Raw genomic sequence first — 144,179 nt, forward strand, 5'->3', positions numbered from 1 at the left:
AACATCTTGTAAAGTCTGATCGAGTCTTCTCTGTTTACTTGATACATACATACATACATACATAAAATCACGCCTCTTTCCCGGAGGGGTAGGCAGAGACTACCTCTTTCCACTTGCCACGATCTCCGCATATTTCCTTCGCTTCATCCACATTCATAACTCTCTTCATGCCAGCTCGGCGGTTTCGGGTACTTTTTTTTTTTTTACTTTTTACTTGATATAAACCTACATCTTCTGATGTTAAATGGAAAACGTGATAGACATATCCTACCTATGTACTAATAATCTTCCTCCTAGCATACCTTCACTTTTCTAGAGGTGAAGATTTTTGGAATTTCCTGAACCTGGATTGAGTTAGTCAGGTTTTTACACGACGCTACTCGCAGCTGACCTTTACAACGAAACCATATTGGACCGTAGTCACAGTTGCCTGAATGGGCAGGTTTCCTCACGGTGTTTTTCCTTACCGTAAGAGCATCGGTTGACACTTCACTAAGGTACGAGTATTATTATGTAAAGTGTCATACTTATAGGTATACAATAACATGGCCGAGGTAGGATTTGAAACCGTGCCTCCATATTTTCAGCAATATTGTTTGAAAACAAAATGAGTATTTCTATTGGTACTACTGTCTAGTTTGTTTAGGGAAAGGGAAATTAAAACATCGTACTTAGGGTTGGCAATTTTTATATCCATACAAAAATAACATCAATAAATAAATAATGTAAAAGCACAATAATTACGTATTGTATTAAATTTACAGAACGAACTATTTACCGAATTTCGTCTATCAAAAAAGAAAACAAGAATTCAGTTTACAGACAAATGTTTAAGCTTTTTAGGGGAAATAAATAATGATTAATATTTGTTTTGGCGGAGAAAGATAATTGTACGGTTAATTATTTACTACTAGGCTATTTTTTTGATATACTATTAGTAGGCATGCCAAGATGTCTAAATAATATAAGTTGTCGTAAATCTTTTTACTGTGCTGCAAAAAAATTGCATAAGATTTGTGTCTGAATAATCTTAATAGGTATATTCGGTTAAACAAACTAATATTAATATGGCAATAATTATGGCATATTATTGTTGTCGATACATATATGGTTAAAGCTTTCCGAAAGGTAAGTTCATCGTGTTAAAATTTGTTAGTAGGTACTTTATATTTAAGCAATAATACTATATTACACTCTATCCAGTCGATTGACTTGAGAGTCACGTTGTAAAATAATAAAGCATATTCGAGCGTGGCATAGTCCACAAAAGATTTCCTAACATACTTATTAGGTCACGTCATGCCACACATTATTTCCTTTGATTTTCGCACTTGCGACTGCCTATACACAATTCCACTAAATTCAAATTATAGGAACCCTAACTTCAGTCCAAGATCTATTTTCGATCTATAAGAGTAGCTTTGATTATGTAAGTAATAATAGATTATCATGATTTTTTAACATGCCTGCAAGCAAAATCATATGGATCATAGAAATGGAATTATTCTGACGTACTCGCGAGTTAAGGATGCTAAAATGCTTAGTCATTATTACTAAGCTAGTGTTTTCAGTAAAAAATGATTTCATAAATCTGAAGAAAACAATTACTGAATACTCCCGTCACTGCAGACTATAAATGCAATAATATGTATCTATAAATTAGTACGTCTAAATGTTTGTCAATTTATTAATATATTCCTAGTTTATAAATTACAAATAAATAAATCTTAAGGCACTTTCCAAGGTACCAAGATCACAATTCCATCATTTTTCAATATTTTCTGGAGGGGAAATAAAGTCTGGAATGTCTATTTCGCCAGATTATTGTGACATTACACGGTTCTATTGAAATTTCGATTAAATTTGATTTAGTATACTTTGCAAATTTGCTATTAGAAAAGTTATTATATTTAAATATTACAGTTACACTATTTATACAGTTACTTAAAAAACATAAGCGCATACATTAAGTATTTCTGCATTGTGCAGAATAACAATACCGACACAATTTACAAATATTCATACTGTAACTAAATAATATGCAAAATTTGCAAATATGGTCTTAAACTACTTAATAAATAAATTCACGTGAAGGTATATGTTATACATGCCGTTAAGTCCCGCGCCACTAACGTTCATGATGTTATTTACAACACTGGTCTATGTACAAGCACCCTGAATAGTGTCCTACGCGCTTATTACAAGTTCATATCACTTTTGAAGTCTGTTAATTATTTTATTGGAACTTATAAGATTGGGGTAAAACTATATCTCCGATCGAGTACAATGCGTTAGCGTACCAATGCACTCCTCGCGTGTGTTCTTTGGAGGTGCTCCATTCAGCCATCCATCTGAGGGGTGCCATCGCCGCGTGCGCGAGAGAGTGGCTCTTCACAAGGGCGTAGCATGACGCTAGGGCATCGTCTACTATGATAGTTCCAGATCTAGTCAACGGCGCGTACACTCCTCTCTTCCATAATATACGCTTCTTGATCACCTTAGAAGGCCTCATGACGACTCCCGGTCCCCTCGTCAGCAGCACGTCCCCGATTTGGACGTCTGAAGCGAACGACTCCCTGTAGCCGTCGGCGGAGGCGAGCAGCAACAAGTGGGAGGGTGTCGTCGTAATAGACACGCCGTTTTCTGCAGTTATCTGAAGGAAATGCCGCGTGCCATTCGGATCTCGATCCATGAATGCCAACACCTGGAATTTTTATCACATAAATTTTAATTAATGAAAGCTTAAACAAAGCTATTCATAATAAAGAAACAGGTTAAAATATTATAAATTTCTCAATTCTGTTTTAAAAAAAATATATTTTTAAACTACGTCGCCATAAAACAAAATATAGAAATATTATTATAATAAATATAAATAATTTGTAGTGGTAAAAATTTTAAATTCCTTATACTTGAACTAGCTATTCGACCCGCCCCGGGTAGCATTTATAGATATAAACCTGCCTCAGAAAACCCTCTTTCCAACATTTTAAACGGCAACAAATCCCGTCCAATACTTTCCAAGATTAGCGCATAAGTACTATACAGCAGATAAAGAGACTTTGACGTTGAGATGATATTCTACCTCAGAATAGATCAATTTGCCGTCACTATCAGCGGCCAGCACCCAGTCTCCTTTGGCCACAGATGCTATATCTCGGGTGCCATTCTTCGTGTACACCAGCGAGCCCGACGGGAAGCAGCCAGCGCCGGTACCAACAGAAGATTCTAGAAATACAACAATAACTATAAAGAATGCACATAAACCTAACTAGTTAATCAACTAATTTGACGTTTAATACAGACGTAATACAAAACTAAAACATAAAGCGAATACTTCGAAAAAAAATATATTCAATAATACGTGCGTGCCGTACCTACATAAGCGAAGTTAAAAGCAATAAAATAAAGTCAAGAACATAAAATCGTGCAAGGGTCGATAGTAAATTAGCTCGGCATATCCCTTTAAGGAATAACGAGATTTCTCTACGCTCGTAATTAAAATCCGATAAGATACGAAACAAAAGAGAATCGCAGGCGCTTGCCTCTCGCCAGCCGAGGGTTATCGTGTACCGTGTAGCTTCAGCTTTTATATATCATTTTAAACAGGTAGGCTCTCGCCACCTCACGCCGACCTACGACGTGTCCTTTCCTCAGTTTGTCTCGTTGTGGTCTGTGAAACTCGCACACAAAGAGCGGTGTTCGAGGAAACACCAATTATAATCTCATAGATAAACTTTTCAATCCGTTTTGCCATTCTTTTTCAACTATTGTTTGCAAAATTTGAAACAAATCTGCCTATTTGAACGCTTGTTTATTATCTTATAAGTAGTGTTTATTTAAATTCTAATCCAGCTTAAGCCGTACCTGTGCGTAATCTCTTTTTTGGGTACAATGCAAAAAGTGACCATTTATGTGAACAAACTGGGCAAAAGATGAGTGAAAACGCTTTGACCATAACCCATTGACGTTTACTACCGCCAAGTTAGCAGCTAAGCACAAGTACAATAGAGCGTTAAATATTAAGTGGCGAGAGATGAAAGTACACAGATCACGTACTTTATATTTACAATTACAGTGGGTGGTGTAATTACACGCGCAAATGAGCAGGCAAAGGTATCATTGCAAGGCTGGCATCGAGCCGTTTGCATGGGCTTGTTAAATTTTGATTTGTTGTGTAACCGACCGATAAATTCCGCCGATCCTGTTCACAAACTGCACACAATGAGATGGGCCCCGACAGATCGCATTACACAATAACCACAAAAATTAGATTTCTCTCAAAGTCAAGCGCTTATTGTCGACGTTTGTTTGTTGTTGGTTGAACACATCGCACGAATCATTGAAAAGATGTCGGCCACCTTTGCATTTTTTATATCGGATACCATGGTAATCTATAGATCATTTTGCGTATAAGGCACAATTAAGAATGCAATGGGAATATTTATTACTCATGCGTTTCTTTTGTAAGAATTTTTGATAATACTTCATTAAATTATATTCAGATGTGGAGCAAAACTTATAATCAACATTTTACATTTTCAAGCGGCATCTACATTTATATCATATCAAAGCTAACTGGACTAATTTATAATCATCTCCAACCTTAGCTTTTAAATAGTTACGAATCTAAAGCCTTAAAACCGGTCAAAGTACGATTTCACAGTGACGTAAGTAACGTTAGGCTGAAGATGCGGCGATAAGCAACTCGGGCTGCTGGCGCGCGGAGCGCGGGGGGCGGAGCGCCGGCGCAGCCGAGTGGCCGCGCAGACCCCGCCCCGCCCGGACCACCGGGAGCGCTAGGCGGCGAGACTCGAGACCCCGCCGACCGCGCTCTCACCGTCACCACCACCATACATTACCAGCCCGACAAATGTAAGCACGTGACACTATTCATAATTTATCTGGTGAATGGATGATACGTCACAACACACGACAACTCACATTTTTTTTTCTCCTTGCGAAACGATTCGCCGCAATAAGGCATACGGCATCCATTAAATTTAGCCCCGATCCCGATCGCAGCGGTAACCTTGATTTATATCGTATGGAATATCAATTAGCCGATGCTCATGCAAATGCCAAACGGCTGTGATTCATGCGCAGCGCTCTCGACGTCTTTCGAAGTTGTTTGATCATAAGTCTACGAATATTAAAAACCCAAATAGTCATTTTAGGTTGCATGCTATTTACACTTACGTTGTAGGTAGGTATTAACTTTTGCGCCTGCTGAATTTAATTTGTATATGTAAGTATATGAACGCGCATGGTAACAAAATCTGTTTGTTATCTCAGTATAAAAGCACAAATAATAAATGATGAAACCTAAAAGATCACGTTAAGCTGTAAGGATGTGTGATGGAATTTAGATTCAAGAACAAGCAGGTCGTTAGCCCATAGCCTAAAAGAAGAAATAATTTTGTGAGTTCAAAGGCAGTGCGTTGTGGGAACGGGGAGAAACGCGGCCGCAGCCTTCCGGGATGTGGCGTCTCGGGTGTCGTTTGTCTTTCGCACGCATGCCCTGCGCATGCGCATGCCGCGCGATCACTCGACCGCGCCACATCGCTCACTCGCGCTTCTATCCCATATCCTATCCTTGAAGAATGCTATCTCCGAACCGGTCACCGGATGCAACATCGATTATAATAGTCCAAGATCCCAGAGCCGTAAGACACAACTTATTTTCTAAAGAATGGATCTTTCGATTCTCAGTAGTCTTTCATGTACTTTTAATACCTGCATGTTTGTGAGACTTGCCCGGTGACACCTGCGCAGGTACCAGGCGAGAAAGGTAACTAAAAATCACAGTTACTTAACTTAAATTTTTATGACTGATTTTTATATATATTTTATAGACTATTACTCTGAAGTCATATCAGAGAAGTCAGACGCTTTCCATGCGCCAGAACTTTTGTCAGACGCTTTAAAGCTCTATCAAAAAAAAATTAACTTAATTTATTTTTAAATGTCTGACTTTTATATATGTTATTCAGATAACTATTACAAAGTTGTATTAAATCAGTCAGACAGTTTGTAATGACCAAACACCCCTTAAACACAAGAATTACTCAGCCTCGAGTATGAGCGCGATAGCACAATGCGCATGCGCGTCAGAGTAAAATATCTAATATTTGAAAAGTACTTACTGTTTTCAATTCATATTTTTGCATATCTATTCAAATACGATCAAATTTATAATTAAAATAATAATTAATCATTTTTAAAATTATATAATATATTGCATACTAGCTGTTGCCCGCGACGTCGTCCGCGTAAAGTTCGAGTTGAATCTTAATCATACAGTCTGATACAGACAGACAGACAAAAAATGTAAAAAAAATTCTCTATTTGTTTCAGTCAAAATATTAAATGTACAGACAAAATATTTTTACCGTATGATTATATGTAGTATTTTGATTTTCAGTTTTTTTAATAAATACTCAAACAACACAAAAAAAAATATTTTTAATAAAAATTAACATATATCTTGTTATTGTTGGGACTCGAACTCGGACCGCCAACTTCACAGTCTCACGCGCTAACCACTGGACCATCGAAGCCGTTGCGGTGGTGTCGAAATTAAAGTAGACTACATACATATGGTCACGTCTATATCCCTTGCGGGGTAGACAGAGCCAACAGTCTTGAAAAGACTAAATGGCCACGTTCAGCTATTTGGCTTAATGATAGAATTGAGATTCAAATAGTGATAGGTTGCTCGCCCATCGCCTAAAAAAGAATCCCAAGTTTGTAAGCCTATCCCTTAGTCGCCTTTCACTTATATTTATATGTTATAGGTTTACTATTACTATACTATTTTTTAATTGTTTATGATTTTATTTTTACGAAAAATTCTGCCAGCAACGACAATCTAACTGATGATGAGGACGATGCCTTGAGTGGACAGTACAGAGATTTAATAAATGATGAAAATTCAAATGATTATTTTGATGATGAAGATGATAAAGAGACAATAAAATAATTATTCAATTGATTAATCATAATTAATTATTTTTTTATTGAAATATGAATTGAAAACAGTAAGTACTTTTCAAATGCATGCGCATTGTGCTATCGCGCTCATACTCGAGGCTGAGTAATTCTTGTGTTTAAGGGGTGTTTGGTCATTACAAACTGTCTGACTGATTTAATACAACTTTGTAATAGTTATCTGAATAACATATATAAAAGTCAGACATTTAAAAATAAATTAAGTTAATTTTTTTTTGATAGAGCTTTAAAGCGTCTGACAAAAGTTCTGGCGCATGGAAAGCGTCTGACTTCTCTGATATGACTTCAGAGTAATAGTCTATAAAATATATATAAAAATCAGTCATAAAAATTTAAGTTAAGTAACTGTGATTTTTAGTTACCTTTCTCGCCTGGTACCTGCGCAGGTGTCACCGGGCAAGTCTCACAAACATGCAGGTATTAAAAGTACATGAAAGACTACTGAGAATCGAAAGATCCATTCTTTAGAAAATAAGTTGTGTCTTACGGCTCTGGGATCTTACTCTATAATGTTACAAGATATTACGCGTATGGAGTCCATATTGTTAAAGGGCAAATGTGTTTTCTGCATAAAATCTATTATCTCCGTGAAAATAGGAGAACACGCCTGTAAATATTCATACATACATACATAAAATCACGCCTCTTTCCCGGAGGGGTAGGCAGAGACTACCTGAAAATATACTGTAAATATACTGTAAATATACTTAGAGGTATATTTCCTGTTAATATGAAATTTAAATTCGAATTACTTGCTTTTTCAAAGTGAAAATTAATTTTGCGAATGGCGATTGGCGATTGTTCACTTACAATTTTGTTTTCGAAACAACGAATAATTTGAATTGTTACATTATCCGGCTATTTTAAAGGCACATCAAGTCAATTACGACTTTTTAAATACAGCAATATTTTATCATTATTACGACAAATACCTTTGTGCGGAAAAATGTAAGAAAATTATATGCAAAACCGTGGGCACGGCCACTTACGAATTCGTTTTTGGCACTTAATAAAATTTACTGGTGATTTTATTGGCCATTTAAGAATAAACAATGTTTACTTGTCCTTCAGTCAGAACTTTTGGCCAAAGGACCGCAGGTGACTCGATATAGGTCATCAGCCGGTATGACCAATATCAGGTATCAAAATATGTTTAACTTGTTACTCAGGTTCTTCCAATATACTTATACATTTTTTTCTAGATTCCTTGAATATAACATGTTAATATTAGTAGCTAATATTTAAAGTGTCATAACAAATGACTGACTAGATAAGGTTTTATATAGTTAAGTATGAGGTTTTACATTAAAATAATATAAAGTAAATTGATTTTGAAACCCCTAAGTTCAGGATCACTGACATCATGCAATGATATGAGAGAGAATATTTTAAATGTACATTTTTGGTTTTGTATATTTTCTCACATATCTTTTCTCTTTAAAACAGTATTATCAATTTAAAGCTTATGTAAATCAAAGTAGACAAAAATTCAGCAAAGTTGTAAGCGATATCAAACCTTAAAAAAGAAATCACTATATTTTTGATAACAAAATCGTAGACTGAACTATACTCAGAGGATTTTATACTAGATCGTGACCCGGGTCGCTCGTCATCGGTCACGGCTCATTTAGTGCGCGCCTTTTACATGTTCAACCATTTTAAAATGCTGTTGTTTTCGGTAAATAATAGACTTTATAATCCATAAAAATTGTTCTAATATTCAGGTATATTCTTGAACGAGCGATTACAACGTACTTTATTGTTACTTTGAATCTTATCAATAAATGATAAAACGTGTTTTGATAAAAAAATGTTTTGAATCCAAGAAGAACAGAAATCAATTTAAGATCACTGGTAAATGGTTAGAAGCGATGAAACGCGCGCGTTGAACTCTTTTCAATGGCAAGTCAATAAGTATTAATAAAATTGTTTTATTATTTATGTCCTTTTACAAATTTCATAAATTACTAACTACAATATTTGCAATTCATTATTACATATTTAATTAGTGGAATTTGATTTATAACTAAGCGCAATAAATAGCTAATGATAGATATTCTCTATGAAATGGAAAAGTAAGTGTAAACGGCCGTCTTATATTGACGCCTATAAAAATAGTATATAAAAGCATCCGACCAATGGGATAAGAATCGATTAATTGGATAAAAACCCGTCATAGTTCAATGCCGATGCTATGAGGCGCTATGACTCAAAATATTTAAAGTACAGGCCGATGCGAAGAAAAGAGTTTGTTTTTAATACTTCATTGAAAGGAGTAAAATTTAATATTTTGTCGTGTACAAAAATTTCATAGTGTTGCCAAAGAAGTTTACTATTTTTAATTATAATATTTTTTTTTTTATATAAGCATAATGAGAGACTGTAGTATCTTTATTTTTTCGTAACGATGATAAATAGGATATTTTTAACTACTGTATAGGCATAACTGTAATTATGAAGAGGTTGTTGGAATTCCCTCTTCTAAGTATTTGGGAAGGAAGAAAAATTTCAAGTTGTGTTATTTTAAAGTGGGTTATAGCGCCCTATAATAGATTTTTTTTTCTTATCGATAAGCAGTTGTCATGTAATTGAAATTTATGAAATATCTACGGGATTACTTTTTTAAAATTAATTCCTTGTTAATGTTAGCTTAAAATAAATGATAGGTATACTTTTATTTTATTAATAAATGCTTAAGCTTTTCCGTAACGGTACGCCTATGACCACAGATAGAATAAGTCAAATATTTTATAAAATAATAAGGAATGTAGGTATATATATGAGAAATTGACGAAAGACGCGTGCGTGCCCCGGCCTTGACCGGTCACAAAGTTAATAGCAATCTACGCAATACGCATACTTTATGTATATTTATTCATCTATCTATCATAACCGGTAAAACTATAGGTATATATTTTGTAGGTAGACTATCACTGAAAGTATTCGATTTTGTCCAAGTCTCAGTGGTCATGTGGATAAGGTCGTCATTAAAAGCGTACCCATTTAAGGGTACCCAGGTTTGAATCTCATTCGGCCATAATAATTTCTGAGTTTGAATGCCGTTTTATAGATTCACCAGAATATTGACTGTTTGGTTAATACCTCTTTACTTAAACTTCCTTTTCTTTCATCTTGTTTTATAAAACCTTTTACATAATCTTATTGCTATTTAGTAGATTATTTGAAAGAAATAAGGGTAAAAAGAAGTCTTAAATCACCAAATTAATTATATAAGACAACGTCAATACACATGCAAGCGACTGCGATGTCCGAGGCCCAGGCAGTATTTATCGCACTAAACCCAGATCATTATAATCAATTATATCGGCGGCTTAAGTTTCGCTTTCATAAAACCCTGCCTCCGAGGTTCATCTGCAAAATTAATTGGAACTATGCGAGCGGCGGAATGCCTCCATTATATCTAAAACACACACATACATATAAATACTCGCTTCTCATCGTCATGCCGCGTACACATATATAAGTAGCCATTGAATCACCGGCGTAATTATAGAAGTGGGGGATTGGCTGCGATGCGGCTGTGGGTACGGGATGGAGGTATCCCAGTGGGTAAGTGTGAGCGAGAGGGATGCTAACAAGAGGCTCGTTCGTCCGTTTGATCGACACCGCCGCGCGGGCGCGGGAAGCTGTCTGAGATGCATTCTTCTTGTAAGTTCGACTATATATTTAGCCTATCTCGTCCCATAGGTTAAGGTACAGTTACGTGGCCGAAACCTTGGTGACACAGTTTGGTGCTTTCATTTTTATTGATATAAATAAAATAATAATTTTGATCGAATTTCATATATATCATTTCTTCCCTATTTTAAGAAATGCCTTAGGGGAAAATTAGTAACATATAAAGTAAAACAATAGTTATTTGAGTACATAGAAGTAACTTTTCAGAATAAGCCGCGCCTATAAACGCGCAGTACAAAAGACATCAACGCTTCGAGTTCTACGTGCGGTTCTTTCGCTTTTGTGCTTTTAAAGGATTCCTTTTGTAAACTGCAGTTGAAATTATATTCTTTTAATACATGAGAAATAGAAGAACTGTTAATAGTGTAAACTTTCTACAGTTTCACCTCTATAGTAAATTTTATATAAGACTACCTTTTTTAATTATAGGACAAAATCAACAATAACAATCATGGGCTTGTTAACGGTGGCTTGAATCTTTGCTGAATTAATGCGCACTTTTTTTTTTAGATTAATGTCATATGTCTTTAGAATACAGGTTTCGAAAGTTAGTACGTTGGTAAAGGACCCAGGCATTTAGTTGAATTATTAACTGACATTTCCTCTTATATTTGATACCCATGAATGAAAATTTTGATTTAAAAAAGATACCTAAAACTTCACATGATTGATAGAACGCAAAAAATAATTTTACTTCAGAAAACTCACCTGTCTTAACTGAACAATGGACATAGGATCTCCCATGGTTATACACCCAGTCGAAACCGGCCTTCCTCGCCAACCACGCGAGCACTCCCAACTTGCTCTTGTCCCGGTCGCTTGTGGTCACATCCACCGCTCTGCCCTCGTAATGAAGAGAATCTTCCCCATGAGAACTCTCCTCGTCCCAGCCCTCGATGACACGCAGCCGCACGCCGGGCCAGTGGTTCATCACGCTGATCGCCAACGTGTTCAGCTTCTCCTTGCATCTCTGGAATTGTCAAAGTTTAAATTGAGAAATATTATACGCATACGAAATCAAATTCACTGAAATAATTCAGGGAGTTTAACTGGTGAGGCGTCTCAAATATTAGGTCATTAATGATAATTAGAACACACGTACGCCTTTAGTCAAGTAGATAAACAGAGCTACAAGATTAGAAGGTCAAGTTTAGCTGGATAGTTTAATAATGGAATGACATTCATATATAATGCCAAGTGGGCTAGCCATCGTCTTAACGAAGAATGTCAAGCTGCGCGGGAAGAGAAGCAGCAGGAAATACTATATGTTTATATATTATGCAAATTTATACTACAAAATTCTGCTTAATTACTCTGTTAATACGATAATTACTTTAAGTAAAAAGTGGTTCACAAGTCATGGTTAAAATAACAAAAAATAGCGTGTTTGCGCTTTTTATCAAAAACAATATCGAAGCCTCAAAAACATGTGAGTCTTTGTTTGCACCTACTAAAGAAAATACCAATAGACGTGCTAACAAATTGACAAACGCGCCGCCCCACGACCCAGCGCCAACACAGGATGTCGGACATTTTGTCGTGAAAGAATAAATCAAATTAAAACGCGCCGCACGAAGGGATCAACACAATTTTGTCTGTTAAGTTCGCGGAGCAAATAAAGGAAATGTCACAATATTTATAAAGAATCCTGGACAATGGCGGGTGCACCGCGTGACGGCTTTGTCGCGCAATGTCAACTCACTCCGTGCTATGCAGATTTCTTAGTGAAAAAACTGATTGACGTAACGAATGGAGGCAGCGGGCGCTGCGACGGACAGCGGTGCTGCATTCAACGGGACTCATACTTTGGAGCACCGTATATAATTATTTCTACGAATATTCCAACCACCTAATAAAGAGTTGCAAGAAATTCAACATGTTTGTTTGTGTTTGACTGCAATTCCGAATTTTTCACGGTGTCACATTACAAAATTGACTTTCCCGTTTGCTTTGTTGGCTTTGCACTTATTGTGTCCTATTTCGATTTCTGGACTACACATTCTTGATAGATTTTTTCAAATGGATCCTGTCTGTCTAGACTTAAAAGTTTATACTTTTGGGTACTGTATTGATTGTAAGGAGTTTTGTGTTATTGTGCTATTGTGCTATTAGATGACAAAGTGTTAATTCTTATTTCTTACACCAAATTTTTAAAATACCTACAATAACCGCACATGAAAATTAAAAGTTCGAACCCGAATCAAAGACACAGAAGCGGCGGCGGTAGTCGGTCAGGAAGCCCAATGTTTGCTTCCCTCAGACGTCTTGGTGAGCATGCGCACTAAAACAATCGAATGCTAAATGCAAGCTCAAACACTTCGTGCACTTAAACGTGGGAACACATCGGTGGCGCAATTAGGCACCTCGCACCCATCATAACACTGGGATTCTTCTTTCAAAACAAATTGTACAAACTGTGATGTTGCATTTTAACTGAAAGTTGAAATTAAATACTATTTTCGGGTTAGACTTTTGAGTCTTTAATACGTTAACAAATTTACAAAGTTTCTTTGAAATATGAGTATATAAATATGATAAAGCTAAGTTATAAATAACACATTTTTTATTGATTGACAATATGAAACCACGCCCGCGCTGCGCCTGCGACGGGTGGCCTCGCGACTAGATCGTCTCGATCGAGTCCCACAGACGACGCGACGGACCAAAAGATATTATAAATTCATTATGCATATTTTTAGTAAACAAGCTGTCGATCACAATGCTGAGCCCAGCGGGACGCCCTGCCCCCGACACCTCCTGGCCCGATACCTACATCTTCTAACTTTACCATTTATCATCAACTTAGTATGCAACCTCACAGTTACCCAATGAACAATGAGCATTAAACCTGTTTTTATCACAAACTCGATTTTCGTAAATTCATTTTCGCAAATTATCAAATTACACCCCATCAAAAGCTCATATTGATTAACAAAAAATTAACAAGCGGATCGAATACCTAAGGTCAAGTTCTGTAGCGAAACGGAGCTACCTGAACTGGTGGCGACCGAAGCACTTGCGCCTGCATAATGAAGGCCGTCCAATGGAATTGAGGTAAAAATGGAATAAAAACACCAAAGGATCATCGCACTGAAACCACGGTAACGTGAGAACGCGGCGCTGGCGCTGCGGCGCGCTACAAACTATGGACAGTGCAGAATATGCTTATGACTTGATGATTATACTACAATTTCACTATTACAATACATTTATTAAAATCATCTTGAATTTAAACAATCTTTAGTAAACCCGGAAAAATTACAAACAAAAAGACGACCATAAATAACACTTTGTATTAAAATTGTATGAAGTGCGTGAATCATAGTTCATAAACTTTTTCCCACGTTTTGTACTAAGCACTGTAGGATGGAATTTGGTACACAGTTAACATCAATTCTTTCTTCGATGATAGGTCAATAGTGCTTAAATGCTTCAATATATCGGCTTCATTTTTTTACCACTGTAAGTACAAATCATATCATTAACGAATTTTAATTCATGAGGAGACCGAGCCAGGCAAGTCACCCATTTGCCGGCGCACCATTCGCCACCTCGGCCGGCCTCGATCTCGCCTTTAATTTATAACCGCCTCCCTCTGCGACCATAACAATATATTAGGATAATTAAATGGCTCTTTACATTCCTTAACACATCGTTTTTTGTACAAGGCCACTGGAGTCGAAAAGCACCGACCAATGCTGACTGGTTTTTGATGTCCCATTTTTTGTCTTCTTGTGGAAACCACAACAAATAGTTTAAGGGCAGTTTTTTGTGATCGACCGTTCATTTTGTTAACGCAAGCTCTCTTATGTCTTATATGATGCGGTGTATTTTTCATTCTTGCAAACATGCCAAAACAATAATAACTCAAAAGTGAACTTGAAACCTTGTTTTTTTTTTTGATAATATACGTAGAAAGTCCTTATAACGCCGGTAGAAGAAGATCTACTAGATCTTGCTACTACTAGTTCAAGCCCCACATGAAATAAGGTAATAAAATAATAATATAATTTTTTTTTTTTTAATTAATAACATACAAAAAATATTTTACATTACAAAGAAAATCTATTGCCAACATAAAATACAAAAGACAGTTAAATTCGATGAAAATAAAAAAATCAACCACTTACATCGATATGTAAGAATAATAATAACGTGTTACCAAAAGCGAGGTTGACTCAGACCTAAAAAATATTTTAAACCTTGCGAAGTATAATTTAGATGATAATAACCCATGTGTCGGAGCGTAACACCTTGTGTTTATGGCAACAGGATATTTTTTCGTATTGGTGGATGATAGGCCTGGGAGGGACTTGGACCCCTCATAACCTGTCGTTCATTCACGGAATAGGAAAACCGCAATCTGTGAATCATTTCCAAAACGAGTCAGCCATATTGGATTATCAATTTTAATGTAGCGACTCACGAATGAGGTCGATGATATGATAGCCTAAAAATATGTCTTTTTAAAGTATTTAATCAAGTAACTCTAACGCTACTCGTATCATTTAAGACTTTTTTCAAAACCAATGTCATCCTTGTATGTAGTCATATAAAACACCGGTAATACAGTATTAGTAAATCGGTGTCAGAAGGTAAAATAGCGTACAAATATTTGTCTTCTATAAGCCCTGGTGTTGTGTTGGTTGTCGAACACACAATAAATATGCATCGTGAAGGTGCATCACCTGCGTGTGTGTGTTCAAAGGCATGTAATGTTTGTCTACGAAAAATATCACCCTTTGTTGTCTTAATGCCGTCGTCGACAGTTGTGCCGCGGCCACCGCATTCATTACTGCTGTTGTAGCTTGAAATATAGGAGTCTGCGGTCGCTTTTCTTGAAACTCTTGCTGGCTGGCTATAAATATAGAATAACAAAACGATCGCACGTCATTGTTAGTGCTGAAAATTCTTGTTTTGATAATTTTAGTTTTGTTTCAGTTATTTTTCATCCAATCTATCATAGTCTGTGAGTAAAAATTGATTCACATTGTACTTTTAAACAAGAGTCTTAAATCACAAAAAAATATTTAAATGAATAGTTTTATAAGTCTTTAAATATAACTCAACATGTATTGTGAATGATTATACAACATTGAGCAGTGTATCCCTTGTGTACGGGCTTGCTAACGAACTCGGTCTACAAGGCTTTTAAGGAGAAGCGGGCGCCTTTCACCCGGTCAAAAAAACTTTTGAAACAAGACACCGATACGCGGTGTTTGCTTGGCCATAGACCTCTGTTAATGAAACGTTACACTTCATTCACTCAACTGGAGCTAGTGTTTACAATGGGGTCTTCTTGAGTAGGTTATATTGAAAAGGGCAAAAACGTGTTATGAAAAAAAGTGTGTTCGCGACGAAGAAATTAGGTATCTTAAAAATAGCGTCCTATTTTAAAAGAAATTGTGAAAATTGAATTAAATACATGTTCTATCTTTCAAAACATTGCAAGGTGGTGAATGGTTTGCACCATATGCAAGAATTTGTATGAACAGTATACAAATGTCGAGTTATTTATACTCATTCACAGTTGAATCGTTCCAGGGCACACCCAAGAGGCCGATCAGTTCCATTCCATCTGCATTCTCTATTAGAAAAATACTTACGTTTAAGGCGGCTAATGCTCATGGGACGGATGTAACTCCATTATTTATATTATTGTGAAGGCTAACGTTGGCCGGGGGTCAATAGCGGAGTCAATGAGAGCATGCTCGCTGGTTGCAAGTCATCCCAATGAGCGATGGAATTCATGCTTCCGACATCGATCAAAATCATTTTACCCTTTGTCTCTTACCGATAAATTGTTAACCTGCACATCATAGGGCAAATAATAAAATAGCAGACCGCAATACTTTATATCGTTTTTATATTTGTTTACTACGATGATTTTATTGTTTGCAGAACAATGAGCAATTAAAAGAAAATAGAAAAATTCTTAGGATAGTTAATATTAAAAAGAAAACAGTTTCAAACACCTTTACTCGCAATTTTTGCTAAACGCATTTCGCGCAGAAGGCTATAAACATTAACCGGCGTATCGTGCTAATTTACTGCGTCAACCGTCGACGTGCGTCGGCCGATAACTGCTGTTGATCGATTTGCATCAGTAATTACGTCACTTTTAGTGGCAACCAGCAGGCGATGAAAACGCGACAAGTACGTGATTGCAGGAGGCGACGCCGCCCCTTCCGACAGACTCGGACAGGCCCTGATCACACCAGGTATTTTACCATGCTTGGATTTTTAACGGAGTAAAAATGAATACATGGAGTGTGAATTTGGGGAGTTAAAATTAAAAAATATTAGGTACGTTACAATGTAATTTATCAAGACTAAATTTCCGATATCGAAAGAAAAATACCATATTTAACCTACCATATTTAACGAACTTTATCTGTTAACCATTTATTGCCAAACTCTAGTGCAATCACTTTTAGCTGTGTAGTAATAGATGATTCAATCATCTAATCATTTTATCTAAAAAGCCTTCTTAAACCAATTTTGTTGGCTTTAGCTTTTAATAGTTACCCAAAAGGCTTTCATGCAGTTGGTTAAATAATTTCGACTTTTGTGAAGAAAATAAAAATACGTGAAGCATGATAAAAAAAATTAGTAGCGATTTCCTGCCTGTGTGATGTTTACATACATTAAAGAAAAACCTGATTTCCTTTTCCCATCAACAACACATTATCAGAGGCCGCCCCTTATAACTAGGCGTCTTACTTACGATAAGTATCGCAAATGCTATCACATTATATCGCAGAGCTTGATCAGCTTTTACCTCGATATTTTTCCTTAACTGTCCGAATTATAATTTAAATTTGATAAGTATAAACTGGAAATATAATAAGCAAAATAATAAAAGATGGAAAAATAGTAAGTATGTATAACAAATCTATTAGATTGGTAATAAATTAATTAAATCAAATTATACAAATTGAGCTAGACCCAAAATAAATGTCCTTATCTTTTGTACGAAATATCTACAAACAAAACTTAATAGATATACATTATGTAAATGGTTAAATGTTTGACGAAGCATAACGCTACAAACTTGTCATGAAAATGAATTATTGATTAATCAGTTTATCAGAAATGTATAAAAGCAGCTGTCGCACCAAGTTTGGTATGCCTGGGTGCCCCGGAGTCGCGCCCGGCCAGCCGCCGCCAGTAAGGTCTGCCACTACGTTTCACACCTTACATACTATTCTCATCAAGATCCCATCTTCAAAGAAAGATAAACTATCTTTGTTACGCCATTGACATGTAATCGCCGCTTTCATTGTTTATCCCTCGTCCCAAGGAGAAGTGATCACATCACGTGGGTGTAAAGTCAACAGTCGCACACGTATCACACTGTACGTCCTCTTTTGCTGACGGTCCCGAAGAGGCTCTTGATAATATTTTATAAGACAAATAACCCGATAAAGATGTTTTGACGTGAACCCGTGTTCATCGCTCACACCAAAATGCGTCCAGTGAACACTTATAATAAAATATTTATTTACAATTTTGTGATTTCGTTTAGAAAAGGAATGAAACGGCTCTAATTTGGTGTCAACTTTATTGGTGGCGAACGAAGCGTTAAGGCGATCGGATTGATGTTAAATACGTTGACAGGACTCTCGAAGCGGCGACTTTTCGTAGATCCATTAGCATTGTTTTAAAGGATTAGAGCGGCGCTTACCAGTGCCAACGCATGGAGAGCGACGCGACGTATAGTTGGACACGCATATTTTTATGACACATGTCCTTTGTTTTTTAATAATCAGTGTGAAACGACTACTGTGTCGTAAGCTGCTGATAAGAAATACTTATTTCTTTTTTCATTCCTCTGCTTTTAAAGTTAAAAATTATAAATCACTACATTTAGGATGGTGATCATTGGGACCGCTTTGACGGTCACAGTGTCAGGTCCGCGTCCGCGGTTGGTTTCATGTTACACAAAAGGTCCAAGATTTCAGATTGTTTCGATGCCCAAATCAAAACTGATATCTTCAGTAATTTGACAAAATTACTCGATGATAAAGGTGTAGTGTTTGTGTTGAAAGAATTATGGGACATTGATCTTTATTCCAACGGAATAATTGAGCAGAAAAAAATGAGTACATCCATCTCGGTTTGGGTTCTCTAAAATATTGGTTTACAGATTGAAAGGCGCTTTAAACAATGGACATTTTATCAAAATGACAATTTGACAAGGGAAAGACGCCATGACTATGAACTTGTGGTTATTTTGGCTTCATTAAACACATGGAATTTTGCGACATATAACTGTAAAATATACTTCTACAACAAATTTTCTAGACTTAAATTGTGTTTTGAAAGAGGTAGGTGATGAATTAAAAGTTGTATTGTCGTCATAGACTGATATCTTTTATTCCAAATTAAACTTAACTATTTAATAATATGCAACACGAACATTAAATGAGGCTAAATTAGCTATTTACAACAATAAGAGTAATTTTCAATTACATTATGAGTTAATATAACTATACATACTTAAATCCGCGTATTATACATACTCCATATCATCTTTGTCTTTATTACATTTTTACTTATTAGAAATAAGACCTAAGTATAAATCAAAATTAATTGATTTTCAAAATAATCAATAATAGGATGTTTAAAATATTTTGACTGTGTTGACTTTTTTAACGGAAGCCTTATCATATACATTGATGCGACGAACTTGCAAATACCTCGGCGCGATCAAAGGCGACGGTCGAAAATTAATTATCAATTTGTCGTGGGTGCCAGGGCGACATAAATCGATCGAGTATCTCCGCAAAATTAAAAAAAGTGTGGAAGAGTAGCTTACATTTTTGCTTTAATGATTCATCTCCCAAATGCGATAAGTGATAGAATTGAACTTGTGTGAGACAACATTATTTTTCTAAACTTTATTGATTCCTTCTAAAAGTAATTTCTGTCTTCATAAAATGTTTAAATCATGTTTTTAGTTGATGTGGTTTATTCTGTTATGTCCGTGTTTTATGTTCGGGATATCTGCCTGCAGCCACATTAGCCACGCTCGGCCACAGATAAGAATAACAAATGCCCAGTTTAAGGTTATCTGAGCATCGCGGACATGAGAGAGCTTTTTGCCACCGAGTCCCTTGATTCGACCTCCTTGTCTTAGTTCCGTGGCATATCGCTCTCAATAAATCCAAACTGATCGAATAATAAATTATTTCTATTTACAAAAACTATTATATAGAATGTTCCTATAGTATAGTATAATATATCTATAGTAAGTTGAGAATTATTACATCGTGCACTTTTGAAAATTGATATTACTTTTTTTTCAGTTTACTAGTTTTATTCAGTTTGAAGTTCTTAACAAAAAAAAACAAGCAGGATGTTGCCATTGCGATGAATAGAACATTTTAATATGCACATCTACGAGCAACAATTATCTTGAAGACTCGGACATTATGCAGGCCGTAAAAAATTACATACATAAATTTACTTCTGATTATAGAGTGCTTGTAATTGGCTGATTTTAAAAAAGCCGTGAAAATTAATTTGTAGCAATACGCAGACGTTTCGTTAATATTTTACTTGAGCACATGTGTGATAATAGTTTTTGGCAGTACTTACAGTGCTTAGAATAAGTACGATAAAGTTACTTTTACTTTTCATACTTTAAATATACCACAAATGTTTAAACAGGTATTAGTTTGAACTGTCGGAATGTAGTATTGGAATTAAGAGTGGAATTCACGTAGGAAGATATTTTTAAGACCATGTGAAAATATTTTTTCAGTAGGTATTACGCTCACTAAATACACCTGCTATTGTTGACGTCCATAATGTATTTCATTAATGGATACAAGCCAGTTCTCTCACTAAAAATAACTCTTTGCCAAATGGTTATTTTAAATTTTTGGGTCGAGAATATTTCAAAAAGGTTAAGTTTCGATTCAGTATAAAATGGCGTCCTTTTTAAGTCGTAGCTAAGGTATAATTATTATGCCACAGGCGCATGCGAAATTGGGGTCTCACCTCGGCTCGGCGGCCATAAATAAAATAAAATGAGCAGTGTCGGTGGGAGGAACTGTGCGCTAATGAAAGCTGGTGGAGCGGAGTGGTCCCGCAGAGCGACCATGGACTGATACCTCGGTTCCATAATAGCCCTATTGGTTATTATGACATATGTATGCTTTTAAGTTACTATAAACATAAAAGAGTATAATAATTCATCCAAAATGTAAAATCAACCAATTTAAGTAACTCAAATGTTTAGTTATTTATTTTAAACTAATTTACAGAGCAATACCTGCCTAAATAAAAATATTTACTTACTCTGAATACCGTAAATAGCCACCAATTTATCTCACTCACATCGTCTTATTCATATTTATCATTCGTACGATCAGATTACACAATTGTAAATAATATTAAAAATTACTCAACAAGAAATTCCAATTTGAATATGAATAGTTAGGCGCCATGTAGGCAGGTACATGAAAAAACCGGCCCCAAATAATAACGTAGACAAATGTCCCCCTTAGCGAACACAATGAGCGGCCTCTAAACTATCAATTCACTTTAAAGACATGCTAATTTGAAAGTCTAGAGCGCTTTATTCCTATTTAGGGTCATAATGAACAGAATATATGAATAATAATAGCCCAATATGATTCTTTTAGAAAAATAAAATCTTATCTAGTTCTTCGCTCAGCTAAGATGGAAAACCGATTGCTTTGGATTATTATTCATTTCTATTGTTTATATTAAGATTTTAACATCTTTTTGATGTACAACAAGGTGGTATATTGAGAAGGCTGCAAAAGAAAATTGAATTCATTGCGACATCAAAATAAGTGGGTTTCATAATTATTCATAAAGGATTCACGAATAGCACCCGTTACTTGATATAAGAGAAGGGTCGAGTCGGTCGCGCAGGTAGGTCGGAAAACTGCTATTATTTAAATTAATTGGACACAAAATGAGGACTGGCGATACACACGAGCGTGTCGCCCGAACTGTCGGCGACTCCCGGCCCGAAAGTCCGGATTCCGGCCGCGAAGCCTGCCCTTACGTTCGAGAATATGAACCCGCGCAGCTCAGCCGTATAAATCATTATTTAATTTACTTTATTTAGACTCGGTCACAATGACATTTCATCTTCAGCTGCTGGATGGCCTGGCTTGTCTGATAGGTTTTATTAATGTTGGTTGTCGTGTAAAGGAGTATAATTTGAAGGATTAGGAGAATTGCGCAGGAGCGCGCGCCCACCGCCCGGGTCCCGCCGAGCGATCCTTATCGGACGTCGCCGTGTCGACTTCACAATGCCATCTTTTGTGTTCCGACACGATAATTTATTGCCTCCAAACATCGAGCTTACAAACCGACCGAGATAATACTGCGATTTCGATAATTCAACCACGCCCTTCACACGGTTTCAATTGGCATGTCGTATATAAAATTCTAATAAATATTTGAAGATTTTATGAATATTTTTAAGAAATAAGTGTTTTTTATGAATGCAAGATTGACAAGCAATATATATTTTTAATAAACTTTCCGCTACGTGAATGTAACTTCATCAAATGAAAGGAATACCGTGGAATTACAACCATACATATAAACATACGTCACGCCTATATCCCTTGCGGGGTAGATAGAGCCAACAGTCTTGAAAAGACTGATAGACCACGTTCAGCTGTATGGCTTAATGTTTGGAGTAGTCCTATTTTTTTATTAGTGCCGGCTACCAACCATGGCTAACATATTACTACTGATGACATGATGGTTATAACACTGCAAGATAAGGAAACACAAACTTTATGATTATATTGTTGTATTTAATGATGCTCGTAGTGTTTAATAATTTCCATGTGAAATCACTGATTTATCATCAATATAGATGGTACTTATGTACCAAGATTTAACAATATTGCTAATTAGGCTTTTCATAATAAATGCTAATAATACACATGTATGTGCGAAAAACTTAATATCACGACATATAGTTTGTAAATGTCAAGCGTTTGTAACCAATATTAATATTTACGACATCATACACAAGACATTTATAGGCCACCAACTTGTTTCTGACGAAACTTAAAAGTACCTACTACCTACTAAGCGATGACGGCCATGGTTCAAACGTCAGTTGGCATAACGAGAAACAATTGAAGTTGTTGCAGAAGTACGCTTGTAAAGTATACAATGGAAGAGAGTGGAGACGGACTTGCAGATACTCGCGTATTTTAAACCGACGACGACTCATACGCATCCCATATTTTAATAGTTACGACGGGCGCGTCTGTTGTTCTACAAAAACAAAGAGCAATAACTTTATATTTATATTTCATTGGACAGCAAAAGTAGCATGTTTCTATGCCGGTTTATCTGAATGGCTATTAGATGCTTTGGGGCTAATCACAAGAATTAAATTAATGGAGAGCCGTGGGACTTCGGAAACGACGCTATGGTCTCGCCTCTTTAGCTTTATCAGTCCAATAAAAGTGTTTCACTGAATGCCGCTATATAGTCGATTTAAAAATGTATTTTTGTATCTCGAAAATAAGCAAAGCAGCCTTTTCATTTCCTGTTGCCAGTGAATACTACATTCCAAATATCAGCTACGAAACCTTGGCAAAACAGCCTGACCAAAGCCAAAGTTGATCCATTAAATAAAATAATTTTGTTAATAAGAATTGCATACGTAGGTATGACTTTTTATAAAAACTTATTCGAAAAACATGTTTTTCTGAATAATAGTAATTTATTCTTTGTAAAGCCGTAATACTAGGAGCGTCAACATCACATATTGGCTACAGCCATACATTACCGTTATTCGGCGTTAATTTCGCGTTGGCGTTAGTTCGTTAAAAGGACGTGTGTTACCCAGTGCAACAATAATGTAAAAAAAAAATCAAAAATTTCTTTATTTTCTCTACAATCTTATAGTTACACTGTATAAACAAACAAATCACAGGTAAAGAAATGTAAGTATGTAAATCGAAACCTTTAATGTACTATATACTGAAATAATTAAACAAATTCACGGCAAGCCCGGGTGTGCCTTATCGGGGCACGAAGGCGATCGGTCATAGTCAAAATAATAACGCGAATACACCGGGCGCCTCGGGGTAACAATTATGCCCATTAGTTTATTAATCGAGAACGAGTCGCATTGTTCAGGCGAGGACAATCGTTGCTAGACCAAATAAAGTCAGCTCCGCTTACCTAAATACGACCGTGCAAAGCGAGAAAAGAATTAAACGCACAGACGTATTGCGTTTCAAACCTGTGCTGAAAAGTATCGATATACCTAATGTAGGATAAATTTATAAAAACATTATTTTAAAGTCAAAAAATGACTTGTGCTCAATTTCAATGGTATAACTTTTAAAAAAATCTCTTGAGAATGTAATCAAATTTTGATTTATAAAGTGACCCTGTATAAGTTTGAAAATTAATATATCTACTTGGAACATATTACGTAAACAGAACGGGTGAGACGTAAAGACAAGCTGCGTGAGAACTAACCAATGCGGTTGTGCCCTTACTTGAGCTCACCGTAACCACGACTTTCACACTATACGGCTGTTGTTGTTCCCAACATATAGGTCCCGTGTTCTATAGCCTCAAACTTAACCATTTCTATACAACAAGGAGAATATTAGGAAGGTTGTCCTGCAAAGGTTGCAGAGGTCAAACGTCCTTTCGTATAAAAACCTAACTTACCAAATCCAAGATCGTGGTTAATAAAAAATAATTTTTCGTACCACATCAATAATTCGCCTTCCATATAAACATTACAGGACCGAGTTTAATAATTTTTTTACGTGTAAAATAAAAATAAACCATTTTAAATTTACGACCGAGGGTAGTTGTAGACAGAAACGAACAGAACGGCTTATATACGAGTAGCGAACACGATTTATAAAACTTAATAAAATGTTTGGTTTCCCAATGAAAGTAGTACATAATGTTAGCTTATAAACAAGCCCGGCGTATGCGCTGTTAGTAGTTCAATTGTTTAACTCAAGGTAGCTGATCGTAAAACACATGCATGACTGCCACCTTACACAAACGAAAAGGCAATAAAGAAAACCAATTACATGCTTATGAAAAAGATTTAAACTGCATTAAAACACAATGGTTATATACGGTGAATGCTTTCAACTTTTCAATGAATTGAAAGCGATTATACTCATAAGAGTATAAATTCGTTACCTATTCACCTAATACACTTTACCACTCTTCATGATACTTCGATATTATATATAATATCGAAGTATCACGATAATTACGCATACACATAAAGTAGTAAGGAGTTAAATCTAGAATCAGAATAATTTCTTTTGCTATAAACAAACCAGTAGAACTAAATAGACAAGATTCCGCGAAGATGCATTGGCAAATGAAATGTTAAATAGACTGTAATTGAAAATGTTTATTGTAGTTGCTCGAGCAGCGATCTGGAACGAACTTATGCCCTCTGATGTTCTAAGTTTATGTTTGCACTTTGTTCCACTTCAATTTTCTAAGAGGTTTGTAGGTTTCTCATAAGTCATGCTTAGGTTCATCATCATAAAGCGTTGGTTTGTAAAATGTATTAATTAATGGTCTTACTCGTCGGTAATAGGTTCATTTATAAGGCTTTTAGTTCCTTTGAAACATTGTAATATCAACAAAATATTTAAGAAAGAAAATACTATCATGATATCCATGAAAAAAGGATTAGTCAACAGGATCAGCCACTAGCGAGTATTTTGCTAACTCGACCGTCGTCGCCACCCCATACTAAAGGCGTGCATCTCTTAATATTAAAACAACAAAACATTTGGTATTAAAAAGCGAAAAATAAATTTTAAAAATCATTAGATTAGAGATAAATTAGTACTTTTACATATTCTCATCTTTCGAAATGAAGAGCAGTGGTCATTGTCCGTATATAAAAACCAAATATAGGTATGTTTGTTGAGACTACGGAATCGATCATTTAAGTAGTATAAGATACTGTATGATTCACTGTTTATTAATATTGGGATGGTTAGTAACATAAGCAACACCGCTCGCTCACATTCGCACGTTCCTGCAAATTGACTCGGAGCAACATACACAAGAATGCACTTTACCTTCAGAAAGAGGACTCAATCGCTATTTTTTACATTTACCAGCGGTGCAGCGATATACATGCAGAGATTAATTTTAGAGGTGGCAGAATGCCACTATAATTTATGATCGACCATTGTCTCCTAAGTGACGTAATCCAAGACCGCAGTGCCGTTGCCATCTTCCCTTGAATTACATTTGCCGTTTTTGTTATTCAATATCATTAGTGACTTAAAAAATCGGTACAAGCAGATAATCCAGATTGATTACCATGTAAGTCCTCGGATAAAACCGCATCTGTTCAGACGACGAGAGAGACGGAATTACCTATTTATTATTATTTTTTTTTATTAATATTTACAATCTATAGTTATAAATCTTAAAAATGTATAAGTTCAATATGACTACATATTCTAAATTGCAAATTAAGTTAATAGACAGTTAGTTGATGTAGAATAAACAAGCAACATGAAGTGACAGCGAGCGTAACTAGATCACCGGAATGTTGCGCGCGCGTCACAATCTGTGTGATACAAAGGTGCGTGTGATACAAAACTAGCGGCCGTTCTTCTTGAGTTTCAGCCAGACCACAAGCTGGGACACCCTGAGTCAACGAACTCGGCACTCCCTGACCAACACAATTTGTCGCGAGTATGTGCAATCAAAATCATTTATAGGCCTTATATTGTCATTTAAATGGTCCTATAAAACAGATGTAATGCGAACGTAAACCTGTTGATGCGTTTTGTTGAATATCTGAACCTACATTCCGTGTTAAAAAAAAATTATGTAGCTTCTAAGTTTTATACGTCTGGAAGTGAAATTCCAGAACAGAAGCTAAATATTACATTAGTAGCAGTCAGTTTCAAGAACATTTAAAAGTCAACTACATGTTGTCTACTCTTATTTATTTTCTTGTAAGTACTATATTGTTTTATCTGTTAGAAATAGTTGTCGGGTGTCGTTTGTGCATTTAAGTATTTATGCCGCGACGTGTTGAATACTCATATTTAAGCGTTAAGTATGCATGTCTTTTAGATGGGTGTCAGTGCAACAAAGGTCTGTCCGCCAGAACAGCGCTGGGTGGAGCTAATAAACTATTTGAGCAGAGGCCTCGTGTTGACACTGGCGTTTCACACCTGAACAATGCTTCTCGTTTGCATTAATGTAAATTAGGTTAGGCCGCCCGCTGCCGCGCCTACATTCAATTAGACGAACCCTAAAGTAGCGCATATGTGCATAAGAAAATTCAACTAATGGCGTGTACGTAAGAACTTCCAAACGTATAATGATCTTCGGAAAACATTGATGCAATCGCATGCCATAAATAGTTTCAACATTAGTTATGGGGCCGCCTACAAAAATTCCTCGATTAAATTCTTTCCTATGGTGAATTTTCTCTTGATCGATTAGTTTAACTAATTTAGTGTTTCCATAACAGCATTAAACCTTATGGTTGTTTATAATATCTAATATTCGAAAAGAAAATCTAAAATTAGCAAGAGAAGAACAAAAAGCACATATTATTGCAGTATAAATATCAGGAATAGCATTGAAAGCCCGGTGTGGTGTCAAAGACTAAGCGCTGCTGGTGTTCATCTGTCAGCACGCGAGCGCGGATCGCGTAAACAAACGTCCGCGCGCGCCTTCACCGCTTGTATAATTGTTATTTGCGTTTTTTCACTTGTTCTCTGTAGTCTTTCAAGCATAATAAAACTGAAATCAAATTCTAAATGAAACATTACTCACAAATTTGCATATAATGCGATGATAAAATTATGAAAAACTTGAAACAAAAAGGAAATCAATCGGACATGCCATTAACATTTCCGAACGTCACAAATCACACCAACAAAATTCGAGATCTATAACCGAAAAAGATCTACTATGTCGAGAATGGTTTTTTTATTGTGGAGCGGCTGGGTCGCACGCGCGGCTCGATTGTGGCTGTGTGGTCCTCGCTAGCCACTTTGTAAATAGCGCGGTTTACCTTTTTCAACTTTTGTGTTTTGTTACCTTTTGTGCTGTTGTAGGGCCAATATTACCATAGCTATTTAAACTCGTCGGATAAATAAATATGCCATTTATCATGATAACTGATGCACGTGAACGTCGCGTCACAATGTTCAGATGGGGTGAAGATTTCATCTTTAGCATCAACAATTTATGGTGATTTATATTTACATTGTTTTTTAAACGAAGTTATAAATGAACATTCACTGTATTTATCTGTTGAGTTGATATTGAATAATTTATTGTTGGTGTTTGTTACGTTTATTTCTCATGATTGTGTTCAATTTGCTCGAAAAACCCAACTCCGTAACTATTATATAATACCAGTCAAGTGGATGAACCCTCCTAATTGGGTGCTAATTTGTTGACAAAGTTTTATACAAACCTTTAAAATTTTGTGAAGAGTATTTGCTAAATATTTAAAACTTTCGGTTATCTTTTAAGTATTTTGAATACGTATAGAAAAAAAAATATGCTTAGTTAACATAGTATCCGAAATAGGCGACAACGGAGCAAATTTTATTGTGATACAATAAATTCACTCAAACCGCAGCCTCTTTCACAATATTTGTATCGGTCGTATTACGGTGCAACAAAAAGAGCCGAAAGGGCGGCCCTCGGTGAATGAAGGGAAGGTAAATAAATATAAATAAAGGTGATGGCGGTGCCGGGGTGCGGGCCGGCTTCCCGCGGCGCTAGCGCGCGCCCGCGACCCGGCCTGCAGGGCCCTACCTCTTTTGGAAGACCAGATATAATGTATGTGTCGGAACGGTGCTTGTTTTATTCCAATGCATACCACGAATTATTAAACCTCGAGCTCATGAAGATTACTTCTTACAAGCGACTTTAACGACCAAAATTGAACGCATTCTCGAGGTAGTATATAAAGGTTATGCATTGTGAAAATCCAATTACATGCTCATTGTTCTTAATACCGACTTGTCACACGTCATTAAACGAAGCCAATGGGAATCGTAAATGTATGTCCGTGGTGGACCCGCGCTGGGATTGTAATCGCCTTCAGCAGGACCAATTACGGAGTTGTGCGTTGCGAGGTGAACTTTTATTGGGTGTAAGATTTAAGTGCCGATCGACACGCCGAGAACTGGGCCTGCCTGATTTTTACGGCCACTTAAGATTTGTAGCTTAGAATAGGTATCTTCTTTTCTTTGAGTATTTTGATCTTCTCACGATGGTGAAATCAGTACCAATAAGATTTGAGCCAGGTGAGGACCCCGTTCCCCTTAATCTGTATAATCTGAATCCAATTTTCAAGAGCCTGTTCAGAAGAATATGAGATTGAATAGTATGCTCGTGTCCAAGTAAAGTGTTCGGCTTAAGAAAGGGCCTTGGTTGTGCCAACCACTATGAAGCACAGGGCCTTGGCTTTAGATAGATGTTATGTTAACCATATGCAGTTTTTCCAAGTTCAAGTTCCTCAAGATTTCTCAGATTCTCGAGGCCGGGCGAAAGGCAAGTTTAGTTTTCAGACGTTAAATAGGCATTTGTCAACTTTTTGTAATGGAACCGTATCTCTTTTAGTCGATGAGAAAACCTTATGTTTAGTTTTTCAACGAAGATAAATATGATTTACACGAAAATGGAATTGTATTTGAAAAATATTAGGGATAACTACATAAAATCTTATAAACTTATGCTGCGACAAGTCCACAAAAGGCTATCTAAATGAAAATTGTCCTATTTGTAAACACATTGATGTAATTGGCATAGCATCTCTTAAATAAACAATTTGGTGTTTGCAGCTGAACCAGATTTTGCAATAATATCTAAAGCATCAAATCATAACATCTCGCAAAACCAAGGAAGTGAGTAACATTTGAAAGCAATAAATAACTAATATCTCAGTAACACGCACGTTACCTACGCAACATTGGGAAACATAAATATTGCTTCTGCGTTATATTAAAGTGAGAACATTCCAACTAGTCGTTAATAGTTCAAGCCAATTTGGCATTACAAAGGATAGAATTTGGATTAACAAAAATACTTAATATTCCGAAATTCTCACGGCAGCGGAGATCATCTAAAATTTAGCAGAGTTAGAATAGACCTTCAGGAGCGGCATAGGCAAAATTTTATCCCAAATTTAGGTCATGGATCTTAGGCTTCCGTACATATTACAGAGTAACTGGTCCCTTTGGCTTCACATGATCCTCCATTGTTTTCCCCAAAAGAAAATGCTCATCAGGTTGAGAAACCTATTTGTTTTCTCTGTCTGTTTGTATGTTTGACAGACAGACTTTTTTGTCAAATTCGTGCTCGGTTTCTTCATAGTAATAAATAATTTTTTGAAAATATACTCTATGTTAAGACAATTTTTTTTTACTGTTTTATTATATGTATGGATTTTCCCCATATTCTCTGTCTGTATGTATACGTTGGTCTTAGAAATTTGTAGACGATTTTGTTTCTGTTTGAAATGTTGGAGATAGGATTTTCTGAGGGAGGAGGTTTACCTATATCTACAATTTCTACCCGTACAGGGGGCTCGCTAGTAAACGATAAATATATGATATAAGGATAGATCCCTATGTTCATATGTTGCGATAAAATATCGAGAAAGCATTTTTACTCTCAGCTGTCTGTCTGCCAGAGACACTGACCCATCACATCTTTGGTATTATTTTTTTTTCAATTGATCTTCTCCTTAGATCTCTGTAGAAAGAGAAAGTAGTTCTATTGTACTACCGCAAGCTAAACGTAAATATTTTCTCCATCTATTACATAACATAATATCTACTAATACTAGGTATTTAGTAACTTCATTATAAGTAAGGAGTAATTTTAATGGAATATTTTTATATGATCATGAATCATGATAAATTATGAGGCATTAAGATAATAAAGTATATTCATATTGTCAGTATTCTCAGTAACCTAAGGTTTATTATTCTATTTAATTTCTAAAGTAAACCAAAGAAGTGATGTTGCCCTATTTTTTACCAATTCACGAGTATTTGGAGATGATTTCTTGATAATTTATTGCAGTTATTAAAGTGAACTATAATAATAAAAATTTAAGTATGTTCTAAACATACAAAAATATTCCTTATGCTTATAGTTAATTGATCCTAAAACAGATTGACCACTGGCATAATATAAATTTTGGTAAACTAAATACAAGACCTTTAACTTTAATTAGACAAAACCAAGTACCGTCTATAATAAGTAGTAGTATAAAGTTCTCAGTCACATGCCCGAAATAAAAAAAAAACTTTATTTAAAAAATATTTGTGTAAGATTTGTGTGTCGCGAGATATTGTGAAGTTTCGTATTTTATTAGTTCTGGTAAACATTATAAAGCGCGGCCCGTGCCCCGCTAGCATTGACTGTGGTTTGACAGATAACACTAAGATAAGCGCCAGTTGTTCCCAGACAAATATTAGCACAAGTAATTAAAACAAATGTGAACGAAACAATGTCTAAATTAACATTACTTTCCTAAACCGAGTTCTTATATCGTGGTTTTAAAAGTCAGTGAATTTAAAGACTCTGGTTTCACTTATATGACAGGATTTTAAGCATGCATTGTCAAAACTTTTGTCAAGAAAAGAAAGGATAACACACGTTTAATGGATGGTTAAAATCTTTATTAGGTTTTCATGGAAGACATTAAGAAAATAGTATCTATTAACATTCTACCGATAGTGAAATCGAAAACTTTTGAAAGATCAAGACATTGTTGAAATTCCAAAAGTTTTTAGTTTCAAAAATAGATTGCCAAAACTTTTCACAACATTTAAGATATAAAATAGAACTGCTTTATTTAGCGAAACCCGAGCTTCGAATTCGAAAACAGAGAGACTTTTAAAACTAGTTCAAATGATGACTGTATTGTCTATCCCATTAGAGATGAATCTTAACAACTAACGTAATATTTGATGTAGGTATTTGAAAAGATACATACAATCTGTACGATGTCTTAAATCTTTTGCGGTGTTCTCGAAACTTCCCATCGTATTAACACACTAGTGTTTACATATATCACCACTGTTTACGTAAGCGGGAGAGATGCGAATCGTTAATTCATCGCCACCTAAAGAAGCAAACTATATAAAACATACCGCAAACATACCACAAGTTCAAAGACCCATCACTTGGTATACGCTCTCTGCTCACTCTGAGATTCATCTTATAACTTGTGTGTAGCTAGAGATTTTATAAATTGCAACGGATAATTAAGTGTTTATACTTTTCAAAATACTGTAATTTTATAGAATCATGAAACAGGTTACTTAATATATTTAGTCACAAATCTTGCGTACAATTTTAATACTTATAGGTTTCCCAACTGTTAACTAGTAGTTGAACTTTACCTGAAGTTATTTTCGTAAGGAACCAAACAATGAATCGTAAATATTATGAACTTACTCATTACAAAAGAGATATTTAGTGACAGATGTTTTGCGGCCAATGTATTTTAGTTTGTCTGATGCGTCAAAATATTAAGAGTGTACTATGAGTATGTTATAGCGCCAGGCTGGTTGAAAAAGTCAATCAAAGGATAGGCTTAATAACATGAGATTCAAGTTTTAGGCAATGGAATGGTTAATTTTGACAGTTAATCGCAATATCGGGATTTCAATTTCATAAGATTAAGCTATACTCGGGATCCCTTAAATAGCTATTAGTTCTGTCTTCCCCGTGAAATAGGTATATATAATGATAAAAAAGTTTAAAATTATAATGCGATGTTAAAGTATTCTCTTTTCTTTTATTTTCTTTTCAACAAAACTAACAAAAATGTTAAATTTCATCTCGCTTATTTAACTTTAATATAAGTTCATATTTAATATAATGTAATGGACGACGGCACTCTAAATGTGCGGTTAGTGTCGGATAATCACAGATTATGCTAGTTCCCTGAATAATTCAGTCGTAAAACTAATTTACACTATTATACTAGATCCAAACAGATATTTCAATTTTGATACTGTATCTTAAATAAGATTATCTTGCGAGTGATACACTTTAAAATGTTTTAAATTAAGGAGTTAGGAAAAAGACGCGATGTGGCAAATAGTTTACATATAAGTATAGATATATACACTTGATTTGTGCTGTTCCCGGCACTTTGGTATGGGACCACACTATATCTTTCCCATGGATGTCGTAAAAGGCGACTAGGGGAAAGGCTAATAAACTTAGGTTTTTCTTGTAGGCGATGGACTAGTAACCTGTCACTTTTGGTATCTCAATTCCATCAGCATTCATTCAGTTGTCTTTTGGTCTTTACAAGACTGTTGGCTCTGCCTACTCGTAAGGGATAAAGAAGTGACTACATGTATGTATGTATGTATGTATACACTTAGCATATTTTGTAAAGTTATAGCAAGAATAAAAGGCAGCGTAAAACCGCTGCAACTCAAAGGTCTTTATAACATTTTACAGCGTTGTAAACCCACCGTAGAATTTTAGGATTAATTTGATTATGGTCAATTATTCACAAAGCGATCAGGCTGGATCTTTTTTTATCCTGCGCTAATAAGCCGAAAAGTACCCAAATTAGACGGCGGTGTCTTTGCTGCTAACAAATTAAACCACTTTAGCGTATCAGTTAATAAAACAAAATCAATATTAACAATCGATAATTAAGTGACCTTAAAACGATTTCATGGTATAAACCGTTGTTTCGTTTACTTTTTAGGAGTACAATACAAACACACATAAATACTCTCCTACTTTTTATTGTCTTACAATTTTAAACTCAATTTATCTCAGGATTTTCAAAGGTTTAAAAAATAGCTAGCAAAAGTCAGTGTGGTTAGGATTGCTACGCTATCTGCGCACGCACACCGCAGTAAAAGCTCATTGTAACTCGAGCTTCAAATACGAAATTGAATAATGCTGACCTATCCCGCGACCGCCTTGCCCATAAATCACCGAGATATTTATGTCCCTCAACCCCCGCACGTCCGCCACACCCTTCGCATACCCCAAGCTTATTTGCGTCCAGGAATATAAAATATTAAATAAAAACATACATAAAATGGTAAGTAATTCCGATTGGAATCGCGAGAGAGCTGGCGATGCGGTCGCATGCCTATTCTGCGGTTTGTACGGCTAGCCGAGTGTTATGGCTCGCCACCAGAAATCGAAAACTCTGGAAGTTGATATATCGATTTTACAGAAACATCAGTTCGTATGCCATAACTTCAATTGTTTGTTAACAATGTAAAGTTATGATAATATGTTCGTGGAAACTGTATAAATCGCCAGCTGTCACAGGCCTTGTTACGCAACACAACCTTTACAGGAACGAATATAACGCATTTATCTTAAAAGCATCTGGCATGTAACGTACTGCTTCCCGTACACATTAAGGTTTACTTATATTCTCTCTTATTTATGAGATATAAATAATACTATTAGACGAAGATACTGATTCCCGATAAAAAGTGGGCTCGAGTTGAAATGGGAGGCACAGTGGATTCAGAAAGAAAGTAATGGAGGCGCATCGAACCGGTTTGAAGATTTTTACGAATGCAAGGCTGCTCGGGCCGGCCGGGCTATGTGCTGCCCGCGGCGGACACATAACATAACCGGCGGATTCGCGCCGGCCTTTCTTCCCCACGCACACGCGCATCAGCTTGTCTGTGGTCTGTACGGCCCATCTCATACAGATTATTATCTGCATACTTATAACTGGATTCTTCGTAAAGGTATATTAGGCTATTAAATATTTGCTGCGCAAATCGCTTCATGCCCGGCTCGTTATGCGCAAGCGAGTAGGTAAACAATGGCATCCTTTGAGAGACCGATCACTATTTCAGAATTTGGGTTGACGACGATTGAAATATCGTTCATTCGTATTGATGTCGTGTTGTAATGAGCTCTGAAACCAAATTACACAGCTGCGGTGTAAACACTTTGCGAACAGTCCTAAATCAAACTCACTCCTTATCAACAACAACAGATTATGATTGCATCAACCTGCAGTCTAAAATAGCTCGGATAAACATGTCACATTTAATTTTCGCGAACGATCAGCCGCCGTGATTTAGTTTTTGCTTCCGCCGCCTACACCGCGTCACAGCAACGAATCGGATTACACGTAATAAATAATTTTATATTGTCAATTATAATATTCTATGAAATACATGTATCAATATCTCGTACTGTATTTTATTACAATAAATTCAAGGTATATTATTATTCTTAGTACAGAACGAATCTAAGATTGCTATTTTACCTTGCTAGCATAGTGAAATTTAAGGTACCCACTAAAAAGTAACTTTTCGGGGAGATTTCGTATCATGAAGAAAAAAAAAAAAGAAAAAAGGATTTTAAAGGTGTTAATACATTTTCTAAGCTGGTCCAACGCTCAGCCATCCACCATCAAACTAACTAAGAAAGCCAATAAACTGTTAATAAAAATTAAACCAATGTTCCTGATTAAATTGTATTGAGGATAGACAATATCTTTTAATTTTCAGGCCATTCAGTCTTTTCAAGATTGTTGGCTCTGTCTACCCCGCAAGGGATATAGACGTGACGATATGTATGTATGTATGTATTGACTTTTTTTAATTCAGTGTGATATTAAGAAGGACACCTCAAAAAAGTCTATGCTCCGTAGATTTCTGAAATTTCGTCTTTCAAAAAGGGCTGTCTTGACCTGAAAATGAGAAGTGTCAAAACACCCACCATTTCCCAAACAACACCTAATTGCATCTGGAACACGTGCCTCGGCGACCTCACGTTCGTATCACAAGGATGTATGCCATGTGGCCGACAATGGCGAATATTTGTTTGGTTGTTTGTCAACATGCGGTCGTATTTGACGATCCATTAGAGCGCGGACGCCGGTCGCGACTGTTTCCACGTTTACCGAGAAAATTGAAAACTGGACTTTCCTTTTTTAAAATTGAAATGGGTAAATAATAGCCTCCTTGGTGCCTTTCTAAGTAATGGAGAAAAATCTCAGTTCTCTCGGAAAGACGGCGTCAATGATTGATTTGAACAGGGTATACCACATTAATTGCTGCCATCGTCAAATTAAATTCTTAACAGCGATACAAAATGATTTTAATATAATGTCACATAACGCAATAAATTACCACAAAGTACTCTTTATTGCATTTCCAAAGTTTTAAAGACATTTAATCGAACTTTCTTTACAATATAACATCAATTGTACTTATTCATAAACGTCCGTTTATGGACAATGTGTTATTAACTCAAATCTATTAATGATAGGTCAATTATTTTATGTGTTACTTTAAATTAATTTTACCCGACCTGTCAGTGTCTGAATTTTCATTTCATCTTTATGCCATCCAGCTACATATGACCTCCCAATCTTGTTAGAGTCCGTTTGCCCATAAGAAATGAAGACGTGATGTATATCTTTATGTTGATGGATAACCCTAACCCCACGCCATGAATCAACTAGCAAACTTTTCACGGCCAAGTATAATATTGAATGTTGATTTAAAAATGTTCAAGGTAAAACTAACATGGACTTAGGTATAATGAGCAGTTAAATAATTTGTTTTAAAATATAACATGTTCGCATTTACCCAGATAAATGTTTATTGCTGCAGTACAGTATGTAAACTCTCAAGTTTAGATTACTATAAACTTTGCCTACGATATTCGCAGATTTAATATCAACATCATATTTCCTTTTGATGTTCCAAATTGAATTCCTAACCGAACAATTCAGGTTAACTGATGAATTTACTAACGAATCTCAGGGAGTTGTTCTAGTCTAATTTTGAAACTGATATTTGTAAACTGTTCAACAATATATATATATAACAACTTTATCCGAGGACGCCATAAACCAGACCAATTGGAGAGAAAATTCGGAAGGCGGACCCCGGGCCCTGAAACACTTCTGTGGAGGGTGCAACCGGGAACACGCAGAGATGAGAGAGAGAATACTATTGTAGTATTATTGTAATAATAAAGGAAAATGAAGTAATAACCAGTTTAAAATGTCATCAGAATCGACAAGAAATTAAAATTTATTTTTAATAAAATTATTATGATTTTAGTATTTTAACCATATTGTTAACCCTATTCACTGCAATAAAATTGAATTGAAAGAAAGCCGAATATGCGGTGTAAAAAAAAAATCTTTTATCTTTGTATTTAATTTAGAATAAACTGGTATGAAATACCAAAAATAAGCCATGTCTTTTTCTCAGGTCTAAACGAAGACTCCAATTTGTTTATTAGAAAATTAGTTTACTAATTATCTGTGAATGAAACGAACAGTTGGGGCTTGGGACTATCCAATGCCAATTATTGGGAAAGGTTGGAATATAATAAACAATAAGAGCTGTCATAAACACATCACATAAGCTTTTTATAAATGTCTGTTCTCATTTTAATAATTTAATTATAATTTCTTACCTAGTAGAACTTATATTATTTTACTTGGGTATACATTATGTTCTCTTGACGGCCTCTGTGGCTCAGCGGTAGTACGCTTGTCTGTGACACCGGAGGTCCCGGGTTCGAATCCCGGCCAGGGCATGATAAGAAAAGAACTTTTTCTGATTGTCCTGGGTCTTGGATGTTTATCTATATAAGTATTATATTATAAAATATAGTATCGTTGAGTGAGTATCTCGTAGCACAAGTTTCGAACTTACTTCGAGGCTAACTCAATCAGTGTAATTTGTCCCGTGTATATATATATATATATATATTGTCCCGTATATATCTTGAGAACTACGGGATCCTACACCTAATCGTATTACGGCTGAACGTAATGTGTCAGCTTTCCCTGCAACATCCATAGTACCCACAAATCCTGGTTGTTATTTTAGGAAATCCTCTGTTACTAGTCCCCATTATTTCCAAAAGAACATAAGTACCTACTTCATCTAAATTTCAGTTTCCTAGTAGTTTTCACCGTACATTGTCTGAAAATCACTCAGAAGATTTTATAATGATTGGTAGCTATTAAATATTGTATTTTATTTATTTATTTAAAACTTTATTGCACAAAATACACAAGTACAAAAGGCGGACTTAATGCAGTTTGGCATTTTCTACCAGTCTTTTCAACCAGCTGACCGAACAGAAAACCTTTAAGTTGGTAGTGCGATAAAGTGCACATGCATTCTAAAAAATACATACATAACAAAAAATGCATAAATACATACGAGATACATAAAGTACATAAAATATCAAATAAGGATGGCCCATTATTGATCTGCCGAAGAAAGAACCCATTCACAGCATGTTTGAACGCAAAGCGACTAGGACCTCTCCTAATATTATAAATATATAAATATATATTATATTTTGTAACATACATATTAACAACGTGCCGTAAGGTTACCGGCACCAATACAAAAAAAATTGGACCACTCCATCTCTTTCCCATGGATGTCGTAAAAGGCAACTAAGGTATAGGCTTAGAAACTTTTGGGATTCTTTTTTTAGGCGATGGGTTAGTGACTTGTCTCTATTTGAATCTCAATTCTATCATTAAGCCATATAGCTAAACGTGGTCTATCAGTCTTTTCAAGACTGTTGGATCTGTCTAGCTCACAAGAGATATAGACGTAAGCATCTATAAAAGTTTTGAATAAACAAATATAAAGTACTGTTTATATTATTACTGTACAGTCCCTAACATTTTATTTAATTAAGGGGACCACTAGTCACTAGGTAGGTATGTGTCCCAACTTTTAGTTGTTGGGACCGTAGTATGTGGATGGCAGGAACACCAAATATTATATTCATGTTCAATAAAGGGGACATTTTTATTTATAAGTAAGAATTTTATTAAATTAATAAATAAATATATACGAGACATGTCACATAAATTGAGCTAATTTCAAAGTAAGTACACTTGCGTTATGGCACACTTACTTCAACGATTCTATATTATTATGTAGAAAGACGTTATAATATTCAAGGCCATTCAGAAAAAGTTCATTTTCTATCTGACCTGATCGCGGATTTGAATTGATTGAATGAAGTTTGACAGCCTGTTTGGCGCAATTGCCAAACGGTCATTTTACCTTTCTATAACTTTATTATTTTCCTGTTCTGTAATTATATATTTAAAAATAAATACTTTACACTTAAAGTAAATCAATACTTCTACTGCGTACAGAAGGTAGAAAATAAATAAATAAGAAACTGAAGTCAGTAGCCACGCGAATGACAGAGGGTACACTCGATTGAATCGAATTAATAAATGAACATATTGTTGATCAAATAACAATACCTACGCAATGCAAAGGACAAAATATGCACAACAATACAGCAGCCCTAAAAAAAGCCGTAACTTGTTTTTGTAATTTACAAGTTTACAAAGAATTGTGAATGACAGAGCATGTAACTCAATACCATCAATACCATCGACACCAACTTTTATGATAGTCATATATTTAACGAAAATAGAATCAAAATTGAAAAGAAATCATCATTCATCCATTAGTCACAGAGTCAAAATATTTATTGACAAAGCCTGCGTAATTGCAGTTCTACAATCGAAACACTTGCTACGAAGAGCTACCGTAACGCCCGCAATTTGTGTCCATTGTTCTACCGACGTAATATTTATTTACACCGGCAATTGTCCCTACCCGCGCACTGAGGAGCTGTTTTCAAAACAGAGGACGCTTCATGAAACTCATTGTTTCCCAGACTAGTTTCAACAGTTATAACGGGGCCACGATTCGCACTTCTCAGTAACATCGCAACTCGTGGAACATCTACGAAATGTACTTTACGAGGCCGTCGGCTTCGGGAAACGCGGAAAAATTCACTGTGACCAGTGGACACTCACCTGGGTCATCAGGCGGTCAGCGCCGGTTCCCTCGTCATCCTTGAAATCGATGTCTGTATTATAATTAGGCACTAAGTCTTTAAACTTGGGATCGTCTCTGGTGATGCGACCCTCAGCGGGTCCACTGGCGATCTTGTTGTTCTCACTGGTGTTGGGGTCGTGCTGGCCGTTCACGAAGGGCTCGATGCGGCGCGTCGGCGGGCGGCTGTTGAAGCCGCGGCCGGGGCCGCACGCCGCCGCGGCACTCAGCCACAGAAACACCAGCGACAGTCTCATCTCGCAGACATCACTGAACGCGCACTCATCGCACGACCTCCGCGCGTCGCGAACTGATCGACACTGAGAGCCGGCAAGCAAAGCAACCCGGAGCGTGTTCGGTCCACCACCGCCGAGCCTGCATCCCTTGCTTGCCACCACCTCACACTACCCGCAGTGTGACGTCACTTAGCATGCAACTTGCATCGCGCACAAATCAGCGATGCAGTACTCACTCGCTATTCATGTGTTGGAAAATCCAATTGTCTTTAACGTCAAAAATAACAATCGTTCTATTCAAGAAAATAACGTGACTAAAAATTTGAATTAAAAGTAACTACTTTTTAGGAATAGTATCACTGCGCAATGTATATTATGATTTTAAGTACTAGAATTATTAAAAGATTTTTGTATTTTGTGAGTAGAATTTCACACCCGGAAAAATAGGTTGATTCTCGTCACTCACCGAAAGCAAATTTTACCAGTTAGTATTATTATAAGAAATTGAAGAAAGAATTTCATTTTTTTATATTATAATTAGTGGTTCTTATTAAGTTTACGCCTCGTGTTTACATAATGATAAACACATTGTAAGCCCTTATTTGGAGACATTTCTATTATAATATTCACAATTAGGTACCGTACACGAGGTAGGTTATATATACATTTCTTTCACAAACATAGGTACATTTCTTTAAGGTAATTATTGTTTTTTTTAATGATTCATTAAACAAATACCTGTGAATCATATTAAAATTAATCGTGTCACGCATTTCACGCTGCAGTCTAGTTCAAACACTGAAAAAGAACAAAGCATTTAAAAAGAAAACCTTATTTTCTTAGAAGGCAAAGGCGAATTAAATATTTATCTTACTTGAATTTTGGAAAATTGGGATGTATGTGAATAGGGCTTTTTCATTTCAGACCATGAGGACGTTGTAAGTAAGCTGTAAGGAACTCATGGTGCCCGCAATACTACGTCTTCATCAAATAAATAAATGTATCTTCTTTGTTCCAACTTCATACAACGATGTAACGATTCTTTCAAGAGTATAATTTCAAATTCTCGTGATTAGGTCGTATTTGAAATATGATCGCATTCGCTCATCCTGACTTATTCATATTACACATAAAATATACATACGCATTTTTAAACCCTCTATAAAAGTTTGACCCAATGGTTGGTGGTAGATAATACTTTCAGTATTTTGTTCGCCAATTGTGGTAGGTATACTTAAACAATAAGCATTTTGTACAATTAAGACATAATAGACTTTCAAGACTGGATCATCATTAGTTTTTCAAGAGCCTGTGTATTGTAACGCAATTAGAACTTTGCTCCGTAGATTTATTATTACTCATAAGGTCAGTATGGCGTGAGTTATTGAGCAGCTAATGATCCTTTGTCTTTTGAGCCACGGATGTAAAATATCATAATAAGAAACATCTCTCTTTATATTTGGATAGGGTGCCTAAATTTTCTTTGTAATTGACGGAAAGCGAGTTGTAAGACTAAACCAAAACAGTTTGCTTTATGCCTAACTATAAAAAATTAAAAGTTATGACTACCACGGGACTTCGCTCTCGTGAGAAACTTGTTTTAAATGTCTTTGCAAACTGCGTAAACTCACACCAAAAACCAAAAGATAGTAACTGAAATGGTAATAGAAGTGTAATAGTAAAAAAAACAAAATACCTATCACTTAGCAAATAATCATCTCTTCTGACAACCTGACTCTCCGTACTCCTCTGTTCCGGTCTACTTTTTTGGACAAATCTTTCCAGGTTCAGGCTGTAAGGCTCTGGAATGCTCTTCCTGAAATTATTAGGAGAGATCCTAGTCGCTCTGCGTTCAAACATGCTGTGAATGGGTTCTTTATTCACAGATCAATAATGGGTCATCCTAATTTGATATTTTATGTATGTATATGTATTTATAATGTATATTATGTATCTTGTATGTATTTATGCATTTTTCTGTAATGTATGTATTTTTCAATATGCATGTGCACTTTATCGCACCACTAACTTAAAGTTTTTCTGTATGGTCAGCTGGTTGACTGGTAGAGAATGCCAAACGGCATTAAGTCCGCCTTTTGTACATTTTTGTTTTTGTGCAATAAAGTTTTAAATAAATAAATAAATCATTAAATCGGTTTGGCAAATAAAATATATAAACACATAAATTTACACTTCCGCGATTAGAACATAAATAAGAATATTTCTGAGTTTGTAAGTACTCAAGACGACTGTATCTACCAATTCAATATAAGCTACATAAACTATATAGGTAAAGACAAACATATTAATTAAAACAACAATATTTTTACTCACTAAAAAAATTCCTGTTTATGAATATGACAAACGGCAATTTACTATGGGATAATTTTCCTTATGTAACATAATTAATCTAGTAGGTACATATCAGAATTCAGAAACCACAAAGTATAAATACTTAGATATAATTTGCTCTCATTATTCACTTTCGTAACATGTTAAACACGATCGAATCTCAATGCATGCATGTGTTTATTTTACTCTTTAAGTATATATCTAGTATCCGAAACATCGGTTTTGAAATGGGGTCGACAGTTCTTTTCTGGTATAAGTATGTGTTGATGTTTTGAATAATATTAAACAATTTAAGTAAATTTTTTTTTACTTGTTGCTGTAAATAATAGATAGTTATGTCAATATCTTCAGAATAACTTTAAGGTGACGTAAGTAATACTTATCATATTTCAGCTGAACGCGGCCAATCAGTCTTGTTAAGACTGTTGGCTCTGTCTACCCCACAAGGGATATAGACGTGACTATATGTATAATGTATGTAGGTATGTAAAAATATTTATACTGCAGCTTTATAGATAGATAAGTCAAGAAATTTACGGAATGGATTTCAAATGTTACCAACATTTTTTTTGTAATCGTCATAGCGTTAAAGTACTTAGGTACTTTTGTTTTGAGATTTTAATTTTTCATTTTAATCATCAAGTATCTTATTATTTCTGAAAAAATAATTCGGATAAAGACTCGTTTACCTGAGTACGAGTATTAAAAATGTTACTAATCTCGTGCTGCATTCTGATTTTTTTTCGTTATTTGGATTGGATAATACTTGTTTGCCCTGTAGTTAAGTCTCGTCTAGTTTTACATGTATCAATGGACGCAAACTAACCACAGAGTGCGCCGCAACCCGACACCCAGTGACAAAAGACTCTGTAATCATCTCTTCATTACGTGATTATCATCACTATAAGTGCAGCCCTGCCCGCGGTCTGCTCACATTAATGCCAAGAGCTTTAATCAAAATGTAAATTGATTGTTTCATGTATTTGCCGATATTTGCATAAACTTATTGCTTGTTTCAAAATACTTTTTTTTAAATTAGCTATTAGAGCAAAGGTCAAAAATTTGAGAGGCTTTGTCTTATTCAGATAAAACCCGCAAAGTATGCTTCCGTGTCGACCTAGAAAATTTGAATAAACTATGAAATTTGTTGCATTCAAGCCGAAGTCAAGGTTTTTTTACCTTGTTAGTATGAATTTAAGTATTTGCCTTCTGGATCTAAAGGCCCAGGTTAACTTAGGAATTTGGATCACATTGCCTCTTATGACACTATTGATTTTAATATAAATACAAACACAAAATAACGCCTCTTTCCGGGAGGGGACTTCAGAAAATACATTTTACAGCTTGACATGACTCCTGCATACTTCTTTCACCTCATCCACATTCATCACTCTCTTCATGGAAACTTGCCGTTTCAGGGCAGTCTTGACCTGGACCTGGGACCAGATTTCAATTTAATTAAATTATTTTATACCAATCACCTTAACATGAACAATTTACAGATTGAATGAACACCAAAGTAGGTAATTCATAATTAATTATATTATTTTTATGCCATACGTTTCAATTTACAGAACACATATATAGAGTACTATACATAAATTTATGCTCTCGGGTCGTACTTACGTAATAGGTCAATGTCATTTTTGCCCCGGAAAAGGAGATTCAAATGCACATTTGCATGACAGATAGTGCGTATTTAGGACAATTTGTACGCAAGCCGAACTCATACATCTATACAATAAAACTATTCTTTGCATAAAATAGCTCGTAACTCAAGCTTTGTTGAAGCAAGCAAGACTCAAGCAAGACCATGCTTTGTTTTGTTCAGACATCCCACTCTCTGAGCTGTTTGGTATCATTCTTCTTCATACTTCAAATAACATTGAGTGAATAGATATCTGCTGAGTAGTAAAGTTGGCACAAATTATTCTACTTGCACGAAAAATTGCACTCCAAATTTCGATTAAATTACAGCTCTGCGTTCCCTGTAGGTATTAAATGTCTCTGTGAGTTATTAAAAGCTCTTATCACTTGTTTTCTAGATCGAAATAGATATAGATGTTTGAATTATAACCTATATAGGTGATCCCATAAACATCCATTTTAGATTTTATGAGACCCTTAGCAAACACTTCCTTAGTCAGTCTCATAACATCTCATGAAAGAGAGTAGATAATATTACAACAGTCAAATTGCACTATTTCCTGTTCGAAGATGTAAGGTTCCGCCCATTTCTTCGTAGACACACGATTAGATATTTTTTGTTAAATCCAAAAAAAGGCGGTAACTTCACAACTTTTAATACACCAAGTATGATTGGTTTCCTTCCACCCAAAGGATGACTGGATGAGATTGCATTAGCGATAAGTCCGCCTTTATCTCTACGTCTGTTTTGTGCTGTTTTGTTTGGTTTACTCTTATGGTGGAATAAAGATTTTTATTTATCTATGATTCACGGGCCCAATAACTTCATTGGATCATTGATAACTTTGTCACAATATCGTGTATCTATCTGCAAGCACTGTTTGAAACAACCACGGCTATATATACAATGACTGTTTTAACTAGTAACCGGGTGTGTAACTTGTAACTTAGCAATTGTAGGTTAGGTTCTCTTCAAATGGTTGTTCAGACGGAAGTCTCTTTATGTAATAACTTTATTTACTAAACGTAAGATCGTGTTCAATGACGAGATGTCCTCTCCAAAGCAAAGGTGAGGAAGTAACCGTGACTAACGCCAGTAGGATGTTGATATTGTAGCATTTATTTACTAAGTCTGATACGTCATTATCATCCACAACCTTCGACAATCGTCCAATAATAGTCTTACATTCCGGTAGCAAAATAATTTCAATTGGATCTGACCGGCATATTCTGGTAGTCATAGATAATATGCAAATTTTATACAGCTCGAAGAGGATATTGTAGCGGGAGCGATGATTCGGCTCGACCGCCACCAAAGGGAAGATCTTCCGTCAGGCTAGGTGTTATGCCCGGGGAATCGCGGCTCCAACGATGTTGTGTCGGAGGTTGTATATATAGCTCCAATCCGTGAAATCTTTGAAATCGCGATTTGGGTTCTTCGCTGCTATTGGCTGAGCGCGTCAATTTCTTCGCGATGATTGACAGTTGTTGTGTGATTTGATGTTGTGACGAGTGGCGTAGAGATGTCGCCACAATATAATCACTGCGTTTTAGGATCCTGTATATACAAAATCTATCTGGGAGCACGGCAGCGAAAAAATGTGTAAGTGTTTTAATTTCTTCTGCTTCTAAAGAGACATTTTTTGGCCGCCGTGCTCCGGGGTAAATAAATATATCTAAGTCACTTGACTCATACACGCCCAAAACAATTTACAAGCACATTCATCTTTTATGTTATGTTATAAACTAATTTTTATTTTATAAGTGAGTACTTATTACCTATAACCACAATTCTATTACTTCGTTCATTATTTTATAACAAGGTCCTTTTTTATTATCCTTCACGCACTAGTTCGCAAAAGAGACAATGCTTCAAAAATTATGACAAATAGTTATTGACAGGAAGTAACATTCAGCGTCCAAACTTACCCCAGTTTATGGCAGCCGCAACTGATGATAAGAGATGTTAGATGTTACGGCGCCACTACGATTACTAATGGACGAACCGAGAATACAATTCACAGGCAATAAACAACCCCAATAAACATTGAACACTTATTGCTATTTTGTGTAGTGAGACTCATTCATAACTGAAAAAGGTTTGACGATGGATTATGTTGTGGAATGTTTAAGTAAATATCCGCTGTCCAACTTTTAGCGGTTTGTTTTTATTTGTCAACAAATATTACTCACAATTTTCGCTTTATCCCTAGCTGTCATAACACGGCACATGGAGGTAAAAGTGATGTGCCCGCGTAGTTTCCGGCACTTTACAATCGGAGATAGAATCTCCTTACCTCTATCTCGAAATTCATCACTTTCGTCTAATAGTAGTGCAATGACCATGATATCATGAGATAAGCCTGACTGGGTTGATAGGGTCGCAGAAAACCTCCGGAAATTGCTCCTTGCACTTAGTCATCTGACTTGCTCACACCTAGAAAGTGTTCTGATGTTATGATCTTTCACGAAAAATAAACAGAGTCGAATTATATATTTAGAAATAAATTTCTTCAAAATCCTTAACAAATACACAGACAAATCGATTGGCGGCAGCGCGGTGCAGTGGTCACCTCGCTTGAAAGCAAACATAATTTTCGACAAAGGACGGCAAGGTGTCAGCGCCTAATGGAGGAGAGTGCTGGACCAATACACCCAGTCTCTAGTGTTTTAAACTGTTTGCTTTTCCATAAAGCTCTTGAGTCCATACACGATGCGTATCTCCCGACGCTATAGGTGCGACTACCATGTGAACAAACATGAGCTAAGTACAAGTAGGGTATGGCCATAACATAAACAAGTGACATCCAATTTTTTATATGTCGTAGCAATAAAAGAGGTAGTCGTATATGCAGGTGTGTCTAGTTTCAACTGTCTACTAACAATTATTTCTACTTCGGATCTAAGTACAGTAAATATAAATTACTTAGTAACATAAATTACTTTTATGTATGTATGTATTAGAACACATACATACATACATATAATCACAGAGCCAACAGTCTTAAACAGACTAATAGGCCACGTTCAGCTGTTTGGCTATATGATAGAATTTAATGACAGGTTGCTAGCTCATCGCTTAAAAGAAGAATCCCAAGTTTATAAACCTATCTCTTAGTCACCTTCCCTTAGACGACATCCATGGGAACGAGATGGAGAGGTCCTATTATTTTTTTATTGGTGCTACCACGCGGCTATTAGAACACCAAAAGTTTAAATTAACCTAAATAAGTAAGTAAATACCGTGAATGTAAGTAAATACTGTAATACATATAGACTAAAATTCCAACAGATAAAAAAATTAACTCCTTTTCCATCAACAGGAGTAATTCTTTAACTGACATTATTTTATTTCCAAAATACATATGAATACCTTTTTTTGTTATAATATTTTTTAATTTCAATCATTATTTATTTTCATTTCGTATTTTTTTCTATCAGTCATATGGATAAAACCCATATAAGTTACTTACATTTCTACACTGACGTAAGGTTTTACTAGAATTCTATTACTAACTAGGTAGCATACAACTATTGTACTTCGATAAGGTAACTATAAGAATGGATTTCCCATTGTTTATTGGTATGTCCCATGCAACCATAAATATGAAAACATGTTTTCATGCATATTATCACTAATATTAGGTATAAATACGAAAGTAAGTTGTTTTATCTTCACGCGTTATCTACTGAAACAATCTTCTTGAAAATTGACATATTTTATGCTCTTTGTATGTTGTACCGAATAAACAATTATTCTTTTTTAATTAAGAGCCTGGAGACGGACATAGGCTACTTCTCATCCCGGTGATCCAGTGATCCCGGTTCCCGTGAATTCGCGAAAGACCTGTATTCTTTTGGAGGTAGGGATAATATCATATATCGCGCGGACGAACAGCAGGAAAAAGCTAGTGGAACATATTCAAAGAGCATTAAATCACTGTATCTATTTAACTTAATGATTACTTAAGTTTTTTGAGATATTCAACAGATCTCTGGTTTTCCAAATAAATAGGTATGTACCTAGGTTAGTTAATTAAAGATAGAAAAAATATATTGTAAAAAAAAAACACAAAACCGACTCTCTCTTTCAACATCTCGGTCCAAGGAGTCATTCGCTCGGATCTGGGACATAGTTTCTTTTTAGCTTCTCTATAGTCGATGACAAATTTGCGTTTGGCCGGATTAGACCTCTGTAGCCAAAGATGAGTTTGAACTACAAAGAAATTAGGTAGAGTTTCAAATTGGAACTGTATGGGAATATTTTTCTAGTAAGAACATTCACATTGGAACAATAATACAAAAATAACAAACAAGAATATGTAGTGTTTCAAATTAAAGTTGAAGATAAAAAATAAAATAAAAGCCTTAGTATTAAAATATCAGATCTGCCTAATACCATACATACATAAAACCACGCCCCTTTTCCACAGGGATAGATAATTCTTTTATACATATGGTCACGTGTATATCCCTAGCGGGGTAGACAGAGCCAACAGTCTTGAAAAGACTGAATGGCCACGTTCAGCTATTTGGCGTAATGATAGAATTGAGATTCAAAAAGTGACAGGTTGCTAGCCCATCGCCTAAAAAAGAATCCCAAATTTGTAAGCCTATCCCTTAGTCGCCTTTTACGACATCCATGGGAAAGAGATGGAGTGGTCCTATCCTTTTTTATAGGTGCCGGGAACCACACGGCACATAACATAATTCTTTTGCTTCATTCATATTTATAAATCTCTTCATGAAAGCTCGTCGGTTTAAGTTAGATACTCCTCACCTGAGCTTTTACCTTCTACCTAAGCTATATCAGATTATGGTTACACCATCTAGTTTCCTAACTATGTTTTCCTTCACCGTAAAAAATAATAATTTAGGTAAGATGTAGGATTTGGACCACGCCTAGATACATTATAGGTACGTACACAAATAGGGATGTGAAATGTAGTATGTAGGTACTAAAAAATACAAAATTTTCAAATAATACTACATTTTAAAAAGCTTATGTTAACAACTACCTAGTAAAATATACTAGGCAGTACCTATGCATCCCAAATATGTATACGACCAATAAAACACTTTGTAAATGAGCCTTAACTATACAGATACAAGGTGTAAAGAAGTCAAACCTGTTTTATTCATGCGTTGCCCTCTAATTGACAAATTGGACTCTTATTAAGAATAAAGTTCAAGTTCCCGCCGGGCGCGGCGCAGGCGCAGCCAGACGTGTGTGATGTCAGCGGGTAGAGTAGCCTCCGACCGGGTGCCGATCAGTGCCGAATGCCCACGAGCCGAGCGCAGCGGTGAAAATAAAAGAAGGCAGCATTCGAAGCGCGTGCCTCCATGTGTGTGGTCTTCTTTGGAGGTCCTTCTCGGCTCTTGATTTATTTTATACACCTTTTCGCGCTTTTTTCCATCTTCATTAAATTTTGTATGTTGCTTAAAACTTTTGCACGTAGATAAAAATTAAGAAAGTTTTGATGAAATAGATATTTTTAAATGATTAATACCCCACATTTTTGCTGTAAGAATCTTGACTTCTCTTAGGTATTCAATCTTTTCAATACTGTTGAGCTACCAAGTGAGGTATAAATACGTGATTCTATGTATTTGTGGTTAACCACGACTCTATTGTTATAAAAAAAGGTACGATACGCATTTAATTTTTTTTAATACATAATTGTTTTAACAAATTTAAAATACGAAATCTTCTTTATTATTTGCAGATTCATTGTCTCTCGCCGAGTGGACGTCATCTTTGTAAGGATTAATATCGCTTCCAGAATTCATATTTAACTCTGGATAACGTGGAATCAACTCAAAATTATTTAAATCGTATGTATTATCAGCTCCATTATTTTTCCATTTGCTAGCGATCATTTGCAAAGGCTCTAAACACTGAAGACTTTGTTTTACTCGCAGTAATTCAATATTACATTGATTTTCTACTTCCATCAATTTAAGCCTATAGGCTTTTGCAAGCATTTGCTTTCTTATTGCATTCTTTTTTTCTAATTGAGCCATGTTCAAAGTATTTTGATATCTTTGTAACTGCTTTTCGTACTCCATCAAATTTTCGTCATAATTTAGTTTACTATCTATACATGAACTATAATTTGCGGTAGTACTTTCTACAAAGTCTTTTGAAGCAGAGGCGTTATGTTCGAATGCAACGGAAGCCGCCGTCTCCTGCTCAAATGAAGTAGTTTCCATTTTTAATTTTTCTTTCTCTTCATTCAACTCAAGCTTTAAAGATTCTATTATATCACGACATTGAGCAATTCTGTCTTTCAATTTAGACTCATTTTCATCAATGTTTGCAATAGTGACTTCTTGTTTTAGTATTTCTTCATCTTGATCAGCCTTTCCTTCCTTCAGATTGACTTTCATTTCTCTTTCACTATCATCATTCCTAGGAGAGTGAGAGGAATGGGTATCACCTGAAGCCAATATCAAGATATCCATTGTAAAATATTTTCGTTAGCTAAAGGAATTTCTAAAAATGCAAAATGTGGCTCTTTATTTAGAAAATTGACAGTTTTACATAAATCTGGTAGACATTATATATTCATTTATTTTTCTTTTAAGTATCATTGTTCAGCAAAGAGTTTTGATAACTTTTTGACAGATTTACAACAATAACTAAAATAAAAAGTATGAGATGTTATAGTTGTCCCATCTCTATAAGCTTAGGTAAAGGCAAATAATCCATACAATATTAATCGTAATATTATTAGTCAGTATAAGATGGCGGATAGAATAATAGTTTTTATATCCGATTAAATGAGTTATCAATAATTCAAATTCAAAACTTTTATTCATTATTATGGGACACTTCAACATCACCTAATAATTGTCATATCTTTTGGTTTCACAGCATTTATTGGTTGATGTCAAAAAAATTACTTTAAACTAAATTTACTGCCGCCTCCAAAACATCAGTGCAGAAAAAGCGGTAACAAACTGCACTGCAGCATTTTCTTCAACAACGTCAACTTTACAATTATCCAAACTTACAATAGAAATGTGGACGAGAGAAAACTTTGTTAGAATTAATTGACTTATACGTAATACGTAATTTAAATAAAAGAAATATATTTAAGATTATATATTATCCGTCATTGGAAAAATCTCCTCAGGCTGCACATAATTTTACTTTTGAACTTTGAATCGGTGGGAACAGCTTCTAAAAAAAAGAAATAAAAATAAAGGAATGCAACAAAATTTGACTTAGGAAGCAACTTCATCGGCGAAGTCTCATCTTCCACAAACTTGTTAAAACTAGGTATGTGGTGCAGCAACATCGGCGGTACACCTCAGTATTTATTATAAGTAATAATATTTACAGTTATGTATTTCAATTTCCAATGTAGGTATTATTGTTCCATAGGTCCGTGCCTACTGCATTAGATACTATTAATTCTGTCAGTTGTTTAAAAGAAAAGGCAGAAACTTACTAAAACCAGTTTACTTAGAAATGTTAAGAAGTAAAATACTTTTAAGTGTTAAGGCATTGTGATGCTGCCACACTGTATTTGTCAATATAAAACATACCTATCACTGTAAAATAAGAAAAAATATACTACTGAATACTAAATATAATTGTAATACTCTACATACACTAATGCACTATGAATATTATTTATATTTTTATGTATTAATAATTTTAATCTACCTTTTTTCCCCATATAAAGTACTAGCGACCCGCCCCGGCTTCGCACGGATGCACAGCCGATACTAAATATATCTCTATTAGAACTAACTAAAGGACCGCCCGCAAAGCGGCTAACTAAGTCTTGCTCACTTCGCAACGGGCCGTGCAGCAGAAATCGTAATATTTTAATTTCACCACAACTTCAAAGACCAAATATTATCTACATAAACTGTACTTATTGATGAAATTATTTATTTTGATAAGGATTAATAGCATGAGTAAAAAAAACGCGTTTAAATATAGACCAAAAAAATTCAAGATTTTTAAATAAAAATGTGGTTGTTGTGCCTCACTCGACAAAGATAGGTATAGTGTGTCGCAGACTTTTTTGTAGATATTTTTAAGATCTACAATTAATTAAAACATTTTATGGTTCTATCTTTTGTAGTTTAGGCAGCGTACGCAAAATAAGTAACTTTTTAGATGATTTTTTTCAGTTTGTGTCCGAAAAATCCAAATATATTACGGAACCCTATTTTTTCCAAAATAAAATATAGTCTATGTTACTCGTGGATAACGTAGCTTTCGAATGGTGAAAGAGTTTTTAAAATCGGTCAAGTAGTTTTTGAGCCTATTCATTACAACCAAACAAACAAAGTTTTCCTCTTTATAATATTAGTGTAGAAGTGTAGATTTACAAACTTGGGATTCTTTTCTAGGCGATGGGCTAGCAACCAATCACTATTTGAATCTCAATTCTATTATTAAGCCAAATAGCTGAACGTTGCCATACAGTCTTTTCAAGACTGTTGGCTCTGTCTACCCCGCAAGGGATATAGACGTGACCATATGTATGTATGTATGTAAAGTATTTGCTGGCACATGGAGTTTGTCCCTAAAATTTTTCTTATTTTTCCCTCATCTAAGCTCTAATCCTATTGTCCCCATATTGGAAAGGGACATAAGGCTCGGCTCGCTTTTATGTTGCTAGTAGCTCAGTCCTTTTAAATAAAGGACTTGTATGGCCGCAAATAAATTTAGAAAAAAAAAAATACAGCACCCTCCATATTTTTGACAGTGACAGTGACCTCAACACAACAAACTTTTATTGTCATATGTCACCGACGTTTGTCACTGACAACTGACAAGTGTTGTCAGTACCTATTTGTTTGGCGCCTAAAATACTGAGTCCGCCTGGACTGAAAAGCTTTGTGTTGTTGATAATATTTCACTATTATTATCCAAAATTTTGTATTAATGAGTATTGAATAACGTTTCGATTTGTCTGAGAGTTTTACAAAAACCAAAGAAGAGTATCATCAAAAATTTTCATCGCAATGGGTCTTCTACAATTATGTGAAAAATATTTCAAAACCACAAATTTATATGAAATTTACGGAATCGCTGAAAAGGCTTCTGATAAGGAAGGTATTATATTCAAGTCTATTGCACTCTTTTTAATACATTTAACTCGTATTGTGTCCTTGTCTTTAAGCAGGCTTTAACACCAGTTACGTCGGTTTACTTAATTTGGCGCTTTTGATGTGTTTTAGTTTAAGTCCATGCCATTTAATAATATTTGTATTGTTACAACAGTAAAGAAAGCCTACCACAAATTGTCACTGAAAGTCCATCCAGATAGAGTTGAAGAAGATGAAAAATTAGAAGCTACAGAGAAATTTAAAGTTTTGGGAAGCATTCATTCTATTCTTACTGACAAAGAAAAAAGGGCCCGGTATGATGAGACTAAAAGTGTTGATGACGATGATTCTGAACTGGCAGAACGAGATTGGGTGGTGTACTGGCGAATGTTGTTCAAAAAAATCACCATTGATGACATTAGAGCTTATGAAAAGGAATATACTGGTATATTAATGTCTTAGTAAATACTTACTTGGAATTTATACCTAGTTTAGTCTTATTTTCACTAAATCTATTATTAAACTTCTTGCATGCTTCTTTTGTGTAGGGTCCTAATGATTCACTACAAGTTGATGATTTAATATTATTTGTTGTTAAAAAGCCCAATAGTCTTCTGAAAATTGTTTTATTCAAAAAACAATTTGCTTTTTTTACTTTCTACATGTTTAAGTTTCATGATTTCACAGGCTCAGAACAAGAGAAGGCTGATATAAAACAAGCATATTTAGCTGGAAAGGGAGATATGGACTACATTGCTGACCACGTCCAATTTGCTAGAACTGAGAATGAACCGCGTATCAGAGAAATTATCAATGTTAGTATTTCATAGTAAAAGGTACAATATCACATCTTTATCCCTTGGGAGGAAGACAGAGCCAAAAATTTTAAACAACTGAAAGGCCATTGTCTGCTAGATGGCTTGATGATGGAACTGATATTCAGATAGCAACATGTTAATTGTCTCCTTGAAGAAGAATCCCAGGTTAATTAACCTTTCCCTTGATAAGCTTTAAAAATCTGCATGGGAAAAGAAGCACACAGTTTTTTCTTCTCTATCTGACCATTGTGGAAGCAAAAGATGAAATTAAAAAGTTTATTTTATTGTAATATAATGCTTTAATATGAATATGTTGGTCATATATCCCTGGTGTCTGGGAACTATGAAACTGAATAGTTTCATAGTTAATGAAAAAACTAATTACATATTTCAAAATGTTTGTTTCCAGAAAATGATTGAAGATGATGAGATTCCTGCTTACAAAATATTTACACATGAGCCAGCAAAGAAGCGACAAAGAAGAATAGCAAAAGAAAATCGTGAATCCAAAGAAGCAGAGGAGGAAAAGGCCAAATTGGGTTTAGGATCTGGTAAGCATGTGCTAGACTAGCACTGAAGATTTGCTTTGTTTTGATTATGGGTATTAAATGCCAATTCGATGACCTCTGTGGCGCAGCGGTAGTATGCTTGTCTGTGACACCAGAGGTCCTGGGTTCGAATCCCGGCCAGGGCATGATGAGAAAAGAACTTTTTCTGATTGGCCTGGGTCTTGGATATTTATCTATATAAGTATTTATTATAAAGTATGGTATCTTAAGTTAGTGTCTCATAACACAAGTTACACTTTAAAGCAATTTGTAAGCATGCTACAAGTCGCTCAGAGGGCAATGCTTGGTGATTCTATCCAGAATTAAATTAGAAACACGGATATCCGAAGATGGACAAGGCTTACCGACATTGCTCAGGAAGTAGCCTAAAGAAAGTGGCGATGGGCAGGCCATATATGCCGCACCACAGACGACTGCTGGGGCAAAGTGATACTGAAGTGGAGACCCAGAACTGATCGCCGAAATGTGAGTAAACCACCTATCAGATGGACGGATGATCTGGTCAAGATTGCTGGAAGGAGGTGGATGAGAAAAGCACCGTGAGAGAAAACCGTGCAGAATGGCGTGCATTACTAGAGGCCTACATCCAGCAGTGGATGAATATGGGCTGAAGAAGAAGAAGAAGAAGCACAAGTCTCGAACTTACTTCGAGGCTAACTCAATCTGTGTAACTTGTCCTGTATATATTTATATTTAGAATAGAATAGAATAGATTTATTTTCAAAATTGGATACAAGGTATCACTTATTGACGTCACATAACTTAAATCTAATTATAACTACTACCGCTTCCAAAGCGCATGTGTAGAAGAAGCGGCGGAACAAACTACACTGCAGCATTTTCATAGGACGTCAATTTACAAATATAGATCTCTTAAATCTAAATCGTGGACGAATGCACATTGTCTACATTAAAAAACACGTATGAATGTAGAACTGATTATGTCAATATGAATATTTCGTAAAATAAAATAAATATAAAATAAAATATGTACATACTGTACAAATTATGTCAAGATCATGTCAAAAATACACAAGCATTTAAGAGGCCATTATGTCCAGCTCGGGCCACACATGTTTATCATTAATATAATCATCCGTGCTGTAATAGGCTTTCCTACAAAGCTCAACTTTAATATACTGTTTGAATTTTTTTTATTCAGTAAAAAAATGTGAGGAGATATATATACTGATTTGGTGCTAAATTACTGTTAAACTTTCTCATGATATTTGTAATTTACTGGGAATTAATACTTGAATGGGATATATGAAGTACTAGCTGTGCCCGCGACTTCGTCCGCGTGGAATAGTTATTTTGGGCATCATTGAAGCCCTCGAGGATGAATAATTTTCCCTGTTTTTTTTTCTCACATTTTCCATTTTCTCTTCGCTCCTCATAGTTGCAGCGTGATGTTATATAGCCTAAAGCCTTCCTTGATAAATGGTCTATTCAATACAAAAATATTTTTTTAATTCGAACCAGTTGTTCCTGAGATTAACGCGTTCAAACAAACTAACAAACTCTTCAGCTTTATAATATTAGTATAGATAACAACTGTGTTAACTTCACATCTTTTGGGAATCTTTTGAAGAAATAAGCATTTGTCACTCGTGATGGTGCCTGTACTGCAGTCTCGGCGAGGGCCCACGAGACACGCCGATGACGAGAATGTACAGAATATATTATTCGCTTATCCTCTCCGCGCTTCGTATGTTCACGCTCTCGTGTCGGTTTTTGTGCGCGAGTCCAAGGGCCTCGCCTTCCCTCGTGAGTAGACGAGTGCATCCCTGTACATTTGCACTTCGTTCTGTTTAGTAACAGAACAAAGTATTGTTTTTCTATCGAAGCTCTGTAATAAAAACATGACCTGTTTTTCCTCAGGGTCTACTCCTATCTCTATAAGTCTGTGCCTAAAATTATAATAGCGCTACAGCTGCCGTGACTAGCAACGCGTTTGTGTCGTAACTGAATGAGTCTTGAATATACAGGTGGCACTCTTGTCGCACTTCTCGTGCGAGAAATAGCGAGGGCACTCATGCGACAATGTTACACACATTGTCGCATGAGTGCCCTCGCTATTTGATGATGCATAAGTATACAAAATTACATCTTATCTTTTATACTTTCCAGACTAGTCAAATTAGAATAAGCTTAGCTTATTAAAAAAAAATTACCTCTAAATATTTTACTATATTTCAGAACCAAACAGCCTAGAACTGATGATAAGACAAAAGCAGGATGCCAGAGCTCAACAAGTGGATTCATTTCTCGATAATCTTGCCGCTAAGTATTGTGAGAAAAAACCCAAATCATCAAAACGAAAAGCAACTGCCAAAGCTGAGACTATGACGAAAAATAAAAGACGAAAGTGATATTTTGTTATAAATAATATGTATTTAAGTTTTTCAATTTATTGGTAATGTATTTATGCTCTGATAGAAAATAAAACAGTATGTATTTTAAATAAACGTTTTTCAGTCTCCTTCTTCCATTGCAACCTGTAAAGTTGTGTCTGAATAAAATGGACCTTGCTCTACATAACTTTGTAGTCTTTGTAGAATATTTGGATCAAATGCTGGAGAATTTGCAAGCCTTTTGATAACATCAAACTTGGCTTCTTTCGATTGTTTTGTATGATCAATAGATCTATCCAATAAATATTCCACAAATCCTGGAAACAAAACAAATAGTTTAATGTTAACCAAAAAAAAATTGGTCATACTATGAATAAGGTATTTATGGCACCAATTTAAGAAACGTCTTATATAAGAAAGTTTATGCAAACTTTTATCTGTGTAAATATAAAAAGTTTTAAATATTGAAAGAAGTCAAAGTCATGTTACCTGCTTCCCGAGCTACCAATTCTTCACCCCATTGATGTTGACAAACAGCATTCAAAAATGTGAAGGCGGCTAATTTTATATCAGGAAATGGATTCTTGCAAATACCAAACAAGGTTTCCATTGATGGTGGACGCGAACTTAGGCTTCTAAACCACTCCCTTGTCATTAATGTTACTCTATGATCAATGGGGCCACTCTTAGGCGCATTTGGGTCATTGTCAACGCTTATAAGATGGGCAAAACAATACAAAGCCCTCACTTTGATTTCATTAGGACTATTCCTTATTAATTGTGCCACCTTATCAACTGTTTGTATAAATTTAGCTCCTGCAATATAAATTCCATAAGATAAGTCACATATAAATAAGTAAAATTGCCTACATGAAAAAATTAGCATTCAAAATGTTTTTTTACCTTGGGCTGCCAGACACAATTTTCCTTCAATGGTAGCTCCTACAAAACCCAAAGTATCTAATGCCACGGGTAAAATAGCTTTGTCTTCGGATTCAAAAACTTGAAACAAAGTATCTAATAGTACTGGGTACTTTTCAAATATATCCTTTGGATAGTGGTGAGCAATACAACCAAAGAATTTTATGTAACCTAGAAAAAACACAAAAAGCTATTTAAAGCACCTAGTGTAGACTGTAGTGTAGGCACATAGTGTAGACTGATTTTAGAAATTTTAGCAAAGAGTATGAAATGTAATGGAGAACTGATCATTTTTAGACAGATTGGGTGAAAAGTTTCATTAACCAAGCTTGCAAAGAAAGGTTGAAAGTGGAAGGGGATGAATCAAAAGATTGCAAGGAACATGGTCTCTGGCTACTATGAATGAGCATCTACCTTATTAGTATATCATGGATTTCCTCAAAAAATTATTAAGTTTCCACTTGAAGATTTTAAGAAATACCCATGAAAGTGAAGACATATGTCATTTTCAACTTTAGTAACTGGGGTATACTAGAAAATAATATGCCTGAATTTTCACCTCTACTAGGTATGAGAAATGTTGGAGAACCACAAGAAATGGCTCAATCCATATCTTGTGGTTCTCCAACATTTCTCAACATTAGTAAAATCTGAGAATTCATAGATCTTTCAGAACCTGCCAATAGTGGCCCCAGAAAATACAGGTTCCTATAATGTCTTTACTTACCAGGTGTCAATAATCCGCCTAGGGGATTGTTGGGTAAATCTGCAATCATCTCTGCTATCTTCTGAATAGCGCCATTTTTCACAAGATAATTAATGCCGTGAGATTTGATAGCCAGGCTAGATAGGAGTTCCAGTATGTTCATTTGATACAATACATCATTAGAGTTTAATTCAGATATCATAAAATCAAGGTATCCCAAATCCGTACACAATTTAAAAAGCTCAACTGATTTGCAAGATATATTAATTACCACCTGAAACCAAAATATTGAACATGAAATAGCATTAATGTTTGAACATAGTAAAATTATTTAAAAGAAATGTATAAGAAAACATTTTGGATATAAGAGGTTTTTTTAGATACATGACTGTTTGTTGCCTAAATGATCATAAAGTTATAAAAAGTTTGCTCCAAACTAGTACACTGATATACAAAGAAAGCTATCCCTTTACTAACAAAGAAATATTATAGATGAAATGTCATACTCATACCTCAAAGGCATTACATTTACTGCTAACAGAATATTCTAAAGCAATTTTCATTTCACTCAATACTTTGAGATAGGCTTCAAAAGGTAGATTCGAGGTGATCAATATTGCCTTATTTGCAACTGTAATATCAGTATCTGCAACCATTTGTGCAACAGCTACATAAATGTCTATGTACTGAGGCAGAGGTAACAAGCCAGGGTCAGAAGTCACACATTTGTAAACCTGAAAAAAAAATATTTTTTTCCATACAATTATTACAATGACAACTTCATAATGTACTTAAGAACGCCTGCAGGTCTGAAACGAAAAATCCAATTCTTTCCTGTTCCCTCAGTGATTTTCAAAATCTCTCCTTATCAAACTTAAAATCTATCTTACAGCCAAAAATCATCTTCATTGGCTCAGCAGTTTTCGAGATCTCATGATCAGTGAGTGAGTGCTTTTTCTTTTATATATATATAATATGCATACTGGGCCTCAACTAAGTATTTCAGTTTTTTTTAATAGTGTGAAACTACACTGCGTTAAGACTACAAACTTGCAATATACATATGTACAAATATTGAGATGAGCCATTAGTCAAGCTGTCTTAATAAGGTTTCTTATTTTTTCTGTAACAACCACAGCCAATGAATGAATGTAGTTGATATTAATTTCAAGAAAACCTTCTTAAATAACAAAACTACTTAACATATTGCTCACCTCATCAACTGCAAGCCTTCGAACACAAGGTTTTTCATGTCGTAGTAGATACATTATATGCCCAGTATATCTCTTGATTACATCTCCAATGTCAAACTTATCAAAACATATCTTTAGAACTTCACAGGTCAGATCAATTTGAGCTCTAAAAAGATAAAAGTTGATTACAAATGTTGAACATTATGTCATTGTAAGTCAATTCCTTGCTATTTCAATAAATAACAATTTGATATTCTCATTGATAGTGTATTTCTACTAATTAACTCTACATAAATATAGTCACATCTATATCACTTGTAGGGTAGATACAGCTAACAATCTTGAAAAGACTGGGAGGCCACATTCAGTGTGGTTCACAGCACATTAGATAAACTGTATGTATGAAGCTTTAAAAGAGAAAGGAATGATAGTGAACATAAGTAAAACTCAAAAACTGGTTTTTGAAATGGAGAAAGAAATGACAGCATGTAATATATATTGATTGGAGGAGAAAAAGTTGAGCAAGTGAAAGAGTTTGTATATCTAGGATCAAAGTTTACATTAGATGGCAAGTGTGATGCGATGTGATGGAGAGAGTGAACACAGGGAACATGGTGAATGGAGCTTTGCATGCCTTTATGAGCAGTCAGAAACAATCCAAAAAGGCTCGACTGGCTGTGCACAGGGGCATGTTGGTCTCTACATTAATGTATGGGAGTGAAAGTTGGGTATGGCAAAAGAAGCACAAAAGTAGAATAAATGCAGTGGAAATGAGAGTGTTAAGGAGTATGATGGGTGCGAAATTGAGTGACAGGATAAGGAACAACGTGATAAGGGAATGTTGTGATGTGGAAGATGTAGTTACAGGCATAGAAATATATAATACAGGTATATTAAGATGGTTCGGTTATGTGGAGAGGATGAATGAAAACAGGTTGACTAAGCTGAAATACAAGGAGAGTGTGGAGGGAAAGGTCGGAGTGGGAAGACCTATACGAACATATAATCGACACGACATCCATCGTTCCCATGGATGTCGTGAAAGGCAAATAACTTGGTATTCTTTTATTGATCGACAGACTAGCAAACTTTGTCGTGGCTGGGGTCTTTCAGTAATCTTAAGACTGTTGGCTCTGTCTACTCCGCAAGGGAGACTATATGTATGTAAAGAATAAATAAGTAAGGACGCTGTTTGTGTAAAATAAATATATCTAGTATGGTAACTGGGTAGATTGATGTAGTCTCTGCCCACCCATTTATGAAACAAGCGTAAAAAAATTATGTCATACTCATCACTGATATTTAAGCAATTAACAATTTTTGTAATCCCAGCACTTCTAATAGCAGGAATGACTTCATTGGCAGGTTTAAACTGGATTAAATTTTTGATCTCATTCAAAGCAGCAGGTACATGTTCCTGTCGTTGCAATCTGTCTAAAAACTCTGCATACAATTCCGTATCTCGATGAGCCATATTTTAAACTACCCCCGCTTAATTTATAAATAATGAAACCGCAATATAAAACTTTTATAAAAATAAAAGCAAGCTGACTGAACTGAAGATGATAATTCAATTTTTCAAAACAAATAAAATGTCACTGTCAGTAATGTCAATATTTTACAAACCATTAACCACAGATCTATAAACCAATGAATTATTTTCATGAGCAAGTTCTATGTAGCAATTACTTAACCCTTAATTTTTTTAAAACAACATTATCCATCTGACACAAAATATCAATGAATGCGCAATGTAGTTTATAAACAACACTCACATTATTGCAAAAAAAGTATAGTAAATTTATGTCTAGATTTTTTTACTTATTTTTCCTAGACAGTAATACACGTCTTTTACACAAATATATTTTTTTAAAACGTGAAAAAAAATCATCTATTATTAATTATTAATTTCTAATTTTCACATTGTCCCAGTTGCACCCTCCGCAACAACGCTTTGGAGCCTGGGTCCGCCTTTCGACACTTTGTCTGGTTCGCGCAGTCTTATTACATAAGATTTATATTTTTTATTATTAACTTTTTACTTACCATAACAAATAAATAGAACTAATATGGGAACCGGCCAGAGTAATAAATATAAGATTTACGAGTCTTATCTGTGCATAGCCGGAGACAAGAGTGATATACTTTGATATTTCTTATAATAAAATTGCATCATAATTATGATCATTGCATCTAGTGATGCTTTTACCATAATCTAATATAAATTAAGTTCCTCTGCAAAAGGTTTTGGAAGACAGGCGGGAGTCGCTGCATGTAAAAACTTACCTATCCAGCCCTCACAGCATGGTAAGCGCGAAAATAGCTGTCCCTTTTTCCGTCATAATAAAAAGCGAAACAGTTTCTTGCGCGATAAAAATGGTCGCGCGTGCCACACTACAGGGGCACGATCTTGTTAAAGCCGCACCCCACGCTCTTCTCCAGAAATATGAGAATGTAACCGGGATTAACGAACAAGGACGAAGATTATTACCGATTTTACCTGTTCCTTATATCAGAAGAAGAGGGTTAAATCACGAAATATGAATAAATACAATAATAACGTTATATTTTCGATTTATTGCATTAAAAGCGATTTCATTTAGAAGGTTATACATATGACTTTTTTGCTCGCCAATCTAAAAATTCATCAATATCTTCTTCATTGCCCGAGTCATCGTCTTCGTCTTCACTCATTCTGTCAGTATCCATTTTCTTCTTCTTGGTTTCTTCTTTTTTTAATTCTAAATCTAAAACTCTGTAATAAATAATTTATTTTATCAATAAAAAAGACTATGCGGTGGTATTATTAATTTTACGTTTGTGTACAGTTTACCGTGTACCCGTACCGTGGGCTTTCCCGCAACAATAGGGAAAAGAATATGACCACTCCATTCTTCTTTTAGGCGACAGGCTAGCAACTTGTCACTATTTGAATCTCAGTTTTATCATCAAGCCAAGCAGTTGAACGTGGCCTTTTAGTGTTTTAAGACTGTTGGCCCTGTCTACCCCGCAAGGGATATAGACGTGATTATATGTATGTATGTGTACAGTTCAATTAAACCCCGGCGGAAAAAGAGGGGTGTTATAAGTTTGACGGACGTGTCTGTCTGTAGCATCATAGCTTACAAACGGATAAAGCGATTTCAGTTTTTAGAAAATTAATGTTCTTAGATATGTTTGATCAAAATAAAACACGACAAAATCAATCAGGCCGTTAAAAGTGTCCTCAAACGGGACGTATTTCTCAAAAAATATTACCCAATACATACTACGATACCTTAAGAATTTCTTTAATTATTTCTTACTTTTTAAAATAAACTTAAATTTTGGTGGTTTTTAAATATATATTTTTTTACAGACATATTGTGTCATGTCTGCCGACGACGGACGAGAAAAAAACGCAACGACTGGTAAAATATCGTGATATTACATTAAGTTTGGGTTCTTATAACTTTTCCTTCCAAGAAAACAACGTGAACAGCTATAAAAAAGACATGAACGTCAATATTTACCTGGACCAATTGCGCATCTGTTCGTCTATTTCATCAATTTGGCGTTCTGCAGTTGCTTCTTCTTGTTCACCAGCTATTATTTCTGCAGAAGCAGTAGCTTCCTCCTTAATCTCTTTTTGAAATTTCTCCCATTCTTCTTCAACTGGATCTTTATATTCAATATTTCTTACCTAAGTACCAATAAAAGATGAAGTCAAAGTTCACTTAATTCTATATAAGTACTAAATTCTTGAGTGTTAAGTAGAAATTCAAATAAGATTTCTGAAGCAAATCGCATTAAAACATGCTTAGAGTGATGGGCAGAAACTTCACTTGATTTATCCACATTCATCACCTTAGTCGTTAACGAGCGATTGACGAGGTTGCTTTGATGCAACACATTACATTTCCCTAAAACATTCCCGATTCGAGGTACGTTCACATTTACTTTTAAGGGTTCCGTAGCTAAAAGGTAAAAACGAGGCTATATAAACCGCTGTCTGTCCGTTCGTCTGTCGGTCACCCGGCTGTATCTCATAAACCGTGATAGCTAGAAAGCTAAAATATTAAGGGTTCTCATTAAATAAACGTTTATTTTTTATATGTTTTTGCTCAATATTAATAACAGTTATAGGCAGACACTTACATTTTTTATAAAATTCAATAAAAATATATCTAGTATATATTAAACGGGGCTCTCATACAAAAAAGTATTTTTTGTATGGGAGCCTAGTTTTGAATATAAAAATTAATATTTTTATAACAAGAGTAATGGTGGTACGAAACCCTTACTGAGCGAGTCCGCCTCGCACTTGCCCGGTTTTTAATGTTTCCAGGTACACTCTACTCTCATCACATTTATGCTTAGTTAATCTGCACTCATATATGCACTTCATCTTCTACGGAGTAGACAGAGCCAATTGACTCGAACACCCAAATGCCTTGTTCAAATGAAAACCTTAATTAATTATGGAACTCTCAGTTCCATAATTAATTAAGGTTTTCATAGTAAGTTTGCTAAAATCACCTTAACAATCTCAATTAAGCGGGAAGTGAATACTATGTTCTTTCGTTCGTCTCTACAAGACCAACCTGACCAACATGGAAGCCAACTCTGCGGTTAACCCCATAAATAGAGTGAGAGGGAAGATATGCCTTGGCGATGTTCGTGAATAAGGTGGCAGGGGCCGATTTTCGAACCTTAAGTTATATTTCCATGTTTGATTTAGGCCTATTCTAAGGGAGAAAAAAAAAAAAAAAAATTGTTGATATTTGCCAATGTCAATTTGACAGTTAGTGCCAAATCTATCAAAATATGTTTTCTTCAATGAACATTTCACGGTTACTTTATTTTTTAGATCACAATTTTAACAATATTAGAAAACACACAATGGACAGCACAAGAATGATAAAGTGTGTAACTAAATGCATCCCACCTTTAGATGGTAACAAACACAAAGGTCAAGCGGGCAGGATAGGTGTCGTAGGTGGTTCCCTAGAATACACGGGAGCTCCATATTTTGCTGGGATAAGTGCTCTAAAAGTGAGAAAATAATGTACTCATCGTACCATATTAAATAGGCAACAGGTGACCCTCGCGCAGCATATTGCTAATGCAATACAGCGAGGGAATGCTGCCTGCATGATGGGATCCCTACCTAGGGGTCAAAATTATAAATTGTTTTTTTAGTTTATTGTTAATAAACTGTCTCTATTTTTTATATTAAATATCGTTTTATTGACTAGGTACTTATTATTAAATTATTTTTTACAGGTTGGTGCTGATTTAGTACATATATTCTGTACCACACCAGCAGCCACAGTTATAAAATCATACAGTCCAGAATTAATAGTTCACCCATTGTTAGATAGGCCAAAAGCATTAGCCGAAATATCTCCATGGCTTGACAGACTACATGCTATTGTAATTGGACCTGGATTAGGTAGAGAACCAGACACATTCAAAGTAGTTTCAGATCTCATAAGAACAATTAGAAATTGTAAAATACCCCTTGTCATAGATGCTGATGGATTGTTCCTAATAACAGAAAATCCTGATCTGTTAAAAGACTTTTCATCTCCAGTGGTGTTAACACCAAACAAAATAGAGTTTGAAAGACTTTGCAATAAACCAAATGGGTCATCAGGATTGACACAATTGGGTAAAAATATACTTGTCTTTAGAAAAGGGGCTACAGATGAAACGTTCAGTGGAAATCATGAAATTCAATGGAAATCTGACATTGGTGGGTCTGGACGTAGGTGCGGTGGACAGGGAGACATTCTATCCGGGTCCATTGCTACATTTTTGCACTGGACACTTAGTAATCATGATACAATTGATATCATAAATGAAGATAAACTAATGGCAGCAGCTTCACTGTCATGTTATGCTGCTTCAAGACTTGTGAGGTGTTGCAATGAAAAATCATTCAAAACAAAAGGTCGCAGTATGTTAGCAACAGACATGATAGAACATATCCATGAGGCATTTGAAGAACTTTTTCAACAGTAAGATTTTTGTACGGGATAAATTTTTTTAACATTAGTAACATAAGAATAATAATTGTAAGATTGGTTGCTTAATTAAACATATTGTTCATGCTGTATAAATAAGTATAAAAAAATATGTTATTTATGTGAATTTATGTTTTATATTGATATTTGAATAAATTTGGCTAATCAAATTAGTGTGTATATGCATACTGCAGTAAGTAAGTAGTTAAAGCATTAACATAAATATATTTCTAGGATGTTTTTTTTCCAGAAGATAATTATATGAAAGCAATTTATAACTTATCTTACTAGTCTTACAGCACAGCTTTACTTTAGTGATTTATTCCTACAGTAAAGATTAGGGTTCCTGATTGGATTAGTAAGTGAATCAAAACAGTGTGCATTTTCTACTACATTTATTTGCCTAGCCCTTCTTGCTTTAATGCCCCTTCTTGCACAACCAACTTTCATTGCAATAGATAAGGGGGGTCAATATACCTCAGAAGAGCTTGTTTTGAACTCATAAAAGCATGCAACACTCCATTAATAAATGTTCTCTGCCTTCAATCTTCTTTTAACATTCCAATAACCATCTGCTGTAACACCAATCAAAGATATATTAACTCTTTCCCTTGCTACACTCTTTCTACTCCAATCAAAAGCTGTAACCCTTTGGCAAATGACACCAATATATTCTGGCAAACATTTTAGTCCAAGATCCCAGAGCCGTAAGACACAACTTATTTTCTAAAGAATGGATCTTTCGATTCTCAGTAGTCTTTCATGTACTTTTAATACCTGCATGTTTGTGAGACTTGCCCGGTGACACCTGCGCAGGTACCAGGCGAGAAAGGTAACTAAAAATCACAGTTACTTAACCTTTTCAGCGCCAAAGTCTGATATATCAGACGTTTAAGTTTCGTGCCCTCGCCGCCAAAGTCTGATATATCAGTCAAATAAATCTTACCAATTTAGCTGTATTTTTTCTTATCTTTATAGTACCTGACGACATATGCATAACATTTTTAGACAGTTCATACTTTAGTTAATCAAAAATAACAATTTCACGATTTATTATAATGTTATTTGAATAATAAATTATCAAAAACAAAACCATGTTTATCAGAGATTCTGACTTTTTTTTTTATTTGAACCCTCAGCGCCAATGTCTTATATATCAGACATTAGTGATGTTACATTACAATGTTACTACTTAAACCAGAAATCTGGAACTCTCAAAAGAAACGTCTAAGAAATTAAAAATATTACAGGTTTTTGTTTTGGCCATAAAACTTTTTAGTGTGTCGTAATTTTACCAAGTTTTAGCACAGAAAATGCATTTATTTTCAAATGATGTTTTGCATCGAACTCAGTAAATTGCATGGTATGTCACAACACTATAGCGACACGATCATGCATCTGTCTCGTACGCCAACGACTGATATATAAGACGCGGAAGTGACGTCAGAGGCGTTAGATGTTTCTAGAACTATTTATTTCGTGCTGTACAATGAGGGTAGGAGGTATCGATAAATTATGGAAGTACCCTGTCATGTTATTTTCTGGGTTATCATCTCTGCGTTGCTGTGTAGATTTATTATAATTGCAAATTAATATTTATTGAAATATGACCACTGCAAAGGAGTTGATTAGGATTTACCTTTAGCCATGGCAATTGTAAGTAAAACAAAATTGAGACGACGAAACGAAAAATTACACTTTCAGATGATTCAAGTTAGTCATGTAGGGTAGGTAAAATTTTTACAACATTCAATCGGTTTTTGTCTTTAAAATAAAAATAACCTGATTGAAGGATTTTTAAATAATAATAATACGATCATCAATATTAGTAAAATAATAATTGTCTCCATCATTTAATTAATTAAATCAATAAGTTAAAAGTATATCTTTCGTAAGGTATCGAAGTTTATGACCGGAAGTTGACACATCACTAACACTCGTTAAAAATTCATATTAAGCGTACGCCACTGTCTGATTTATCAGACACGTAGTGATGCAATTAATTATCATGATTACTTGTGCGTTTTTTCGCTGTATTAATACGCCACTGAGATTTCAATACATTTTAAAATGTTTCAAGGAGTAACAATAATAAAATAAAACCCATGAACTTAAAATATAACTGTTTTATAATGATTTATTTAATACAAATTAATAATATCGATACTCAATATTGTCAACACTAGTAAATCAACCACGTTTATTGCCGTGGCGTGTGGTGAACGTTTTTGACGAAAACTCTTGGCGTGGAAAGGGTTAACTTAAATTTTTATGACTGATTTTTATATATATTTTATAGACTATTACTCTGAAGTCATATCAGAGAAGTCAGACGCTTTCCATGCGCCAGAACTTTTGTCAGACGCTTTAAAGCTCTATCAAAAAAAAATTAACTTAATTTATTTTTAAATGTCTGACTTTTATATATGTTATTCAGATAACTATTACAAAGTTGTATTAAATCAGTCAGACAGTTTGTAATGACCAAACACCCCTTAAACACAAGAATTACTCAGCCTCGAGTATGAGCGCGATAGCACAATGCGCATGCGCGTCAGAGTAAAATATCTAATATTTGAAAAGTACTTACTGTTTTCAATTCATATTTTTGCATATCTATTCAAATACGATCAAATTTATAATTAAAATAATAATTAATCATTTTTAAAATTATATAATATATTGCATACTAGCTGTTGCCCGCGACGTCGTCCGCGTAAAGTTCGAGTTGAATCTTAATCATACAGTCTGATACAGACAGACAGACAAAAAATGTAAAAAAAATTCTCTATTTGTTTCAGTCAAAATATTAAATGTACAGACAAAATATTTTTACCGTATGATTATATGTAGTATTTTGATTTTCAGTTTTTTTAATAAATACTCAAACAACACAAAAAAAAATATTTTTAATAAAAATTAACATATATCTTGTTATTGTTGGGACTCGAACTCGGACCGCCAACTTCACAGTCTCACGCGCTAACCACTGGACCATCGAAGCCGTTGCGGTGGTGTCGAAATTAAAGTAGACTACATACATATGGTCACGTCTATATCCCTTGCGGGGTAGACAGAGCCAACAGTCTTGAAAAGACTAAATGGCCACGTTCAGCTATTTGGCTTAATGATAGAATTGAGATTCAAATAGTGATAGGTTGCTCGCCCATCGCCTAAAAAAGAATCCCAAGTTTGTAAGCCTATCCCTTAGTCGCCTTTCACTTATATTTATATGTTATAGGTTTACTATTACTATACTATTTTTTAATTGTTTATGATTTTATTTTTACGAAAAATTCTGCCAGCAACGACAATCTAACTGATGATGAGGACGATGCCTTGAGTGGACAGTACAGAGATTTAATAAATGATGAAAATTCAAATGATTATTTTGATGATGAAGATGATAAAGAGACAATAAAATAATTATTCAATTGATTAATCATAATTAATTATTTTTTTATTGAAATATGAATTGAAAACAGTAAGTACTTTTCAAATGCATGCGCATTGTGCTATCGCGCTCATACTCGAGGCTGAGTAATTCTTGTGTTTAAGGGGTGTTTGGTCATTACAAACTGTCTGACTGATTTAATACAACTTTGTAATAGTTATCTGAATAACATATATAAAAGTCAGACATTTAAAAATAAATTAAGTTAATTTTTTTTTGATAGAGCTTTAAAGCGTCTGACAAAAGTTCTGGCGCATGGAAAGCGTCTGACTTCTCTGATATGACTTCAGAGTAATAGTCTATAAAATATATATAAAAATCAGTCATAAAAATTTAAGTTAAGTAACTGTGATTTTTAGTTACCTTTCTCGCCTGGTACCTGCGCAGGTGTCACCGGGCAAGTCTCACAAACATGCAGGTATTAAAAGTACATGAAAGACTACTGAGAATCGAAAGATCCATTCTTTAGAAAATAAGTTGTGTCTTACGGCTCTGGGATCTTACTCTATTGACTTGTCAACATTTGAAAATAAGGCACTGATTGACAACATCAACAAGACAATTGACAAGAAACTCATTCATCACTGCACTGAACTCTTAACAAATCTCTGCCTAATAACTTTCTCAAAGTTAAGCACATTGTATGCCCTGTTAATGATAACAGTTCGACTATAGGCTATTTGACAAAGTTCTAAAAACTATCTTAGGCTATTTATTTGTTTAAAAGGAGCCCTACAAAAATACTTTTCTGCCTTTATTACAGCTATTTTATTAAAAAATCGAAAAAGAAAATGCAATATTCATATATGCCGCCAAAACGCGACTTTTAGCAATATGGCGGCCATGGCATGCAGTGACGTAAATTTCGTGTAAATATCATACAAAGCTTGTTGGTGTTTCGAAAAGTTTTGATTTTCTTTTGTTTTATTTAACTTGTGCCACGTCATATGTGTGACAATTATTAAAATGAGTTCCTATAAATGTTGTGCAGTGCCTAAATGCACTAATTCAACAATAAAATCTCCTACGAAATCGTTTTTTTCTATGCCGATGGATTTGAATATTCGCAAGAAGTGGTTCCAGATCATGATCTAAGATCAGTGGTTACCAAGATATACTTACACTAGCGACCCGCCCCGGCTTCGCTCGGATGCACAGCCAATATTAAATATATCTCTATTAGAACTAACTAAAGGACCACCCGCAAAGCGGCTAACTAAGTCTTGCTCCCGGCAAAAGTGTCACTTCTACCTCCTGTCCCGGGCCGTGCAGCAGAAATCGTAATATTTTAATTTCACCACAACTTCAAAACCAAACGTCCAATTTTAATCATTCAAAGACCAAATATTATCTACATAAACTGTACTTATTGATGAAATTATTTATTTTGATAAGGATTAATAGCATGAGTAAAAAAACGCGTTTAAAAGTAGACCAAAAAATTCAAGATCCTACTACTATTATAAAGGCGAAAGTTTGTATGGATGTATGGATGTTTGTTACTCTTTCACGCAAAAACTACTGAACCGATTACCATGAAATTTGGTATGTAGGTAGCTGAAGACCCAGAATAACACATTGTCGCAGACTTTTTTGTAGATATTTATAAGATCTACAATTAATTAAAACATTTTATGGTTCTATCTTTTGTAGTTTAGGCAGCGTACGCAAAATAAGTAACTTTTTGGTTGATTTTTTTCAGTTTGTGTCCGAAAAATCCAAATAAATTACGGAACCCTATTTTTTTCCAAAATTAAATATAATCTATGTTACTCGTGGATAATGTAGATTTCGAATGGTGAAAGAATTTTTAAAATCGGTCCAATAGTTTTTGAGCTTATTCATTACAACCAAACAAACAAAGTTTTCCTCTTTATAATATTAGTGTAGATAGTGTAGATTGATGTTTTCACATTCCTCAGTTTGGCAGCATAGAAATCTGGATTGTCTTTGAAGAAGACGCCAACCATTATTGGGTCCACTTTTGCCAAAAGTGGAACTACCAAAAGTCTTTTAGTAGGTTTCGACTGTCAGCTTTCTCGAAATTGGTTTCCATTATTAAATACCTATGTTATCTGAGTAATCCTGAGCGATCAAACACTTATAAAATCTTGAAAAATAATAGCGAACACTAAGGAACAGTACGATCCACAGTCTGTTTATGGATAATTGACGTCATAATAGAAATAGCCAATCACGTTCGTTTTTAGTCACGTGACAGCTGCATAAAAAACCTTATTTTTTGAGACGGATTTTGTTAAAATAATGCAATATTTTTATCTCGCGTTATTACAAATCGCTCCAAAAAAATAATATTAAGACTGATGACATAAAAGAAATGTATATTTTTATTACAGTCAAATAGCCTATTGAAGTACTGTTTGAACAAAAGACAAAAACAACAAACCTAAAATGAGGTAAGGATCAACAGCATTGCTAACACAGATGCCAATTTTATTTATATTTGTTAAATTTAAATATTAGTAAAAAATTATATTTTTACCTTAGCATCCAATATTGGATCATCAAAAAAACCTTCAGGAATGGGCTGGTCTGTCTGCAGTGCCTTCAAAGAATCAACAACCTCTGCAACTTTTGGTAGTTCATCTGTAGATATTTAAGAAAATTACTGATTAAAACTTATCTTCGAAGGCAGTATTTCCACTGAAAAGAGTAATGCAGTTCAAGTAATGTTGCTTTAAAAGTAAAAATATCTTTATTGTCATTTGTTGAGAGTTCTCAAATCAAATGTAATAATGAGAAATTTGGGCTGTCCCCAAAGTACATAGATTTGCAACTAAGCTCTTTTGTACATGAGTCACATATGTACCACCCTCAATGGATTTGTTTGGCATTAATCACTTGATAAAAGTTGTAGAGTTGATGAATGTGAATTTACAAAATTTTAGTATGAATACAATACCTATAAACAATCATATTAATAATAACATATTTAGGTGAAGAAAACTTTATAGTTTAACCAATTATGCACTCTTCCCGAGGGATAGGCAGACTATATTTCCATACATGCAGAGACTGTATATTTCCGTTTGCCATAATCCCTACATACTACTCAAGCTCATCACTCTTGAACCTGAACTTTAGCCTGGACATCTGTGATCTGATCAAGGTTCATTTGTTTGTCAGAGCTTTGCTTACCTATTTTACTTGTTGTGGGTTGAATAACGGTGTTCAGTGGTAACCTTTTGATTTCTTCATTATGGTAAGAAATAATTTGTGGTGCATTATTTTTAGGTTGTACTGTAAGTGTTGGGGTACATGGAACTGCATTCTTCAATATGCCTTTTATCTTCTTTTCCGGTGGTACATCTTTAGGAGGGCTTGCGCTTTTATGTTTAATTTTACCCACTGTAAAATTGTTAGTCAACTCTTTCAGTTTCTTTGCTTTTTCAATATTTTCTCTGTGTTGCTTACTATTAACGTGAACTGGCCACACATTTTCAGAGCGTACTATTGAACTACAAAGGACACAAGTAAGCTGTCCCGCATTATTATATTTAGCCAAAGGATTGTCAATTTTTGTTGATTCCTTCTTTTTACGTTCTGCCATCAAACGACGCATCTCCTCTTGAGTCTTTTTCTTTTCTACTTTCATTCTCAGCGACATTTTAGTACTAACTGTATACAGACATAAAAGTTTTTATCAGCACGTATGTATAAGTTGTTTAGTGTAACGCAATCATATTATAGTTAGTAACCGATCATTAAGGTATGTCCCCCGTAATGAAATTTTATAGTATTACTCTATTACCATGTCTTTAACACTAACAATACAATTACCATGAGTTTAAATTATATTATTCTAGACAAACACAACGAAACAACGTAAATAAAATGCATGCATACAGAAACAGAGACAGAGACCAAGCAAAACACAGTAAAGCATTGCACTGGTGGCATGGCAGACAGGTATGTACTATTGTCAATGCCAGTCATGTCATTACGACATCATTGTCATTGCATTGCATTTTTAAACAGGCAAAGGGAAGCATCTGTACAGTAATATGTAGGTAATCCTCAGCTTTTTACTAGAGATACATATGGAAGGGAACACGAAAGAAATGATCGATGTATTGTAATTGGTACCAACATCTGAGAATATTCCCACTGCTGGTAATTTTTTTTCTAGCTTTGAGGTTAACCCGAATACCTATTATATTGAGAGAGACGATAAGACAATGCCTTTACACATTAGTCAAAAAGGAAGCGAGCGAGCGGCGCTGGCGTTGTTAAAATAAAATTTCCAGGCATTATTGTTGTTGTTTTTGACGCCATTCAATGTTTAAGTTTGGCGCCAATGACGTTATGTTCTTCTTGCCGGTTTGAGAAAGGTTTTCTGGTGCATTTCGTGAAAATTTACCCGAAATTAACTTTTCTAACTCTTTTGCAAAGCTAAGCTGTTACCTAATCCACATCGCCCTCACAGGCGCTTCACTTTGCGACTTCGCGCTCTTGTTTTCCTCATGTCTGACCGTATTTAACACTAGTTGTTCGCTGCGAACTTAGACCTCATACATACAATTGCCCTAAGTTAATTCGTAGGCAAAATATAAGAAGAAAGATCAAAATCATAAAGATGAGCACTGTAACTCAAAATTAGTTGTCGGGACTCGACAATTATCTTGGGACCGGTCATTGCTTGCAACAAAGGTTCCGATTTGGAAATGTTTTAGGAGTCATTGCGTTGCGACCATGCTCATTATTCATCTCTCTCACTTGGTAGCCCTTCAGGCCCAAATCACAAAAATAAATTACTAAGTGAGTAGAGCCCTTTATAGTCTTTCAACGTTGGTGGCCACTTGGTGACAAACAAACGCCAACATAATTTCGCTGCTAGATACGAGCAGCCAATACCGAGGCTATGACAATGAGCCGATGCGTATTTGCGTGGCAACTGGCAACGGCTGTGGGCAACGGTTATTTTTATTTTGAACATAGGTATAGACACCTCGTTCTATAGAAACTTTGTCAATTTCATGTTTGTCTGTGGTGCTTCAGTTGGTTGTCGCCAATTTTTTTGGGATTTCGAAACAGAAAAGCCCACGAATCTTTTTATTTAGTCAATAATTATGCAATTTATGTTTACTTGCAGACTAGTGTTTGAGTTATAAACGATTTCAATCCCTAAAAAAGTACGAACCGTGGTGTTAAAAAAAATATATTGTGGCAAAGTAATCTTATGTTTATCCCTCATGCTGTGATATTTCAGCATTATTTACTTTAAAAAATGGACATCGATATTAGTAAGGAGAATATTCAACCACTGAGAGGTGGTAGAAACCTAGTGCAACTCGGTACGGCTTTACAAGCTCAATCCGACGTCGACGCGCAAAGACAGCTGCAGTTACAAAAAGAGTAAGCTCACCTTGCTTATTTAACTAATAACTTTTTTTTATGGAAAAAGTACTTCTAATGTATTAATTTACTTAATATAAAGTTGTTATGTATAGCAGATAATAACCACCTGATTCAGAATCATGAATTCACCAGGATTTTCCATGAAAATGGTAAACACTGATTTTGAACCTATATTTGAGTGTATAATATTTTACTTTGTGTTTTTTCTTACAGGGAACATGAAGCATCAATTAGAAATTATCAAGGCCCGGATCCACTAGATCCATGGTTTAACTACATTCAGTGGGTAGAACAGTCTTTTCCTAAACATGGTCATGAGGGGCATATGGACCAACTTATTAAAGATTGTTTACAGTTATTTGAAAAAGATGAAAGATATTTTCAAGATAGGAGGTTTGTCAAATTATGGATAAAATATGTGAGTATGATTTTTAAAATAAAACTAGCTTTTGTGTAGGACTTCGTTCCTGTGGGAAAGTCCAGAAAATTAGACTATGTCATTCCTGCTGTCCAAAACACTCAGGTCTGTTTTATTTATATCTGTGCCAAATTTCATGAAAGTCAGTCCAGTAATTCTTGAGTTTACTAACATACAAAAATAAGATTTTTTTCTCTATATCAATATAATATTAGTCATTTTTATTTTTAGGTTGATTGTTTGTCCAACCCCTTGGAAATTTACCAAAGGTTGTATAACACTGGCATTGGTGTAGAGTGTTCAGAATTCTATCGAGCATGGGCTTGTTACTGTGAAGAGTCTGGTGACTACAAGAAAGCTAACCAGGTCTATATGCTCGGCTTGCAAGCTAGAGCACAGCCTTTAGATGAACTCGAACAGGCTCACATGTAAGTGATAATTTCTTATATTGTTTTTTAATTAAGAACATAAAATTAGAAAAATGGCTGTCTCTTTAGGAAGCCTTGTATCCTAATCACGTCTTTATATATACATACATATGGTCACATCTATATCCCTTGTGGAGTAGACAGAGCCAACAGTCTTAAAAAGACTGAATGGCCACATTTAGCTATTTGGCTTAATGATAGAATTGCGATTCAAATAACGACAGGTTGCTAGCCCATCGCCTGAAAAAGAATCCTAAGTTTGTAAGCCTATCCCTAAGTCACCTCTTACGACATCCATGGGAGAGAGATGGAGTCCTATTCTTTTTTGTATTGGTGCCGGGAACCACACACACCACTCATTGAACCAAAATATATTTATGAAAAGGAGTTTCTCTTTTAATCTTCTAGCAGAATAGAAAAGGATTACTCTACCTTTGATAATGTTAAGAGTATGTTAAAACCTTATATTGTGAACACTGAACTTAGAGATAAAGGGCTTCTGAGAATGCAACCGGGAATATGCTACGAATAAAATTGGACCTTTCCATATCTTTTCCATGGATGTCATATAAGGATATATTAGGGAAAGGCTAATAAACTGGGGATTCTTCTTGTAGGTGATGGGCTAGCAACCTGTCATTATTTGAATCTTAATTTCATCATTGAGCAATACAGCTGTACTCTGTCTACCCCACAAGGGATATAGACATTATTTTATGTAATATATAATAGGTTAACAATTTCTACCTTTGGGCCAGTCACTGTGACTAAAATTATGTTTGAATTTTAGGAACTTCCAACTGTTCTTTGCTCAAAGAATGCTACATGATGATTCCCCTACAAAAAGAAAGGCAGCTTCCGCTTTAGCTGAGACAAGGTTGGCCTTAACATCGCTCAAGTCTTTCAAAAGGAGAAACATTGCTAATGTGCCTGTGCAAAGGGTTGGGGAGCATGTTCGGAGTAGTGTTCCAGGTGTCATGAGACAGCAACACTACGACAATAGGATGCCCAACTCAAATGTCATGGTCAATGTCTTTGAGGTGAGATATTATGTGTAATTAATTGGTATTTTTGTTAAAACTTGTAACTGTAATCTTTGACAGATTTTTTTTGCTGAAACAGTACATATAATGTCTGATGTTAACAACTTAGTTATTGAATGATATCACAGGATGCTCCATCAACATCCCATGCGGCTGTGCCAGTGGTTGATGACCCTGGCCCAGCCTCACTAGTACAGGCCTGCGCTAATGTAGAAAACGAAAAGGAAGTAGGTGTCTGGACTAACCCCAAGACAAGAATGGTGCATTCTAATGTTGTGCCACCACAACCTTTACCCTTCACGCGTAAGTATTACATACGGTATATGATGATAGTCATATGAGCATATTTTTACTACCATTCTTTGGATGTTTAAAAAACTATCAGTTGTTTTGTTAGTCTGTAATGATTGAGCTTGATTTTTTAGTATTAATAAATAATACTTTTTGTATTATTGATTGATTATTATTAGAAGTGTTTGTTGATTAAAACCTTAGAATTAAAGATAGAGTAAAGAACGTGAAAAACAAAGAATGAAGATGGAGATTTAATATAAATAATATGTGATTTTTAAAGCATATGAAGATCAAGAAGATGAAATGAGGCTACCACCAAACCATATGGCTTATTGTGCTGACGATTTAGTATTTACTGTGCCTCTTTGTGTACCTGACCCTCCTGACCCAACGAAAATACCTTGCTATAATAAGACACAGGTTAGTATTAAACATTTCGTAATAAGCAAGACCTTCCTGAAGGTTTTAAGAATGAGATTTCATATAACAGTTAAATATTATTGCAGGTTTATGTTAATGAAACTGAATTCAGTTTAGAAGAAATCAGGTCAAGGAAATATAATTTAGTTAAAGTAAAAAATGTCAAGACTGAAATAACAGAACAAACAGATGTGCAGCCAAATTTTAGTAACATAAATGCCACACTCGCTCAGTGCAGTGCTTTAGAAACTTTAGCTAATTGTGCATTGGATCCTGAGCAAGATCACTTAGGTCAACTAATGCCATTGACTATTCCAACATTGCAAAATATCACAAAAGTTACTAACATACACTCTCCTGGAGAACCAAAAGTATTTGTCAACTTAGACTCTAAAGAATTTAGTGAACTCAGTGCTAGGAAGCATGATGAAAACCAAAACCAAAAGCCTGAGCAGAGTGGTGTTGACAAAGAAAATCTTGGTAACACAAGCAATAACTATGGCAATGAGAATGCAGGAGCTTATGGAAAGAACAATCTTATGGAAGAATTCAACAGAAGTTTGATGGGCAATCTTCTTGGTGATTCAGTAACTGTTAATACAAAAGAGGCGAGATGGGAACTAAGGAACCTGTTTAATGATAATGGTGAGTGGATTATTGTTTGCCGCCATAGTATTGCCATAAAATATTACCTGAACTCTGAGTTTTATCAGTGTGTGTGATTTACCTCCAAAGGTCAGGGTTTCCTAGAGACAGCATGTCTTTTCTTGAATATCACATCTGAAATGAGTTACTGATTTTAAAAGGACTATTTCAAAGGCTTAACATTATTTTGTTCTTCGTTTTCTGTCTTGTTATGTATTTTTTTTAATGTTGTTCACATTTTATAGAGCCATCTATGGTGCAGCCTGTGGTTCAACAATTTGAAGTACCAAACTTTGACATTCATGAGGATAGATCAATGACCATGGCACTTAACACAAAGAAAAAAGATTTGGTGGAGCTGAAGGGGATACCTGATGATAAAGAAAATGCTGATAAGTTCACTATGCCTACAGCAGCTGCCCCAGTTAATGTATGTTATTCATATTTTATTGATTACTTTTATTTCACTTGCAAAGGGAATATGAAGTTCTTTGCTTTACAATCCAAAGGTATTAAAACTAGAGTCTTTTATGAGGCTTATGTTGACGTATCAAAGACAACAAAATGCTTTTGATTTTTAAGTTACTATTTTCATACAATCTGCTTATTTAGCAGGCTAGTTTTTAGGTTTACCTATTACCCAATTGGCTATTTTAACTAATTTTTTACTTTCGCGTTGCATTATACTATTTATAAACACTACATGTATTAGACACATATGTAACATACTTTTATTTTATCTTGGATGATTTGAATCATATTACAATGACCTGTGGTCACCAATTTTAAATGGGTCTTTTAAGTTTAGGATTTTTTCTACTGAGAGAAATAAATATCTCACGAGTTATAAGTTATATTTGTATTTGTTTAATAACAGGTAAACAAAACTGCTTACTACGAAGAGCCTTCTTGCACGCAAGTGTTCAACTTTAACATTAAAGATGCAAGCACACCAAATATGTCTCAATTCAAGAAGCCCACTAGTATAGATCAGTCTGGAAAATTTCCTTCCGTGCCTAAATTTAGTATAGATGAGAGTGTGATTGAGCATGTGGACACAGGTCTTATGAAAAGAGATGAACATTCTAGACAGCACGCCACAGATCAGCATGTCACCGTAGATAATCCAGGGGCAGGTTTGTCAGTCATTATGGAGGCTACCAGGGAATACAATAGGTAAGTGGAAATATTTTTTAATATGATATTAACCAGTTCTGGAATATGCAGGAAAAATAATTATTGAGTAGTTATTAAATCACTTTAAAAGTCCCTATCGTTAAAAATCATATAAATATACCACTATAGGTTTGGCATGTGGTTTCTGGCACTTTAGAAAAGATCCACTAGAATAGAAAACCCATGGATGGTATAAAAGGCGACTAAGGGATATAAACTTAACCTTAAAGGAACCTTAGCAACCTTTTACCAACTATTATTTGATCACAATTCCATCACAAAGCCATACAGCTGAACATGGCCATTCAGGTTTTTCAAGACTGTTGACTCTGTCTACTATGCAAGGGATACAGACGTGACTATATGTATGTATAGGTATATTGAATATGTAAAATATTACCTACTTTTTCAGCAAATCTGGCTCAAGTTCATCGGGACAGTCAACAAGAACTAATTTCACTGGTTACACAACAAACTTCGATTCAATGTACAACAACCAAGACCCTGCACAACCTACCACCTCCAAAAGAAGCTCAATGAGCACTCAGCCTCGTTTGCCTAATGGAACTTTCGCAAGGGTGTACTCGCAAAAACGCGACCAACCTGAGAACAAACCCACTGCGCCATCCACTTCAGTGCCTTATCTATCTCACGACCATCAATATCAAAAACCGATACCACCAAGCTATAATGGCTACTCCCCTCAAAGATCTATGCACTCACATTACCAACAGAACTACGGTTATCAACAGGGCTACCCTCCTAATCAAATGATGAATCAGCAGCAGCAACAACAGGGCTATGCAAGCCAGAACCCTAATGCCTATCATAGCCCACAACATCCAGGCGTGCAGAGTCCTCATCCTATGAGTCCCTCTGTGCCTCCTGGGTTCCAAAGTCCCACATATTCAAATCAGGTGGGGTATCATAGCCCTGGGCACCCAATGATGAGTCCGCAGCACCAGTACGCTGGGCGGCAAGAATACCATTATCCTAGTCAAACAGACCGACAGCACCTTTATGCTAACCAACAACAAGCCCCAGCAGTCTTCCAAAGCCCTCCTCATCAGCCGCAGTACCAAAACAATCAGTACTATCAAAGAAACCAAGTTCCTGCACCATATCATAACATGCATAATCAATATAATAACACTAATATGTATCCCAATGCTAATCAACATGTTTCAAATAATCAAAGTTTCAATGCAATGCAGAGCCCCTATAGGCAGCCGCCGAAGCAAATTGAAAATGTTGGATATGGAGCACAAAATAATCAGTCCTTCCAAATTTACCAAAGTCCACAAGCACCACAGAATAATAATCGAAATGTTTCGATGCATGGTGCTCAAACGCCCAATGAAATTACGGAACTTCATGGGAGGCAAGAAACCAATGTTAGTACTACTATGAAAGCACAGGAGTTGCCGAAAGCTGAACCAAATACCTCCCATAAAGTTACACCACAGGCCAAGAACGCATGTCATAAGAGTCCCACATCTGCATTAAGGAATATTAGACATGAGCAACCAAATGTAAAAATTGGTCAGAACTCTCCAGATGTCGGGTTTTCAAATCAATTCCTCAATTTCATTTCTAATAGAAATGAACCTAAAGATAATGCTAATACCCCGAAGTTTACAAACAGTCCTAGTATCTCTCAGAAAATGCATAAAAATCTATATGTATCTAGTCCTGAACAAGCTCAAATTCCACCATCATCAGGAATGTCAGATTCGGACAGTAAAGATGGAATGACTGCCCAATCCGCGACGCCGATACAATCTGCTAAAGTCCATACTATTGATAAGCAGAAAGATATATCTAAGCGGCAGTTGGATTTCGAACATCGCGTTGAATTCCAATCGGAAGACAGCAGGGACTCTGTTAGTAAAGAGAGTAGAATCTCATCAGTTTATTCGAGGCAATCTGATTTCCAGTCTGATGGATATGGCATGGATGTAGACAGTGAGAATTCTATGGAGTGTGCTGCATTTAAATCTACCCATTCCATATCTTTGGTGGAAACCAGTGAAATACCAAGGCCAGCTGACATTGAGTTCCCAAAAAGGATTGATCCATTCAATAAAAAGATTTTAGTATCTCTATTAGAATATGTTAAATTTCCTAACAAAACACATGCTGATGGCTATGTTGAAGTAAGATCTGTGCCAAAGCTTCAGCCTGCTTCAAACGTTACTATTGGAAACAGTAGGTTTGCTATCGAAAAACAACTTGGGAAGGGTAATTACGGGGCGGTGTTCTTGTGTTTGGATCTTCACAGTAACAAATCGGTTGCTGTCAAATATCAAAAACCAAGTCGACCGTGGGAGTTTTACATCTGCCAGGAAATAAAGGCGAGAATAAAGGATCCCTTTATGGTAAAGTATTGGCTATACTGTTGTTTTATATATCTACTTGAAAGTATGTATTAGAAATTGAGTATTTAATTGACATGAAATCTACTTTTTCAGCTTCCAGGATATATGGACATTACAACAGCATTTCTAGGAGAAAATGCAAGTTTGTTTGTATCAGAGTATTCGAAATACGGATCTCTGTTGGACGTTGCTAACAAAGTTAGAATAGCTACAACAAAGTGCATAAATGAATGCATAGTCATATTATTAACATCTGAGATACTGTCGATAGTCCATTACCTTCATAAAGCTCAGATAATCCACGCTGATATTAAACCAGATAACTTCCTGCTAATGAAAATGTAAGTTGATTAATTTATAGAAAATTTATACCCAAAGGTATTGTACTGGATTAAAATTCTTTTTACCAAGATAGAGTAGCTATATTCTAAAGTGTCAGTACACAAAACTAAATTTGATGGCCCAATCCAGTGTCCTAAGTGTAAAGTAGGGTGCTACGAAGATTACTTTATAAGCAGTAGCATATTAAAGCTTAGAAGCCTTACATCTAGTCGTAGCTTTTTATTATTCTTGTTTTCCCAACCTTTTATTACCTATTAATTACAATTTTGATGCAAGAGTTATAAGTGCCCATTATTTTGTTATCTCCTGTGATGCTTTTTCACTGTATGGAAATTACGTCCCAACATTTGTTGATTTTATTGATATATATTATTTATTATTCTTTGTGTGTGCTTTTCTTACAGACCTACACAAGAATGGCGAACACCATCATTACAATTGATCGATTTAGGCTGCGCTATAGATATGTCCCTATTCCCTGAAGGAACAACTTTTAATGAGGTGGGACAAATGATTTATTTTTTTATTCAAATAACAAGCTAGATTCATTTTGGGTTTTTTCAAGTACATCAGTACAAGTAAATACATTGTCTTCTGGTCCTAAGATATTCACTGTTTGAAACAGGTTTTAGGGAAAATTTTATAATAGGAAAACACTTGTCTTTAATATTTTTACAACTAATGCACTATTTAAAAAAAAACTGGAATTTCATCAATAAACATAGATATATATAGATAATCTGAGTTGTTGTTGGACTTTGGTTGTATATATTCTGATAGCTTAATTTTTTTCCAGTTAATTGCAACTGAAGGATTCACATGTACAGAAATGCGGGAAGGAAAGCCATGGACTTACCAGACTGATTTGTACTGCTTAGCCGGTACCATACACGTTATCCTTATGGGTAGCTATATGAAAGTAGCCAATCGTTTAGGCCAATGGAACATAGATAAGAAATTACCTAGGTAAGATTCTTAGTATTTTTTTACTTGTTAAACAATGGCTCTTTTTTAGTTTACATAAATTAAAAGTTTACATTAATTTTTACACCGTAAGCATATCAGTTGCAGACAGTTTGTCTGCATATCAAGCATATCAGTTGCAGACAGTTTGTCTGCAACTGATATGCTTACGGTGTAAAAAAGCATAGTGAGGAAATCTCCAAATTAAGACAACTAGATATGTTGACTAACCATGATTAAATATATGGGTTTGCCGTGTGGTTCCCGGCACCAATACAAAAAAGAATAGGACCACTCTATCTCTTTCCGATGGGTTTACAAACTTGGGATTCTTTTTTAGGCGATGGGCTAGCAACCTATGGCTAGCATCACTATTTGAATCTCAAGCCAAGTAGCTGAGCGTGGCCATTCAGTCTTTTCAAGATTGTTGGCTCTCTCTACCCCGCAAGGGATATAGACGTGATCATATGTATGTATGTATGTTTGGTTCTGCCAAAGTTGCGAAGGTCAGACAAGAGTCGCTTCGTATAAAAACCTGATACCCAATGCAGAATTTGGCATAGGTGTATTTTAGGGAGGAGGGACTAAAGCAAAAGGATGATGAATGTAGTAGTACTAGAACATTTCTTATCAAAGGCAAAGTGGTTGATTTGCTTATCATACGTATATAATCATTTCAGCTGTTGATCTGACTTTCCACAGGAATATAGTAACTTTTAAATATTTTTTAATTTTTAGGTATATGAAGGTTGGTTTATGGGATAAGGTATTCACTACTCTTTTGAATGTGCCGGATTGCAAGAACTTGCCTGACCTGATGGATCTCAAGCAGGAGGTAGATAGTGCTTTGAACGACTTCGACATTCTGCGCTCTCAGCTCCGTAACTTTGCTAATGTGCTTAAATCTAGGTAAAATGTGAATGTCCTTGTATTTATTGCATTTAGACTACGGCGATTGTAAAAACAGAAATCTAAAAATGTATTATTAAATATAGATATAGAAATTATGTCTTCGCCCAATTAAATCCTCAATCTATCGCCAGGTCGACAGTTATTGCTCTAACTAATACACATAATATGTATTAAGACATCAAATACTTAGTTTAACATAACATACCTTGTTGTGTTTAGTTGAAAATGTGATATTGTGATTTTCTTAGGTTCTTTTTGTTAGAATTGATAAAAACTTCGCTTAGATATTAACTTGTTAGCTTAAATGATGTTGAAAGTTTACTTAGGTTTCATTTATTTTTGTACAACCCTATAAGACTTGCACATTTCACATTTCTTGTTTGAAACTGTAATAAGAAGTAATAAATAATTACCTGGTTGAAATTGACTTTTAATTCAACTTGTGTCGCTACATATGGACTCTTACTCGGGGCTTCGCTGCTGTGGGAATTTCGGAAATAAAAGAACCCTGTGTGTATATAGTAAAAGTAGAATAAGATCCAAAGCTGGCCATCAAAAGTCAGTGGGTTGGCCCATAGAAATTTAAGATCCATTACTGTGGGTTTACCCTTCCAATTAAGAACATTTATTTTACTATATATAATAGCAACTAACCGATTCCTTACTGAGGTTTTTAGGTACAGTGAGGGGAAGCATTGTGAGGAAACCTGCACATTCAGGCAGGCAGGTATAAAAACTGGGTGTGTGTGTCGATCCAGTATGGCTTAGATTCCCAAAATCTACTACTCTGAAAAAGAAAAATCGTTTGTATAAAGGTCAGATTGTTGTGTCTCCGTGTTAAAACCAGACTTATCTATTACTCAATCCAGTATTATGCTAAAAACCTGCACCAGGTGGTAGGTACTCAAGAAAGGTGAAGATATTACCGGATCTAACGCCAGAAGGAAGACAGTCTAATAACTTAATACTCCTGACCTCGGCAAACTCTTTATGGATTATAGCTGCACAGGATGAATGTGCCAATTTCCCTTAGTTACCTACTATATCATCAATGGAAAAGCGATAAAGAGGTACTATTTATAAGTGCCGGGAACCACACGGCACATTGGTTAGTTTAGTTAGGTACTAAAGTACATTTATTAAGGACAATATTTTAACCTCTAACCTATTTATGACATATTAACTTGAAGGCTAGCTGATACTCTTACAAAGAGACATAAAAGAATTTAACAGGAAACCTGTATGTTCAGGCAATCAAAAGTTGGAGACTCAAATTTATTATAGGTTATTTTACATACAGAGTTCAGAAGGTAGTTGCTTTGTGTAAATTTACCATAAAGGATCATGGTCATAAATGTTACCCTGGCTCCTCAATAAAGGTATGAGGCTGGAATAGACTAGCACCAGAAATTTGATGGTAATGGAAGGGTGAATGTTATTCCAAAAATAAAAACAGTGCACATGAATAAAATTTTATTTATTTAGAATTTTTCTCAAGCCTCTGTTTCTTTCGTTCTTGATATTCTTGAACATTATCAAACTTACGTTTATACAAAACTTTAATTATTTCAAAGTTATTTTTAGTTTCTTTTATTTTATTGCTCAGCTCAACCAAATCTATTTGATTTGCAAATTGTAAATGGATATTATCAGGTTTACGTAAAATGTTGTATATTTTGATATTGCAGTTTATGTCATTGTATATGTAGAAACATAATTTGTAAAATTTAAAAGCAGCAGGAACATAATCTAATGTTAATTTTTCAACCAACAAATAATTGGTTTCATTGTCTGTAGATTGTAAATGGTAAAAAAGTATTGCATTATAAGAGTGCACATAAACTGCACACAAGCTGCTCGATTCATTTAACTGGGTAACTGTATAATGAACTATTGGCAGAGCATTCACTTCTACTCCATCTTCTTCCATAAGTTTGCAAAACTTAAGTCTTAGTTCTTCATCGTTGATATCAAGAAATGTATCAATACAATAAATTAATTGCCCCTTTATGTAATCCCAAACTCGGATTGTTCCATCTCCTGATGTACTTGTTAATAAATTTGAATTGTGAGGTAACATTTCTATATGATTTACAAATTCACTGTGACCTAAACAAAATGATTCAATGTTATAAGTATTAGGGTAGCATGACACCCTTATCTTCTCATCTCGGTCACACGTGATGATATGTTTTCCATTACCTGTTTGTAAAACATCTAGAAGTAAACTTAAATGTCCCAGAAGTTTAGATCCACCATCTTTTTCCTTGATGTTAAAAATAAGTACATCACCGCTTTTGTCTGCAACTAATATTTGTTCATCATTTGTTGTAAATCTTATTCTACTTGCGCTTCTTGGTAGTTGATAAGTTTTGTGAACTTCATCGTTTGTCAAAGGTAGAGTGTACACCAAAAGTTTTTTAGACGCAGAGGTTATGAATGCCAGATGTTTAGAGTTATTTGATATTGCTATATCAATAATATGATCTTTATCAAAACTTTGTGATGATACAAGCGCGTGTATGTAATTATGAGAAGAATAGTCGTAAACATCAACAACTAAACCTTTCGCTACGACGATGGAACTTTCACACACAGCTATGCAACTCATCTTCCTCTGAAGTAAATCAGCGTAAGTTGCAAAGTTATTATTCGATCAACAAATAAACATAGGTGTTCAATTCAATTCGATGCAAACATTCATACATATTTAATTTATAAAGTTTAGAATGGAACGGCTTCTTCTCAAAAAATTTAAATTGTGCACTTTCTTTCGTCGTTAAACTTCGTTGTAAACAAAGAAATTGTAGAGAGATCGTAAAATCGTAAATTACATTAGTTTCCACCAAAAAATAGTACTAAATCAATTTCCACTTCCACAGTACTTTATTTGATAGTTTTGAGGTTACTACAAATATAGATAGATAATGTCTAACTCAAGAGTTATGACGTTGACATGAATAATAATTGATACCTATAATCTGGACGCACACCGGACTACTTATGGCGCCTCTACACAAACGACTCACGAAACATGGCGAGGACGAGTATGTCCACGTAGATAGGTAGGATATATTCACATAAATATCTTCGCCTTCCCTTGCCCCGTGCTATCGCTCTCGTGTCGGTATTTTTTCTGCTCCTCTTATTATACATCTTTTTTTGTGTGTAAAAAATATGGAGAAAAATATAATAGCGTTAGGACGTTATTGTGACTTGCAAAGGGTCTATCTCCTCGCCGTAATTGAATGAGTCGAGAATGACCAGGGTAAATTTTTGGCCCCATTTACACTTTTGATGTCAAAATTTTTTGCCCAAAAACTAGCTTTTATATGAAATATTCGATTTGGATTGAGTACGTCGTCGTGTTCCAAGATAAGTGAGTTTTTCAGGCAGTTTATTTTCATCAACGTCAAAGTCACACTTCAACGTTTGTTAACGTAACTTAGATAGACGTCAACAATTACCACTGCAACTTTGCAATACTTGAGATTGGGGTTTGTTAAAGTGTAAAATTTTGTTAAATTCCCTCAAACTTCGAAATAAAACTTTAAAAATGATTAGTTCTTGGAGTCCGGATAAAAAACATAGTGATGTTGAAAGGTAATTCATCTAATCTGTAGTTTTGACGAGGTTCTAATGACTTGTTACTAAATTTATCATACTATATTAAAAATTGATTTTTCAGATGGATTTGCATTTATCCTGCTTATCTCAATAGTAAAAAGACTTTAGCTGAAGGTCGGAAGTTGGCAAAAGAATATTGTGTTGAAAATCCCACGCATCAGGAAATAAGAGATGTTCTTTTGGCTACAGGGCTTCATGTGGGAGTTGAAAATAAACTGTATCCTCGAGAAAGGAGTAAAGTAAGTACCAAAAGAACAAGCTGGTTGCTTTAATGTTTAGTAAAGTCCTTTCCTTATTTTTAGGCAAGATTATAATTATTTTCACTCTTATTTTACATATATATATGGAGTCATATTTACATTTACATAGATATATTTGGATCTCAATTCCATCATTAAGTCACACATCCACACACGGCGCGGCTTTTCAGTCTTTTCGAGACAATTGTCTCTGTTTAACTCATAATGGATGATGATTGTGATTGAATGTATTTAGATGGATTGACAGATGCTACATATTACCGCGAATTGTCCAAATTAGTGGATTTAAGAATTTCTTTTCTTATAGTTCATCTTAATACAAACAATATTCAATTTAACATACTGCTAGTTACAATAATGAAAGTAATTAGGTAAAAGAACTTTCTTCTCTGACTGTGTTTTACACATGTAACACAACAAATTCTTCATAAATATTAATAATGTATGTAGACATTAAATGATGATAATTTTATCTAGAAACTTATGTTACTTCTGAATAATTTTGTGATTTTGATATATTCAATAAAAAATAAAATATATTTAAAAAAAATATCTTGTTGAGTTTGTATTAGATTTCAACTTTAAACTTTCAGGAAATGTTATTTCGAGGTAGAATCAGAGTTCAGTTGAAGAATGATGATGGTTCTCCTATCAAAGAAGAGTTTCCATCAAGAGAATCTGTAATGAAGTACCTTGGAGAAACTATACCCAAGTTGAAAACACGCCAGAATAGGTAACCATAGTTTAATTTGAATGAAATAATTTATTTGATTTACTTACATATTTTAAGGGAGTATGACTATGGATTTATTTTTTAATTTATATAGATAAATTAAAAAGGATTATTATTATTTACTATTACTAAATATGCCGTGTGGTTCCCAGCACCATTCCAAAAAAAATTAGAACCACTCCATATCTTTCCCATGGATGTTGTAAAAGGCAACTAATGGATAGGCTTACAAATTTGGGATTCTTTTTTGGGTGATGGGTTAGCAACCTGTCACTATTTGAATCTCAATTCTATCATTAAGCCAAATAGCTGAACGCGGCCATTCAGTCTTAAAAACTGTTGGCTCTGTCTGCCCCGCAAGGGATATAGACGTGACCATGTGTGTGTGTGTGTACTAAATATACAGCGAAGAGGGAAGTCTTGGAAATTTTTATTTATGAAAACAGATTTGATAATGGGATAACTTAGATAACTTGATGTTATACTACATCAAGTTATCTAAGTTATCCCACCACCTTAATGCTATATTACATCAAAATTTTTTTACATATACTTATAGATATATCTAAATTGTCTTAAGAGTTAAAAATTTATAGTACCTCTATTCAGTATGTACTATCTTTATTTGTAAAGATCGAGTAGCTTGGTCTAATCTTTATTAAAATTTGTGTAAAAATTTTCTTTGCTTGACTTTGTAAGAATAAAATTTAATTGTGCCCGTTATTAACAACATATATTTTTTTTTAAATTTAAATATATTTTCTTCAGGCCCGCAGACCAACAACCACAAGCTACTCAGACGAGCACCAAGAGTAAGGGTAAAAAGGGACGCCGATAATTTATGTATCAACTTTTTACAAACATTATTTTATCATGTAAGAACATTTATTAAAATAGAATAAATTTATATAAAACACTGTAGATTTATTACTTTTTGCTTTGTTATTCATATTATTGTTATAATTATGGAAGCTTTGAATTTGGCACATAATTTTTATGTTTTGATAGCTGTGATTATGATGAGTGTATATGGATGGATTGTTCTGATAATTTGTTTTGCCCATTTATATCTTTTGCAACACTATATCCACCAAAAATTGTCACCACTGGCAAATTACCTTTTGGGGCGCTCTGTAATGCTAAAGTTAAATTCGATAAATCATTTATAGATATAAGTGTGAGATTATCTGTATTATTATCTTCTGTGTTTGTTGTAATTGGTCTACTTTTGTCAGTGTCGCTTATATTATTGGCGCTTTCGATTGTAATGTTATCATTATTTTTTACATGACCAGTGAACTGTAAAGTTATATTCGAAACATCCTTCACGGATATTACTGCCAGTTTTTCTGTAATGTCTTCTGTTTTTACATAAATTGGACTGATTTCGTCAGTGCCTTGTTTATAATAAGTGCTATCGATTGTGCCATATTTGTTACTTTCTTCATGATCTTTGGACTGTACAGCTAAAGTTGAATTAGAAAGATCATTTTTAGATATAACTGTGAGTTTTTCTGTACTAATATCTTCTGTTTTTCCATAAATTGAACCAATTTCGCCAGTGCCTTGTTGATCATTGACGCTATCGATTGTGACGTTACCTTCTTTATGATTTTTGAAACGTAAAGTTAAAGTTGAATTCAAAAGATCATTTATAGATATTACTGTGATATTTTCTGTACCAACATCTTTAGTTTTTGCGGAAGTTGGGCCACTTCCGTCAATGATTCGTTGATCACTGGCGCTATCGATTGTGACATTGTCGTTGCTTTTTTCATGATCTTCTTTGGACTGTATGGGCTCTGAGTTAGCGTAGATTTGATCCTTGGGTACATGTCCTCGTAATCCTCTAACATGTTCTGATAAAAATATTTTACTTCCTGTTTGGTTTCTTCTAATTTGGAATTCAACTTGTCCATTAAATTCTTTGTTGGGTCTGCTTTTACCTTTTTTGTTTTCTTCAAAGTCGATATCTTCATTGGTCTTCTTTCTATCATTTGCACTTCTGGTAAAATTTCCATTTCTTCGGCTGAATCGACTGCTACTTGTACGGTTTCGTGTAAAACTGTCGGTATCTTCTTCATAACTTTCTGTATAGGATTCATTTTCTCGGATTCTGGAATTATGTTTACTATTTCCATGATTCCGGGTGAAATTTCTTTTAACGTTTCCGTGAAATGTGGAGCTGCTTCTCTTACTGTTTCCATGATGGTTTCTCCCACTGCCAGAGGTATCTCTTGAAAGTAGTAGGGGTAGGTTCTTATTCGATCCGATACCGCGGATGTTAGCCATGGCAGAATCAGTGGTTGTCTCGGTGGCAGCCTCGGAATCAGGGACCGAGATCTCAGTGGAGATAGTCTTGGCATTAGCAATTGTCTTTTTTCGCGATTTAATGAGAGGCTCTGCTCGTCCAAATCCAAATTTTTGCTCGCAGGTACATACCATTCCGTTTCTTTCGGTAACAATTTTATCGCGTTTAAGTTTCCCTTTTTTAATTTTGTTGGTTTCGCTTCTGTCATTGTGGAGTACTTTACCAAAAAACTTGTTGAGATTTCTAAAAATAGGAATATATTTGCTATTGACGCCCTCATAATGAAGTATTTCTCGTTTATTTGATTTGGTTTTACGTTTTTTGCGAAGCTTGCTAAGTATGTCTTGAGGTTTGAATCTATTTCGAATACTTTCAAAGTTAGCTCGGTTATTCTTGAATGAAGCTATTTGTTTAATTAAAGGGGTACCTGTAACACGACATGACACGATAAGAATATTTCAAACATACAAATCACGTCATTATCCATTACTGGGTAGACAAAGCCGGAAAGACTCGAAGGCCACGTTCAGAAGGATCGCTAAATGAAGGATTTGAGCTTGAGATAATGATTGATTGCTAGCCCATTGCCTTAAAGACAAATATTAAGAGCATGCCTATAGTTATTACTGCAACCTAAGATAACTCACTTTTTACTTGGGCTTCCTTAGATTTTGTCATACGAGTGGTTCCGTGTAATTCAAATTTGCTCTTCCTCAGTTTCACTTCAGTTCCTAAAAAATATATATATACAATATTATTATAGATATCATCATATAGAACTATGTAGTTTTTCAGTTGAGAATCAGTAGTATCAGTCTTGCAGTATTAATAAGTATTTTTATTCTAAGTTAAATTACCCTATTCGGTAAGGTAGCCTGTCAGTTTCTTGTGTATAAAACTTTTTAAAAGTTATAAACCTTTTCGTTCTTAATTTAGGTACTTTCTTCTTATTATAGTGACTACGAGCTGCAAATTTCTGAAATATCCCCAGATTTATCCAAATTTGTATCATCAGTTCTTCACGTTATAATATCATATTTTATATTTAACAGTTTGTGACTAGGTATGTTATGTCTCTTTATGAGTCTTTTATGCAAAAATTACTGAATAAAGGATGAAAATAAATAATAATTATAAATATATAAATCATTTCATACATATAATCACGTCTTTGTACCGTGTGGTTCCCGGCACCAGTACAAAAAAGAATAGGACCACTCCATCTATATCTCATGGATGTCGTAAAAGGCGACTAAGGGATAGCTTACAAACTTGGGATTCTTTTTTTAGGCGATGGCCACCTGTCACTATTTGAATCTCAATTTTATACATACATACATACATACATATGGTCACGTCTATATCCCTTGCGGGGTAGACAGAGCCAACAGTCTTGAAAAGACTGAATGGCCACGTTCAGCTATTTGGCTTAATGATAGAACCGAGATTCAAATAGTGACAGGTTGCTAGCCCATCGCCTAAAAGAGAATTCCTAAGTTTATAAGCCTATCCCTTAGTCGCCTTTTACGACATCCATGGGAAAGAGATGGAGTGGTCCTATTCTTTTTTGTAATAGTGCCGGGAACCACACGGCACGGCACTCAATTTTATCATTTAGCCAAATAGCTGAGCATGGCCTATCAGTCTTTTCAAGACTGTTGGCTCTGTCTACCCCACAAGGGATATAGACGTGACCATATGTATGTATGTATGTAATCATGTCTTTATCCTTTACAGGGTAGACAGAACTCAAAGTTTCGACCTAAAAGACCATGTTCATTCGTATGGCTTAATAATGGAATTAATATTCAGATGTGACAGGTTGCTAGCCCATTGCATAAAAGAGGAATCTCAAGTTTATTAACCTTTTCCTTGATTGACTTTTACAATCTGCGCGAGAAGCGAAGCAAAATATTTATGGTTCTTCTTCGCTACTAGACCAGCATAGAAGCTAATTGGTTCATACTTATTTGGTTAATAATCGGGAAACAAAAATAAAAAGAGAAAATCGAATGGAGTATCTATTTTTATGACGAGGGTTTAAATACTTACCTTTTGTTTTTCGTTCAGTCGTAGGATTCGATTCGTAGGTTTTCTGATTTTCTGCAGCAATTATTGCATTTAAAGATATCGGCTTTCCAACCAAACCTGCAGGCAGTATTTAATTATTTTTAAATACACATTTTATTCAGAACCAAATTTTACATTGTTCTTTTGTTCAACTCATTGAAGCGTTAAATTATACAATTTAAATTGAATAAATTATATACACGTTGTGCTATGATTATGCCACTATTAAGATTTTGTTTGAATAATGTGTGTGATTAATAAGTGCTTTAATTTTTTTATCTTAGTTTCTTGAATCATTTAGAAAACGATTGAACCAGGTTCATCCTCAGCTCTCTGGAGAGGTGCTCAGGGTAAGCTTATGAACAAAAACGTATCTATACGTTGTTGTAAATAAGAAGGCGTATTTATAATCTAGTAAAAATTTTGCTTATTGTTTTTTTTTACGTTAATAAATATGCATATACAGAGCTAATAGTCTCGCCATGTTTAGCTGCAAGGTTTAATGATGGAATGAATATTCGACTTACCTTTCACTTTGAAGTTAGGAGTAGATTCTGATACTTGGGCTTTCTGCTTTTCTGCGGCAATTATTTCATTTAAAGATACTGGTTTTGCATAAAAACCTGAAGAAAAACAAAATGTGTTAAAAATAATCATGCCTTCTGAAATAGGTTGGTTTATAGTAAACGCAAGTCGTTTCGAGATTGGTAGTACTATTTTCCCCGTAACGGATAAAGACACATTAAATAAGTATCTATTAAATTTACTGGAGAAAATGTAAGATTTTTAGAATATTAGATAATTCATTTAAGATAAGAAAATTTAAAGTAATTCAGAAAATTTAAGATAAATCAGAAAATTTAAGATAAATCAGAAAATTTAAGATAAATCAGAAAATTTAAGATAATTCAGACAATTTAAGATAATTTAGAATATTTATAGTAGTAGTAGAGGTAGTCTCTGCCTACCCCTCCGGGAGAGAGGCGTCATTTTATGTATGTATGTATCTATGTTAGAATATTTATGATAATTCAGTATTTAATATTACTCGTATAATGAAAATGGGTGAAATAAATATATTCGAAGTACGCTCAGCCCAAACCGTTTGGTGTAGAGATTTATTGCATGTAATTATGTACATTCAGTCAGAAAAGTATCGGGAATGGATTATTTATTTATGGTTCCAAATTCAAATTTTTGTTTTTTTTGTTGTTGTTAGATTGGCACAACTGTTTTCCATTTTGGCGCGGAGTTTGAGTTGCATCTGTTGTTTACATTAAATACAGTGCTATTTTTAGTTATATCATATCTAGTGTGTATTGCTAATTTCATAATGGATAAAAACATCGAACAAAGAGTTTGTCTTAAATTTTGCATTGCCAATGGAATATCGTGTTCGGAGTCACTGAAAATGTTACAGAAGGCTTACGGTGAATCGACTTTATCAAAAACTCGTGCTTATGAGTGGTACAAAGCGTTCAAAAGCGGTCGAGATGTGATGGAAGATTTGCCTCGCTCTGGTAGGGCATCAACGTCTGCAACTGAAGTTAACATCGCAAAAGTGAAGGAAATAGTGACTGAAAATCCTCATTCAACTTTGAGAGAGATAGCCACCGAACTTTCTGTATCTCACGAGTCGATCCGTACCATTTTAACTAATAATTTGGGTATGAAACATGTTGCCGCTCGGCTAGTCCCAAAAGACCTGAATTTTTTTCAAAAACTCAATCGCATGAGAGTCGCTGAGGACATGCTAGAACGAGTCAATTCCGACCCAACATTCATGAAACGCATTGTTACTGGTGACGAGTAGTGGGTTTACGAGTTTGACATGCAAACTAGTCAACAAGCTTCGAAGTGGCGCCTTCCAACTGAACCGAAACCGTAAAAACCACGCCAAAGTCGTTCAAAAGTCAAAGTCATGTTGACTGTTTTCTTTGACTATCGCGGTGTTGTGCACTCGGAATTCTTGCCGGAAGGTCAAACGGTAAATAAGGAATATTATTTGAGTGTTATGCGGCGTTTAAGAGAGCAAATCCGACGAAAAAGGCCAGATTTGTGGAAACAAAATTCTTGGATTTTGCACCATGATAATGCACCTTCGCACAAGGCCATCATTGTGAACGAATTTTTAACCAAACACTCAACAAATACCATCGAGCAACCACCATATTCACCAGATATGGCTCCAGCCGACTTTTTTCTTTTTCCTAAACTCAAATTACCACTTCGTGGCACCCGTTTTCAATCGGTAGAAGACATAAAAGAGAATTCGCGGCGAGAACTGACCTCAATTCCGGAAACAGCGTTTAAAAAATGTTTTGATGATTGGATTATTCGTTGGCGTAAGTGTATCGTTTCTAAAGGAGCATATTTTGAAGGTGATAAAATAAATTTGGATGAATAACAAACAGTTTGTGTATTATTGATCTTTTCCTGCTACTTTCTTGACAGAGTAGTATGTTCCTTATGAAGTTTAGAGGTGCAATAACAAAGAATTTCCTATTATTGTGCACGCAGACCGAGCAAATGTCAGTCAGTCAGTGACACGTTATATACGTCACGTCTTTATTACTTACCGTGTAGACCCCGATTTCTTTGATACAGACCCAAAAGACAGAAGTGATTCGAACATACATTGATTGTTATTAAAAGATAATAAAAATGATTAAAAAGCACTTAATACTTACAAGGGATTATGAGGGCACAATTAAACACTATGTAGCAATGCCATCCGCGGATTCTCATTTTCTGGCATTTTCCTTCCGTGACAATCACTCGACGGTAATTATGGAAATCGCAGTAGCCGTGTTAATTTATATTTATAATGTTCGCAATTGCTGAATCGACTGTTTCGAGTGAAGCGCGCGTGCCCATTGTACTTAAACGATCGACATAATTTGTTTAAAGATTTTAACACGTAGGTACATACATCATGAATCATACCTCTTTTTCGGACGGGCATGCAGATGATATGGTAAGTAGTTGTAAAGACGGTCTTAAAGGTCATGTCCGGTCGAATCAGCGACGAGCTTGCTTGAAGAGAGAGATTAATGTGGTTAAAGCGAAAGAAGTGTGCAAGAATTGTGGCACGTGGAAAGAAGTACCTAGTCTCAAAATGATTAACAATTACGAGAAATTTAATGCATAAGGCCTTGCTCCTATGACGCTAAGGTATCATTTTACATATTCATACGATGCTAAAGTATAATTTTCATAAAGTTTACGTTACTTTATCGGCCCTTCTAGCAAAACGTGAGCTAACCTTATCGTCGCTATGTTAGTCAAGTATCTTTACTTCTACTTAGTTAGCGAGATTACATTCTCGCCCTGAATAAAACGGAGTGGAATGGATACTTGTCGGCAGTAACGTACAATCTTATTATCGGGAAGGTAAACATTGTATTTGTTGAGTCATAAATAATGTACACGTCCTCCTCACACGGAATTTCATTCTCGAAGCACGTTCCTTTGACGACACAGTTGTTGTAAACTTTACAATGGCTTCAAATTTACTGCCATTCACAATTTCTTATACCTATACGTGTAGGTAGTCGCCTGACTAATGCTGTGATTAAATTGCAAAATTGATAAATTGTAAACAAACGACTGTGATACATGCCTGCCTGTGGGAAAAATATCTAGTTTATCACCCGTTCCCATAAACGTTTCGGCATGTGGCATGTGTGCCGTGTGGTTCCCGGCACCAATACAAAAAAGAATAGGACCACTCCATCTCTTTCCCATGGATGTCGTAAAAGGCGACTAAGGAATAGGCTTACAAACTTGGGATTCTTTTTAGGCGATGGGCTAGCAACCTGTCACTATTTGAATCTCAATTCTATCATTAAGCCAAATAGCTGAACGTGGCCATTCAGTCTTTTCAAGACTATTGGCTCTTTCTACCCCGCAAGGGATATAGACGTGACTATATGTATGTATGTATGTATGTTTCGGCATGTCCTCTCTCAGTGCTTTTCTATACAACTCAAGCCCGGCTTCCTACTTCCAATAGTTTCGGCTTTACGTTGTTTGTCCGTTAGCTACTTTAGTGACTAAATTTTTTTATATACATATTATTACCTCTATATCCCTTGCGGGTAAAGTCAGAGCCAACAGACTTCAATAGACAGAAGGTAACGTTAAACTGTTTGGCTTAATGATAGAATTGAAATTCAAATAGTGACATTCAAATGCTTACTAACCCATGAGAATGAGATGGAGTGGTCCATTATTGGTGCCGGAAACCACAGGGCGCATCCATAGGTATATTGATTCCAATATTTGCATAAAAATAAAATGAATTGCTGTATCATAAAAATCATCTTGGTGTGACTCTTGCTTGACCTCCTTTAACCTGTTAACAACGTCGGCTGTTGTTGTAATTTGCTACCTGTTTTACTATCATGTATTTTATTTTACCAAATTTACAAACAGATATTGGTTAACTATAGTTATCATATAATCTGTTATCACAGGTTGAAGTACCACAAAAATATTATTTCAACTATTATACAAAGTTACATTTGGTGCGGGCAATAAATTATCACATAAAATTGCAGATAATGGCACTTTTATATCAAATGTTTCGATAAATAATAAAATAAAGGCAGTAAAACAAAGGAGTCGCTCCAGGGGCGGCTATCGTTAAAATATTACGAGCGGCCAATATCGCAGGGCGAAATCTTTAATCGTGAGTTTTACGTGGAAGTATAGTGGGTTGGGCGGCTGGGACAAATAGTCAGATAAGCCTGACGATTTATACCAAGTAAATCATATGCCGTAAAACCAATGGAGCTCACGTCGATCGGCTATTTGAGGCACTCCAATCCGCTTTTATTATATTGCCTTATTACCTTTTCCTTGGGTCAGTTTCTGGTTTAATTCAGTTGTACCCGCATTATTTTATGTAGACGTGACGGAGAAATCTTAGGGAGAATTTTGTTTAAATGCAGACCCATTTGAAATATTTAATTTATAAGCTCGCGATCCGGCTGCTCCCCAATAAAGATGCATAGATAAATCTATTTGTACCATAATGTATCAAAAGTAAATGAAGAAATAAAATCATTAATTTGATAGCGTCATTTTAATGAGGCGTTTTAAAAGGGGTTCAATATTATTTAAAAAAAGTCCTAAGAAAGGAATGCTCCTCAGAAAGATAACCACGCCATACATCAATTTAACACTAATGCATACATACATACATACATATAATCACGTCTATATCCCTTGCGGGGTAGACAGAGCCAACAGTCTTGAGCCACGTTCAGCTGTTTGGCTTTATGATGGAATTAAGATTCAAATAGTGACAGGTTGCTAGCCCATCGCCTAAAAGAAGAATCCCAAGTTTATAAGCCTATCCCTTAGTCGCCTTTTACGACATCCATGGAAACGAGATGGAGTGGTCCTAATGTTTTTTTTATTGGTGCCGGGAACCACACGGCATTTAATACTAATAGGTACCTATATCTAATACATTTAAATATTCTATCCGAACTAGTAAGTTTACATTTTATTTTCCAGCTGATAAAGTGCCCGTTTTATTTGTACGCAAATCCGAGGCCGGGCTCGGTCGAACGCCGGTGGTCCGTGGTTTCCCCAATTTACGATCTCCCATAGTACAGAGTTAGTATCACTGTCGTCACGCTTCGTATACCGTCGATTTATATTTTTGCCGATACACCACTACACCACCGATGCGACTCCGAATTTATCGATATTGGCCATTTTTAAATTTTTCAATCATCCGTGTACTTGACAACGAGTGTATATCATTCGTAGTTAGCATTACAAAACCTGCAATTATGCTGTTTGTGCTAGCAATTAAAATATCCTTTGTTAGTGTTTTTTAATTAAATTTCCAACGTTCCTCAAGCTATAACAGCAGTAGGGATATCTCAGTTTGTTCCGCTGAGTTATTTTGTTTTTATGTTGTTGAAATGTCCCTACAAAATTGTAGAAAGGGAGCCGAAAGCACCATTCGAGCCGTATCGAGTGCAATGTATCTAAAGAGGGCGAAACGCCTCCCAGTGAGTCTTACCACTGTAGCGATAAACGGATTTGGGAGGGACGGTATTATTCCGCCGTAATAGAGTGATACTTCTTTAGGTCTATTTGGGAAACTGATGACACTATTTGGTTTTGCCATAAAAAGTTATGATATTATATTTGCGGTATCAAAATATTACGAACACATAATGTCTGAGCCTCTGGCCTGCCGTCCTTGATATGAGTAAGTACTTAATTCCTTTAGGAAGTTATTTTTTAGACAAGATTAAGGAAATAATGTATATAATATGAAAGAAATAAAGAACATTAGATATCAAACCAAAGTAAAAGTTCTATCCTTTATAATATTTTATATGGATTGATTTATAATAACGCTGATCAAATTTCGATAAATAGTGGTTGTGAGACGACTGAATTCATTATAAAAATATATATTTGAATCAGGTATCTTTTCTAAAATTAATATTTCGTTTGCTGTTCTCATTTCCTAAATGTTCCATTAGGTATTAATTAATACTTTATTGTACAAAATACAAATGTAGGTATACCACAATTGGGGGCTTAATTATTTATTGATAATTGCTATTATGCCAATGCGATTTATATAAAAGAGTGCCGTGTGATTCCCCGCACCAATAAAAAAGAACAGAACCACTCCATCTCTCCCATGGATGTCGTAAAAGGCGACTTAGAGATAGGCTTATAAACTTGCGATTCTTTTTTTAGGCGACGGGCTAGCAACCTGTCACTTTATATGAATATCAATTCTATCACTAAGCCAAACATCTTATCGTGCCCTATCAGTATTTTGAAGACTGTTGGCTCTGTCTACCCCGCAAGGGATATAGATGTGAATTATATAATTTAAAAAAAACTTCCATATCAAAACAAAGTTAACGACTGACCCTAGCAAATTCTCCAAACGTTTGCACCATGTTAAAACAAATTTATTCCGAATGAACTGGTCTTTATTTATACTGTAGATGTCAGTACTACAAGTAGACATTGTTAACCCTCCTAGTCGGTTTAAAACAAAGCAGGCCGGCAATAGGAGCTGGCATATTGCCTCAGTTCCAACTTTTATGGTCGCTATCTGCTGGTTTTATGCCTTATAAAATCTACCGCGGCCACGCAGTTTGCTGCGGAGTAAAAAATAGATGGGGTAAAATAGATATCACAATTGGTAAGCAATGGTGTTCAGTGGATGTAGTTGTAAACATTCACGGTTATTTGTAACTAGCTTTAAGCGTGAATTTGACAGTAATTTATGGCAAATCCCACGGGAATACTTAATACCTTTTCTAAGATGATAGTGGAAAAACGAGACAGACACAGACGAGTATACTTAATTAACGATCGATATGAGTTAGGATTGAGATTGAAAATATACGTAGAAAATATTGGGATAAGTAGGGATTATCTTTAAATTTTTATAATACTTACAAGTAAAACACTTTATTTGTAACCCGTGATTTTTGGTTAATTAAAGTGGTATCTCTTTTCCATGTATGCAGTATGTGCCAGCTGCTTATCTTCCCACGCAGATTCTTTTTTAAGCGATGGTCTAGCAACATATCTGAATCTCACTCCATCGGCACGTGAAGGGTTTTTTCAACACTGTTGATTCTGTCTATCCCGTAAGGGATTAAGACGTTATTATATGCACGTATATGTATATGTATGAATCACATAAATTAGTTCACAAGTAGGTACCTATACATTGTACTTGTACACGGCCTGCTGATTTAGCATAAATACAGTGAATGTTTGCTATTAACATTTAATGGGTATTAGGTAATTGCCTACAGATTGATTATCTAGACATAAATAATACTATTAATTTAGTCAATATACATACATTGATTCAAAGCATTGAATAATTTAAAGGGAATATATTATGAAAAATAAATTAAGAACTATATGTATGAAAAATTCAACACACACGCCGTGTGGTTCCCGGAACCAGTACAAAAAAGAATAGGACCACTCCATCACTTTTCCATGGGTGTCGTAAAAGGCGACTAAGGGATAGGCTTACAAACTTGGGATTCTTTTTTAGGCGATGGGCTAGCAACCTGTCACTATTTGAATCTCAATTCTGTCATTAAGCCAAACAGCTGAACGTGGCCATTCAGTCTTTACACGACTGTTGGCTCTGTCTGCCCCGCAAGGGATATAGACGTGACTATATGTAATAGAATGAAAAATTAAAAAAAATATATGTAATATAAAGAAATTTAAAATATAATTATAATTAATCTTAATATTGCTATTTTAAGTTAGAATTATTGATAGTTAATCATTTAGATATATAACGATTATATATTATACACAAATTGTGTATCATTAACTAACTTTGGATTATATACATATATCTTGATATAGTATGGAAAATTGAAGTCCTGATATCTCGTCCCCGTTACGGACCTTCAAGGATGGAAGATTTTTTTGGGACGAATACGGTCAGCTATTTTATTTGTAGGCAAATTCCGGGGCTCGTAATACGGCGGGGTGATGTCCAATGTTACGAACCAGTCACTCAGACTCCGATGACTTTCATTTCCTTCACTGCTGTTGTGGGTTCCTTAGAACTGTCATAAAGAATCCACATTACTTACGTTGCTTGTTCCTTGAAGTAAAAATAAAAACGAATGAAAAATAAACCATGTAGACTGGTGCAGCGAACCTAAAAGAATTAATTGTTATGAAGATATTCTTTTCATTTGTTATAAGTATTTTTATTTATTAAGTAAACAAACAATTGTGATAACTATCGCGTGAAAGACGGACAAAGAAACACACGTCGTTCACGTCGAAACCACTGATTTTACATACATGTAATGTGGAATGTGCCGTGTGGTTCCCGGCACTAATAAAAAAAGAATAGGACCACTCCATCTCGTTCGCATGGATGTCGTAAAAGGCGACTAAGGGATAGGCTTATAAACTTGGGATTCTTCTTTTAGGCGGATGGGCTAGCAACCCGTCACTATTTGAATCTTAATTCTATCATTCAGGCCAAACAGCTGAACGTGGTCTATCAGACTGTTGGCTCTGTCTACCCCGTAAGGGATAAAGACGTGATCAAATGTATGTATGTATGTAATGTGGAATATGGGTAGAACAAAGAATATTTTTTGCTAGTTCCTTAATAAATGTGGTAATAAGAGGACCCCGAACTCTTCACAGAAAAGATGCAACTGGGACAAATGCCTGAGCGATGACGGTGAAAATTGCCTTGGGTTGGTATCACAGGTTCACACATACAGAGTGACTGGAAACCATAGCCCTTTGAATTGAATGGACGGGAAACAACCAATGGTTCCTTTGAGCGGTTTAACTCGGAGTTAGGAGAATATTTATGAAAAGTAGTTAACTTTATTAATCATTTTTAAATGTATTTAAGCTCGACCAGTGGAATTGTAGCTTAATCCCTGCAGCGCGGAGTTGCAACCAAAAAGTACCTAGTACTGCATATTTTATGAAACAAAATAGATAAATCATATTATTTTATAAAACTCCATGAAAATTTCCCAGCCGAAATGTATTTGACACGCCGTCAAAGGCATTTGACAGGCTTTCCTGACCGTTGCGGCTTTATTTAATGTGGTCACCTGAAGCATGTTAACTGACACAACATTGCTTTTGATTCGTGAATACTAACATATTATTAAGAATAGCAGTTAGTGAAACTTATAAACCAGAATGGATTGTTTTGAGAATAAAAATTTAAGAAAATTCGGCGGTCTTCAGGTTAACAGATCAGGGCGATTAGTCAATGGCATGGCTAAGCGTTACATGTATCGTCAGTCCCTCTCAGAATAGGGGGTGACCAATACAGAACTAAAAAATCACTATTAAGTTTTGGTAGGGAGTCAAGAAAGGGTGCGCTGTAAGAGAGCAAACGCGAGAGCAGCGTACTCCTCCCATGATTCGGCTCGTATAACCCGAGGGTTGGTAAAGCTGGTGGTGGTGTAATAATTGGTTAAACCAACCAAGTGCGAGTCAGACTCGCGTATGAATGTTTCAGTACCGTTATCCGTGATATGAATACAAAGAATAAAAAAGAAAAACCGAAGAAAGTCAAAAATTATATTACTGACTCCAAGCGTACTGCGTACCATATCGCTGCCGAGTGATGGCATTTGCTGGCCAAATTATTAATTGTTTTTGTTTTTATTTTCGCGTAAATAAAAATTAATAAAAATATAGGGTGAACATTTCACCCTTTTAACGTTGAATTTTGCAAACCTCTTTTTGTGTGTATAGAACTTTCATGACAAATTTTAAGGTCAGTCAAAATTAAAAATAAATATTCATACAAACTTTCACCCCTTTTTTGATCACTTTAGGGGTTTAATTTGAAAAATCCTGTCTTATCTCCGTACTACATGGTAACATAAAGCTGATTTCCAAATTTCACGTTTGTAGCTTCTATGGTTTAGGCTGGGCGTTGAGCGTTGTCACCCTTGTTTTATATACATATATAGAATGTTTTTTCAACAAAAAATACATCAAAGTATCAAGACCTATAATTCAGTTCCTAAAGAAATGGATAATAGGTAACCTTTTAACACGTCTCTGATATTGAAACGGAGAAAATAAACACAGAATGAATCTAATCTAGAAGTGAATAAGTTTTTGATGAGTCCCAGACAGAATCTTTCGTGACATCTTTTGATCACTTCAAAGGACTAATCTACTTTTATTGCTTTTGATATACCTATATGTATAAATTTTTATACTTATATCTAAAGCCTGTATTTATCAAAACGTCAATATTACAGTCAAAGTCGAAATATTTGACTATTAATAACGGATTATTCAGAAGTATCATAGCTCCGGTTCTAAAAATACAATTTATTACGATTGGAAATTGCGCCTTCTCAATACGTACATACATACATATAATCACACCTTTATCCCTTACGGAGTAGACTGAGGGCCACGTTCAGCTGTATGGTCTTAAAATGAATTGAGATTCAAAAAGTGACAGGTTGCTAGTCCATCGCCTAAAATGAAATCCCAAGTTTATTAGCCTTCTCCTTGACTAACTTTTATAATCTGCACGGGAAAAGAAGCAACTGGCATACACTATGTTTTTCGAAGCTCGTTATTTCTATAATTAAAGTGAAATATTAGATATCCTACAAATTGATTTTATACATTGATGTCGCACACATATAGAGCCTTCCACGTCAAACCTTATCTATCTGACGGTTTATGGCTCTTGCCATCCGTTCGCGAAGCCAGAATCGACCGTTTCAACCCAGTTAAAGCTAAACTTGCCAGCCCATTTCAATATTCAGCGAGTGATGTGAAAGAGTTTTTAAACAATTTCCTTATTATTTCAAAAAATATTCTTTTTTTGGGTTTTAATAATTTTTAAGATTATAACTAAGGTATTTTACAAATAATTATATTTATTACATATAAAAGAAAAGAAAGATTCACCTTGTGCAAACTTCCAGGCTGGTGTGGTAATGAAAAATATAGTAAGTGCCAACTGTTTCTCTTCCTATGCTGATTGTAAGTGCTAATCAAGTGCAAAGTATATAAACTTGGGCTCAACTAGCAACCTATACATACATACATATAGTTTCATCTATATTCCTTGCGGGGTAGACAGAGCTAACAGTCTTTAAAAGACTGATAGGCAATCTTCAGCTACCTGGATAGAATTTAAATTCGAATAGTGACAGGTTGCTATCCCATCGCCCAAACGAAGAATCCCATATTTATAAGCCTATGCCTTAGTCGCATTTTACGACATGGAGTGGTCGTATTTTTATTGGTGCCAGTAACCACACGGCACCAACCTGTCATTATCTGAATCTTAACTGCATTATTTTGTTATCCTAAACTTGGTGGCGTTTCAGTGCTTCGAGACTGTTGATTATTCTACCCTTTTATATAAGATAAAAACTTTTAAGACGTGTATTATGTATTTAAGTACGAATATGATCACCAGTTTTCCCTTCCCCTTACTACTTTTACCGACTATTTTCACCAAGGTAGAGGAAAATCGTGCATGGAAACTTTGTGCTTCAAAGTCTGTGAAAGCGCGTGCTTCCGCCCGCCAAATAGACTATTTCCCCACAGTAAGATATAGCTTGAAGTTATTATTTGGTAAACGATATTTTCATAGCAATAAAATTTATGAATCGTTATATCGAATAGTTTTATTGGGCAAAAAGTAAATGATAGCACAATTCCTGTATATTTCTATATCAGCTCCGCACCAAATTAGGCGGGTTTGTTTTCGTTGTCGTCAAATTGAGGCAATACGTATTTTATTTATTGTTCTATTATTAGTAAAGAAATTGTAATTATCATAACACTATATAAATACATAATATTCACATCTTTATTGCTTCCGGGGTAGATAGAGCAAAGTCTGGAACATACAAGTCGTAAGGCGACGTTTAGCCTTGAGATTCTGAGTGACGTTTTGCTAGCCCATCGCTTTAAATTAATTATTCCACGTTGATGAGTCTCTCTTGATTAACTTTTACCATCTGTACGAGAAGGAGTTATAACACAATAAATGTTTACCTATTCCTATTACTGAATTATATATAATTGCAGATGTATGAGGTAAATGAAAGAATTTTCAAACACATTTGTAAAGCAAATAAAATGTAATGCATGCGTTTTTGCTGTGTACCCCAAATGTTGCTGTGTTCACACCGACTTGGACCGACTTTGAGCTACCAAAAACAGTGCAGCAGCGTGACCAGCTACTAATTCACCACGTTGCCAACTGCCACTTAAAATATATTGGAACCTTCAGTTTAGACAAGAACGATCACATAAATTAAAATGAAAAATGTTGGTACTATAATAGTCATAAGACCACCTTAAACTGTCCTTACTGCGTGTATATCGGCATGCGAGGTAGTCTTATGGCTATACCGGGTGCTTAATATTTCATGTGCGAGCTTGGAATGCGAACGGAACAATTTGCCAATAATCCTATCTCCGGGCAATAACTGAGGTGGCGCCCACCAGAAATGGGTGTTATTGCCCATGAATGATTTCTGCGCAACTCATAAGACCGAGCCGGGGTCTCTTTGAATTGAAATTGCCTATTCTCTTTGCTGCTTATTCGCAACGTAAGTTTTAAGCTGTTTGTTTTCATTTGCGGCAAATTGGCTGCGACACAATTTGCTGGCTGTTGTTTGTGGCGGTCCTATTACATAGGTATGTGTAGGTTAATTCCGTACGGTGTTTGTTTTAGCTATATCTTTTTTTTAATGCTTTTACTTTTACCTATTTCACGTAATTTAGTTAACGAAAAATGGATTTAAAACGTAAGTAGTTAATAACGTTGGTATTCATGGTAATTTATACCGCCTGCTGAATGATAAAGTTCTGTAGGTACTATATTAGACACGCCGACTGCAAAAACCAATAATGTACATAGTAAGTCAAAAATTACATCAGGAACTATAAGAAATCAATACGCCACACAATAAGACCTTAACTTATATCCCACAACAACAAGATGGAAGTGAAAAGATGCGGATGCAGGTGATTTTTGGTCCTCAATTGCAGCAGGTTAATAAATCAATTTGTCGAGCATAAACCGGCTCAGTAGGGTCCTGCCGAGGACAATATGCTCGCCCCATTGTGCCAGCAAATTCAATTTATATTCAGATCCACACTGGAATAGAATTGAAACTTAGATTGCGGGTAGATTGGTGCGAGATTTATAAAGCAAATTGTGGGATGACTGTTTCAATGTACCAGTTATTGGAGTCCTTTAGCGATTTTGTTGAAAAAGAATGTTTATTTTCTTGGCGAAGAACAGATATATGTTGTTATATTGGTTGTTATTTTGATAAGAATTATTACACAAAAATATGCATATAGAGTTCATCGTCATCATCATTTTGTTTTCTCTGGCGAAACCTGAACCTAGGGTTCGGCTTAAATCACAACACCTGAATGTTCAGGTTTTTTTTTTTCTCAATTACCTTGTGCAAGACTTTTAGAACTTCAGCTAGCAATCACAATCAAATAATGAAAAGGTATCATGTACCACTTGAATTTATTTTCTTTTGACATAATTTAAAAAAAATCGTATATAAAAATTAATTTCAGTTTCACCTTTTCTGTAGCAAATAAATTCCATATCTTGTGCCTATCTTTTTTACTTTTCAAAATTAAAAAATATAAAGATTTGAATAGGCTTTGTATGTATTGGTTTTTGTATAGTACGTCTAAGATATATAAATAATACATAAAAACAGACAAATTAGCGTGGACACTGAACGTTATTGGAAGTCGGGATGAACAAGGGGATGGCAGCTCGTTCATAAGTGGCCACTAAACTTTATTGTACTGTTTACGACCAGAGAAACTACTTTTGTAGACGTTTCCGACGCGTATGGTACCCTACTTGTTTGACTTGGCACTCTTTCGCAAGGAAATACGATCAGCGAAATAGTTGTCTCGAATGTACAACTTTAAACTCTTTTTGTGTATGTGTGTATTCTCGATAAAACGTCGAAACTGCCGTCGTGAAATATTTATGACTTGGCTTTTATTAATTTAATGTCTTACCATATAAATGCTAATAGAAATTTTTAAAATAGTTGTCAAGAATACTTTTCAGGATAATGGTCTCGTATATTTAATCCAAATATTTTGCAAGTAAACCCTGTGTACTGTGCACCGAAGCATAAAGTAGTATGGTATAGGTGGGACTTCAATAGTATGCAACTGCGATTACATAAGACCTTTTCATCATTAATCCCTTTGTACTTAAGTGTTAATAGTACAGTGCAATAAATTCGAAGTGTTTCGAACCAACAAACTTAACATGCAGGTTAATTCTATGTCAAGTAGTATTTCATCTCAATGCGTACTTTGCTCAGTATAAAACAGTTTAGACACTAACTCCAGACTTTGGTGTGCAAATGTACATTTAAAAATGTCTTTTAAAATTCCTATCCTGTCACATAAGGTGCAAAATGACTTTTGTTCTCGCACACAGTACATAATTCATGACCCAAGTCTATTGCTTCGTATGTACGTTAGAACAGTAGCCAATTTTCTAAAGAATTTGTTTAACGTAAGCCATTGACGTATGATTTCGTCTTGTTACGTATGCGGTAGAGAGAATTTTCACAAATATTATTTAGATTCTTGTACGATATGAGACGGAAAGAGACCCTGACAGAAGGAGAGAATTGACATTCTGTATCGATCATCCATTAAGGTAGCATAAGGTCAAAAAAAGTACGCACACATTTTTCAGTAATCATTATATTTTTAATGTGTTTGTTAATATAATTCGCATACAGACAAGCCAGACAGACAAACAATGTTTGGGACAAATTTATCTAATTTTACTTACTATTCTTACCTTCTAAAGGGTCTTCCTTTTATCTCATTATTACGTTATTATCCTTTGCATAGGTACCTAGGTTTATTAATTACAATTGATTTTATTCTTATTTTCGTTAAAGCAAAAATACTTATATACTCCACTCAGTATTTTCGTTACTGAGTGGCTGACGGACTGACTGACGATACGAAGGCGAAGCCGCGGGTGTCCTTTAGTTGCTGACAAATTGTGTGTATTTAAGATAAGTTTTACTCTGTAATCTAGTACGCAGAATGAAGCCTTTCGCATCAAAATATTTGTACATGATTATAGTCTTGAAAGGCTTCCGCTTGATTGAAATGGGACAAATTTGCGTTAACTACATTTAGGTAAATAGATAGATGTAAGATGTTTATATAATTCTATACTATACTTAGTGAATGATCACTAAGTAAGAAGTAGGAAGATGATGACATCTTCCTGGTGTTAGTCCCGGTTGCATCCTCTCTGGAGAGGAGCCCGAGGTGCACCTTTGACCATACGATCCCGGATTTGGTAAGTCAGGTTTTTACACGAAGCGACTCCCGGCTGATCTCGGTTACCCAAATTGGTTACACATCCGCAAGTGCTGAACGATAGTTTATTTGTTGCATTAAAATATTATAATCGTTGAGTTAGTTAGCCCTATTTGTGAATTAATCCGTATATATTGTATTTGCTGATATAAACCATGTAGGTATTTGTATTGTTATAAAGTTCACGGTAATGTGAAGTACCTATATAAGTATTATTTACTCACTTCTAATTCAACTTCCATTAATTAAAGAGTTTCAAACTCCACGGGGACGCCGCCTAAGGCTTGCGCTTGGCCGGAGTTTTAAAGTAAATACCTCAATTATTTATTGCATCACATCGTTGAGGGATACAAAAAGCCCATCATCATCCCTTATAACTCAAGATGTCTAAATCCGTCTGTTTGTATTACAAAGCTTGGAAGGATCAGCGCCGTATTCGATAAAGAAAAATGTACTAGTTAAAGTATCCGAATAAAGATGGAGGGCCTAGATTTTCCGCTGACGCAGTGTCGGCGTCCCGCGAAGCCACCGTTTTGTATATTATCTCGTGCTACAAATCACACCGGATGTCCCGCGGAGGGGAAATGAAAATTGAGATACCGGGAAGGCATTGTTCCGTGAAAATATATCTTCTTGATATTCTCAGGGCGCGGGACAGCCGCCGACGCACGGATATTGCGATAATGTTACGTCATCTCGCGAGATAAAAGCGCTTTTGATATCGCCGGATAAATTTTCACTTTCGTATAACGACGGCGCTCTCGCCTCGGATGCCGGCGCTGGCCGAGATTGTCTCAAACGATTCACTCTCGAGGATTTAATGGCTGCCACCATGGATATCAGAAATAAGAAGGCAAATGCCATACTTGATTTTAGTAACTTCGAAAAAGAAAGTCCTCTATTTAAAGTTTTTCTTCATTCATTGAGATCAACTCAACTTCTGTGAATTTTAATCTATTGAGAGAACCAAACTCCTTGGAACAAGCTCCAAACAAACCATAATTTAATTTATATTTATGAAGTAAATTTTGTATAAGCAAAATTTTTATATTTTTATTCCAAACTTTGTCGTTTTAACTTTTTCAATAAAATACTATTAACGAAATTGGAAAAGATTGATTATCAAATAACCTTTGTGACAAAGTTTCATAAAAAATTTACTCGCTTATCAAATGTGTAAGGTATAATATATACTGAATAATATTGCTTTTGTGTGTACCTGTGGGAAACGCTCGAATGTCCATTGAGTTTAACGCATTGTTAATAATTCATTTAGTTTTCAGTAATCATACACGCTCAAGGGAAAGGGGTTGACTTTACCTGCTCCAACGAAATAGGTAGTGACGTAATTTGTATTTAATAGTAAAAATATTCCTCAGGGCAAACTTTTTACCATTTAAAAATTTAATGTTAGTATATTTAACATTTAAAGTATGAATAATACAATCATTAGGGTGGGAAGATTCCATTAAGGCAATTTCAGCGTATCAAATAACATACTATATTACCATTATCTAATTTTAAGGGGCACAAAATAATAGCATTATTATTGCCATTAAACGCCATTTATTATAATCAGCTTAGCCTATTTAATAATTCAACATTTGTACAATAAATACAGGTGAAACTGCGTCGGTGTAATAATTTATCATTAGTACAAAGCGTGGTGATAAGGGCTGTTCCACTAAGCGGGACAAAAGGGCCGCGACGCCGCGTTCCCGGCAGCCGGCAAAAACCCTCAGGATTATAAGGTTTTGCTAATATTTGCCTTACACTTGCGCTCGCCAACGCCCCACCGGGATAAGCGAACGCAGCTATCTTAGGAAGCTTGTTTCGTAGAATAAAACAAAGTTTACTAACAGCAAACAATGATTTGTAGTTATACACCGAACGGCTATGAATCATTTGGTGGAACTAAATTGATTATTGGTTGGTGCTGAAACAGCAGTAGGTACTGACAAAATGTAATAACGGAGGTTTTGTGCTTAGTACCTTTTGATGAATGACAGTTAAAAAAATAATTTTATAGAATCTTGAAAACAAAAAATCTGATTCATGATCAATGAAACGAAATAAAAGAAAATGCCATTGCTTTTATTATAAACGTATTCCAGTCGTCATTAAAACAGAAGTTTAGGATTATTTAACGGCATACGAGTAAGTAGTATAATACCTCCTTTTACACAGCGCTGAGGTCGTTCTGCGAGCGAGTTTGGTTCTCGTTTGAATTTAGCCTGTAATTTAAAGGAAAGTTGTTCCATGTTCGGAAAATGCTCAGTGAAGCTCGTACGTATCCCCAATCTGGTAAGTGCAAAGAGTGAGCAGAAGTTAATTGGAACACGGGCGTATTTAGCGCTCACTCTTTGATTCTGTTTGTAATGCAGCCGGCAGTGGCGCAGAAAATGATCCGCGTTTGCCTCACACAAGCGTTAATGATATTCAGCATGAATGAATTTTCTAGAAAGAGCTCTTTTTACTTGAACCCACTTTAAACCTCGTTAACGAGTTTGTTTTGCTTGTGTTTTGTTTATCTTTTCGGGAGTTAAATATATATTTTTTGAATTAGGGGCTTCATTAAAGACGCATTAATTTTGACAAGTAGGTATTATCAAAATTCGATCATGTAAACTATCTCTTGTAAATGTAAGAATTATTTGCGAATCAATCGTTCTAATGAAGTGTGCTGCATTACAGTTTGAGCAATACATCAAGTTAAATCCATTAAGTCGAGTTAAACCTCCGAATGGGGTACATGGTATAAACAATTTACGGCCGCGTGGTCCCTCGTCAGCATGGGCTGCGTACATCCTCATTGCAGTGAAATCTCCGAGTGGACGTGGCCTATCTGACAGTAGACTCTAGAGCGGCTAATTTGCCGAGCGGTGTGAAATGGACCGAGTCATTCCCGTACAAAGCGCTGCTAATGCGCGCCCGTCCGTTGCACCAGCCCGCAATTATATTTGCATACGACCACCTCCCGACCTGCTCAGACACAATGATACGTACAACCGGACAAAAGGTAAAGCCAATTGCGTTTAGAGCACCGCTACTGTACCCACTCCGGGGATGGGAAGCAATCAGAGCTACAACTACGGGAAATATCGTTTTGGTTGCTAATCCAAATGAAACTTCCTGGTTGTCGCTTTGTCTATTCGAGTCAGCGATTTCACGATGTTCAATTTTATTAGTTACTATTTATTGAAATTTGTGTTTTAGTAAATCAAATAAAACTTGGATTCCTGAATTTCTTACGTTTCTGAATATATTTTTATTATTATTTGGTTGGTAATTTTTTGATTCCATAAGAGGTATTGATCAAAAGTCGAGAGGGAATAATGATTAAAAAGCATTGTTATCTAATAGCTAATACAAAATCAGTCTGTAAGACTGTTTGAGCTTATTGTTTTAAACAACCTCGTTACAAAAAAGCTTGTCTCCTCGGTGACTTATTTCAAAACAATTGTTTTGTTTTAAACGCTTGCAGCAAACTTGGGAAAACGCTGCAGTGTCATTAAGTTTTGTTATTTAAAGAGGGAAATAGCACAGTGGCGCGGCCTTGCGTTAAGACAAGGCAACAGTCCGCTGCACAGCCACTGAGGGGTATTTACATAATGCACCTCGTGTGGACAGGATTGCTTTATTTCGTCCTAGCTGTTGCCTATGGCTTTGCTTTGTAAATTAAAGCTTATATGTTATATATCCATGATTAAAAACATACTTCATATAACTATCTTCATCTGGCAACACAGAGATAATTGCTTATATGTACTTACTGATAAAGGCGTTATTAGTGAATGTTTTTGTAAATACTTCGGAAATTAACATTTAAAAATTGCGCTAGCAGACAGATAAATACATACACATATATACATACATATCATCACGTTTATATCCCTTACGGGGTAGACAGAGCCAACAGGCCAAAAGGCCACGTTCAGCTGTTTGGCTTTTTGATAGAATTGAGGTTCAAATAGTTGCTAGCCCATCGCCTAAACGAAGAAGCCCAAGTTTATAAACCAATCCCTTAGTCGTCTTTTACGACATCCGTGGGGAAGAGATGGAGTAGTCCTATTATTTTTTCTATTGATCCCGGGAACCACAGATAAATATATCTCGTCATTATCCTCTACGGGAAAGACAGTGCCCTTGTTAAATAACTTTTATATTCACTAAGCGAAAAATACGAAATTTAAAAAAGAGCAAAACAAATTTAAATTGACCTTTGAAATGTTGCAGAGTTGTAGGTGTTGGAAGATGTGGGTAATTTACGGATTTCCTGGAATTCCCACGCAGTCCTGGTAAAATATTTATAAATATAAAGTGCGTATGTACACGATATTGTAACTGTTGGTGGGTTTGATTGCTTTTTCTTTATCAAAGTAAGTTTAAGTAAAAGTAACAAATTTACATATATTTTGACTATTTCTAAAATCGAGGAAGGTTGTGTTACTAATATCATGAATTGTGGGATATTAATAATTTCTGTAAGTTTAGACTGTGCGCATGATATTATTATTAATTATTGAAGCCATTAATTACTAAAATAAAACAAGTGATTTTTTTTGAGAAAGCTGGAAAACACGTCACACTTTATATTTAAACGAATAAGGAATAAAAATATAGATGTAAGTTACTCAACATTGCATTTGTAAGAAATTTACCATGTTTATATGTGTGTAAAGAAACAGATTACGAACACCACTTTGATTGTTCAGCGGTAAATAAACAATGTCATTGTTTGGCGCACTTAACTGGCAAGACAATACATTTATTGTGCGACTGGTGGCGAATGGATGTAACTTAATTAGCGTTGTCAACGCCGATCCGGGAATCGTAAAGATCAATTCGATTCGGGAACTGTAACGGCTGACTGCCATTGACATTGACGATGCCGTTTTGATTGTGCCGACTGATACTGTACTGATGTTGATATCGGTTAACGAACGGTCATACAAATTGTATGCTTTTTAGTTATATGCCAAAAACTCAGAAGTCGATCATTAATTATTTCTATATTTATATATTTCTATACTATTTATATCTATAACAAGATTTTCTTTATGATCAAGTTTGAGAGTACCGAAATGAAAAATTCCCAAATTAGGAAATAGTGTTTAAAGGAATAAAAATATTTTAATAATATTGAAATTAAGAAGCAACGGAAATATTTATTTTTTAATTAAAGATTGAGTAACGAAGTACGAGAATAGACTTCGCAAAGAGCAATATTTATCTTTGTTTTGTAAATATGTCACAAGGGCCGATGTAAAATAATACAGCTGCTTCCAGGGCATTACGTGTTCCGACTTCTAAGAATTTTTTCCCTCTGTTCTTTGAATCAGTCTGTTCCCTTCAAGGGCCAGAAAATTATCATGATAATACAAATGTGACAATATCAAGTCATACTTTTAGCAAATACGTTCAAATTAATAACTATCTTGGATCAACTGGTCTTTCAAAGTTTTAAAACGGGCGAAGTCCCCCTTAGGGACAATGACAATTTACTGTTATGACTTTATATATACCCGTGGGTAAGTTGGTTGTAAGTTATATAGTAAGCTTGATATTCAGTGAATATGATTTTGGCGTGCGCTCTTTTAAAACACTTGGGCTATGACCTGAAACTGAGATTGCGGCCGTAAATTCCAGGAAACCTAGCTCTTACAAAATATCGTCAAGAACATTTGTACGTCGACAAAATAAAATTTGTTAGTAGCATTATTATACTTACAGCATCATTAGTGTCTCGTATTTACGCAATAAACAAAGCTGGGGGTTTTTAAATGAATTTTATAAAATTCTAACTCGTTTCTTGATTGACTTTTGCTACCAAGCATCGTAGATGAGCAAACAGCTCGAGGAGGAAGGATAATGCAGAATATTTTCTTGTTATTTCACGTACCTAAGTCATTATTGATAACAGATCCATTGCACGGCGGACTCGGCTCGGATGATACTAATAAATATGCTAATGTCGGCAACCCTCAAGGATTTTCTCGGATTTTCATCTTCCTATACCGATGACGCAGACAAAATAAAATGTTCGCCACGAGAAACTCTTTTGAAATATTGCCCTACCTGATAGCTAATATAACATTGTAGGTATTTATCAATTACGTTTAAAATTGCAGAACCTATTTACCTTCAGTTTTTCCTCTACTGCCATGTCCCGTGGGATTATTTCGATTTTTTTTCTTGGTGGATTAAAGGTTGGTTGAATTAACCTATACTGACCTACATAATCACCAAAGAAATATTTTATAATTCAGTGATAAACGTTTAGAGATCCTGACTTGACATTGCGAAAATTGAGCAAAAAATGTCGGAAAGCGGATCTTTGGCTCCGAAGCATTGTAGCGGAGGGTGCAACTGGAAACACACAAAGATGGCGGTCTACATCAGGTGATATGGCGGAAATTTGCGAGATACCGTGGGAACTCTTTAAACTTTATAGGCTAAGTGGTTGTTTCTTTTGTATTTTCTAAAGCTATTTATACTTTTCTATACCTTTGCTTTTTACCATCTTAATTGAAATGGAAATAAAAATTCAAAGAAATATGATCATCGAAGTCATTATTTTTTTAAAGGCTTAAATATAAGCAGATTATGCCTATTACACCAGAAAAAGCAATTTGCAGTAAAGCGTGTGTTTCATAATAAAAGTGCAGCATCATAAAATTGTTACGGTGTGAGCATCTTAAAGGATTTTTGATTCGGGGTTCGGCATAAGTGGTTTTATTTCACCGTCAATGTTGAAAATTTGCCATTTACGACGTACGAAAAAAGGGATTTGGCAGCCCTCGCAAAAGGAAAGTACCTATTACATTATATAGTCGTGCATATGCTAGTCGTGTGTTACCCTGATGACGGCTTAATGAGGCTTTGTGGGGCCGCAGTACACGTGTACGCTCAATGAAATTTGCATGATATCCTCGCAGAATGATGATTATTTCCACCGGCCGATAACGTTGTAAAGTTAATTTCAAAATTGATATTTCGTATTTTTGTTTTCACTTGTTTCGTGTAAACGGTATACTATAAGTGCAAACTTATTTTAGGGTGAAAATTTGGAATAAACTATTCCTTTCTTAATGAGAGCTTATTTATCATTAATTTTGTATAAAAACTATTGACTACATTATTTAGTTGTAAAATATGGATAAGGTAAAGATTACCCATGTTTAGAAATACTAATCTATTTTCTCTTTTCATACATACATATGGTCACGTCTATATCCCTTGCGGGGAAGACAGAGCCACCAGTCTTGAAAAGACTGAATGGCCACGTTCAGCTATTTGGCTTAATGATAGAATTGAGATTTCTCTTTTCATATATCTTATTCACACCTGAATGCTCAGTTGTTTAAAGATTTTCTTTACTTTCTGCAAACAGATTTGACAATTCTAATGGGCCTTTATATCGGTAGTTATTGTTGTTGATTTTGTATTTAGTCGCTATCCACCACCACAAGCAAAACCTGCGGGGCAAGCATGACACGCGCGTCGACTCTTTATTGCGCGCTATACTATCGCTGTCCTGCTTCGACGCTTCACGTCGTAATAAAAAACGAAATAGTAATAGTTTATCGCGCGACAAAAACGTCGTCATGTGTGTCATGCTAGCCCCGCTGAGTTTTTCAAAGATTTCGGGAAGTATTATAGCACTTCACGGCTTCTCTATGTCATCTTTGCGCGTGCGCAGTAGCACCCTCCGCCACTGTGCTTTGTGGGATCCACTTTCTGACATTTTTCTTTTCACTTTGGCTGGCAGAGTCTACTGTTTAAGTCCATTGCCTCTAAATATCATCTTTTGCGACGTCGGCCTGCTCCTTTCAAAGCCTAGTGGAGAAGGCAAGACTAGATATTAGTTCCACAGATACCCTGCGTGCCTAGCCTAATAACACAGCTAAAACAACAATAAATTATGCGTAAGAAGTTAACCCATGTAAACTGAGAAAAAGCATTATTATTTCAGAATATTATTGTTCCGAAATGAAACGAAAAAATAATAACCTAAGATAAAAGATAAGTCCATACCGTCAACATATTATTTACTTCGCGTACATACCTAAAGTAAAATAATACACTTCATTACGGCAAGAAAGCGTTCCAGTCACAATTTACGAGGCGGCTTCAATTTTATACCAGTACATATTTCTATTCACAAAAATTAATATTTTCCTCGGCGAGAACACTTCAAAACATGAAAATGGCATATTTAACGTTTAGAGGAATTTAATATGTCATAAAAATGTTATTTATACGTCGTTTACGCGCCGCCCCGCGGGGATTTCCATCGCAGTTCGAACATTACCGCCAGATTTTCTCACACTAACTGATTAATCTTATTTATTTTCCATATCGCGTCATAAAAATGATGATGAACATTATTGTGCCAACATTTTTCATTTGTTATGTGATCCTTTGCATAAAAACAAAAAGATAACATTTTGAACGATATAACAAAATTGCACATCAATAATACTTAATATAACTGAATAATAATTTTTAACATCAATAATACTTAGCAACATTTATACTGCCTGTTTTCGGAAATGCTTTTTTTATAAAACTGTACTGACAACCCTTATCGGCAATAAATGCACACGTAGGTACCTACTTGATCGAATTTCTTTCAAATATATGAGCGTTTTGATTGATGGAGCGAACTAAGCAAAGTCAGCGTTCGCGATAAGCACTCCTTATGATTTTCCTCTAGCCAGTGCCGGATTTAGCGTGGGCCTGCATTATATTTTTATTAATGTGGCCTAACTGCAGAGTAGGAGTGGGCATAGAATCTTATCGCAAGCAAATTTGGGTGAGATTTGATCTTTATCAATTTATAATTTGCTAGCGAGATGATTAGATGTAGGTACCCATTGCGAGCGGTGTGTGGTTTGTCTATTAACAAATTATCTTTGGGATGTTTGGATTCGTTGGCTTATTGTGCAAAGTCGGCGCTCCCAAATGATTTTTTTACAGGCACGAAGAGGGCGAGGGGTCTCCGATTGCGCAGGGCTCCATAACATTTCGCACTCTAGTTCCATGACTATTCCGCCACTGAATCAAACTGAAAAATGATGATTCAGATATGAACGAGTGCAAAAAAGAAATTGATTAATGTGTTTTTAGATTAAAAAAAAAGTTAAAACACATTAATTATGTCATTACCCATAAGTTGTTAAAAATAAAATGCAATATAACTTGATATGATTTTGACAAAAAAATAATAATAATCAAATAACCTCCTTTAACCAAAATGAATTCGTAATTGTTATGAGCCAAAAGTGGCCTTTTCAAAATATTTAGAATCTGCGTGGGGCTTTGCTCCATGGGATTTTTTTAGTTTTCACTAATTGGTCAAAATGTAGTTTGGACCGGATTTAAATTTTGACTGTGACATATAGATACAACGTAAGTATATCACGTCTTTATCCATTACGGGATAGACAGAGCCAACAGTTTCCAATTTGTCTGGAAGGCTATATACAGCTGAATGGATAATATAGTAGATAGATGAATTACGTTATCGAAATTATTAAGGCTTATGTGGCCACCCAATATTTTATCGAGTACATCGACGCCAGTCATATTTTCATTCCAAGATTCATTAATCAAAAATATTCTATGTTAAAACGTCCCAATTTGACCTTTGATGGATAGTGAAAGGTCAGAGCAATTACAAATTCAACGAGGTCTGAAATTAGGCCGTTGTAAAATTAATTATTCAGTAGCAGGTGAATCTCTCATCTATATCAAGGTTGCTCAATAAAGCTAAAACAAATATATGTCCGCATCCATCTATAAACATGTTTTATAAGAGGTATGAAGTGTAAAAATAATACATTGGGGGTAATAACGTCCGTATCCATCTATAAACATGTTTTATAAGAGGTATGAAGTGTAAAAATAATACATTGGGGGTAATAACGCAATAATCTATAATCTAATCTATCTTCTTCTTAAAAAATATGTAAAAAAGGACACGTACTGATTGACTGACATATCATCGCACAGCTCAAACCGCTGGGACAAAAGATTCAAAATCTGGTATGTACTTCAGTTTTAAGATAAGAATAATGAAAAAAATTATTGTTTGTACACGCTTATGTAAATTCTTTGGTACACGCTAATCTCCACAACGGATTGGGATGAATCATATGTATACAATACACTTTCTAACATAAAAAAGTAATTACGCGTTTCCAAAAATGAATGAAAGTGATATCGTCGTAATACAAAGAAGAATGTTAAAAAAGGCATGAAGGAAAAGAAGGCATGTTACAAGACAATTGCTGCCTAAATTCTTGTAAACCAGCAGGAGGTAAAACGATTTTATTTATATGTTTTTATATATATGACATGTTACGAAGTCCGGCGAGTCGAATCGACCATAAATCTGGAGTTGGCAGAGCGAAAACTAAATTTTGTAAACTTAATCCAAGCGATGGTGCTGTGATGTCGATGAATTGTGCACAACTCCCAAGTTTTTGACAAGTCCAAAGAATGTGCGGGCGCTCGCCTTACTGGCAAAGGCGAGCAGTCATCTGTAAAATAACTCAAATACAACAAATGTAGGTATTTATTCAAGCCTTCATAGGCGACCCGACAACTTCTTTCCTATTTAGATAACAGAAATTGTTGGTAACTCTCTCTAACTAGCTTCTGGCGCAATGACACGAATAACAAGATCTTCAGTGCGAAATGTTCAATGCAAAGCTAACCTGTTTATCACTTGCGGGAACTGAAAACTTCTTGAAATTATTTTGCCTTTTCTATCTGACTGGCTGTTAGTAAGGAGTTATTTTTATTGCCTTTTTACACTTTATTATATGCTGTGGTCGTGGTTCCATTTAAATCACGGCTATATTATATGCGACTTTTGGTGACTTACGAGTTTATATAGACTGTTTACTGTTACCGTTTTTGTACACATACATTAATTTGAATGGGTTCAGGACGCGGCTGGACCTGGGTCATAATTGACGTGGATCACAAAATTATAGGTAGGAACGATGTAGTTACGTACAGGCAAAACCTTTGCGTACCAGTTTCAGTTGATCATTGACACGTTTATCATACATTTACGTACCTGCCTGCGTAAACTTCGCACACACTCGTCGGCTCAAAGTTCGCATCGCCAATCTGATCACGTCAGTGCCATCGAGGCTCATTCGATTCCCATTTATTACGCAATAAGGGTCTGTATTTTTTATCGAAACCACATTGTTACCAATTTTGCTGGAATCGTGATATAAAAATAAAAACCTATACACTTGTCTGAAAATATACAAGCATTGTTGTAGAATTCGTGAAAATATTTGATATTTATGCTTTATTTGTAAGCTGTTCAATATTTCTTTTGGATTTACAGGCTTAAGAAGTAAAAAGATTTTTGTGTGTACGTCACAATCATTCCCTTCAAGGGGTTAGTGTTCATCGGGTGGAAATAACAGAGACGATAAAACTGTTCGCTTGGAAAAAGGATATTGAATGAGGTCAGACGCAGATATATTCGCATTGAAGGCAAATGTCGAGGCGTGCTGGGGACGGTCGTTTGCGCACTGTTTTTACTGTCGCCGACGTGCCTCCTCATATCTGAACTCATATTGCTTTGGTTAAGTTCTACATATCAACCCTTTTTTGTTATTCTATTTCTTTATAGGTAATATTCGAAATATTTAATTTACAGATTTACCTTTATTGATGACAACGTACAAGAAAGTCAGTGGAATAGAATGATAATTTACAGAAAATTATTCGAAATGATCTCGATTCTAAAGAAGCTTCGACTCCATTACTGTTTCGAAAACTTCAATTAGTTGTATTATACTCATTGTCTGCAGCTGTTGCTTTTTTGTATCTTTTTCTTCTTAGAGTAGGTATCATATACAGATCATACTTGCGGAGACCAGCATGTCGTCATCGATATGGTATTATCAGAGTCATCGTACACATCCTTCTGTGTGCAGGTGACAGGTCACTAGTAGGTGTACCTTTGTCTGGTAAATGTATATTTATAATTTAGTAGTGTCTGTTCTTGAGATGGGTATTTATGTAAGACTAAGAAAATCCAAAAATCAGTGAAGAAAGTCGGGGGAACGGCTAGTTTATAGAACATATGAATTTTAAAACGGCTGAAAATCAAATGTAGGTTTGAGTAAGCATCTTAAAAGTGTAACTCTCCTTCTTTAGGAGAACCAGGGTAATGTAGTCACAAGCAGGTAATAAAACGCACGATATACGGCTTCGGAGGCTGTTCAACTATCCCTGACGTCAGCTCTGAGTAGGCACTAACACTGAATGCCAATTTAAAGTTAGGTCTCCTGTTAATACCTAAACGACAGTACATGGTTTCACAAAAAATTAAACACAGAGTCCAACCATTCTTGTTAGTGCCTAATATGCGTTCGGCAAGGGGCTCTCCAGGAAATTATACAAAACGTGCAACAGATAAGGTCATTTTTATAAAGTTATCGGAAATTATAATAGCTTCTTCATTTCCTCCAAAAAATTTACTGTAGGAAGTATTAACAATTTATATGTTACATAAATAATCATAAATGTCCCTAAATACTTGATATTTTTGTAGGTATTACCAAACTATAAAAGGAGAATTAATCAATTTGGGATGAAAGTAAATGTTGTAATCTTCACATACATATATATAGCTTCATTTCTTGATGGATATTATAAAAAAATACATTTTGTAAATGTTGCTTTGGGCAATTTTAATATGCTAATGTTGGCAGATAGGTTCCTAGTCCCTTGGGGATGTGCCGCCATCTAACTTCCAGATTCCAAGCTTTAGCAGCGTCCTTTTCCTTTAACTCTACTGCGGTACCTATCCAATTTTATTTGTCGAGTTAAAATGTTCAAAGGTAGAAAAATAATTCTATAAAGAAATAGGCTCAAATTATTCGCATATTCAAATTACACATAATTTTCTATGGCATAACTTTGTTTGGAATATATAAAACTTTACCCAATACAACATTATAAAAATCTGAAGGAAAACCTTGTTTCGGTAAGTATGTTTGTGACCTTGCATGCACGCCAGCAAGGGGTGTAGGTCCATAATTCCGGGGTAGATAGAATCAATAGTCTCAAAGACACTTAAAACCCATCCGAGGAACTCAATGGTAGGCTTGAGATTGAAAAAATAAATATGTTTAAAAAAAAGTCTTTGTTTTATAAATAAATATGCAGCGCACCTATTTTCTCTATTTATTAACAACCAGCCTTCAGTGGCCAATTAACTCCGTTCATTCCCAAATGTCACTACGCGAACGTAATTCGGACAACGAAAACTCAATAACGGTAATGAACATTAAATGTGAAATAAAATCACCTGCGAAATGCATTGTGGACAAAGCCATTTGCCATTCGTAGCGCTCACTATGGAGTGACCAGTTTCATATGCAATTTGGATTACTTCTTCCGAGTGAGAATAAGTACTTATAATATTTATAAATAAATTTAAACCTGATTACGTAAGGAAAATAATGGGGATCTCTGAAGACTATTTACCAATGACTTAAACTCTAGTTTAGCTTGATTCAGGTATTTTAAAACAACGGAAGTGATTGTATTTGTATAGTGGTATTATCTGTATTATGTTACAGAGATGACATAATTTCTGTATTCTGTGGGTATCTTCATATTTTATTTCTAGTTTTTTGTCTTCGTTTTAAAACTTTGCCATATTTTCATAATTTTAAACATGTGGAAAAATATTTTGGCTCCCGTCGTTTTACGTTTTTTAGTAGGGTTTTTCACTTTACGTTTTCTTTCTTTTTGTTAGTTTTTTAAGATTTCTGTTCACTTTTTTGCTTTGATAATTTTAGCAATCAGTTTTTCTATCAAGGGAAATTTGATATCCATCCCATTCTTGAGCCATATTTGGTATTTTTAGTATAATCGTAACAAATATTTCAGTTAATGACAATTGTGTATTTACAATTAAGCATAAAATTACACGTAGAGCTGGGGGTAAACCTACATTGATTTATACTGTATTTTATACTCTAATGCGATGTTAACGACATTGACTAGATAGAGGTGCTTAAATAATGTACGGGCACGACGCAATGTGTTTCGAAAAAACTACATTCAAAATACACCTTAAATCTTACGCAATAAGGTTTAGTTTTGTGATCGTTAATAATTTTAGACGTTATTTAGATACCTTTCATGCGTTAAAATGCTATAGCTACATACAGAATAATGGAGGGAGGACCGCGCCTGGATAAAAGCTCTAATTGTGCAATGTGCAACACTGCGGTGATAGAAATCTACAGCCTTTGTAAAGATGAATAAACCAACATTTGTATTAAGTTTAATGCACAGGGACATTTATTTCATTGCATATAACGGGATACAGGGATATGGGTTTGATGAAAAGTTTTTATATTTTTGCATTAGTCACCCTTATTGTAGGCTGATTTAAAGGTTATTTTTATTTACAAGTTTATTTCTATCTATCCATTTATAATTAAGGAGATATTCTAAAGTTACACAAATCCTACCTCCCTGCCGTGCCTAATTAAATTGTCAGCTGTATTTTGTAAAAACATCTGGTGTTCATAACGATGATTATCTAGTGTGTCATATAAATGGCATTTGTTAGTATATTTTTAAATATGTCAATCTTTTATGACCATTTTGCGTTTTTTCCGAATAAAATGTATAAAAAACTCTTATTTATATATTTCCTTAAAACACGACAAAAGCAAAAGCTGAACTTATAACAACTAAGACAAGTTGTCTGAGTTCGTAGTCTCATAATAAAATAAAAACTGAAACTAATTAATACAACTTTTAATTTATTTTTCAATGCTAGTAGAAGCGTCGAACTTTATCGCAATAAATAAGTTTTATTAACTATGATATGCTATCTAAGAAGAAAATTGGAATGTTTAATGAGAATGTCATTATAAAAGTAAAAATGGCCAAGTTCGGGTCGGACTGGTGCACAAAGGGTTGGGTTCCATCCACACACTTACAAATGCGAATTACTTGAATAGTTCGTAGTATTTATTTTATAAGAGCAAAAGAAATACATAAACACCATCTGAAAATTACAACGGTCTAGATATCACGGTTCATGAGATACCGACTGGTGACAGACAGACGGCCAGCAAAGGCTCAGTAATAGGGTCCCGTTTTTACGCTTTGAGTACGGAGGGAACGTTAAAATAAGAATAATAGAAATCATTTTGACCTAACCAGGGATAGGACCCAATAACCGGAACTGAAAGAAACCATGGAATCAAGATCTCGACACAAATAACAATAATGAGTGGTTTTCTGAGTAAACTCCTTCTGGAGGAAATTAAGCCAGTAAGAAAGTAATTAAATTTAATTAAGTCTGAAATAAAATAATCCAGACAATATCTGTGGCACGTTTTGTATAATTTCCTGGTGAGTCTCTAGCCCAAATGAGGCTATTTGGATCAATAAAAAAAATTTGAATAGTTAAAAATTTGTTAACAGTCTTTGATTTAGGTGTTACGTTTATTGAAACGACTGAGAAGAAAGAAGTCGACTGTGGGATAGGCTAATAAACTTGGGATTCTTATAAGCGATGGGCTAGCAACCTGTCACTAATTAAATCTCAATTTCATCTTTGAGCTATACAGCTGAACGAGTCCTTTCAGTCTTTGTAAGACTGTTGGCTCTTCCTACCCCGTTAGGAATAAAGACGTGATTATATGTAGGTATATAAATTGAGTATTTGGAGTGGAGGAAATTAGCTGAAGAGTTAGCAACTACTTGTCAATGCAGCATAACTATAGCGGCAACTTTGATGGGCGCGAAGTACGCCGCGGCGCTGCGATCTTCATGTAATATGTAATCGTCTGGGATTCTCTTAGCGGCCGGATCATGCGAGCTTACAGCTTTTGAAACTTTAAGTGAAAACATTCTAAAAATATTTTCGCGTTAGAATTTTTCAATTATCTGGTTTTAGTATTATTATAAAATATCAATTATTTTTATTACAATAATAATAAAGCGAAATTAATAAATATAAACATAATTGTAACCTTTCATGGGTCTTTTGTTTATTTGTTCTTTTATTTTTGCTATTATTAAAACAGGCTTAATGATATTTTATTACATTCCCAAAAACGTTTGTAGCTATCGGGTGCACAATATATCGGGTGCTCAATTTTAGTAGCATTTCCTAATTAATAACGTACCAATTAGAGGGCGCAGCCCTATTTATTATTACATTATTATTACATATTTTTTGTTATAATTATCTCGTTACCAGAGCTTTCTTGCCTTCATTAGTCTGGGGTGGCGTCCAGCAACTTACTTAGCAGCAAAATTCCCAGCTCGGACGCATCGGGCAGCCAGAGTGTCAGTGGAATGCCTTGTGATCCCAGGATGCTCTCAAAATGGCAAGCAGGGCGCAATGAAGGGGTTTCAGCGCGTAAGCTGGCTCACCAGGTGCTAGGGTACCTGCAAAGTAGGTCATTAAAAATATTTACCCTACAATAAAGAAAGTAGTTAGCCGAGAAAGGTTTGCTAAATCTTTTAACTTATATGTTAAACATGAATACTATTCATCCGTCTCTAGGCGGAGACTCCGTAGCAGGCGAATATCGATACTAACTCTATTATTGCGTCATTTGTTTCTTTTCTTATCTGCCTCGGTTAAAATGAGTTTTTAGTTGTAAGAACTTGTTTAAATAGATTAAACATCATCAGGGTTATGATTACTAGTTAAAATGATATGAAAATATGACGAAGTAAATCAAGATAATCAAGAGATTGACGTTCTCGGTTGCGAATATAATTATATGAATAATTATTCTGGACAGTCCGAACATAAACTTTGTTTGCGAGTTGCTCAAATAGGCAACCGCTCTATAACTTGCATATGTCGGCCGAAAAAATAACAAGCAGGTAACTTGAGGGCCGCTTTCACCACGTAAGAAATATCTTTAGTAATATATCAGATTACTATCTTAGGATGATTTAGGTTTGTATTACAGTATTTTGATTGGCTATATGAATACTGGTATAAAACATGAAAAAAACGTCGTCGAACGCGAAGATTTATCAAACTCTGATTCTCAAATCGTTTTTTAATAAAATTGAAATAAATCTTGCATTGCAAGAAAAGATCATCAAGAGAAATTTTAAGCGAATACATAAATACCATAATCATGGTTTTATTCCATACGGGGTAGACAGAGCGCGCCTAATCTCTAAGTCGCCTTCTACGACATCTATGGGAAAGAGATCGAGTAGTCTATTTCTAAAGAGCTGGGAATAACGCGACACCATTAAATTATATTTTATCTAAAATCAAACACAAACAAAGACTGACGGAGCAATATTCATCAACTTTACGTATTTAGAGGTAGTTTTCTGTCTTACGCTGGGTAAGTCATAAATAGATTTTCACGTCATTAGGTTTTGGGTCTAAAGTGGCATTTCTGTCGCGTTGTGGCAAATGGTTTGGATATCATCCAAATATGCCATCTCGATAAACTTTTACTGATATTATTTGGGCCCTATTTTTTGTACATATATATATATATATATATATATATATATATATATATATATATATATATATATATATATATATATATATATATATATGTTCCTTTCCTGCATGACGCTTTCAATTGTAGGCACTTACTTATTTCTTTAAAAATACTTTCATAATTACGTGGTGCTAATAATATTATAAAACCCAAAAATAACCATTGTCAAATATATTTACTACTTGTTATCTTTGATATTATCATCAGTTATCATATGTATAAGTAATGTTACGCCAGGGACACGTCGCCAAATCCATAATTCTTAGCCTATTTCAATTATTATGAATTAATTGTAACGGATGAAATATTTCAAATAAATTATAAATTTTTCTTCTTACTAGTTGGCAAACATTTAATAATGTTTATGAGTGTAACACAAAACTTTAGTTGGAATTGAAAACGATTTTCAATTGCAGTTTTATTTTTTTACAGCTGTTTATGGTCTTTCAGTCTTCAAGACTGTTGGCTATGTCTACCCCGCAAGGGATAAATGAATGAATGAATGAATGAAATAGTATTTATTTAAGTAACCAGGACTCATAATATGTTAGTAAACTTAAAGCTATGTTAGTACTAATAGTAATTAATTAAATTTATAAAATTACAGTAATAAAATTCATAAAATTATATTAATAAAGTTCATAAATGTCATTAATATAATTTTATTGTTCAGCCCATTTCTGCACCATCCCCCCGGCAATAGTGCAGCAATGGTTGACAAATGGGCCATCCAGCCTGCTCGCCACCATTCGCAGGATGCCGTTGTTGCTCTCCCGCACCCTGCGCACCAAGGACGCATAAAGACGTGATTATCATATTATTATATATGTGTGTATTTATTAAGCCTAACAATGGCATAATATCAAAATTAGGTAATACCTAACATAAATTAACTCATGAATAATGCACAACGATAGTTGTAATTAAAACATAGTGGTGCAAACACTTTAATGGGAGCCAACACAAATGGATACATTATCCCGGCCGGTTAGTATGCGCGATACGCTTCCCGCAGCTGTAGATAACTAAAGGTTCCCCTCTTTCTTTTTCTGGATTTCCGAATGCACTTTACTCGTGTATTTTGTTTTTCCTCTTTCACGTATTTCCCTGACTGCCTTTCTTTATGCTCGAATAGTTGTGGAAATGGAATAATCGGATTACAATTACAATGCCCAAATGTTTAACTTATAAGTGAAATATAAAACGTATTTTTGTATGTTTGTTTAAACGTTATTTATGCTTAAATAAAATCGTGTTTAAAACAAACCGCCAGTTAGAAATATAACAATGGTGTATACAATGTAATAAATACCAAAATATTGGTAGTGGCACTTAATATTAGTCAAAAATTGGAATGAAATAATAAACTCTTATATAAGCAAAAACATAGTTTCAACAGCCGTAATAAAAATTTTTATACGAATACAAATGTGTTAAAAATTACAACAAGACTTTTAATGCAAACAGTAACAATTGACGTTAATAACAATTAAGTATCCACTTAGCGAACTACTAATTAGTTTGGTATGAGTCAGCGAGCAAAGAGTAAACAAGCATCAACTTCGATAATTCTGCGGAGTTATACAAAGAAAGCAGTTTTATCGTTCCCACGTAAATTTCCTACTTCGAATACGTGGGGTTTTATGTACTTTTACCTGGTTGGTAAACAATATTCTGTCATATTGTTATCTTTTATAGGATAGTCTTTAGTTTCAGGTTTGAAGACAAAATCTGAAAGTTAATGGCTTTGGAAAATGTCAAAAGTCCTTTGACCTACGGCTAAAAATATATTTTTATACAGATCAGAATCCGTTCATCATAACCGTGTATTCTCTCGTCCATATTATATCGTCCATATCTAATTTTTAAAGTTTGGATTATTGTGAATTTGACTTTATTGAAGAAAATGTTAAATTTGTTGCCACTTCTTCTGCACTGACTCTTTAGAAGAGGCGCTGTAGTTAGTGTTGAGTAATTGTGAAACAAAAAGATATGTCAAATTATTAAGTGATGTTCGAGATGTCCTATGATAATTAATAAGAATTTACCTGAATGAATAAAACTCAAAATTTATATATATAGCTCTTTTAAATATATCGTTTTTTTTAAATACCTCCAAGCAACACGGACACCTGCTAAATTAAAATTTGATAGTAATTAAGGACAAGCAAAACACAATAATCATTTCTTCAATGTATTTGATAGGTATGTCTCAGTTTCAATCGTATATGTCCTATCCTGAGATGAGTGAGGACTCTTAAATGCAGATATTTGTAAATAAAGCGCTATTGCAATAAGTCAAAGAACATACTCGTCATATATGTAATGCGCTTGTAATAATGTTTATTATCGGAAAGCAAATGGATTGATGTGGACGTTGACGTATCGCTCTGAGAAAACTCCGATCCAATTTAGGGACCGAAGCCGATGAGTGTCCCGCGAGACGCACAGCTTTATTCATGAAACGAATTTTAACAGGAACAGGAAAATTCGATTTTTATCGTAAATACATTATCTACATACGTATTAGAGCGATCGTATGAGCGTGCAAATCGAAAAGTATCGGAACGTGTCGGAAACGTTAATGTGGATTGATCAATTTGTAGATACTTATCGGTGATATTCGAGTTTTGATACACAAGATACAGATTATGTGTGGAAGGTCTATTTAAAAAAAAAACAAAAAAAACTTCCATGCTGGTCTGGTAGTGATAGATAGCCTGTCCCCGCACTGCCAGTTGTTTCTCTCCCTGCGGGATTCTTGAGCTAGTTAGCTGTAGCTGTCTATTGAGAATTCTCTCAATTCCATCATTAAGGTCTCCAGGTGAATGTGGGCTGTTTTTTCGAGACTTTGGGACAGCGATCTACCTTGTAAGGGATAAAGACGAAGAAGTATGTCAAGTAAAAAAGAGAGGTAGTAAGATATTTAAAATAATTTAACTTTAATAACCACCTTATTATTGATTGATGCGACAAACAAAATAACTGTTGCTCAAGTGTGCTAATAACTTTTGAAAAAACAGTAGATGTCTTTGAAAATGATATATTCTGAAAAGAAATATGTAACTTTGACACGGTATCCTTTCAAATCATGCCCACAGAAATAAATAAAAAGACATCTGAAATACAAACGATAAATATGCAAAACGTTTCCGCTCTGGTCGAGGAGAAAACGAACTGACAAAGTAGAGGCTGCCCGCGCAATGATGCGAGAGTGACTGATAAGTAGCGGGAAATTCTAGCTATAATATTTCTACTAAATTTAATACAGTTGTTTAAGAAAATGGTAACTCGGTGCCTAAAGCACATTTTTTAAGGATAATATGAATTAACCTAAGTATGTATGAAACACGAAATTTGTTAAATAATCGTCCATATGCTTGTTCTGAATTTTACAGTTCTCTTTGATAAAATTAGTGTCAAATTTTTTTATTTCTAAAATTTTTGAAAACTATTTAGATCTTTAACTTTTTAATAATATCAAACAGACAGAAGGGACTATCAAAATTGAAATAGAATACATATATTTTATTACTACACAGCAAGGCTATACACAAAATAACCCAGTCAAAGTTCTCGAGCTCATTGCTCCACACTATGTAAGTTGGTCTAAACGTTGTGTAAGTTTAATTAGAATTCCTACATGGTGGGAGTCTGCGCGTCCCTATCTGACAAATGAGTCTATCTTACATCTTCGGAACTAACCCTCTCAACGTCTAATGAGAAAATAATGCTTGTCTTCAATAATCTAAAAATAATGTCCATGGTAGATGGCAGTTTCATCGGCAAATAACCACCCTAAACATTCTTAAAAAATATATATCCATTTTTTTTCTTTTTCTTACTGACTGATAAAAATTTTATTTAGATTTAAAGGAAACGTTTTATTTCATGATCTATGAGTAGCGAGCTATAATAAAGTACTTACGCAATAAATACCTAATTACAACTGAGAATATGTTCAGCTCTGGTCTTTTAGGTTTTAGTGCTATACATATTTTGGTCTTCGTTTTTAATATTGGTAAATGTTATTTATAAATTACTCTTTTATATTTGGTGACAATGTATAATTGTTATGTTTTTTTATTTGTTTCGCTTTGCAAATTATAAATGTATTTATGCATTAGGTAGCGAGCTATCTGCACTGGTTTTCTAATTATTTTGCCATTTGATACAAGCGAATCAGTTTACCAGGCTTAACTTTGAAGGCATAAAATATAATGGTACAGTATACATATGAATATATTCATACATACATATAATCACGTCTATTTCCCTTGCGGGGTAGTCAGAGCCAACGGTCTTGAAAAGATTGGTATGCCACGTTTAGCTGTTTGGCTTAATGAAGTAATTGATTTTCAAATAGTGACAGGTTGCTAGCCTATCGCCTAAAAGAAGAATCCCCAATTGATAAGCCTATCCCTTAGTCTTCTTTTACGACATCCATGGAAATGATATAGACTGGTCTTATTCTTTTTTCTATTGGTGCCGGGAACCGGGAAAGTTGTAAGTATTCATAGTTATCTTCGTGAAAAGTCGTTAAGTGAAATTCCTTAAACGAACGCAGTTGCAGGTATAAAACGTTAACAATATTAAAAGAAAAGTGAATGTAATTTTCATTTTTGACATAATATTACACATTTATTTTTAGTTAAATGGTGCGCAATTTCGTTTCTTTGATAACAATTAATGTGAATTGTAAGTATTCATACTTAATTATCTACTTGGAAAGTCGTCAAGTAGAATTCCTTGAACGAGCGCAGTTCCAGTTATACAACGTCAACAATATTAAAGGAAAAGTTAATGCAAGTAAAACGAAGCAGCGAGCCTTAAAATTCTTAGCATCTCGACTGTCTGAAAATATAAAAAGCTTTTCTTATGCAGCACCGCACACTGCTAGACGAGTGTACATTTTACTGCAGTTGCAATGTTCGTGTCACACACAGGCAAATAACTTTTTATACGAGGCCTGCTTAGATATTGTATAGAAAAATGTTGATATTGTATTTGTATAGTTTCCATTCTAGAGCTAACCTAAGGTTCCAATCTCAAATATTTTCATGAGCGAAATTAGATCATAGCGAATAAAAAAAGAACGAATAAAAAACTGCAACACTTTTTCGCCTTCATGTTGTTTTTGGCTTATCACAATGACTATAAGGTGAAGTATGTTAAAGAATGGAAGCACCTTTATAATAAATGTGGTGTTAACTACAAATCAAAATACATAATAAAATTAGAAACTTTCTCCTTCGTTGTTAAAATCCCGAACTAATATGTAACACATGTTTGTGCAATCGATGCGCTCATATAGAGCTGGAAAAAAACAACGTTGCAGACGCAAGTTGCAGAAACTGGGATTATCCCGATATTGCACGAAAGCTCGGAAATAAAACGGTTTAGAGGTCCGCTTTCCTGCCGTGAAGGTGGATAACACGTCTTACAGAACCCCAATGGCTTCCGCACACGTTCACTTGATTCAAATATTTCTAAAAGCGCTTCTGTTTTTCTACTAATAAATCTATTATTTTCGCCAATATTCGCGTCTGCGGAATCTACTGTAATATTGAATATTATTGCCGAACAAGCATTATTGACTGCGAATGTGACGTTAATATTACCTCGTATTAATTAGTAATTTATTAGCTTTGACCTCATTATTGAATAGCTGGTAATAGGTAAATTTAGACGGTATATTATAATCATACGCCAATCGATAAAACAAAGAAAATGGGCAATTTGTACAAGAGGATTTCTTGAATTAACTTTGTTTCAGAGGACGGCAAGGCAAGAGGACACGTAGAACACATAATTTCACTTAACCGCATTTGTCTGTGGGCGTTACTGCAGTATACATACAAACATGTCAAGATTAACTGCTTCCTTTTTGTGAGCGAATAAACATCTCAGCAAACTATTTGTTGCGTTAGTTTGTTCGAAATTGAGGTTTTTTTATTGTTATAAAAATGTATGAAGTAGAATTATTATCTGAGCAACTTCGATGTGTGTGGTTATAAATCGAACTGAGGCGACTCGGCTTGCGCACCTGCGGTTACCTAGATTATGTTGGATGCGCAGAAATTTTACAATCGCTTTAAGTTTCTTTTCAGACTTCTGAATTATTTTATGACATGGCGTAGCAGAAGAGCTGAATTTATTGATATGAAACAGAAGACAGAGGAAATAAAAGGAACTATGTTTTACAAATGCTTCGATTCTGTTGACCGATGCTTACTTTCTAATTAATACATTTATACATATAAACATGTCTATATCCCTTGCTGTGATGTGTGTGATGAAAAATTTTAATTTTTCAGACAGACAGTAGAAGTCATATTTCTAGAATCCTCTATCTATATTTGTATCACAATCCCAACTGACATTATAATATAACTGCGAAAGTAAGTTTGTTTGTTGTCTCTTCACGAGTGATACAATCTTCTTGAAATTTAGTGTATATATAATTAAGAGTTTGGGGAAGGACATAGGCATTTACTTTTCATACAAGTACAAACTTTCCTTCCCGTGGGATTTGAAAAAACCTGTATTCTTTTGTAGATTGCGATAGATTCGCGCAGTGTAGGTGTCGCCCAATCTGTTGTGTTCGTATCTTGCAACAATTCCCGAACTTACTTCAAGGTTAACTTAGGATACAATCTTTAAGGGGGTTTTAGTCTATATAAAAAAGGAAAAGTAAATGGTGTCTGATTAGAGCTAGCTCACGATTAGTGACGGGTTGTAACGCAAAATGTTACACAAATATGAAATGCCAGTTCTAGTAGAACTATAGGAATGATTGAAAATAAACTGTCTACGTCAGAATATTTCAAACAAATAAATTTTACTTGTTTTAAAATTGAATGCGAAACGTTTTCATGTCCACCGAAAATCTCCTGTCTTTCATTCTGAAATTGTAGAGAAAACAGATATATGTGAGTTCGCCCTTTCGGTTGCATTCTGTCGGAGGCAGGCGTCCGTCGCTTTGCATATGAGGCCGAGGGAACGCGGAATAAATCCTGGATAACTTCATCTCACAATCACGTCTTGCGTCGCTCATTTTTAAACTCGAGCGTATTATGGAAATTGATGAAAATCACTGGCGATTTCACACTCCTATCCTTCAGGGAGGTAAGCGGCGTTTGTATATCATTTTTAATACTAGCAAATGACCCGGCTTTTCACGTACGAATAAATATGAAGTGATGATTCTCATTACATATTATGATTTACATTTAAATATTATTATGAAATCTCATGGGAATGACATCGATAATCTCTCATTTGACAGGTACTGCTAAGTCAGAGAATCAAACGATACATTTCGTATGTATTCTTAAACAAACGTACTACTTCTAGACTATTAAATGTAGTAGGAAGAAGTGGGCACTCCAATGGCTGACTTAACGTGTGCTTGTCGGAGCTTCTAAGTGCTGGCAATAAATCGCCCGTGAGCGTTACTACAGGTGCTTTTTCATTAGTCAGGTTTATAGCGGTTAACTGCTGCTTATCGCTGTGCATCCTTATTTTTTCTTAGATATTAAAAGCCGTTATTTCTTAGGATACTCCCCATTTTATTAATGGTTGCGTAGCTTCTTTTGTAATTTTCCTGCTTTATGGAATCGTTTAATATTATTAAGGCATTAAGGTTCGGTATACAGTTAGTTGAAAACTCGTTTGGGTAAATTACCTTATCTAAACAATGAGGTATAAATGAACGCTCTTGCGAAACTTTAATAACATTTGTTAATTTCAACTAAAACAATTTGGAAACACGCCTAAGTGGTACCAAAATTACTCCTAAGTCTAAATAAGATTGCATGTTTTCACCCCTGATACTCTAAAAGGCTTTCGTTTCCAAGACGTTCCATTTTCTCCATCAACTTCGATGAAGAGAGCCAAGTTACATTTTCAGTCGTAAAATTGTTTTGGAGGAATTTGCGCCTTAAATCTGCCCTGGAATATGAGTTTCCGAGTTCGGGTACTTTGTTAGAGGAAAATGAGTGCGGAATCGCGCGTTTTTACAGTTTGACAGATGTACAATATTTGTCAGTGTTCGCAAGCCGGCTTTGAACGCCAACTTCAATAGCTTGCCGACGTTGAATGAATGTAAATTTGACTGTCCTATTTGAATGTTGCCTATACTAGCTCAGTTACCAATTTAAACTTCAGTTATAACAGTCACGGTTTAATCAATCTGTTTAAGAGCTTTCATTCGGTTTTCAAATCTTACATCGAGCAAAATGACTACGTTCTCACCATTAATGACTAGACTTTGATAATTGTCATAGATTAATGGATAATTTATTGCTATTAATGAATGTGTGAATAATTGAAAAGTATGGTCATTAATATACAGTTCTTTATGTTGAGGTCCATTGTTCTTGATGATGCGATCGACATCTTGATGTCACATTTATGAATATGACTAGCGTTTACTCGTAGTTTCGCCCGCGTGAATTTTGCGCCATTTACAAAAGGCGACGCATTTAACGCCATCAAGTAAAGTTAATTCTTTACTTTTTTCAGCTGATGCTAATTTAGTCGCATATTGAACCCCACCAACTAATAGCGACGAAATTAGTGCCATCTACAAAACAATATCTACCGGTTTTTTGCTAATCCCACCCGTTATGACGTAACAAACAAATGAAACTTACTTTTGCATTAATTATATTAGTTGGGATGGGACTAGTTGGTATTACTATGAATAAACTATAAAATACATTCTCATAATTTTTACAAAAAGATAAGAAAATTATTGCTATAGTAACTTACTTAAAATAGCACGACAATATTTAGAGTTTGATGATTAATTAAAATAAGTAATTATGTCGAGTAATAATGTCAAATTCAAATTCAAATTCAAATTCAAAATTTTTATTCATTATTATAGGATATTATTATATCGCTTAATAATTGTCGTATGGTTTAACAACTTGGTTGACGTCAAATAAATTACTTAAAAACTAAGTTTACTGCCGCTTCCAAGGCGTCAGTGCAGAAGAAGCGGTAACAAACTGCACTGCAGCATTTTCATCAACAACGTCAACTTCACAATATTAAATTATACTTAGAATAGAATGTGGACGGGAGAATACATTGTTCACGGGAGATTTATATATTTATGAGATTTAATATTGAAAAAAGAAAAAAAAAAATATATATATATATATTATGGATTGCCAATTTTAAAAAGATTTATGTACAGAGTGTACTGAAATTTTGATTTAAGTTCAAATTAAACTACAATTAATTACGAGGTTCCTGTGCCAAGCTCGAGCCAGATGTTTTTATCATTAAGGTAATCATCAGTCCTATAATAAGCCTTCCCACAAAGTACTTTCTTTACATACTCTTTGAATTTTCGGTTGGGCATATCAAGAACAGACTCCGGCAACCTATTATAAAATCGTATACAGTTCCCCATAAATGATTTACTGACTTTGCTAAGCCTATGAAACGGCATGACTAATTTATGTTTATTACGTAAATTTCTATCAGTTGTGGCACTAACTTTTTGAAAAAAAAGTTTTTTCAAAAAGTTAGTGCCACAACTGTAAATTGCTTCGTTGTAATTGTTGTCACATGTCAAGTAATTACTAGAGTAATTGATTTCCATTGATGGAATTTGTATGACAGTCTATAACTAAAGCAAATTCTAATTACCTAGTGCAAACTAGGAAAGCAATCTTGCACTAAAAAGGACAATTGTAATGATTACGAATGAGTTACGAGAATGCTTTGAACTGTTCAATACATATTACAACATAGTAAAAATCTAGTATCACGTATATGTACAAAAAATATTTTTCAAAAAAACTGACAGGGGCGATTAAAATAAGTAACAGAAATTAACGAAAAACGAATTAAACGCGGACGTAGCCCCAGGCAAAAGCTTGTACTAGATATAGTTCCATATAACGATTTCTTTAGTTGCATAAAGTGAAGTCCATTTGGCAGTATTTTGCAAGGTACATTGAGAATAGCAAGACACCTTCGTATCACAGACAATCGAAGTTGATGGTTACTTTTCTGCATGATGTGGATGTGGCCCACCGTTATACACATCAGCGGAAAGGTTTATAAAAAGATGGTGTAGGGATATACAGTGAAAAGTCTGGAATTCTTCTATTCACTGGTTGAATTATAACAGTAGGTCCTTAGAAGTGTACAAGAAAATATGGGATGAGACAAGTGCTCTGTTTAAAACCACTGAACCTGGTACGGCAATAGTAGGTATATACGGCATAGATATTTGTGACAAATATCTATGCCGAATATACTATTGCCGTATAAGGAACCTTTAAATATAAACCGCGTATACCATAAAATAAACATGGCTCGCATATGACGTAATAAAAACTTAGGTTGAACCAAAATTAAACAATTTGTTTACGAGAGTCCATATTGTATTTAGGGTATTTATAGATTGGTCGGAAATTTAATTCGAAAGTTTGCCGAAGCATTATAACGGCTGGCGAACCGTGGTCAGTAAAATTACAAAATAAATAAAATACAGAAGACTGTTGTTCCTATAATAAAACATATTTTATGTTTTGCTTTTAATGTTGTTTCCGTAGAATGGGGCCTGACAATTAATCACAATGGGTAATCTCAAGCTGAAGAATGAATTGAAATAGATTTTATTTGTAAAACTATTTTTCTATTTATCAATCACAGAGAATTATTAGAAAATAATACTCTAGATTAGACCTAGGATCCATGGTTTACTTGTGAAAAGGTGACAGTCATACAGACTTTTGCATTTATAATCTCAATATTCAGAATTATGGATTATGTGATAGAATTAGTGATGATTTCTATAACAACTGTGGTAAAAGTTGATCTTCAAGTTCGTTATCGTCAATTTAGGGTTCCTTTATTTTGCTTAAATGGTCTATTCTGTACATTTTCATTTTATAGTGAAATGTTAGGTCACGCTCACACCGCATCCTGCAACCAATGAACCATGTTATGAAGTACAATTTATGTGCGTCGATATAATTGTCGTTAATATTGCACAAGTTAATTTAGGCGCTGTTTGATTTTCCAAATATTTACAAATGTTAGCAGCTTCTACTGGTTCAATTTATGATAATTTAATACTAGTTTAATATAAGTAAACATTGCGTGTGCTTTATTTAGACGTTATTTAAATTTAATTTGTCAATTAAGTCTTTAATAATTAATAAATTAAGTCAATTGGTTAATTAGGTAAATTAAAATAATGTCTAAAAATATTGCTTAATAAAATAATCCGGGTATAGTAAAATGTTCTAGCCATACATATTAAACCGTCTCTTAGTTCAGAAAAGCATATTATACTTTAATATGTAGTGTTAATTTACCTACTAAAAACTAACTTATTTTTATCAGTGAAAATTCTGGTATTCTAATTTTGTTCTTTAAAATGATGTAACAATTTCTTACCCTTTAGTTAATTTAAAAGCTAATCATAGTTTAATATTTACTTTATATATAATAGTATATAGAAATTATTATTAAGTTGGTACATGTAAAATGTGCACAGGCCCATAGGGACCCGGTCATTTGGGAGGCGTTCATGGGGCCGAAGCCAACATGAAGAGGCCCTTTGGTACCTTTTGTTCTAAAGTGAGATGGCTGCAGCTGTGGAGATCTGTCCCTTGATGAACCATTGGGATACACCAACGGACAGCTCTCCACAGCTGCCAAACTAATGCCAGGTAGGGATTTACGTAGTCTAGGTCATGTGAATGGGATGTTAGTGGATTGGATTACTGGGCTATGGAGTGAGATACGGACATTTAATATTATTATATTTCGAAATATCAATTAGTTCAACGTATTACGCATAGTTTGGAAACAAACTACTTGAAATATCAACAGTTATTATTTATATTGTGATGTTCACACATTAAAATATTATGTTACATATAAAAGGCAAACTAAACAAACTATTTGATCAATTTGCTAAGCCTGCCATGGGGGTTGTAATTAATTACAGATAGTTTCTGCCAACTCACGCGCAACTAACTGCCGAATGCCGGACCTGTGTCCAAACCTTTCGCTCGTCTTTATTACTGACATTGACTTTTCAAAGCTAGATTGGACAAGTAGAGTATATTTATTTTTTTGCGAATGCAAATAAACATCTCTCTTTTGCTTTTACAGCTAAACAGCGGGCCTGAATTTAGGTAATTTTTTTATGAAAAATTCCCCGAGAAAAATACTTCAAGCCAAAGTCAATACTTACGTAAAATTTACTTAAGTAGTTTATTTATATTTCGTTCCCAAAAGTAAAACAAAAATGAACATATCATTCTTCTAGTTCATCATTAATGTTATGTCTGTGGGAACTGTTACCGGTTTAATGATTCGCGAATTTGCGGGTTCGCCTAACTCTAATTGATAAATACTAATCGGATTTGTATCCATTTTCTGACAACTTTTATGTATAGGGCTAGTATAGGATGTTTGTTTGTGTAACTGATAGAAAAACAAAAGAAATAGATATACCCACCACCTCGTGAGAATAACAAAACTTCTGTTTTTTCAATAACATAGCAAATATATAAATAAGAACTCTTTTTTAGGGTCTAAACTAGAGGAGAAGGTGGAATTGTGGCCCCCTACTTTATTTTTGAGGGTTTATAAAAAAATAAAGTACCTAGAAATTGGAAACATATTTTATTGGGCTCTTTGATCATTTATGCATATTTTACTATGAAAAAAATGACTCTAGTACCGGATAATAAGAAATAATATTTTTTCTAATACTTTCTATACTTTTCTTAACTTAATAATATTTAGATCAAGTGATGGTTATGTGGCACCCTGGGGGGGTGGGTCATAATAAATGTATTGCACAATTGAAACCTAACGGCAAAAATCACAAATATAATAGTCGCCTTCTGGTCCTGCACAGGGTCTATGAGCCCATAATTCGCAACTCTGACACTGCATCCATTGCGCACCAGGTCTGTCATTCGAAATCGATAAATTAGTCTTACATGTAATGTAATGTGAGCAATTTGAGGGGGTCGCATTACAAATATTGAGATAATCGAAACAAGTATACTTAACATATTTATAAAATGCTTAAATTTCATAAATACCTTTGAAATCTCGCAGAAAAATGTTCAATGAATAAAACGTGCAGACACAAAAACACAAATACAATAGTTTTCAATTTTTACGCAATTAAAATCATCGCAGTTAAAAAGTTTTCTCATAAACGTGTTTCGAATAATTCTAATGACGTATAAACGGGGCGAAATCTGACGGATTTGATGGGTGCTAAATATTGCTGTCACAACGAGGATTTAGAACCACCGAAAATTTGCTAGGTTGCGTTATTAGAAAATATTAATATCAATGGAGGCCAAAATATATGGGGGGGCCGCAATTGCACCTTTTCCTCTATATTTGTGTCTAGTTTTAATAAAATCCGTTAAATAATATTATTAGAATTTGTAGGGTGGTCCAGACTTTGACGTACGACCTCGCGTACCCGGATGAAGTCTTATCCACGGAGTACACGTGTATAATATAAAGTGAAATTTATAGAGTAGTTTTCATTCCGAAAGTACCACGGGAGTAAAGGTCCGGAACGCAGCTAAGTATATAAAAATTATTGTCACTAGTTACTCACATAAAACGTAAAGACGTAACTATTGGACAATTGGACATAGAAAGATGACATTTGGCATTTTCTTAGGTAGTATAGCGGAGCAATGTTGGGTGTTCATGAGTGTTTTGGTCAACGTTTTAAATGACGTATTTATGAAGATCTTTTTCCTACGTATTCGATCTGATTCAAGCTGATACTTTAAAGCAATTCGTCACTACTGGAGTAGTCAATTTGATAGCGAGAGAAAAAAAAATATTAAAAAAAAAATATAATGCTTTCAATTAAGTATATTTACTTAAGTAACATGGATACTCTCATATTTATTTATTTGAATTAAATTTTATAATATAAAGAAGAATAATTTTGACGACACCCTTATTCACGAACGTTGACAAGGTTATCAACAATCTTAACTTCCATCTTTCTCTTTAATTCTTTCTATCTTTGAGGTTCACTATAGAGTAAGCGAAATAGTTATTCTTATATATTCTTACATAGCGTGGATCACTTTAGTTCGAAAATCCGATAGTGTCGCTTACCAGTCTTAAACAAAGACTTGTGCATTCAAAGTAAGAAGATGAAGACCGTTGCGAGACATCACATACTGGTGCAAAACCTGAAACCTTCAAATGTGGCAACTGTAATGTTGTATGGATTATATGAAATTAGAGGAGCACTTGTATTGGCTCCACGGCACTGAGAGCTATATGTGTCACCTGTGCCAGCTCAAGCAGTGGCATTTCGCTCATCTTACGTGTCATGTACTGCCGTAATAAAAAAAAGAAGACCGGAGAAGATGTAGTCAACCCACCGACACCGACCCCGTCCAACAATTATTCGGAGTTTTGTTTTTGTAAAAACAAAACATTGATGATTCATAAATGATTGGGTACGATGGGCCCGATTGGGACTTTAAATTGTATCACTTTGAGTGCGTAGGCATGGAAAGGTATCTTGAAGGGTAATGGATTTGTCTGGAATGCTCTTCACAGTATTTAAAGCTTGATCAGAATTAATGTAGCAGGCGCTTTATATAGTATTTAGAGTTGTACATCTCATTAGTCATCCGTTAAAAAGACATGTATCCAGGAACTTTTCGTGAATGACGATGAGTGGTGGATTCATTTTAATGAATTATGAATACATCGAAAAACTTAAAGGAGGCGATTCAAGAAGTGCGACAGAAACCATAAAACAATCTTTGGAATTTTTGTTTGTCCTGTCTGTCTGACACGTTATAACTTCAAAACTACTCATCGGATTTGAACGCGGTTTTCAGTTTTCAGGTGGATTACATATAATCTTTCACCCGGGGCTCCACCTGCTTCTAGAGTACCCTATGTTATTTTCTGTATTATATGTTTTCAAAATTTAATCAGTTCAGTAGTTTCATTGTGAAGCGGTTACAAACAAACTAAATTTACTATTTTAATATTAGTTGAGATCCCAATTCTCATCGTTGTGGGATGATGAGATGAGGTGAGATTACTCCAAGAAAAGCTCTGAACCATAAAACTGGATCAGATTTGGTCCTGAATAAATATTCATAAAGGTCCTTATCGCAAGATCTGAATTTCCATACGCAATATAGATCTGGGCGGCCGCGTTTCGTGTTTTCATTGTTGTGAAAAGCTATTAAAGATAAAAGAAAATTCGAAGTTTACGGCTATTTTATAGCACATTGACAGTTGAAGTTTTTATAGCAGTTTTTAGTAGAATGCTATAAAAACCTATGTAATTTTGATTCCCGCTAAGAACACATTATTACGCGTTTTGGAAAGTTATTTTTTTTTGTAATAAGTAATGCATCTCACAAGCCTTATTTAAAAAATAATTCCGTAAAACCAACAATAGTAAATAAATGTTGATACTGACATAATATATACGCTTTCGACCTTTTATAGTTTCAAAAATGCCGTGCCCTGTGGTTCCCGGCACCAATACAAAGAAGAATAGGACCACTCCATCTCTTTCCCATGGATGTCGTAAAAGGCGACTAAGGCATAGGCTTACAAACTTGGGATTCTTTTTTTAGGCGATGGGCTAGCAACCTGTCTCTATTCTAATCTCAATTCTATCATTAAGCCAAATAGCTGAACGTGGCCATTTAGTCTTTTCAAGACTGTTGTCTCTGTCTACCCCGCAAGTGATATAGATGTGACCATATGTATGTATGTATAGTTCCAAACAAACATTTTATTACACCTATTAATTATTACGTTATTTAGCCTTACTGATTTAATAAATCAGAGTACTTTTATTAAATAGATGATTCCGATTTTACTTCGACGTATTTCAAATATATATTATAATCTTTATTGAGTTTAGCTGAAATCATATCCCCTCATAATAAAATGCAAATCTGGCGGTGCGAAGCAGTTAGCTTGGTCACTAGAATTCTGGGTTAGATTCTCCCACACTTAAATGGTTAATCGCCTTATACATAATAGCTAAGTAGATTAACTAAACAGAATATCAATCAGAATGTGTCTTCACATTAGCTAAATTAAAACTAAAAATGGAAACATATTTTCATTTATTAATATATACAATATAATATATATATAAGAGACAAATTACACTCATTGAGTTAGCCTCGAAGTAAGTTCGAGACTTGTGTTACGAGATACTGACTCAACGATACTATATTTTATAATAAATGCTAATATATAGATAAACATCCGAGACCCAGGCCAATCAGAAAAAGTTCTTTTCTCATCATGCCCTGGCCAGGATTCGAACCCGGGACCTTCGGTGTCGCAGACAAGCGTACTACCGCTGCGCCACAAAGGCCGTCAAGTTAATTGGTTTTGAATTTTAAGGTCTGCCAAATATTATATAAAGGCAGTTGACATTAATTTAAAAAGAAAGTAACGCATCGTTTCGTCTCTACAGTTCCACATATTATTTTGAGATATTTTCCCACGATAAGTCATTAGGTGCTACCCCTCTAATGCCGATGACTCTACAGAATTGCGAACAATCAATTATCGAGATTTCCTCCTCAATCCCTTATTGCCGTTAATGCTTTAATGTATTAGCACCTTTGTTACGAAAACTTCCGTACAGATTATACCTGTCAAAGACACATTGAAAATTAAATACGAAGTTGCAGAGTTATTAATTGAGACATCGAGGCTTGGGAAGTGACAAGAAATATATCTTTAATGACAGGCATAGAAAGGGTGAGATGGTTTGATCATGTACAGAGGATAAATGAAAGCAGTTTGGCAAATTACAAGGACAGCGTGAGTGAAAAAGTTGGAGTGGGGAGGCTTAGACGAACGTACTTAGATTAAATCAAGGAGTCAAGAGTACGTAAAATTATGAATGTGTGTGCAGTGTGTATTGTGACAAGTGAAAATATGAAGTCTTTGCCTACTTCTCCGGGAAAGAAGCGTGATTTCTTTATGAATTATATAAGTTTTCTACCAGTATCATGATTTAAAATTTCATTTAAATATTGTAATAACTTGAAAAGGAAAAACTGATAAAGTTCGTTAGTAGGTATATTGTCTGACCAATCGATGTATATTATAATTTTATTCAAAAAAAGAGGTGTAGTTTCTTTTTTAATATACTGTAGTTTGTGATTTTATATTAAAAGGTAATAAAAAATCAAAATACTTTAAGGGTCTTAAAGGCAAAATTATCGAAGCCCTTAAAGGAGCAGCTGGTTGTCTCTCTCTCCGTCTGTCGTAGTCACAGCCAATTTGCTCTGTATCTATTGGACCGATTAAATTGTTTGGTACACATTCGTATGTCTGTGACACAAACATGAATGTCTTATGTGAACAGAATTGGGTATAACTCACTACATCACTCGCATGATTGAAATTTAAAAAAAAGTCTAATGCTTTAGATTTAGATAGTAAGAAATAGAAAAATAAACATGAAATATATTTTACTAGATTTCACCTGCGGCTCCTTTTGCGTGAAAAGAATCCTATTTCCTACGTACTGGATAACGCGGTAATAAAGTACGCCAGTATGAAGAAGCATATAAAGTACTTTTCGCTATGTGTATAGTTTTGGCGTGAAAGACTGATAAACTAAGACACAAAACATTTTCAAATTTATAATATTAACTGGAAAGCATCCGTGCTTATGTATGGATAAAAGTTTAAATTTGAATTTTAAATATAACAACATATAAAAAATATGCTTTGTATCAAAATCAGAGTTTATTGCGCAGAATAGCGCCTTAGCAGTCTTAATTTAGAAAAAAAAGCGAAATCTCATATTTTTCCGATGTATCCCATAATTTATTTGCATACGTTACGCACAAGGTTGGGTTAAAAATGAGCCCAATTTCGTGAAATAACACCCTGTTGGCGACGCGCTTCACGTGCGTTCGAGTACCTATGTTAATTAATAACCGAATGGATTTTATTTAGCGAAAAACTCAATTTCATCCGTAAACAATTGGATGATCTGATGCAGAGTTAATAAACAGGCTTTCGTAATTTTGTTGTTAATTACGTGTTTATGTAAATGGATACAATATGATACGTATTGGTTTATCAAATAAAAAAAAAACTATTAGATCATTATTGAGTAATTGAGAGATAACATAACAATAATAGTAACGTTCCAAAGCATTTTTAGTAAATTAAGTGCCAATAAATTCAAGATTAATAAATTTAAGGAATTATTACTTCTAACCACTCCATCTCTTTCTTATATACTTGAGATTCCTCTTTTTAGGCGACGGGCTAGCAACCTAAGCTCATTAAGCCAACCAGTTG

General features: G+C 34.9%; 10 protein-coding genes across 10 annotated transcripts; 4 read left to right on the forward strand and 6 right to left on the reverse strand.

Moving 5' to 3' along the window:
* Positions 1 to 686: 686 nt before the first annotated feature.
* Positions 687 to 39,922, reverse strand: LOC106134609 (indian hedgehog protein). The gene is made up of 4 exons (XM_013334705.2): positions 39,584 to 39,922; positions 11,419 to 11,680; positions 3,086 to 3,228; positions 687 to 2,704 (listed from the first exon to the last, which is right to left on the reverse strand). The coding sequence occupies exons 1-4, from the start codon at positions 39,857 to 39,859 to the stop codon at positions 2,237 to 2,239; spliced, it is 1,149 nt and encodes a 382-aa protein (XP_013190159.2). The 5' UTR covers positions 39,860 to 39,922; the 3' UTR covers positions 687 to 2,236.
* Positions 39,923 to 43,527: 3,605 nt separating this feature from the next.
* Positions 43,528 to 50,328, reverse strand: LOC106134608 (putative leucine-rich repeat-containing protein DDB_G0290503). The gene is made up of 3 exons (XM_060945921.1): positions 49,541 to 50,328; positions 47,920 to 48,030; positions 43,528 to 43,626 (listed from the first exon to the last, which is right to left on the reverse strand). Exons 1-3 carry the CDS (start codon positions 50,300 to 50,302, stop codon positions 43,528 to 43,530), a joined length of 972 nt encoding a protein of 323 aa, XP_060801904.1. The 5' UTR covers positions 50,303 to 50,328.
* Positions 50,329 to 52,640: 2,312 nt separating this feature from the next.
* LOC106134719 (dnaJ homolog subfamily C member 9) lies at positions 52,641 to 56,747 on the forward strand. Its single transcript, XM_013334831.2, has 5 exons — positions 52,641 to 52,919; positions 53,088 to 53,357; positions 53,600 to 53,727; positions 54,140 to 54,281; positions 56,499 to 56,747. The coding sequence occupies exons 1-5, from the start codon at positions 52,829 to 52,831 to the stop codon at positions 56,669 to 56,671; spliced, it is 804 nt and encodes a 267-aa protein (XP_013190285.1). The 5' UTR covers positions 52,641 to 52,828; the 3' UTR covers positions 56,672 to 56,747.
* On the reverse strand, positions 56,669 to 61,889 carry LOC106134716 (26S proteasome non-ATPase regulatory subunit 5). The gene is made up of 7 exons (XM_013334828.2): positions 60,763 to 61,889; positions 59,495 to 59,639; positions 58,793 to 59,014; positions 58,302 to 58,554; positions 57,557 to 57,745; positions 57,143 to 57,469; positions 56,669 to 56,970 (listed from the first exon to the last, which is right to left on the reverse strand). Exons 1-7 carry the CDS (start codon positions 60,945 to 60,947, stop codon positions 56,774 to 56,776), a joined length of 1,518 nt encoding a protein of 505 aa, XP_013190282.1. The 5' UTR covers positions 60,948 to 61,889; the 3' UTR covers positions 56,669 to 56,773.
* A 140-nt stretch (positions 61,890 to 62,029) lies between these two features.
* Positions 62,030 to 72,862, reverse strand: LOC106134718 (zinc finger protein 830). The gene is made up of 5 exons (XM_013334830.2): positions 72,803 to 72,862; positions 72,095 to 72,574; positions 71,439 to 71,542; positions 62,986 to 63,155; positions 62,030 to 62,228 (listed from the first exon to the last, which is right to left on the reverse strand). Exons 1-5 carry the CDS (start codon positions 72,840 to 72,842, stop codon positions 62,081 to 62,083), a joined length of 942 nt encoding a protein of 313 aa, XP_013190284.1. The 5' UTR covers positions 72,843 to 72,862; the 3' UTR covers positions 62,030 to 62,080.
* On the forward strand, positions 64,269 to 67,943 carry LOC106134717 (ATP-dependent (S)-NAD(P)H-hydrate dehydratase). Its single transcript, XM_013334829.2, has 2 exons — positions 64,269 to 64,507; positions 64,739 to 67,943. The coding sequence occupies exons 1-2, from the start codon at positions 64,280 to 64,282 to the stop codon at positions 65,477 to 65,479; spliced, it is 969 nt and encodes a 322-aa protein (XP_013190283.1). The 5' UTR covers positions 64,269 to 64,279; the 3' UTR covers positions 65,480 to 67,943.
* Positions 72,863 to 73,888: 1,026 nt separating the features above from the next.
* On the forward strand, positions 73,889 to 83,756 carry LOC106134754 (mitotic checkpoint serine/threonine-protein kinase BUB1 beta). Its single transcript, XM_013334882.2, has 14 exons — positions 73,889 to 74,311; positions 74,528 to 74,732; positions 74,964 to 75,160; positions 75,951 to 76,200; positions 76,332 to 76,506; positions 76,778 to 76,917; positions 77,004 to 77,562; positions 77,808 to 77,992; positions 78,440 to 78,738; positions 79,151 to 81,116; positions 81,210 to 81,457; positions 81,863 to 81,959; positions 82,255 to 82,424; positions 83,160 to 83,756. The coding sequence occupies exons 1-14, from the start codon at positions 74,184 to 74,186 to the stop codon at positions 83,332 to 83,334; spliced, it is 4,794 nt and encodes a 1,597-aa protein (XP_013190336.1). The 5' UTR covers positions 73,889 to 74,183; the 3' UTR covers positions 83,335 to 83,756.
* Positions 83,757 to 84,795: 1,039 nt separating this feature from the next.
* LOC106134670 (tRNA (guanine-N(7)-)-methyltransferase non-catalytic subunit wuho) lies at positions 84,796 to 86,333 on the reverse strand. The gene has a single exon (XM_013334770.2). The coding sequence runs from the start codon at positions 85,942 to 85,944 to the stop codon at positions 84,811 to 84,813; it is 1,134 nt and encodes a 377-aa protein (XP_013190224.1). The 5' UTR covers positions 85,945 to 86,333; the 3' UTR covers positions 84,796 to 84,810.
* Positions 86,334 to 86,766: 433 nt separating this feature from the next.
* Positions 86,767 to 88,869, forward strand: LOC106134777 (signal recognition particle 19 kDa protein). Its single transcript, XM_013334913.2, has 4 exons — positions 86,767 to 86,936; positions 87,022 to 87,199; positions 87,814 to 87,953; positions 88,722 to 88,869. The coding sequence occupies exons 1-4, from the start codon at positions 86,890 to 86,892 to the stop codon at positions 88,789 to 88,791; spliced, it is 435 nt and encodes a 144-aa protein (XP_013190367.1). The 5' UTR covers positions 86,767 to 86,889; the 3' UTR covers positions 88,792 to 88,869.
* An 8-nt stretch (positions 88,870 to 88,877) lies between these two features.
* LOC106134776 (uncharacterized protein DDB_G0287625) lies at positions 88,878 to 95,106 on the reverse strand. Its single transcript, XM_013334912.2, has 5 exons — positions 95,025 to 95,106; positions 92,862 to 92,957; positions 92,317 to 92,412; positions 90,912 to 90,995; positions 88,878 to 90,691 (listed from the first exon to the last, which is right to left on the reverse strand). The coding sequence occupies exons 1-5, from the start codon at positions 95,080 to 95,082 to the stop codon at positions 88,968 to 88,970; spliced, it is 2,058 nt and encodes a 685-aa protein (XP_013190366.2). The 5' UTR covers positions 95,083 to 95,106; the 3' UTR covers positions 88,878 to 88,967.
* Between the last annotated feature and the right edge of the window lie 49,073 nt (positions 95,107 to 144,179).

Source organism: Amyelois transitella, chromosome 9 (genome assembly GCF_032362555.1).
Source record: "Amyelois transitella isolate CPQ chromosome 9, ilAmyTran1.1, whole genome shotgun sequence".
NCBI lineage: Eukaryota > Metazoa > Arthropoda > Insecta > Lepidoptera > Pyralidae > Amyelois > Amyelois transitella.

Bases quoted from the DNA above. Each gene is read 5' to 3' on its own strand.
- LOC106134609 (XM_013334705.2), bottom strand. From the start codon at position 39,859: ATGAGACTGTCGCTGGTGTTTCTGTGGCTGAGTGCCGCGGCGGCGTGC. The intron at 3,229-11,418 runs GTGAGTTTTCTG...TTGTATTTCTAG, and splicing joins CCATTGTTCAGTTAAGACAG to AATCTTCTGTTGGTACCGGC. The intron at 2,705-3,085 runs GTAGAATATCAT...TAAAAATTCCAG, and splicing joins GCAAATTGATCTATTCTGAG to GTGTTGGCATTCATGGATCG.
- LOC106134608 (XM_060945921.1), bottom strand. From the start codon at position 50,302: ATGGATATCTTGATATTGGCTTCAGGTGATACCCATTCCTCTCACTCT. The intron at 48,031-49,540 runs GTATTTTAAATT...CTTTGGCTACAG, and splicing joins CAAATAATAAAGAAGATTTC to AGGTCTAATCCGGCCAAACG. The intron at 43,627-47,919 runs GTCGGTTTTGTG...ATCTGGTCCCAG, and splicing joins CCGAGATGTTGAAAGAGAGA to GTCCAGGTCAAGACTGCCCT.
- LOC106134719 (XM_013334831.2), top strand. From the start codon at position 52,829: ATGGGTCTTCTACAATTATGTGAAAAATATTTCAAAACCACAAATTTA. The intron at 53,358-53,599 runs GTATATTAATGT...ATGATTTCACAG, and splicing joins TTATGAAAAGGAATATACTG to GCTCAGAACAAGAGAAGGCT. The intron at 54,282-56,498 runs GTAAGCATGTGC...ACTATATTTCAG, and splicing joins CAAATTGGGTTTAGGATCTG to AACCAAACAGCCTAGAACTG.
- LOC106134716 (XM_013334828.2), bottom strand. From the start codon at position 60,947: ATGGCTCATCGAGATACGGAATTGTATGCAGAGTTTTTAGACAGATTG. The intron at 59,015-59,494 runs GTGAGCAATATG...TTTTTTTTTCAG, and splicing joins GAAGGCTTGCAGTTGATGAG to GTTTACAAATGTGTGACTTC. The intron at 58,555-58,792 runs GTATGAGTATGA...TTTTGGTTTCAG, and splicing joins GTAAATGTAATGCCTTTGAG to GTGGTAATTAATATATCTTG.
- LOC106134717 (XM_013334829.2), top strand. From the start codon at position 64,280: ATGTTTTCTTCAATGAACATTTCACGGTTACTTTATTTTTTAGATCAC. The intron at 64,508-64,738 runs GTGAGAAAATAA...TATTTTTTACAG, and splicing joins CTGGGATAAGTGCTCTAAAA to GTTGGTGCTGATTTAGTACA.
- LOC106134718 (XM_013334830.2), bottom strand. From the start codon at position 72,842: ATGCTTTACTGTGTTTTGCTTGGTCTCTGTCTCTGTTTCT. The intron at 72,575-72,802 runs GTATGCATGCAT...GTCTGTATACAG, and splicing joins TGGTCTCTGTCTCTGTTTCT to TTAGTACTAAAATGTCGCTG. The intron at 71,543-72,094 runs GTAAGCAAAGCT...AAATATCTACAG, and splicing joins ACCCACAACAAGTAAAATAG to ATGAACTACCAAAAGTTGCA.
- LOC106134754 (XM_013334882.2), top strand. From the start codon at position 74,184: ATGGACATCGATATTAGTAAGGAGAATATTCAACCACTGAGAGGTGGT. The intron at 76,918-77,003 runs GTTAGTATTAAA...ATATTATTGCAG, and splicing joins CTTGCTATAATAAGACACAG to GTTTATGTTAATGAAACTGA. The intron at 81,960-82,254 runs GTGGGACAAATG...ATTTTTTTCCAG, and splicing joins AAGGAACAACTTTTAATGAG to TTAATTGCAACTGAAGGATT.
- LOC106134670 (XM_013334770.2), bottom strand. From the start codon at position 85,944: ATGAGTTGCATAGCTGTGTGTGAAAGTTCCATCGTCGTAGCGAAAGGT.
- LOC106134777 (XM_013334913.2), top strand. From the start codon at position 86,890: ATGATTAGTTCTTGGAGTCCGGATAAAAAACATAGTGATGTTGAAAG. The intron at 86,937-87,021 runs GTAATTCATCTA...TTGATTTTTCAG, and splicing joins AAACATAGTGATGTTGAAAG to ATGGATTTGCATTTATCCTG. The intron at 87,954-88,721 runs GTAACCATAGTT...TATTTTCTTCAG, and splicing joins TTGAAAACACGCCAGAATAG to GCCCGCAGACCAACAACCAC.
- LOC106134776 (XM_013334912.2), bottom strand. From the start codon at position 95,082: ATGAGAATCCGCGGATGGCATTGCTACATAGTGTTTAATTGTGCCCTC. The intron at 92,958-95,024 runs GTAAGTATTAAG...GTTTTTCTTCAG, and splicing joins TTGTGCCCTCATAATCCCTT to GTTTTTATGCAAAACCAGTA. The intron at 90,996-92,316 runs GTAAGTATTTAA...TATATTTTTTAG, and splicing joins GACTGAACGAAAAACAAAAG to GAACTGAAGTGAAACTGAGG.